At 44.1% G+C, this 137356-nt stretch overlaps 1 protein-coding gene across 1 annotated transcript; it reads left to right on the top strand.

Annotated features, from left to right (window-relative positions):
• Positions 1-35472: 35472 nt before the first annotated feature.
• LRRC8C (leucine rich repeat containing 8 VRAC subunit C) lies at positions 35473-96280 on the top strand. Its single transcript, XM_077278438.1, has 3 exons — positions 35473-35636; positions 88530-88671; positions 93476-96280. The coding sequence occupies exons 2-3, from the start codon at positions 88534-88536 to the stop codon at positions 95726-95728; spliced, it is 2391 nt and encodes a 796-aa protein (XP_077134553.1). The 5' UTR covers positions 35473-35636; positions 88530-88533; the 3' UTR covers positions 95729-96280.
• Positions 96281-137356: the final 41076 nt, after the last annotated feature.

The raw sequence follows: 137356 nt of genomic DNA, 5'->3' as shown, positions 1-137356 counted from the left end.
TATAAGGGTATGTTTCCACATTCAGGATTGCATCAGGCTTTGGTCAGGATTTTATGCAGGTAAAATCCTGACCAAAACTGCACCTGAGGTCACTGGCAGGTCACCTGCGGTGTACCTGCGTGTTTTGCTCATTGTAGCAACATGCTGCGTTTTGAAAAAACGCACCACGCGTGCGTTTTCACGGCAAAAACGCATGCGTTTACAGCATAGTGGAGTCTGGATTTCATTAAATCCCCTCCACTATGCTGTAACATCTGGACGCTGCGTTTTTGACGCTGCGGAAAAACGCAGCGTCAAAAACGCAGCGTTTCCTGAACGTGGAAACATACCCTTAGAATGCCCAATGCGTTCCTAATGCACACTGCGCTCTTGGTCGTAGCCTTCTGTTCTTCTAGGTTTGAAGATCATAGCGTCATAGTCCATCTTAACCAAGCACCGATGGGAGTTTTAAATGTCTGTATTAACGGATTCTTCCCATTTTTAGTGATACGACATTTCTTTATGATTGTTTACTGTCATTCTGAGTCCCTTAGAATTCTGAGAATAAAGGGGTAACAGTACTGGTTTAGTACTGTGTCCTCTTTTCTGTTTTTTCTTGTTTGTTGGTTTTCCTGCCCAGGTTCCTTGTCACTGAGACTGCCTGCAGCTTCTTGATTATGAACCACCAGGTTCAAAATGTGTAAGACCATCTCATGGGATTATTGTAACCTGCATATTTTTTCTTTATTTTTTTTTACGGGATGAAATAGCGACTTTTTTTTTTTTTTCTTACATGAAGCTGGATACCACCTTTTCCTTCTGCAGTTCCCTGCCCAGCTGGGTGCTTGGGAATCGGTGGCATCTTGCAAGCTTACAAAGGTGTTCCCTCTCTGTTACGCTGATCATACACGAGACACAGCTGAATTTTAGACTCCCCTTTATACATGCATGCTCGTGTTGATTGAGCATACATGTTTAATTCAGCAGCAACCTCTTTGGCAGTTCCTTATGAAGATGTCTACAACCCCTGGATTTATGTGAAAGTAGTTGGGCTTTTTTTTGTTGTTATTTTGGGGGGTGAATGTTCTTTAGAAATAACCAGCAGGTTCTTAGAACTGTGTTTTCTTGGCAAGACTGTGGTTGTTAATGAGTTTATATTTCATAACTAATTATATTTTGGTTAATTTTGATATTCTTTTTTAGCGAATATGAATTGATACTACTGAATTGATGAGAATTCCTGCCCATACGCTCTCGTCACCCGGCACCATCAATGTTAGTCTAACGGTGGTCTAAAATACAAATGTGTGTGACTTTAGAGGTGAGCGTGCAGAAGACATTATTTTGTTATGTGCATTATCCCCAAGGGCGGAGGAAAAACTGGAGACGCCTCTGTTATGTCTGACATGACTTTTGCTTTGTACTATGATTGAAATGTGCATTTATTTCAATAAACTTTTTGTTTTCTTTCTCGGACTCTTCTTTTTGCTATAAATGATCTAAGTGATGGGGTTTCTGGAGCAGGTCTAGCTCTCGTCTTGATTTGGTGGGTATAATAGAATTCAATGAAACATGTCAGATTCAATCTGCTGAAGAGATTTGTTGATTTTGTTCCTGGGATCGTTTATCTATAAAAGTCATCTAGTTTTATTGCTTAGAGCAGTAAAAGGAGGCCAGACTAAAGACATTGATGAGGATTTATTAAATCCTGGGCACATAAAATCTTTTCCCTCCCAGGATGGTGCACCAATCAACTTACATCTCTGGGATGGTAAGGCTCTGTGCACACGCTGCGGATTTTGTTGCAAATCCGCAGTGTTTTCGCAGCTGCCAATCTGCAGCAGTTTCCCATGAGTTTACAGTACAATGTAAACCTATGGGAAACCGAAAACGCTGTGCACATGCTGCAGAAAAAAAAGCGCGGAAACGCAGCAGTTAACATTCCGCAGCATGTCACTTCTTTGTGCGGAATCCGCAGCGGTTTTACAGCTGCTCCATAATAGAAAACCGCAGGTGTAAAACCGCAGTGGAACCCGCACAAAAACCGCGATAAATCCGCAGGAAAAACAGTGTTTTTGCCCTGTGGATTTATCAAATCCGCTGCGGAAAAATCCGCAGTGGACCATTCTACGTGTGCACATAGCCTAAGAGATTTCTAGGAGTTTAAAGGGGTTGCTCAGGTTTGCACTATGTGACTGCAGACTTGTGAATTCTTATGTAGTGCGGGCTGTCAGGAATCTCTGGTGTCGGCGGGGAGATCGGGCGCTAATGTGACCACAAGCATGTAATATGCATACTTCCTGCCACATTCCAACTAGATGTGCAAGACCTCTCTCAATTCCCTTGTATTGAGCAGTGCCGCACACGTCTAGTCGGAATGTGGCCGGGAGTATGCAGATCAGATGTTTGGTGCTACATGACTGCCCTGTCCCGCCGCTCACACTAGAGAATCCTGACTCTGTGCGCCATGTAAGGATTCACAAGTCTGCAGTCACATAGAGTAACTGCAGGCGTCTGTGCCAAAACTGAGCAACTCCTTTTAACAAAGATGAAAAATATAAAATAAATGGTCTTAACAGGAATAGGGTTGAGCAGACCCATGGATGTTCAGGTACCAGAACTGTACCCAAACCACATAGAAATCAACGGGGACTAGTGATGAGCGAATATACTCGTTACTCGAGCATGCTCGGGGGTCCTCCGAGTATTTTTTAGTGCTCGGAGATTTAGTTTTTCTTGCTGCAGCTGAATGATTTACATCTGTTAGCCAGCATAAGTACATGTGGGGGTTGCCTGGTTGCTAGGGAACCCCCACATGTACTTATGCTGGCTAACAGATTCAGCTGCGGCAAGAAAAACTAAATCTCCGAGCACTAAAAAATACTCGGAGGACCCCCGAGCGTGCTCGAGAAATCTCGAGTAACGAGTATATTCGCTCGTCACTAATGGGGACCCAAATTATGGTACTGTAAAATGGTGGTAGAAAGGGCCAGTGGGCTGCCAAACGAAGTAGATTATAAACAACTGAAAATGTACAAAATGCATTTAAGACATTTCCATAAAAATATCTGTGATCAATGCAGCTGCTCATCTTATCAATAACAGCCACAAGCTCCATCCATCCATAAATCTCACATTTAAGAAGGGCCCACAAGTTCTCAATAGGGTGTAGGTCATGAGAGGAAGGGACCATGTCCTTATTCTTTCATCACTACTGGCAGCTGAGCAATGGAGACTTCGATGAGTGAGTTGGAGCAATGTCCTGCATAAAGATCATGGTTTTCTTGAAAGATGTAGATTTTCTCCTGTACCACTGCTTGAACAAAAAGTGTATGTAGGTTTGGGAGTAGTTTTTGAGTCCATCTTCAATTTGAAAAAGTCCAGCTCACCTTAAATACTATCAGCCCCTAGCAGTGCCAACCTCCACCTTGCTGCCGTCTGAGCTGAAGTGGAGGTCTGTGTCCATTGCTGATCCATCCATCTGGTCCGTCAAGAATTGCACTCATTCCGTCAGTCCATAAAACCTTTGAAAAAAAAAATCTGTCTTCAGATAGTACTTGGCCCGGTCTTGACAATTCAGCTCTCGTGTCTTGCTCAGTGGTTTTGCCAGAAGGAAGTGAGAGTGAAGCGGCCAGTTAGTCCATGAGCCAAGAACCAAATTTGACGATATCGGTACCAAGCGGAGTGACTAATTCTCTTTGGTATTTTTAGGTAGATGCATGTCTGTAGTTTATTTTTTGATATGATAGCCCTTACATATACGTAGCTTATTAACCCCTTCAGCCCTAGGCCTATTTGTACCCAAGTGCCTAAGCCAATCTGACCTGTGCCACTTCATGGGCTAATAACTTTGGAACGCTTTCACCTATCCAAGCCATTCTGAGATTGTTTTCTCGTGACATATTGTACTTCACGTCAGTGCTAAATGGGAGTCAATATATTTTACCTTTCTATATAAAAAAATGCTAAATATTCGGAAATTTTGGAAAAATCGGCAATTTTTTAACTTTGAAATTCTCTGCTTTTTACAAAAATACTGATACCCCCCATAATAGTTATTAATTTACACTCCCCACATGTTTACTTCATATTGGCATCATTTTGAAAATGAAACCTTATTGTTTTACGACGTAATAGGGCTTATAGTTTTATGCGCAATTTTTCACATTTACAGCAAAACCCACTTTTCAAAGGACCAAGTCACTTCTGAAGTCACTTTAAGGGGCTTACATAACAGAAACCACCCATAAATTACCCCATTTTGCAAACTACACCCCTCAAGCTGTTCAAAACTCATTTTTAAAAACTGTTAACCCTTTAGGTGTTCCACAGGAATTTTAGCATGAGCCAAGAACCAAATATGACGATATCGGTACCACCCGGAGTGACTAGATGTAGTATTTGTAACAAAATTTAATCCAAGTTATGTAAATACACACTGAACATGTCATGTGCATATATATATATATATATATATATATATATATATATATATATATATATATATATATATATATATATATATATATATATATGTTACTCCATAATATCTTCAACATCGGACTCTGAATCTGACTGTTGTTCTACTGGCTCGTCTTCAGTACCCTTGTTCTGGCATGTCTGTAATCTGCACATGTCTGTGCACTTCAGGCCATTGCTGAGGCAAGTACACTGAGGAAGTTCACATGACCGCACACACTTGCAGGACAGTAGCTGTATAATAGCTTCTGGTGCTGGTGCCCCTTGCATCCACTTGACAACAAGCTTTCCGTCGTTATCTATCATCCAACCGCAGTCTGTTGGGTTTGCAACCCATGGCTGGCTCTGCAGACTTCTCCTCCAGATCGCAGCCTGGTAGTTTGCACGCAGTGCATGCATGAAAAGGCAGTCCTGGCAAGGAGGGAGTTGACTTGACTCTACCACTCCACGTCTGGCACAGAACAGCTGATAACGGAGCCTGTTTACCTCAGTTGTTTGGGTAGTTGGCAGGTACATGTGGCAGGTGATTTCCTGTAACTTCTCAAAAAGTTCGGTAGACACTTCCCATGAACGACCAACTTCCTGAAAGGCATCCTGGTATGTCTTGTTCATCTTCAACTGCTTGAGTGTCGTCATCTTCCCACGGCCAGCGAATGCACTGACGGTGTCACAGCCTGTAAATGCATGCATACCAATCAATGAATCACATACGCTGCCTCCCAATGTTCGGCTCAGAGTGGTGATATCCAGGAATCTTGTCCGGTTCTGTGTACCGCATTTCTGGAACAGGTGGGATGGGATTTTGTGGCACATGCCCAGACACAGGACCATGACATCAGTATCCTCCGAAGTGATGATGACCGACTTGTAACCAGATTCTGCTGCATGAAGAGCATGGAGAAGGAGGCGTGTGTCTGCTTCTTCTTGATTTGACTTAAGGTCAGCAGCCTCTTCCCACTGTTCTTTGGTGATCTTAAAGCAGAGCTGCTCACATGTGACATACAGCTCCTTCTCCTCAAGCTTCTCCCTGTGGTGTTTCGCCTTCCATTCTTCTACCAGAAACTTTATGAGACTTGCCTTGTTGGAGGAACTACTTAGAAGCTTTTTCCACTGCTGGATGTTGTGCCCATGTTGAATGTTCTTGAAATGGATCCCTGTGCCTTCATATCTGTTGACTCTTTCTGTATCTTTGATGGATGTCTCCTTGTAGACGTCAAAGACAATATCAATGCGCTTGCTCTTAGCACCCTCATGGATAGCGCGACTCATTGCTGTGCCTGCTAGCTGGCCAAATGTTGCATTGTTTCCCTTCAGTTTCTGAACCAGGCTCATCCCATCAATGATGGTTGCAGAGGGCTCGGGGATCACTTCTGCAGGACGAGCATTCCTCTCCAACTCCCTTGCGAGGGCAGCCTTGTTGGTCTTGCGGATAGACCCATCACCATTGGCAAGTGCCCATGGCAATGGACCCAGGGGATGAGTCAAGACATCACTCATTTGTAGCTTTCTGTTCTCAGCTACAAGTATCATCTGGCCAAATAGGTTTCTGTCAGCCTTCAAAATTACCTCCTTGCCAAGACCTTGTCTGCGTGTCTTCATTTGGATGTTAGAGAACGTTTTAAGTTTGTTCTTCGTCATCTTGTCATGAAACAATGTAGTTGGCTTATCGGTACCCAAACGCTCATCCTTGAATGTTTGATATGCATCCTCTCCTATACTGTATGCCCCTTGAAGGTCTTTGGCTACATCTGGTGGTGCTACAGTCGCTGTTGACAAACTGATAAGTTCACCATTATGCTCTTTGTTGAAGGGGTTCACCCAACCTGTCTCCAGCAGTTGAACGAAAGATTGGACATCGGCTTCATCTCTTCTAATCCTAGACACCTGTAGGTCTGAATGGCTGAAGTCAGTATATTGTTGGCCTACCAGGGCCCTCAGCTGCCTCAAGTACATACTGCGGTACTCTGATGTCAGGTAGAACCTGGAAACAGCTCCAACTTTGAGGCTGAAGCCTTTTGTGCCCCCTGGTGTCTGGGTGTCTTTGTTGATTGTCTCTTCAATGGTCTGGTCCACAGGAATTCGTCCAAAAGGATTCTTGCTACCGATCTGGACCGAAAAGCCACCTTGCATGAAGTATTCATGGACCTCTGGGTGTTCTATGGGCAGCCGAGACATTGTGGCATAGTAATAGGTTAGGTATCGGGCATAGTTGACCTTGTCATAGGCAAAACACCATGGTATCATCTGTCGGATTGCTCCTAGGTGAAGCATCCAGTTGCCTTCTCTTGAAGCTCGAACCAGGGCCAGCATGGTCTCGACCATGTCCAAGTATGACATCCAGAATGCTGAGAGTTGTTCATTTCTGAGGGTCTCAAGATAAACTTGAAAGAGCTTCAGGGTAAGTGTGCAAGATTCATTATCCAAGAGCTTTTCGAAGGATCCCTGCGACACACTGATGCGAAAGTTTGTGATGTTCTTCAGTGTTTCATCCAGATGGTGAAGGTCCCTTGCATGGTTTTCTTCTAGCCATGGAAGGAAGTTTTTCCATGCAAGCAGAGGGAGATAGGAGCTCTGCAGAGAAGACCGGAGAGTCCTGTTCAGCACAGAACGTGTATGTGTCAGTGTGTGTGCGTGTGTTGGGGCACCTCAGGGTGTCTTCAAATGTGACATAGCCCCCTAGATTTCTTCCAGTAAAATTTGCACTCCAAAAGTCATTTGGCGCTCCTTCCCTTCCGAGGCCTGCCGTTCCCCAATACTGCAGTGTACGACAACATATCGGGTGTTGTTGTGTTCGGGAGAGATTGGTGAACAAATAGTGGGGTGCATTTTTTGCTGGTACACCTCTTAAAAATAAAAAAATGAGCCTAAAATGACACCTTCATGTAAAAAATGCACTTTTTCCATTTTCTCAACCAAGTGTTTCCAACTACTGTGAAACACTGGTTGGGTCAAAGTGGTCACTATACCCCCTAAAAGATTCCTTGGGGGTGTAGTTTCCAAAATAGGGTCACTTTTTGGGGTTTCCACTGTGGGTGTACCTCAGGCAGCCTTCAAATGTGACATGGCCCCCTAGATTTCTTCCAGTGAATCCGCCACCCAAAAACCACATAGCGCTCCTTCCGTGTTGAGCTGTGCTGTGTGCCCATACTTTAGTTTACGAGTACATGTGGGGTGTTTCTATAAACTGCAGAATTAGGGTAACCAAGTTTGGGTTTGCCGTTAACCCTTGCTAGGTTGCAGGTAAAATTGGATTACAATGTAATATCTGGAAAAAAAATGAAATTTTGAAATTTCGCCTTCATTCTGCTAAAATTCCTGTGGAACACCTAAAGGGTTAACAGTTTTTAAAAATGAGTTTTGAACAGCTTGAGGGGTGTAGTTTGCAAAATGGGGTAATTTATGGGTGGTTTCTGTTATGTAAGCCCCTTAAAGTGACTTCAGAAGTGACTTGGTCCTTTGAAAAGTGGGTTTTGCTGTAAATGTGAAAAATTGCGCATAAAACTATAAGCCCTATTACGTCGTAAAACAATAAGGTTTCATTTTCAAAATGATGCCAATATGAAGTAAACATGTGGGGAGTGTAAATTAATAACTATTATGGGGGGTATCAGTATTTTTGTAAAAAGCAGAGAATTTCAAAGTTAAAAAATTGCCGATTTTTCCAAAATTTCCGAATATTTAGCATTTTTTTATATAGAAAGGTAAAATATATTGACTCCCATTTAGCACTGACGTGAAGTACAATATGTCACGAGAAAACAATCTCAGAATGGCTTGGATAGGTGAAAGCGTTCCAAAGTTATTAGCCCATGAAGTGGCACAGGTCAGATTGGCTTAGGCACTTGGGTACAAATAGGCCTAGGGCTGAAGGGGTTAATAAGCTACGTATATGTAAGGGCTATCATATCAAAAAATAAACTACAGACATGCATCTACCTAAAAATACCAAAGAAAATTAGTCACTCCGGGTGGTACCGATATCTGGCCCGGCTCATGGACTAAGTAATTGGCTTCAGGGCTCCCTTGGCGTAACAATGTCATGCAAGCACCAGAGACCAAAATAATTTTTCAAATCTGCTTGGATAACACTTTTGTGACTCCTTCTCCTGGCATCTTCATTCCCGTGTATATATTACCAATGGACACAACTCAATCAAAGACCAAAAGTAGGCTTGTGGTCCCCGTCAGGTGAATGGTGGCTTTGGACACACTGTATTCATGCCTCGGGAACGTTCCTGGGGCACACAGCATATGTAGTGTGAATTCAGTCTCATCTGCTTTCTCAATGTTCGTGTCTGATGTGATTCGTTTTGAATGAAGAACCTGGTAACAATTGACTGGAATTATTCTCCTGAACTTTACGTTGGTTTTTGCAGATTATTAGATTAGTCAGTAAGGACACGTCTCCCCCACAGCACCGCTTGTCCTTAACGCTGTGTATTTGTACTTACATGTAATCGCTATATATAGTCCCTAATTGTTCACAGACCCCATTACACACTCCAGTCTCCACTTGTCATATTTTAAGACTTTGCTTTATTTGTTTTATAGCCGTAAACAAGACATAAATCTGGAATGTGAGAATATTTTAATTAGGAATTCCTTTCCTTATCTTAAACCATTTGTTTATGCCTTGTTTGTTTCTTTCCCATGGTCATGAAAAACTATAATTGTCCTGTTATTATTTCCATTAGCATGTAGCTATGAACTTTTACCAAAACAACTATGTTTCTTTTAGTCCTTTAAAGTTTCATAATTCGGTGATGCAGAGTCATCTGACACCTTGAGACATCACTATACTTCCAGGTATATGCTTACTTTCTTAACCAATTATTTTCTCTTCCAATTTATCTAAAAAAAGATAAAAATCACCTATGTGTATCCCTAGTAATAGATCAAACGAATTCTGTTTAGTCAGATCTTGCAATCACACTGCTTTCCATCAATCCACTTGGTTTGTACTTTTTGTGATGTTTTTTGGAATAGTAGGGTCTTCAATTGCTTTGGAATTAAATACTTATGTAAGCATGGTGGACTGTGCGGTCGAGTTTCTACCCTTGAAGATACAAATTGTGTTGTGTTGTATTGGAATGTGTATTATGTCATGCGTCTGTATATATCGTGTCATGTAAGTTGTGTTGTAATGTATAGCGTAGGATGTGATAATGTAAGGCATAGTGTATAAGATAGGTAGTGTAAGATGTAGGTAGTATAGGTAGTGACAATAGGGTAAGTTAGGATAGACTAGCCCACATGGGACTAGCCCACATGGGATGGGGTTACTGTTAGGGAAAGTCACTGAATTCCTGTTAGATGTGGTCTGAATTGCTAAGTGAGTAGACCTGCATGAATGGGTGACTCTAAGTGAGAGGAGACTAGGGCGAGGAGGGATAGTGTGATCCTGAAGAGAAGTGACTGACGAGACAGTGGCCTTTCGGAGAGGGGTCCTTGGATAGGACACCAAGTCACAAACCCCAGTGCTTGTAACTCATAAGGGTACATATCTAATCAGGACTGATTTCGTCGGACTAGTGGGGGTCCTGAGCGCAAGGGTTCAAGGGTGCTAGTAGAGGAGGAAATAGGATGTGGAACCTAAGAGAAAGTAAGGAGACTTACTAATCAGGACTGTAGCTTTAAACTTGGGTTGTGGCGGAGTAGAGAGAAACCATGTGCCTTACTAGTCCGGGATTAAACTATCGAGGAAGGATATTGAAAGTGGAGCATGCTTCATACTGTAGCAAGGAAACATCCATAAGACTTTGTTGTCGCGTTCCCTTGTACAGTGGGTACGGAAAGTATTCAGACCCCTTTAAATTTTTCACTCTTTGCCTCATTGCAACCATTTGATAAATTAAAAAAAAGTTAATTTTTTTTCTCATTAATGTACACTCTGCACCCCATCTTGACTGAAAAAAAACAGAAATGTAGAAATTTTTGCAAATGTAATAAAAAAAAACAAAACAACTGAAATATCACATGGTCATAAGTATTCAGACCCTTTGCTCAGACACTCATATTTAAGTCACATGCTGTCCATTTCCTTGTGATCCTCCTTGAGATGGTTCTACTCCTTCATTGGAGTCCAGCTGTGTTTAATTAAACTGATAGGACTTGATTTGGAAAGGCGCACACCTGTCTATATCAGACCTCGCAGCTCACAGTGCATGTCACACCAAATGAGGATCATGAGGTCAAAGGAACTGGCCAAGGAGCTCAGAGACAGAATTGTGGCAAGGCACAGATCTGGCCAAGGTTACAACAGAATTTCTGCAGTACTCAAGGTTCCCAAGAGCACAGTGGCCTCCATAATCCTTAAATGGAAGAAGTTTGGGACCACCAGAAGTCTTCCTAGACCTGGCCGTCCAGCCAAACTGAGCAATCGTGGGAGAAGAGCCTTGGTGAGAGAGGTAAAGAAGAACCCCAAGATCACTATGGCTGAGCTCCAGAGATGCAGTAGGGAGATGGGAGAAAGTTCCACAAAGTCAACTATCACTGCAGCCCTCCACCAGTCGGGCTTTTATGGCAGAGTGGCCCGACAGAAGCCTCTCCTCAGTGCAAGACATATGAAAGCCTGCATAGTGTTTGCTAAAAAAAAAAAAAGCACGAAGGACACCCAGACTATGAGAAATAAGATTCTCTGGTCTGATGAGACAAATATAGACCTTTATGGTGATAATTCTAAGCGGTATGTGTGGAGAAAACCAGGCACTGTTCATCACCTGCCCAATACAATCCCAACAGTGAAACATGGAGGTGGCAGCATCATGCTATGGGGGTGTTTTTCAGCTGCAGGGACAGGATGACTGGTTGCCATTGAACGAAACATGAATGCGGCCAAGTACAGAGATATCCTGGATAAAAACCTCTTCCAGAGTGCTCTGGGCCTCAGACTTGGCTAAAGTTTCACCTTCCGACAAGACAATGACCCTAAGCACACAGCTAAAATAACAGAGGAGTGGCTTCAGAACAACTCTGTGACCATTCTTGACTGGCCCAGCCAGAGCCCTGACCTAAACCCAATTGAGCATCTCTGCAGAGACCTGAAAATGGCTGTCCACCAACGCTCACCATCCAACCTGACGGAACTGGAGAGGATCTGCAAGGGAAGAATGGCAGAGGATCCCCAAATCCAGGTGTGAAAACCTTGTTGTATCATTCCCAAGAAGACTTATGGCTGTACTAGCTCAAAAGGGTGCTTCTACTCAATACTGAGCAAAGGGTCTGAATACTTATGACCGTGTGATATTTCAGTTTTTCTTTTTTAATACATTTGCAAAAATTACTACATTCCTGTTGGTTTTTTTTAAATCAAGATGGGGTGCAGAGTGTACATTATTGAGGAAAAAAATGAACTTTTTTGAATTTACCAAATGGCTGCAATGAAACAGATTGAGAAATTTAAAGGCGTCTGAATACTTTCCGTACCACTGTATTTAACCCTTACCATGCAGCAGAGAGTGTGTTTTTAGAATGGAAGTCTCCGTCACTGAACTGTAAAACACATAGTCTTGACCGGCCCACACCACCAGCTACATGCGGCCTGCACAGGCGTAAGGCACTCGCAGCACAAATCCACACACCCAGCAAGGACTTGTGCTCTGCATGTAGCAGGGCATAAAAGGAGACAAATGCCTCGCCCGCTGCTACCGCCCCACGCTATGATTATCTGAACACCGTACCCCTTCAGATTGTTCTTTCTAAGGCTACATGGTGAAAAGGCAGGACTGGTGTTGGTTGTACAATCCAACTAGGGGCGGACATATCATTTATGCCACCTGTGTGGCCGCAAAAGGTAAGGGGGCACATTTCTGCCTCCAGAGTAGAGCAATGTTGCACTTTTAGCAAAAGAGCCCATATACTGATCTTGCACAGGGGCCTCTTCTGTCTGTGTCCTCCAGTGAAACCAAACTCTACCACTGGAGCCTAAATAGGACCATTGGAGCCGTAAGAACACTGAACTGATTGTTTACCATTTGTAATTCTTGTTTTTATCACAAACCAACGAAGACAAAATTGAGAGCATAGGTATTTCGGAGCTTATGATGGAGTCATGCCACCAGGTGGCACTGTATGATGGATTTGCACTTTTTCTCCCTAGGTCTGAGTGGCATGCATTGTGTAAGGCTAGCGGAGTGCCACATGGATTAAAGTATTAAAGCCCCTCCACCATCTGCAAAAATTTGCAGGGATTATCTACAAGACCCACTGGCTAGGCCGCATCAGTAATATAATCGAGACACCTTTTACGTAGGGCTGCAATAAGTGCAAATTTTCTAAACTGAATGCAGCTTGAAGCAAAGTCAAAAGAAAGGGATGCTATCCAAACGTATGTCTAGTGTGTATGCTGTATTTATTCTAGTGCTACAGAGTCTGTAGTCTGAAATATTGTGGTCCATAATCGTAGATCAGAGTCTAGAACCGGGACAATATAGACCAGTCCTAACTAGTGCTAGTGGTTAGCACTGCAGCCTTGCAACACAGGGGTCCTGGGTTCAAATTCCACTAAGGACAACATTTGCAAGGAGTTTGTATGTTCTCCCTGTGTTGTGTGGGTTTCCTCCGGGTTCTCTAGTTTCTTTCCACACTCCAAAGACAGACTGATGGGGAATCTAGATTGGGAGCCCCAATGGGGACAGTGATAATAATGTCTGTAAAGCGCTGTGAAATTAATGGCGCTGAATAAGGGAGTAAAATGAATGAATGTCAATGTTCTCTTGCATCCCCCCTACTATACTGTAGGAATGTCCAGTTTAGATGAGATATGTCGATCTGCCAATTATTCTGTGTCCATGGGACGGGAGAGGGAATCCTGCCTGTCACCTGCCATCATCCGCGGCTCCTCTTATTTAGTCACCCCACGTGTGCTACTGCACAATGATGACATTGGCTAATCAAAAGATTTGTGGCTGCTGCCATGCCATGGCGGGCAGAAACAGAAAAGGGCAAGAACAGTCTAGGGCCCTTTGTAGTACAATAGTCTGAGAGAAGCTGCTTTGGAGGTTGTAGTGGGACCCCTTACATCTTGGGCCCCTGATGGCTGCACAGGATGCACCTACAGTATAGGTTCGCCCCTGCCTCCGGGCAACAGGCGGTATTCCCTCTCCCATCCAGCATCCCTGCCTCCGGGTAACAGGCGGTATTCCCTCTCCCATCCAGCATCCCTGCCTCTGGGTAACAGGCGGTATTCCCTCTCCCATCCAGCACCCCTGCCTCCGGGTAACAGGCGGTATTCCCTCTCCCATCCAGCACCCCTGCCTCCGGGTAACAGGCGGTATTCCCTCTCCCATCCAGCACCCCTGCCTCCGGGTAACAGGCGGTATTCCCTCTCCCATCCAGCACCCCTGCCTCCGGGTAACAGGCGGTATTCCCTCTCCCATCCAGCACCCCTGCCTCCGGGTAACAGGCGGTATTCCCTCTCCCATCCAGCACCCCTGCCTCCGGGTAACAGGCGGTATTCCCTCTCCCATCCAGCACCCCTGCCTCCGGGTAACAGGCGGTATTCCCTCTCCCATCCAGCACCTCTGCCTCCGGGTAACAGGCGGTATTCCCTCTCCCATCCAGCACCCCTGCCTCCGGGTAACAGGCGGTATTCCCTCTCCCATCCAGCATCTCTGCCTCCGGGTAACAGGCGGTATTCCCTCTCCCATCCAGCACCTCTGCCTCCGGGTAACAGGCGGTATTCCCTCTCCCATCCAGCACCCCTGCCTCCGGGTAACAGGCGGTATTCCCTCTCCCATCCAGCACCCCTGCCTCCGGGTAACAGGCGGTATTCCCTCTCCCATCCAGCATCCCTGCCTCCGGGTAACAGGCGGTATTCCCTCTCCCATCCAGCACCCCTGCCTCCGGGTAACAGGCGGTATTCCCTCTCCCATCCAGCACCCCTGCCTCCGGGTAACAGGCGGTATTCCCTCTCCCATCCAGCACCCCTGCCTCCGGGTAACAGGCGGTATTCCCTCTCCCATCCAGCACCCCTGCCTCCGGGTAACAGGCGGTATTCCCTCTCCCATCCAGCACCCCTGCCTCCGGGTAACAGGCGGTATTCCCTCTCCCATCCACCACCCCTGCCTCCGGGTAACAGGCGGTATTCCCTCTCCCATCCACCACCCCTGCCTCCGGGTAACAGGCGGTATTCCCTCTCCCATCCACCACCCCTGCCTCCGGGTAACAGGCGGTATTCCCTCTCCCATCCAGCATCTCTGCCTCCGGGTAACAGGCGGTATTCCCTCTCCCATCCAGCATCTCTGCCTCCGGGTAACAGGCGGTATTCCCTCTCCCATCCAGCATCTCTGCCTCCGGGTAACAGGCGGTATTCCCTCTCCCATCCAGCACCCCTGCCTCCGGGTAACAGGCGGTATTCCCTCTCCCATCCAGCATCTCTGCCTCCGGGTAACAGGCGGTATTCCCTCTCCCATCCAGCACCCCTGCCTCCGGGTAACAGGCGGTATTCCCTCTCCCATCCACCACCCCTGCCTCCGGGTAACAGGCGGTATTCCCTCTCCCATCCAGCATCTCTGCCTCCGGGTAACAGGCGGTATTCCCTCTCCCATCCAGCATCTCTGCCTCCGGGTAACAGGCGGTATTCCCTCTCCCATCCAGCACCCCTGCCTCCGGGTAACAGGCGGTATTCCCTCTCCCATCCAGCACCTCTGCCTCCGGGTAACAGGCGGTATTCCCTCTCCCATCCAGCATCTCTGCCTCCGGGTAACAGGCGGTATTCCCTCTCCCATCCAGCATCTCTGCCTCCGGGTAACAGGCGGTATTCCCTCTCCCATCCAGCACCCCTGCCTCCGGGTAACAGGCGGTATTCCCTCTCCCATCCAGCATCTCTGCCTCCGGGTAACAGGCGGTATTCCCTCTCCCATCCAGCACCCCTGCCTCCGGGTAACAGGCGGTATTCCCTCTCCCATCCACCACCCCTGCCTCCGGGTAACAGGCGGTATTCCCTCTCCCATCCAGCATCTCTGCCTCCGGGTAACAGGCGGTATTCCCTCTCCCATCCAGCATCTCTGCCTCTGGGTAACAGGCGGTATTCCCTCTCCCATCCAGCATCTCTGCCTCCGGGTAACAGGCGGTATTCCCTCTCCCATCCAGCATCTCTGCCTCTGGGTAACAGGCGGTATTCCCTCTCCCATCCAGCACCTCTGCCTCCGGGTAACAGGCGGTATTCCCTCTCCCATCCAGCATCTCTGCCTCCGGGTAACAGGCGGTATTCCCTCTCCCATCCAGCATCCCTGCCTCCGGGTAACAGGCGGTATTCCCTCTCCCATCCAGCACCCCTGCCTCCGGGTAACAGGCGGTATTCCCTCTCCCATCCAACATCTCTGCCTCCGGGTAACAGGCGGTATTCCCTCTCCCATCCAGCACCCCTGCCTCCGGGTAACAGGCGGTATTCCCTCTCCCATCCACCACCCCTGCCTCCGGGTAACAGGCGGTATTCCCTCTCCCATCCAGCACCCCTGCCTCCGGGTAACAGGCGGTATTCCCTCTCCCATCCAGCATCTCTGCCTCCGGGTAACAGGCGGTATTCCCTCTCCCATCCAGCATCTCTGCCTCCGGGTAAGGCTACTTTCACACTAGCGTTAACTGCAATACGTCGCAAATGCGTCGTTTTGCCGAAAATACGCATCCAGCAAAAGTTCTTGCTGGATACGTTTTTTCGTCATAGACTAACATTAGCGACGCATTTGCGACGCATTGCCAAACGTCGCGTCCGTTTTGCGACGCTTGGGCGTGTGGTAGCGGACCGTCGGGAGAAAAAAACGTTACATGTAACGTTTTTTGCTCACGACGGTCCGATTTTTCCGACCGCGCATGCGCGGCCGGAACTCCGCCCCCACCTCCCCGCACTTCCCCGCACCTCACAATGGGGCAGCGGATGCGTTGGAAAAATACATCCGCTGCCCCCGTTGTGCGGCGGAGACCACGCTAGCGTCGGGAACGTCGGCCCGACGCACAGCGACGGGTCTTTCCCGACGCTAGTGTGAAAGTAGCCTAACAGGCGGTATTCCCTCTCCCATCCACCACCCCTGCCTCCGGGTAACAGGCGGTATTCCCTCTCCCATCCAGCATCTCTGCCTCCGGGTAACAGGCGGTATTCCCTCTCCCATCCACCACCTCTGCCTCCGGGTAACAGGCGGTATTCCCTCTTCCATCCACCACCTCTGCCTCCGGGTAACAGGCGGTATTCCCTCTCCCATCCACCACCTCTGCCTCCGGGTAACAGGCGGTATTCCCTCTCCCATCCACCACCTCTGCCTCCGGGTAACAGGCGGTATTCCCTCTCCCATCCACCAGCCACAGACTACTGTCATGGCTGTGGCTGGTGATAATGATAATGATACACATTCATGTATTGCCCAGGATCCCTTCTCTTTCTCCCATATTTCTAGTCTCGGACATTGCTGTCTATGTGAAATGCCACGTGGCGCAATTTGCTGTGACAGCCACGTCATGTATTAATATAGAAAACACCAAAGGAAAGATTATATAGTAACCACTGAGAAAACGACTTGAACCGTGCCATGTATCAGTGGGATTTCCTATAATCAGGCTGGTCGGAGCGCTGAGGGCAATATGTGTCACGTCCTTGCCACGCAGCCCTGATTCAGAACTCCATTGTTCCGTACTTGGCGTCCACTTAAAATAATGGGTAATTCATTATATTCTGTGATGTTCACAGACGTTACGGATGTTATAAAACGCTCGGTAATCACACTCTGTGTCAAGGATGTTATACAAAAGTTAAGCCACCTCCAAACTGGAGCCGCAATAAAAACTATTAGGGAATTCCAATACAACCAGTTTCCAAAAGTGTACTCAATCATTTCCTTTTACAAGCCGGGCTGGTTCTGATGAATGAGCATCGGACTGAATGGTATAATCTCCACCAATCTAACAGTAATCTCTTTTAAATTAATCTCATTATTCTCATTTCTTGGCCTATTTTGACCATAGTTTCCCTGTCTATAGTTGACCATCTATTATGTGCAGAATAGTATGTCCTGTACTGAATGCGGATGACCTGGCAGGTTTCCGTTTAAAAGGATCTACGTACTAGAAAAATAGACCCAGATAATGAGTAAAAACGAAACTATGCCAATAACCTTATAAAACATGACATCAGTTTTGAAAATCTGGGTTGTGACCTTGAGAATGTCACTTTGCATAACCTTCCTACACGTACAGTACAATCATGTCTTGGCTTTGATTAAAGGAAGGCAATCAATAAAGTATCCATTGTTCAAATTGTTTTTCTGTTATATGTATTTTTTTAAAAAAAAATAAAAATTCCCAAACAGAATTAGTAATCTTGCAATTTTTACACTGGCCACTGGGTCTTTTTTTTAGATTCATACTTCTATCTCCAGGAAATGCTTTCAGCATGCGCTTTATCATCAGAGGCAGCATTACAGTGACAGGTAACACCTCTTTATACAACTGATAACACAGAATTTACCAATCACAGTTGAACCTTCTCCCCCTACTTTCACAATGACTTTTGCACATGCTCATTAGATGCTTCAATTCAAAACATAGGGTTGTAATCTGACCATTGTAGCTAATGTACATGTGTTGTTTCCTGAAACAGGAAGCTAGAATTTTATTTAAAAAAAAAAAAGCCTCAGTGACCAGTGTGAAAATTGCAAGATTTGTATTTTTTAGTTTTAATATACATTATGATGTGGAAAAAATGGCAAACATTTTAAGAATACATATAACATAAAAACTTATAAATTAAAATATAGCACTGGCGCCTATCACTGTGAGGTAGGGAAAACCGGTTCAGAAGCCGCTGGTGATTAAAACAGGTTCTGTGTATATACTTGTTTGAAAGACAAGTAATGCTAGTGAAATTAAAGTATAATCACCGCTGCTGGATGAACTGTAGTAGGGATGCAACAGAGGTGAATGGTACCGACACCGGATTAAATAAAGTTTGCTAAGTACTCACTTGCTCGCGTAAAAAGTGTGTAGGTCAATCGGGATTTTTTTCTTTGACTGGTGCAGCGGTTGAAGAGGTTAAAAAAACTATACTGTATTGTTTGTTTTACTAGAGATGTTAGTTAACATCTGTCCAGTGTGAACGGTATACTTTGATAGTAAATGTAGAGGTGTACTTACTAATGACCACGTTGGTGGTACAGCGTGCACTACAGGGTCCGTGCAAGGGGTAGTAGGTAGACAGTTAATATTGCTGTGCCGGCATGGAAAATGCTATCAATGAGGAAAAATATTGCCGCGTTTTAGCGGTAAGGAATAGAAGCTTATATTGTGTAAAAAGAGTTTGTACTGTGTACAGATAGGAATATACTTATAGTGCAGTCAGATCAATATAGGATAAGTCGGATTTATAAGTACACTAATATGGCGCTGATTTTCCCCGGCACATAGCGATCACAAGCCGCTACTGCCGGCATTCAGCACATTTTTTATTTTTCATAAACTCCCGGATATCCCCTTTAAGTAATACTTAATTTTCTGATGATGGCTTCCCTTTAAGCAACATCTCACCTCGCATGAGATTCATGCTGCCCAAACGTCGGTCAGCATAACTCAGACATTGCCAGTTCTATTGCAGATGTATATGTTTTACCCTGAAATACTGTGGCATTTCAGAGAAAACATAGTTTGAAAAGCCGGCCGAAGACTATGCATCTCAGAAGTCTAGTCCAAGGCCGATTCCCAGTATAAGGGATCTAACTAGAAGTACATTTTTGTAAAAACACAATATGGTGGTTCACAGTGGGTTTATATCGTAGACTTGTTTTATTCGGTCACACATGACAGCACCATGAGAGAGGGGATCCGCCCTTCAAGGACAGAAAACCTACAGACATAAAAGGGCGGCACCTTTCCCACGCAACAGTTTGTTTCCTATCCTTGACGGGTGAACCTCTTCAGACATACCTGTGAAGGTAGAATCCCCAAGCCCTGTCGGTCGGTACGGGCAGCAGGAGTCCCCTGCCTTGGCCAGTGTGGGGTCCCTAGAAGTGCCATAGTGGGTCCAAGGTGGACCGCATGATAGTGAGCGGAGCGGTGTCCGGGGGGGATTACCAGCTCCAGATGGTCGGCGCTTGAAGACAGGTGAGTATGCCTGGAGCTTGCCAGCGGTGTCTCCTGTGTGGCGTGCTCTGGAGTGTCCGGTCCTGATGTCGTGCGGCGGGTCCTGTCGTACTCCGGCACGTGTCCGGGGGCTCCTGAGGTGTCCGAGGTGGCACCGCTGGTGCGGGCCCTGATGACTAGTGATGAGTGAGCGTACTCGTTGCTCGGGTTTTCCCGAGAACGCTCTGGTGACCTCCGAGTATTTATGACTGCTCGGAGATTTAGTTTTCATTGCGGCAGCTGAATGAGTTACAGCTATTAGCCAGCGTGATTACATGTGGGGATTCCCTAGCAACCAGGCAACCCCCACATGTACTCAGCCTGGCTAGTAGCTGTAAATTATTCAGCTGCCGCGATGAAAACTAAATCTTCGAGCAGTCATAAATACTTGGAGGTCACCCGAACGAGCTCGGGAAAACCCGAGCAACGAATACACTCACTCATCACTACTGGAGACGTGTCCAGGGCGGGCCCTCATCACGTGGCGGGGCGGGCCCTGGTGGCGCATCCGGAGGCTCCCTGGTGATGTGTCTGGGGCAGACCCTGGTGACACGTCCAGGGTGGTCGCGGGCTCCGGGCTGGCAGGGAGGGGGCGGGGCGCTCTAGAGTCCATGTTGCCTATGGGGGGGTGCGGCTTTGAGTTTTGGGGAAAGGCTCCAAGATGGCACTAAGGACGAGGGACCTGCTGACCCAGATATCAGGGGGTACCCGATGGGGGCGTGCCCAGTATTAAAATAAGGCACATACACAGACCTCCTTGCTTCTGGCCTAATCCTTTTTATGAAAGGATGGAGTCAGGCGACCAGCAGGAACAGGATCCTGTACAGCAGCAGCGGCCGCTCGGTCAGAAGCCCTGTGCATCCCAGCGACGACCCCGTGACAGTGTAGGAAGTGGCTGTGTAAGTGAGAGTCTGGATTCTGCAGAAAGGTCCAGTCAGAGGAGCTCCAGCAGAGTGAACGATTCTGCAGCCTCCAAGGAATGCCCTTCAGTTGAGATGTGTTCCCCCCCGTAATCCAGTACCTATTCATTTTATTTGCACTGATAAGTGATCTTCGTGAAAGTTCACTCGGTGATGTAGTCTTCCTCTTATTTTTTCTCCTGATCCTGCATGGGAAAGAAGAGTACAGGAAATGTGCACTTTCTAGGTCCCCCTTGCCAGACTCCTATCCAAAGAGAGTATGTCAGTCTTGTATCCAGTAGACGGTAGCAGAGGAGACACCTAATTTCGCTACAAGTGTAACGGAAATTAATATGACTGAGGTGAAGGAGTCCATGATGTCCCTGTCCCAAGGACAGACCTATAAGGGGAAGGAAAAAAGAAGAAAGACTAGGTCCCTAGAATCGGACACTGCTAGTGACTTTATTAGGGGCAAGGATCCTTCCGGGGCATCTTCACCAGCATCTTCTTCCTCGAAGGCCACTTCTGTTTCTCCATAGATCGAGTGGTTAAATTGGTGATGGTGGTCAGTAATACTATGTGGATAATAGAAACAAAACCTGAGCAATCTGTTCAGGATGTTATGTTTGGGGGACTGGACTAGAGGAAGCGCAGATCCTTCCCCTTGAATGATAAAATCGGCTCTTTGGTACTCCGGGAGTTGAAGAGATCAGAGAGAGAAGGTTTCCTTCCCCCAGCGTTTAAAAGGAGGTATCCCTTTGACGACCCTCTGTCAACTGCTTGGGATAAGACCCCGAAACTTGATGCAGCCATGGCCAAGGCATCAAAAAAATTCTTTCTGCCCTTTGAGGACTTGGGGACTTTAAAGGACCTGCTGGATTAAAAGGTGGACACCTTCCTTAAGGGCACCTGAAAGATGTCGGCAGGAGCTCTAAGGCCGGCGGTAGTGTCTACATCTACGGCTAGGTCTATGATGATCTGGTTAGAGTCTCAACTGAAGAATAGGACTTCTAGAGAGACTATTCTGGATTCATTACCAATGATACAGGGTGCCGCAGCGTTTTTATCAGATGCCTCAACTGACTCAGTCAGGTTGGCAGCAAAAGCTGTGACCCTCTTAAATGCAGCCAGGAGAGCGTTGTGGCTGGAATGCTGGCCTGGGGACATTCAGGCCAGGTCTAAACTTTGTGCTATACCATGCGAGGGGGAGTAACTGTTTGGGCCGGTCCTAGATGAGCTGCTGGAGAAGGCATGGGACAATAAAAACAAATTTCCCAGGCGTCCCTTCAGTAGGAGATTTACCTGTGGAAAGCCTTCCAGGGACCAAGCCAAAAAAAGTGTCAACGGCCATTCTAAGCTGAATGTGTCTGCCCTCGTCAGATTGCAGCAGCTACGCAGCTTGAGGCAGGGCAAGCACCTACATGGGAGACTGGTCCTGTTGACATGGGATGATAGAAGGAGGAGGAGCTCCTCGCGGGAGCATAGAAAACCACCCCAATGACTGCCAGCCTAGGTAGGGGGTAGGCTGTTGTCCTTCTACCCTGCCTGGTGTGGAATATCCAATAGTGACTTTGTTCATAGCCTGATAACATCAGGGCTGATTTTAGAGTTTCTTTCGATCCCACTAGACAGATTCATGACAACCCCTTCCTGGTCTTCCTCAGGTCCTGGAACTGTTGTGTAAGGCTGTCCTGGCAGATGTACCCTTACCAGGGGTAAAGGGTTTTATTCCCTCCTCTGTGATTCGGAAGCCAGACGACTCCTTTAGAACTATTATTAACCTGAAAGCTCTAAATAGCTCTTGAAAGTACGCACCCTTCAAGATGGAGTCAATTAGATCATCAATAAAGCTAATCTTGAAAACTGTTTCATATTGGATCTCAAGGATGCGTACTATCATGTGCCCATACATGAGGAACACCAGCAGTTCCTCAGGGTAGCAGTGGTCAGAGAAAGCACAATTAAGCATTTTCAGTTCAGAGCTCTCCCTATTAGTCTTGCCATTGCCCCTCGGGTCTTCACGAAAGTGGTAGCAGAGGTCATGGCTCATCTTCATGAAACCAATGCCTTGATTATTCCCTACCTGGACGATTTTCTTATTGTAGGTAGGTCAGCTGATCATTGCTCGACGCAAGTAAGAAAAATAATGGCCACCTTGGGGTGGCTATTGAACATTAAGATATCACCCGCTAAAGTGCAGGAATTACTAGAGCTAATTCTAGATTCAGAGATCCAAGAGTGTTGTCTTCCAGCCAGTAAATTAGTTAACATTTAACATCAGGGTCATCATGTCAGGATTTTCTCCGACAATCAGGTGATGGTGGCCTACATCAACCACCAAGGGGGATTTGGTTCAGACCCTTAATGGAGGTAGCAGATGGATTATTTCAAGTAAAGGGAAAACCATTTTCTATCACTGACTGCTTTTCAGATAAGAGGAAAAGAAAACATCAGAGCAGACATTTTGAACAGCAAACTACTCAGGCAAGGAGAGTGGGTACTGAATGGTTCCATCTTTGAGCAGATTGTGCGGGTGTGGGGTTGTCCAGACATAGACCTCTTCACCACCAAAAATAATAGAAAGGTGAAGCAGTTCTGTTCTCTCATCCTCAGAGAAAAGCCACTAAAGGGTGGATGCCTTCCTGATCAGGTTAAACTTCGAGCTAGCTTAAGTTTCCCCTTTAGCTCTATTGCCACTGGTAGTGAGAAAGGTCAGAGAAGACAAAGCAAGGATTATTGTGGTTGCCCCCTTTGGCCCAAAAGGGCATGGTTTTCATGGCTAAGGACCATGTCGGTCACAGAGCAGTGGGTGCTACCGGACCGCCCGCATCGCCTCTCACAGGGGCCTTTCTGCCATCCACGAGTGGTGGGGCTTCACCTGACAGCGTTGAATTTGAAGGTCATTACTGAGGGAAAGCGGGTTTTCCCCTTATTTGATAGCCACTCTTCTAAAGAGTAGGAAGGTGGTCACGATCAAAATCTGTGTCAGAACCTGGAAAAGGTGTTTGTCCAACTCAAATTGTGACATCGGGAGGGAGGTCCCAATAGGTCGGATTTTAGAGTTCCTTCAGAAAGGGCTTGAGATGGGTCTATCCACGAGTACTCTTAAAGTCCAAATGTCAGCCCTGGGGGCCCTGTTTAGCTATGATCTTGCGGGGTATTACTGGATAGCTAGATTTTTTAAGGCGTCAACCAGTTATAGGCCCATTCTTAAGGAGAGAATAATGCCGTGAGACCTCAACCTGGTCCTGGCAGCTATGACAGGTTCCCCGTTTGAGACCATTGAGTTGGCCCCAATAAAGGTACTGTCCCATAAAGTAGCCCTCCTGGTACTGGTATTAAAATCTGCCTGAAGGGTGAGTGACATTCAGGCTCTTTCTAGGCTACCACCATATATCCAGTGCTTAGAGAATAGGGTTATCCTAAAGCCAGATCCATCTTAATTGCCAAAGGTAGCCTCCAAATTCCATAGACTTCAGGAAATAGTTCTCCCTTCCTTCCTTCCCAATCCTAAGAACCAAAAAGAATTAAAGCTTCATACACTGGATTTTAGAAGGTGCATGTTAGGATACGTGTCAGTCACTGATCCTTGGGAAAAGAATAATTGCTTATTTGTGTTCTTCCAGGGGGCTAGAAAGGGTCTTAGGGTGTCAAAAAGCACTTTAGCTACAGAGATTAGAGAGGTTATATGGTTAGTTTATAAGTCAAGTGGCAAGCCAACGCCAGGTCTGAGGGCTCACTCCACACGGGCCATGGCAGCCTCGTGGGTGGAAAGATCGGAGGTCTCGATCGAGCAGATATGTAAGGCAGCTACATGGTCTTCCCCTTCCACCTTTTACTAGCATTATAGGCTGGATATGGGTGCCTCTTCCGATCTCACGTTTTGGTTAAGGGTCTTTCAAGCTGTAGTCCCTCCCTAAAATTCTTACCTCTCTGTAATTCTCTCATGGTGCTGTCATGGGAGACCGAATAAATTCTTAGTTACTTACTGGTGATGATATTTTTCGGAGCCCGTGACATCACCCTTATATTCCCTCCTTTCATGTGTGGGTGAGCACTTCTTCTACTTGTAAGTACTGTATTCACGTATCCCCTCTCTTGTGGTGCTGTCATGGGCTCCGAAAATACAGTTACCGGTAAGTAACTAAGACTTTTTAGCATCTTATATAAGGTTTGGCACTTTTTCTATACATGTAATATATGCAAATTGGTGATGCTGTAGGCATGTGGGCACTTATGCCCCTATAGAGATCCACGTCATCACGCATAATAAAGGGAGTGTGTTTCCTCAAAAACATAGTGGGTTGGGAACATGGTCTAAGTGAGAGAGGGGTCTTCAGTGGTTTCTTTTGAAAATGTGGATATATGCAAAGAAAAGTTCCTAGTAAAGAAAGGACATGTTCCTTTTTGACTATTGATGCCTAAATATTTTAGTTTATCTTAAAGGGGCTGTCAAGCCTTAGACTACAAGTCTGCAGCCCTGCACGCTGTAGAATTCTCTGGTGTCGGCAATGCAAGCGAGCAGTCATGAGACCACAATTGTGCGATTTGCATACTTCCGGCTACATTCCAACTAAACGTGTCATGCCTCGCTCAATATACTTGCATTGAGCAAGGTCGTGCATGTTTAGTCGGCATGTGACCGCATGTATGCAAATCGCCGCAGGAGAATCCTCACAGCACACAGGGAGTGCGATATGAGGATTCATAAGTTTGCAGTCACATAGAGTGACTGCAGACTTGTACCCTAAGGCTAGACGATCCCTTTAAATAAGCCCACTACTGTAATCGAACTGGAGCTGTACGGACTCTGACCAAAAGTTGTGAGCTCTGGTGACATGTGGGTGCAGTTATGTGCTCTATCAGTCAGGTGTAATGTGTGTTTGGATAGACAGTACAATAACTGAATATTATATAAACTGAGAAATAATAATTTACCCAATTTCACGTTTACGGATTTGCTCTTGCGATGACCAGAACGTTGTACTAAATTCTATTGTCTCTCTCTATGCTGAAAAAATATACTGGCCATGTATCAGACATATCAGACAGCACAGCTGGAGCACAATACTAGGATGCTGGAGGAGATTACACATAAAATCAGAATTTACAGGAGATTCGGGACTGCAGGAAATTACATCACTGCTGAGTAATACGAAAGTGTTATTCATGAACTGGGTCCATTAATCATTGCCATGACCTGGGAGTAACAAGCATATCCAATCTTCACTCAAGGCGTGCTTCTGGCTTATCGTAGAATATCTGGACTGGCAGACGTTATTCTAACCCTTGCTCTGGGCTTGATGTAAATCTATGAGATGTTGTCATACTGAACAACTTTCGGGAAAAGAAACAGTGGAAAAGTATTTGTGAAGATGCCACAATTAAGCCAAGGTATGCAGGCAAAAAAGATATATGTTTATTTGTGCAATGCAAAAATGTGCAAAGCACCACGCCATCAGTGACAGTACTCACATACCTCAGAGCGCCTCTCTCGCACTTACCTTTCTCCCAGCAATCATTCTGATGAAGGTCCAGAAGTTAGACTGAAACGTCAACATTACTTAGCACATTTCTGGATTGCATGAACAAACTTTTGTCTTTTTTTTACCTGTATACCTTTCTAGTGCCGAGTTTTTTTCATATTATATTCATGAACCGGATGGATGGGTGTGATCATGCCCTTTCTCACTCCAGCTCTGCCTGTTTCGACTAAGCTGTTTCAAAGTCGCATGAAAAGACCAAATTTGCAAAATATCTGTGCAACTCCATTTTGCGCCAACAAATTTGCAACTTTTCAAAGCTCTTACACTATTTTTGTGGCATAAATGCTTTGATAAATTGGAGCCAAATTGTATAAAAAGATTACTTAAATGTCATGAGATTGACAGGTCTGTACTAGTGATGAGCGAACGTGTTGTGGTAACGTCTTATCTGAGCATGCTTCGGTGTTATCTGAGCCTGTGGGAGTGCTGGTACATTATGTTTGAGTCCCTGCGGCTGCATGATTTGCAGCTGTTAGCTTCAACACATGTGGGGATTGCCTGTTTGTTATGGAGCATGCTCGGATAAGACATAATCTGAGCACGTTGGCTCATCACTAGTCTCTACCACAGCCTGAGAAATGTCAATCACCTACAGTGGTGCTGGCAGACGCTGACGGCAAGCAGTAATGGATTAGCCTTATCTATGACTATGTTTCCCGGCGGGAACTTTAAAGTAAATTTTCCCTGATGTCCTCTTTAAGTATCTGATGACTAGTGATGAGCGAGTGTGCTCGTTACTTCAGTTTTCCGAGCATGCTCGGGTGGCCTCTGAGTATTTTGGGCGTGCTCGTAGATTATGTTTTTGTCTCCGTAGCTGCATGATTTGCGGCTGCTGGACAGCCTGAATACATGTGAGGATTCTCTAACACACAGGCAATCCCTGCATGTGTTCAGTCTGTCTAACAGCCGCAAATCATGCAGCTGCGGAGACAAAAACATAATTTACGAGCATGCCTAAAATACTCGGAGACCACCCGAGCATGCTCGGAAAACTCAAGTAACGAGCACACTCTCTCATCACTACTGATGACCATTACCAAAATCAAAATTTTCTTCTCTGAATCTGAGATCAGTCTAACTTTTTACTTCTCTTGATGTGATTTTCCTCGTAGACTTGCGAAGACTTTGCCAGCTGTATCCAGCCCATTTATTCATTGAGTTAAATCTCAGAACATGAGATAGTTGGTAAATATATTCAATTTACCTTAACCCACAATTGAATTTCTGTCCTGGCTGCCTACGCTATCTTCTTGTAATTCTACAGTACTCGTCAATACAAGGCAGAAATATGTGTGTCTGGGGTATGCCTTCATGAATAATTTTGGGGGGCAGGGAATGGACTACTTGTAGGAAGCAAATAATATGAATAATCTGCACATTGTGTTCTCACGTAGATTGATTTAGCTATGTGAGCACTCTACTCGGAGACGCCTCACCCAAGAACGTAGTAACATTTCACTTCATGAAGAATTAATATGACTCCACTTAACAGCATTAATCTGTACAAGTCTTGTGTATTTCCTTCCAGGGTAGATATGTTGCCTACTGGATATAAATATGGATGTATACAACATGTTTAGAAGTATTGCTACACCTACACATTACACTTACAGGAGCTACTAGGTCCATTGACATTAATATGGAGTTAGTTTCCCCCTTGCAGCTATAACAGCTCCCACTCTTCTTGGAAGGCTTTTTACAAGACTTTGGAAGATATGTAGGAATTTTTTCCCATTCATCCAGACGACTAATTTGTGAGGTCAGACACTGATGTTGGAGGAGAGGGCTGGGCTCACAATCTCTATTTTTGTTCATTCCAAAAGAGTTTGATGGAGTGGAGCTCAGGGCTCGGTGAGGACAGTCACGTTCTTCGACACCAAACTCCCCGAACCATGTTTTTATGGACCTTGCTTCAAGCACTTGGGCACAGTCGTGAACAGTAAAGGAAGTTCTCCAAACTGTTCCCACAAAGTTGGAACTTACAATTATCCAAAATATCTTGGTATGCCAAAGTCTTAAGATTTAAGGGGATGACCCACATGTAGCACAAAGCAGTCAAGCAGTTAAAGTTTTCTTGGCGTACGCCAAAGCAAGAGTCATCCATCAGCTTACTAACCTGAGAGATCTGGGGGTAGAAGATCACTGCGTATTGTGAATCGCTGATCTTACATTTAGCCTGTTTGTTTGGATCACATATTAAATTAACTTAGTTTCCTTCGGTGCTGAAGACCCTTTCCATTTGGTTGGTACATTCCTATACGTCCCATTTTACCTCTCTACCTTTGGTGTTTATTGCTTTCTTTTACCCTTGTCTGTCCTATGTGTTGATACACTACATATCTGTGCTGGGACTCCTAGGGGAAGATACAGCTTAGGGTATAACAGAAGCATAGTAAGGTCGGAGACTCAGGCCTCTCTACCATCAAGAGTACCTTCGGGGCAGGGTTAGGGTCCCAGTTCCAGGGACAGAGGGAGGTCCCACTTCCTTGCCGAAGACGTCACAGCGTGACAATTATTTGCCCACTGATTGTGTTTTTTAGGATTCTGAAGGCCCCTTTCCAAATTCAAAGCAGGACTTAGCCACATACTTGCAGATCAGATCCTTGTGGGTGGCCTTAGAATTTCCCGATCAATTTAAACATACTTTTCTGCCAGTACATTTGCTGGCAGTTCTGGTCTGGCTGGCAGAAAAGTACCTCTAATAATTCCCAGATATTGCAGTGCAGGTTATTCTACGAGATAATAAAGCTGTCCTTCAACTGGACAAGTCACAGGAGTCATCTTTCTGAATGGCCCATGGTATATCCACCACAAGTAACATATTTATTCAAAATGAGATTGTATCCTTTGAACATATTTAACACCAATGCCAGGTCCCCAGGACAGCTTTTATAGGTTTCTACAGCTCAGTTCTTTTACCCGTCTGTCCTACGTATTTATGCATTACATATCTGTCCCGGGACTCCTGGGGGAGCGGACTGCATAGGATATAACAGGAGCATAGTAAGGTCAGAGGCTCGGGCCTCTCTTCCATCAAGGGTACCTCCTGGACAAAAACAATTTGCTTCTTCTCCCTTAACAGCAGGCAGAAGAGAATTGGAGAACCTCAATTCCCTCCCCACAGATGAAGAGTGGTTGGGGGCACTAGATTTCATCAGAATGTCTCTCATGCTGTAAATTAGTCCAACAATATGTTCCACATCAATGTTATTTAACTCCAATTCATCTGCGTAAATTGGGGAGATTCCCCTCATAGGAGTGCAATAGATGTGATGCCGAGGAAGCTGATTTCCCACACTTAATGTGGCAATGTCTTATTGTATTTGAATTTTGTAAAGAAGTAGTTAATGCTCTTAAAGAGATTGTTCAGCCCTCGATAACACTTACACTGTCTGTCTGCCTGCTTGGTATTTTGTAGGAAGTGGTATGACCTTACCACCACTGTATTATGGTTCAAGAAACACCATTTTTGGATAAGAAGACAGTTGCATTGTGATGGATTGATATATGGCCTTCTATGATTTAGCATTCGACAAATAAGCTCAATTCAAGTATAATGTAGAAAGAAAATGTTTATAATAGAAATTGCACAAATAGATTAAAAATGGTATGAAAGTCTTGGTGTGATTCATCTGTGATACAATCCACTACTCTGAATCTGAGGGCATCTTACTTTGACATTTGTGCCTGAACCCTCCGTCTCTGTTTCGCCTGGCGGCCAATGCTGGGCAACAATATAGTAGCCGTGTTTAACTCCTGGGACATGTGGTTCTGCCCAGGCTGGAAGCTTAGGGGTTGACTCTGGGCTAGTTATTGTTCCGCCCTTCAGTTGGCTCTAAGTGAGGCTGCTCTCTATTTAAACTCCTGAGAATCAGTTTCCAGTGCCAGTTATAGTGAATACTACTCTGGTTATCTGGTGCCTGTTTTTGTCTGGATGTACCTAGTTCTGACTTTTGTCCAACGTCTGATGATTCTCCTGCCTAAAGATTCTGCCTCTGACTTTGTCCTCCAGTTACCGACCTCGCATAACCACTCTTCTTGGTGCCAACTTGCCCCACCAGCCAGCAGCCGACTCCGTAACTCCAAACTACAAATGATGTGTATGTAGATATGAAAGAACAGACAACTTTATATACATATGGTCAATAAGGTTATATTTCTGTTTCAGTATCCATCAATCTTATCATTTATGATTAGTCACTTTCTCAATAAAGCAAATAAAAAAAAGGATTGGGGAATTTAGATGATGGTATTTGCTGACTCCGTAAATCACTGGACGCATCTGGTACCAATATAGGGTAAGAAACATCACTAGTCAACTAATGATTTGTGTTGGCATTTTGCATGGGGTAATGCTCGTCAGAATGATCATTCTCCATCAATGTCCCAAGAAAACTTAACAAGCGAACAAATGGCAGAAGCTAAAATGCTGGTATGACACAGAATGCATAGTTTGTACAAGCATAACAATGTAAGGCAGCGAGGTTAGGGTCTTATCCCCTCCATACCTGTCTGTCACTACTAGTTTGTTCATTTTGTTTTAACCCCTTTTCATGTACAGCACCATGGAATCAATTGTGCTATAAAATAAAGAATAATAAGTATAACAGGAGATATGACGAGTGAATGAACCATAGTCACGACTATTGCTACACGAGAGTAACCCATTGCTCCTTTTATCCTCCATCGATGCTCCCTATGGGCAGTTTATGTGCCTGTGTTCAGGACCTTCTGTATTAATTGCAGGGATCTTCTATGCCTTCCTGCTCCCCCAGGTTCAGACAGTGACGTCCATTACTGAGCAGATACGAGGTGCACATCACTCACATTCAGCGAGCTTTACATTTGGTTACGGAATTCCCAACGAAACAAGATATCCTTACAACCAATCCTATAACTGTGTTTAGCAAAGAGGTCCAGCTCTGCGGGGAAATGTAAGCAACAAGCACGACTCTAACTTCATAATTAGTGGATAACTATAATTTATCACAAATTACCCAAACACATGACACTGTGGCTAAAATATTTTCATTTGTGCAGGACTGATGTTTATTATTTGTCATATACCTAAGCAATGCACTAATTTGCCAAAATTGCACTTAAAGTGAAGCTGTATCCACTTTAAACCTTATAATAGTAAATTGAGTGAGGATGTTGTGACGCTTTCAGGACATTCCTGACGCTTTCCCCATTCGCAGAATACTTGCTGTGCCCAAATAACTTGCACTGGCAGGATCTTGGTTTACAGTGAACCTGTCATCAGGTGAAACATGTCCAATGTTTGCTCCTATTTTATTCCAGCTGCTCCCCTAAATATTCAATTTTTATTTTTTTAAATCCGCCATACGGTTCCAGAGATATGGGCCTTCTTATTTAACGCTATTTTTTATGGTCTTTACCAAGGGGGCGTGGCTCACAAGGTTCTTTGGGGGCGTGGCTGTAGGCTGCTCTGCATTATTACCCTATCAGCAACGCCCTGCTGGTAAAGACCATAAGAATCAGCACTGAATAAAGAGACTCCTGACTCTGTGGCAGTATGGCAGATTTAGAAAAAAAACCAAAACGGAATGTTGAGGAGAGCAGCAAGAATAAACTAAGAGCAACATCTGGCCAGTTTTGACCTGGTAACAGGTCCTTCTTCAACCCTTTTTCAATCTTAGACGTATAGGTAGGTTTAAGGTTGCCTCCCCGTTTTCTGCTGACTCCGGTGATGAGCCCGCAACTTTTGCAGCACGTCAGCTGATCTCATTAGCTGACATGTGCCCCTAACAGCCGCGGGTGGAATTGCGATCCACCCATGGCTGATAACTTGTTAAATGCCGCTGTCAATCTTTGACAGCGGCATTTAACATGCTCGCACTGGAAGCACGTCACTAATACCGCCCATCGGCACCCGTGACACGACCGCGGGTCGTCAATGGCTTGGCATGACAATCCAGGATCTGCAGGAAACTCCTGTGGTTGTCATTGCCGGATAGCTATGAGCAGTGCATGCCTGGTCCCAAACACCACCGCAGCCCATTCTATATCTCTGTACATGGAGCAGTGCCTGCCCGGCCACAGAGCCCACCTCAGCCCTATCTCTGTACATGGAGCAGTGCATGGCCGGCCACAGAGCCCACCTCAGCCCCTTCTATATCTCTGTACATGGAGCAGTGCCTGCCCTGCCACAGAGCCCACCTCAGCCCCTATCTCTGTACATGGAGCAGTGCATGGCCGACCACAGAGCCCACCTCAGCCCTATCTCTGTACATGGAGCAGTGCATGCCCAGCCACAGAGCCCACCTCAGCCCCTATCTCTGTACATGGAGCAGTGCTTGCCCGGCCACAGAGCCCACCTCAGCCTCTTCTATATCTCTGTACATGGAGCAGTGCCTGCCCTGCCACAGAGCCCACCTCAGCCCTATCTCTGTACATGGAGCAGTGCATGGCCGACCACAGAGCCCACCTCAGCCCTATCTCTGTACATGGAGCAGTGCATGCCCGGCCACAGAGCCCACCTCAGCCCTATCTCTGTACATGGAGCAGTGCATGCCCAGCCACAGAGCCCACCTCAGCCCCTATCTCCGTACATGGAGCAGTGCATGCCCAGCCACAGAGCCCACCTCAGCCCCTATCTCTGTGCATGGAGCAGTGCCTGCCCGACCACAGAGCCCACCTCAGCCCCTATCTCTGTACATGGAGCAGTGCATGCCCGGCCACAGAGCCCACCTCAGCCCCTTCTATATCTCTGTACATGGAGCAGTGCCTGCCCAGCCACAGAGCCCACCTCAGCCCTATCTCTGTACATGGAGCAGTGCATGGCCGACCACAGAGCCCACCTCAGCCCTATCTCTGTACATGGAGCAGTGCATGCCCGGCCACAGAGCCCACCTCAGCCCTATCTCTGTACATGGAGCAGTGCATGCCCGGCCACAGAGCCCACCTCAGCCCTATCTCTGTACATGGAGCAGTGCATGGCCGACCACAGAGCCCACCTCAGCCCTATCTCTGTACATGGAGCAGTGCATGCCCGGCCACAGAGCCCACCTCAGCCCTATCTCTGTACATGGAGCAGTGCATGCCCGGCCACAGAGCCCACCTCAGCCCCTATCTCCGTACATGGAGCAGTGCATGCCCAGCCACAGAGCCCACCTCCGCCCCTATCTCCGTACATGGAGCAGTGCCTGCCCGGCCACAGAGCCCACCTCAGCCCCTATCTCTGTACATGGAGCAGTGCATGCCCAGCCACAGAGCCCACCTCAGCCCCTATCTCCGTACATGGAGCAGTGCATGCCCAGCCACAGAGCCCACCTCAGCCCCTATCTCTGTGCATGGAGCAGTGCCTGCCCGACCACAGAGCCCACCTCAGCCCCTATCTCTGTACATGGAGCAGTGCATGCCCGGCCACAGAGCCCACCTCAGCCCCTTCTATATCTCTGTACATGGAGCAGTGCCTGCCCAGCCACAGAGCCCACCTCAGCCCTATCTCTGTACATGGAGCAGTGCATGGCCGACCACAGAGCCCACCTCAGCCCTATCTCTGTACATGGAGCAGTGCATGCCCGGCCACAGAGCCCACCTCAGCCCTATCTCCGTACATGGAGCAGTGCATGCCCGGCCACAGAGCCCACCTCAGCCCTATCTCTGTACATGGAGCAGTGCATGGCCGACCACAGAGCCCACCTCAGCCCTATCTCTGTACATGGAGCAGTGCATGCCCGGCCACAGAGCCCACCTCAGCCCTATCTCTGTACATGGAGCAGTGCATGCCCGGCCACAGAGCCCACCTCAGCCCCTATCTCCGTACATGGAGCAGTGCATGCCCAGCCACAGAGCCCACCTCCGCCCCTATCTCCGTACATGGAGCAGTGCCTGCCCGGCCACAGAGCCCACCTCAGCCCCTATCTCTGTACATGGAGCAGTGCATACCCGGCCACAGAGCCCACCTCAGCCCCTATCTCTGTACATGGAGCAGTGCCTGCCCGACCACAGAGCCCACCTCAGCCCTATCTCTGTACATGGAGCAGTCCCTGCCCGACCACAGAGCCCACCTCAGGCCTATCTCTGTACATGGAGCAGTGCCTGCCCGGCCACAGAGCCCACCTCAGCCCCTATCTCTGTACATGGAGCAGTGCCTGCCCGGCCACAGAGCCCACCTCAGCCCCTATCTCTGTACATGGAGCAGTGCCTGCCCGGCCACAGAGCCCACCTCAGCCCCTATCTCTGTACATGGAGCAGTGCCTGCCCGGCCACAGAGCCCACCTCAGCCCCTATCTCTGTACATGGAGTAGTGCATACCCGGCCACAGAGCCCACCTCAGCCCCTATCTCTGTACATGGAGCAGTGCCTGCCCGGCCACAGAGCCCACCTCAGCCCCTATCTCTGTACATGGAGCAGTGCATGCCCGGCCACAGAGCCCACCTCAGCCCATCTCTGTACATGGAGCAGTGCCTGCCCGGCCACAGAGCCCACCTCAGCCCCTATCTCTGTACATGGAGCAGTGCATACCCGGCCACAGAGCCCACCTCAGCCCCTATCTCTGTACATGGAGCAGTGCATGCCCAGCCACAGAGCCCACCTCAGCCCCTATCTCCGTACATGGAGCAGTGCATGCCCAGCCACAGAGCCCACCTCAGCCCCTATCTCCGTACATGGAGCAGTGCATGCCCAGCCACAGAGCCCACCTCAGCCCCTATCTCCGTACATGGAGCAGTGCATGCCCAGCCACAGAGCCCACCTCAGCCCCTATCTCTGTGCATGGAGCAGTGCCTGCCCGACCACAGAGCCCACCTCAGCCCCTATCTCTGTACATGGAGCAGTGCATGCCCGGCCACAGAGCCCACCTCAGCCCTATCTCTGTACATGGAGCAGTGCATGCCCGGCCACAGAGCCCACCTCAGCCCCTATCTCTGTACATGGAGTAGTGCATACCCGGCCACAGAGCCCACCTCAGCCCCTATCTCTGTACATGGAGCAGTGCCTGCCCGGCCACAGAGCCCACCTCAGCCCCTATCTCTGTACATGGAGCAGTGCCTGCCCGGCGACAGAGCCCACCTCAGCCCTATCTCCGTACATGGAGCAGTGCATGTCTGACCACAGAGCCCACCTCAGCCCTATCTCCGTACATGGAGCAGTGCATGTCTGACCACAGAGCCCACCTCAGCCCCTATCTCTGTACATGGAGCAGTGCCTGCCTGGTCCCAGATACCACCTCAGCCCCTATCTCTGTACATGGAGCAGTGCATGCCCGGCCACAGAGCCCACCTCAGCCCCTATCTCTGTACATGGAGCAGTGCAGACTGTGCGGTGGTGTCGGCTGTGCCCGGCTGCTGACATCTCTGCTGATAACTTGTGCCGCAGACTCTTCCTTTTTCCTCATATTGTTATCTATTTTTACCAGCTGCCCCCTCCCTCCGCGGTCACCAGGGCCCACCGTGTTTTCGGCCGCTTGCAGGGGGCAGTCCCATCACACCAGGACCCTCTCACCACCGCCCCCTGCTCCGTACAGGGGGGAGTCTGTGCGTCACTGCGGGCTGGGCGGCTGCAGGACGGGAGAGGGCGGCAGCGGCGGGACACGGCGGCATCCCCACAGCCGGGCACCGGGCACCACGGGCATGAGGACAGGCTGAGTGCCCAGACGTCAGTCACGGTGAGTCAGGGCGGTGCGTGGGGGGCACGGCGTCCTCTGTGTGTGGGGGTGAGGACTGTGGGGGGCTGCTGAGGAGGGCACCTGTGGGAATGTGATGCCCGGCTGCGGGGGAATCTGCACCAGTGGCCACTCTGCCTCCAGGTCTGTGGCTAGGAGTGCGGACGATCGGTGAGATGAGCGGCCATGCTCTCAGTGATCGGCCTCGGTAATGAAATCGGTGCAATGTCATCGTGCGATCTCCGATCTTACCGATTGTACATGTCCTGGTGTATATGATGCCTGTAATCTGCCTGCATCCGTCCAGCTGTGGGGAATACGACACATTGCAACACAAACTTTCCTAGGATTGTAAGAATTCGCAGATTTCAGGTCTGCGTTGTCCCAAATGGGAAATTCCTGGTAGAGTGTAGCAATCACCATAGCAACCGACCAATGGGAAAGTGCTGGACTGGTAGCAGATCCAGTCATCTCCATAGTAACACATCGCCCCGACCGACCGCCCCTGCGGACCTAGAATGTCTGCTGTCTATAAGGAGGGATGGATGGGGGGACAGTAGCTATTGTCTTGGCTTGTGGTGTTTCTTTATGGTTCAACGTGTACAGGTGTAGCAGAGCATCGTAATGGCGCAAGCTTGGTGTCTTGCATGGGACTGCGGGATAAAGGAAAACTTTCAGGTCTTTTGCATGGGAGTGCAGAATAAAGGAAAGCTGCCAGGTCTCTTGCATGGGACTGCAGGCTAAAGGAAAGCTGTCAGGTCTCTTGCATGGGACTGCGGCATAAGGGAAAGCTGTCAGGTCTCTTGCATGGGACTGCGACATAAGGGAAAGCTGTCAGGTCTCTTGTATGAGACTGCGGCATAAGGGAAAGCTGTCAGGTCTCTTGCATGGGACTGCAGGATAAAGGAAAGCTGTCAGGTCCTTTTATCACCCAGTCACTAAAGATGACCTGACAATGTTTGTAAACATGGCCGATTCTGTTTTTCTTATGTAGAACATGCCATAACACACACATATATATATATATATATATATATATATATATATATATATATATATATATATATATATATATATATATATATATATATATACTGAAGAAAACTATAAACCTAACACTTTTGTTTTGCCTCCCTTTTTTCATGAGCCGAACTTAAAGATCTGAGACTTTTTCTATGGACACAAAAGGCCTTTTTTCTTTCAAATATTGTTCACAAATGTGTCTAGATCTGTGTTAGTGAGATCTTCTCCTCTGCCGAGATCATCCATCCACCTCTGTGTTGCACTGCGTGAGGCAAATAGTGGTCACACCAGATATTACCTGGTTATCTGCCCCCGGACCCACTAATACTGTAAATGGCAGATTTTAGATTGGCCTTATATTGTGGCCAGCCTAAGGCGCACCTGTGCAATAATCCTGCTGTGTAGTCAGCATCTGGATGTGCCACACCTGTCAGGTGAATGGATTATCTCTGCAAAGTGCTCAGTAACACAGATTTAGGCATAAAAGTATATATATATATATATATATATATATATATAATGCCTCTTATCATATGCTAATGACATGTAGAGTCATGTTCACACTGTACAGAAGAGTCAGGTTACCCAGTATATAACCCTGCCCTCCACAGTCAAGATGGACATCGCCCATTGCACCGAATGCGCCCTTTTATCTGGAGCCGCTGGCAGCTTTGGCGGTAGTAGTGGGCTCCCTTACCTCTCGGGCCCCTGTACAGCTGCATATGTTGCACCAATGCTATGGTTAAGGGTATCTGTTATGGAATGGCGACGGGTTCACTTTAAAAGAGTATTCACAAAACATTTTATTACCTCCTATCATTTGGATAGATGATAACTTACCGATTGCTGTGGTTCTGACCTCTGGGACCCTTTGTAATCCCAATATCAGGGCTCTGGAACTTGAAAAAGCGCCCTATATGTGTTCAAAAACATGTGACAATGTAGATGTAGCAGTCGGGTCTGTGTTACTTTATGCTGCAGCTTTTCTCCATTGCGAGATCTCCTGGAGTCCCATAGACAATGAATGGGGAGGGATGCCCATGCTTCACCTCTGCTCCATTCATTGTCTATGGGACTCCAGGAGATCTCTCAAAGGAGAAAAGCTGCAACCTAAAGTAACACAGATCCGACTCTGCTACATCTACATTGTGACATATTTGTGAACGTTCTGAGTATAGCACACAACACGAATATTCCTTGCTTCCCGATGGCGTCCCTGCTGTTGAGCTGGTGGCTACGGATAGTATTTGGAATATAGACTATCACGTTGTAACCATCCTTGTATCACAACAAATGTCCTATATTGTGTTGTCAGGAAAACTACATCAGATCCCCGGTGGCGGCTGCTTCCTCCAGCTATGAATGCCTATTAAGTCAATTACAGTGTCATTTCATGCCGAGAGCCAGAAGACATTAATCTGATCTTCTGCCGCTCCTGGATTGGGACTGTACATTGTATCAAGACTGTCGCGGCTGCATCATTGTATGCACAGGATGGGGACTTCATAGCCACACGCACCCTATAAATGCAGGGTACAGTCGCTGGGGGAGGGTTGCGCCCTGACTAGTGTTTATTGGCCAGTGCACCTCATTTTGGGAAGAGAATGTCCACTTCAGCAGCACTCTCGCATTCCCCTACACCTCCCTCCCGCTGATATACAGTGAACACAGCAGCCATATGTGAGAGATCATATATAATTACACTGCATAAGCTACCCAGAATAAGCAATGCCTGCAATCACTCCTGTGGAACTACAAGTCCCTGCACAGAAGATTCATGAAGTTGTCTGGTTAAAGCAAGTTATTACTTATCCTTAAAATAGGTGATAACTTTCTGATCGGCTGGGGTCCGACTGCTGGGACGTGAACGCATTGGCAGATTGTGGAATTTTTATCACCATTACAAAATGGCACTGCAGCCTGGAGGCCCGACCACCTCTCCATCTAATTATTCTTTATAGGGAAAAAGGCGAGTGCAGCGCCTGGCAGCCCTCTAGGGAATGAGTGCAGCGCTGGTTATGCATGTGCTCTGCCACTCCAGTATAATGAGGATCAAAGCTCCTCATGCTTGTAGATGGGGGTCCCAGCTGTTGGACCCTCACTGATAGGTGATAATGATAATCTTTATTTTTATATAGCGCTAACATATTCCGCAGCGCTTTACAGTTTGCACACATTATTAAGTGATAACTTATTTTAACTGGGCAACCCCTTTAAATAAAAGTAGACTGCTGATGTCTTTGATTATGTAAAAGGAATACAAGCTTCCAATAGGTATGATATAGCAACTCCAAATTCCTTGATCCAACACAATCTTTTTTCTTGGGATTCTTGATTCTTTTTTTGTATGGCATAATGCTTTCTAATGGATGCATGCTCGGGTCAACTGAGCGTGCAGTTGTTCTCAATGGGGAGGGAGGAGTGAGCTGCTGCTACTACACACCCCTGGTGGAGCTTCACGGCATGTGAGATTCTTTGGCTGATCCTTCAGTTTTTTCCCTACATTTTACCATTGAGGAAGAGCGGGACACCCCCGTACACATTAGATGGGGGGCAAGTTCTGCTGACATTCACCAAACGTCTTGCCAAATGATTGCCACCATTACGGCAATCCTATAAATTAGATTAAAGTTGTCGTCCCTTGCTGATTTCAGTGGGACTGGCCTGCCATCTAATGTGTATGGAGACTTCTTCACTGACCCCTGACAGATTATTCCGGGGGACATAAGGATCGGGAGGTTGAAATTCAGTCACCGATCATTTTGTTATTGGGGAGATAAGCCGCTGTCGGATGATTCTGGCGGTGACTCTCTCATAGAGATAGGTCATCAACGTCTGATTATGAGGGCGCGACACCCGGGACCTCCGCCGGTCAGAACCGACATCGTTCCCCTAGCCATAACCTGCCCACATTAAGGCAGGAAAAAATGTTGTAGCATTTATTTGGAATTTTCCTTTAAATTTGCCGTAATGTTTTAGGGAAAAAGCCCATTAGATTTTCATTAGTTTCCCCATATCGGCTGCGGTCCGGAAATGATCGTGGAGGACGGTGTATAATAATACCGCAGACACAGGAGGATCCGCTTTCGCTTTTGTAGCTGTCACAAATGCATAAAATACTCCATTCAGTCACTTTTCATTGGACAATTCCTGGTATTATCCATCTGGACTGTGAGAAGACACCTTGTAACCCGAGAAGGTCGTGCAGGGGAGTCTGTGTGTTCATCGCTCTCTTAGAGGAAAGCTAGCATCAGAAAATGCCCTATTGCTTAAATTAGGTTTTAGTGTTACATGGACTTTTAAAATATTTGTAGCAGTGTTTATTTTTTCATAATCACAATCTTTATTAAAAAAAAATTGTAACCATGCAATTTTCACATTGGCTACTGGGGCTTTTTTTTAGAATCATACTTCCCGATTTTTCAGGAAAAAGTTTTCAGCAGGCTCGTTATCATCAGAGTGCAGATTCCAATGACATGTAACACCTCTATACACATGTGGTAACACAGGATCTGCCAATCACAATAAGGGATAGCACAGCTGACACTGCTCCCCCTCCCTTAACAAAGACTTTTACACCTGCTCATTAGACACTTCAATACAAATGATAGGGTCGGAATTCGACCATTGTGTCTATGTGCATGTGTTGTTTCCTGAAACAACAGGAACTTAGTATCTAAAATAGTTTCCAGTGGCCACTGTGAAAATTGCAAAATTTTATTTTTAAAAGATTGTAAAATCTAACAAAAGCTCATTGCCACAGTAAAAAAATACATTTAACACAAAAAACTTATTTAGACAATAAGTCATTTTCTTTCCCTTTAATGATTACTTTGTCTAATTCACTTGTTGCTGTTTCTTTTTCCTGTGTATACCTATTTTCCATGGTTTATTATCTACCATTGGAATTGCACAATATTCCTGTTGCCTTGTACGCTGCAGCTGGAAGTACATAGTTAAGGCGATAAATGGCATATATTACCTAATGTGAAGTGTTTATATATCCACAGTGACTTATCTATAGGAGGAGCAGACGATTGCTTCCACATAAGGGCACTGTGACACTATAAGCAACTGATGGAGAAAAAGGATCACATGAATCTATTTGATGCAATTACATTAGAAGAATGTGGAAGATGTGTGTCTATACAGTTGAAACCAGAAGCTTACTATATAAAAAGACACATCTGCATGTTTTTCTCAATACCTGACATTAAATCAAAATAAACCTTTCCCATTTTAGGTCAATTAGGATTACCATAATTATTACGGTAATATTTGCCAAATGCCAGAATAGTGAGACAGAGAAAATGTTTTACGGTATTTTTATTACTTACAGCAAAGTCAAAAGTTTCCATACATTTCATTAGTATTTGGTACCATTGTCCTTAAACTGAATGACTTGGGTCAAATGTTTGGGTCTCCTTCCACAAGCTTCTCACAATAGTTGGTCGGATTTTTGGCCCATTTCTCCTGACACTGATGTAACTGATCCAGGTTTGTAGGTCGTCTTGCTCGCACCGGCCTTTTCAATAGGATTGAGATCAGGGCTTTGTGATGGCCTCTTCAAAACATTGACTTTGTTATCCTTAAGCCACATTGTTACCATCTTGGCGGTATGCTTCGGTCATTGTCCATTTAGAAGACCCATTTCCGCCCAAGATTTAACTTCCTGACTGATGTCTTGAGATGTTGCTTCAGTATTGTCACATAATCTTCTTTTCTCATGATGCCATCTATTTTGTAAAGTGCACCAGTCCTTCCTGCAGCAAAATAACCCCACAACATGATGTTGCCACCACCGTGTTTCACAGTTGGGATGGTGTTCTTAGGCTTCCAAGCTTCTCCCTTTTTCCTCCAAACATAACAATGGTCATTATGCCCAAAAACCTCAATTCTAGTTTCATCAGACCACAGGACATGTCTCTAAAAATTAAGGTCTTTGTTCCTGTGTGCATTTGCAAACATTAATCTGGCTTTTTTATGTTTCTTTTGGAGTAATGGCTTCTTCCTAGCATAGTTGCCTCTCAGCCCATGTTAATACAGTACTTGTTTCACTGTGGATATTGACACAATCTTACCAGCTTCCACCATCATCTTCACAAGGTCCTTTGCTTTTGTCCTCGGGTTGATATGCACATGCCGGACCAAAGCACGTTCTTCTCTGGGACACAGAACCCATCTCCTTCCTGAGCGGTTTGATGGCTGGACATTCCCATCTTGTTCGTACAGATGAACAAGGCACCTTCAGGTATCTTGACATTGTACCCAAGGATGAGCCAGACTTTTGCAAGTCCACAATTCGATTCCTGATGTCTAGGCTGATTTCTTGAGACTTTCCCATGATGCTACACAAAGAAGCATTGTGTTTCAGGTGTGCATTAAAATACATCCACAGGTGTGTCTCTAATTAACTCAGATGCCAAAAAATCAGAAGCTTCCAAACACATGACATCATCATATTGGCAGTCCAGAATTGTGTAAAGACATGGTGATCCTATTATATGTAAACTTTTGACCTTGCAGTAAGTAATAAAAATGCCTTAAAACATTATCCCTCTCATTATTCTGGCATTTGGCAAATATTAATAATTATGGTAATCCTAATTGACCTAAAACGGGAAAGGTTTATTCTGATTTCATGTCAGATATTGAGAAAAACATGCAGATGATATTTTATACACTGCTGATTTTGTTCTCCCACCTACATTAATGGAGAGGTCTGTATTTTGTATCGTAAGTACACTTCAACTGTGAGAGCCAGAATCTAAAGAAAAAATCCAGAAAATCACATTGTATGATTTTTACATACCGTAATTAATTTGCATTTTATTGCATGAAATAAGTATTTGATACAATAGAAAAACAGAACTTAATATTTGGTACAGAAACCTTTGTTTGCAGTTACAGAGGTCAGACGTTTCCTGTAGTTCTTGACCAAGTTTGCACACACTGCAGCAGGGATTTTGGCCCTCTCCTCCATACAGATCTTCTCTAGATCTTTCAGGTTACATGGCAATCGCTGGGGAACATTGAGTTTCCGCTCCCTCCAAAGATTTTCTATCGGGTTCAGGTCTGGAGACTCGCTAGGCCACTCTAGGACCTTGACATGCTTCTTACGGAGCCACTCCTTAGTTGCCCTGGCTGTTTTTCGGGTCATTGTCGTGCTGGAAGATTCAGCCACAACCCATCTTCAATGCTCTTACTGAGCCACACAGAGTGTTTTTTTTTGCATTTAGCCTCAGTATAACGCATTGTACCTAATTCATTACATTCAGGTAGACGTTCCTGAGCATCCATAGTATTGTCATTAGGGTCTTTAGAGGCATCCTCAACTTTTCTTATCTTTAGAGCCATATACAGCTTTCAAAGATGAGAATGAATGATGGGATGATGTCACCAATCAGGAGAAGGCAGCTGAACCAGCACTGTAACCATTTCATGGCTCCTTCACCTCATCCTCTTGGTGAGCGCCATCTTGCCATTAGTGGTGGGTCTGGTTTATGGTAGACCCAGCAGTAATGTACAGGGCTAGCAGTCAGCTATGAGCCATACATCAGGGGGCAAGGAGCCACATGCTGGGGACAATTGCTGTAGTTCCTGGCCTTCTCTGCAGTGTGGGTTCACCTCCCCTTGTGTAATACGTAAATTCTTATCAGTATAGTTCTGAATGAATGGTACATAATAAAGTTGTATATCTAACATTGTATAGCTATTGGTCTATCTATGTATATATCTAGGCATATATATGTATTTACGGTATATTGTAGGGTTTCTAGTTGGTTACGTTTTGAGGTAAGCACAGGAAACTGTTTCAATAAAATGTCCAGGCTGGTTTATTAAGACTCCATAAAGCACCCAGGATAACAAAACAGCCTTTTCTGGCACACAGTGAAAACATAAAGTAAATAGTCCATACAGTAGTGCGGGTTCGCTCGCTCGGGTTAAGGCCCCGTCTCACATAGCGAGATCGCTGCTGAGTCACAAGTTTTGTGACGCAACAGCGACCTCAGTAGCGATCTCGCTATGTGTGACACGTACCAGCGATCAGGCCCCTGCTGTGAGATCGCTGGTCGTGTCGGAATGGCCTGGACCTTTTTTTGGTCGTTGAGGTCCCGCTGACATCGCTGAATCGGTGTGTGTGACACCGATCCAGCGATGTCTTCACTGGTAACCAGGGTAAACATCGGGTTACTAAGCGCAGGGCTGCACTTAGTAACCCGATGTTTACCCTGGTTACCAGCGTAAATGTAAAAAAAAAAAAACAGTACATACTCACCATCTGATGTCCGTCAGGTCCCTTGCCGTCTGCTTCCTGCTCTGACTGAGATCCGGCCGTACAGTGAGAAGTGAGAGCACAGCAGTGACGTCACCGCTGCGCTCTGCTCTCACTGTACGGCGGCACTCAGTCAGAGCGGGAAGCAGACGGCAAGGGACCTGACGGGCATCAGATGGTGAGTATGTACTGTTTGTTTTTTTTGGTAACCAGGGTAAACATCGGGTTACTAAGCGCGGCCCTGCGCTTAGTAACCCGATGTTTACCCTGGTTACCCGGGTGCTGCAGGGGGACTTCGGCATCGTTGAAGACAGTTTCAACGATGCTGAAGTCGTTCCCCTGATCGTTGGTCGCTGGAGAGAGCTGTCTGTGTGACAGCTCCCCAGCGACCACACAGCGACTTACCAACGATCACGGCCAGGTCGTATCGCTGGTCGTGATCGTTGGTAAATCGCTATGTGTGACGGGGCCTTTAGTGTCCAGCTCTTTAGTCCTCAGCCAAGTCAAACAACACTGAAGATCTGGTCTCCTTTGTATCTGCTAAACCAGGCCTTGGGTGGGGATATGCAAGCAGCCGATCCCACCCATCTCTCTGACTGCTCGTAAACCCGGCCCTGAATGCTCTATTAACTCTCATCACTTTATGGGCTTACATCACCGAGGCTGACAACTTCGATGATATAGATCTCCCCTCGAGGACCTGTCCGGCAGCCATCTTAATGTATATACTAGATGGTGGCCCGATTCTAACACATCGGGTATTCTAGAATATGTATGTATGTATATAGCAGCCACATAGTATATAGCACAGGCCACATAGTATTTGTCTGCTATATACTACATGGCCTGTGCTATATACTATGTGGCTGCTATATACATACATACATATTCTAGAATACCCGATGCGTTAATACAGGCCACGCAATATATAACAGTGGCCACGCAGTATATAACACAGGCCAAACAGTATATAACACAGCCCACGTACTATATAACACACCCCACGTAGTATATAGCAGCCACGTAGTATATAACACAGGCAACGCAGTATACAGTATAGCAGCCATGCAGTATATAACACAGGCCACGTAATATATAACACAGGCCTCATAGTATATAACACTGGCCACGTAGTATATAGCACAGCCCACGCAGTACAAAATACAGGCCACATAGTATCTAACACTGGCCAGGTAGTATATAGCAGCCACACAGTGTATAACACAGCCCACGTAGTATACAGCAGTGTGGGCACCATATCCTTGTTTAAAAAAATAATTAAAATAAAAAATAGTTATATACGCACCCGCCGGGATCCAGCGACGCTCTGGAGATGCGCGCGCGGCTGCCGCCATCTTCCGTTCCCAGGATGCATTGCGAAAATACCCACATGACTTAGCGGTCTCGCGAGACCACTAAGTCTTCTGGGTAATTTCGCAATGCATCTCTGGGAACGGAAGATGGCGGGAGCTGCGCGCGCCTCGGCGGACTACGGAGGGTGAGAATAGCAGGGTTTTTTTTTTTTTTATTATTATTTTTAACATTAGATCTTTTTACTATTGATGCTGCATAGGCAGCATCAATAGTAAAAAGTTGGGGACACACAGGGTTAATAGCAGCGATAATGGAGTGCGTTACCCGCGGCATAACGCGCTCCGTTACCGCTGGCATTAACCCTGTGTTAGCGGTGACCGGAGGGGAGTATGGAGCGGGCACTGACTGCAGGGGAGTAGGGAGGGACTAATCGGACTGTGCCCGTCGCTGATTGGTCGCGGCAGCCATGACAGGCAGCTGGCGAGACCAATCAGCGATGCGGGATTTCCGCTACGGAAGTTGAGGACAGAAAGACGGAAGTACCCCTTAGACAATTATATATATATAGATATACATATTTATATATGACGCATCATACATGAGTTTATTTACTTATACACTGAAATATTGTTATCGTTATATTTACGTAGTGTGATTATATGTTTGAGGAGCATGATGTCTTCCCACTCGCTGACAGTTATTTTTTCAGTGAGAGGTTTCTCCATATGAGATATGACTTCTCAATTCATGCGTGCTTTTATTTAAGCCCTTACTTCATCTTTGCTAGGGGCACATGGGAAATCATGATAGGAATGTAGTGCATAGGCAGTAACACCAGACACTGGCGACATGTTAACTGAAAATGGGAGACAATTTAGTCCATAGCATGCGCTCGTATGCCTATTATTTCCAAGAAATTAGAAAGGAATAAGGTTGATGAGGCTGCAAAGCATTGAAACACATAGGTCATCCCTGCAACAAGAACAAGGGTGTATCTGCAGTAGGTGCAGGGGTCCCAGTCGCACCCAGGCCCTGTAGATTATGTTAGGTCCATTTGGCCTCTATGAGAAAGCCATTACTCTTAATACAAATGGTTGTTGGGGGCCCTGTTGGAGACCTTGCATTGGGACCCACAAGCCACTGAACAGGCATGTTCTATGGCAGCTTTTACCCCCCTATGTGAGACATTGGTTGAGATTTTTCTCTCTTCAACATTTAGATCTCATGTTATGGTCTGAATTCTCTGACGAGGTTTCATTTTGGGATTATTATATTGCACTCGCACCTTTGATGTTATACTTTTGGATTTTGATGCCTACAAGTTAGGACAATATATTGTGTAGAACTTTATTGCATATCATTAGACATTATTCTTGTGTTTTATACTTGCGTTTCTCACTGTGGGGGAGTGTGTTTTGTAGCTTTCCATACCCTAGTTAAAGACAGTCTTTGCTTTCTGGTCGGGCTCACATAAGACCGTTGAGCGGAGCCCTTTGGCATGTAAGGTTTGTTTGTTCTTTGTATGTTTTTGTTGTAATGTAAATATTTAGCAATTACTGTATGTATCTTTTCCATTGGGATGTGCGCGTGTGCTGTACGTGTAGTTGGTGTTTATACATTTGCAGTTCTCCTAATCTGATGATTAGCCAGTGCCCGTTGGCTCCATAGCCTTAAACGTCATTAGTAGTTACATCGGACTATGATTTTTAACCTTAGTAATAGAGTTAGTGTTATATTTTTTTGCCTACTGAGGTATATGCGATCCAAGGTTCACACAATAGCAGTGTCCATGCTTTCCTCTGGATACAGATGTGTGCTGCCTTATGACATTCCACATATAAAGGGGCACAAGCCAAGATATTTTGGAACCTTCAGAATATGTACTGAGGACCATCCCCGCGCTGACATGACGGCGGACACTATATTATGCACACCTGACAACTTTTAAGAACAGGCATCCAGCACGTTTTGGATTGCACTGCTGAAGCTTTTCTTGACCAGACACACTTTTTCACAGTCCTAATACCGCCCCCCTACTAAATGAGCTTGTGAATATTTGAGTTGTGTCTGATAATAAAGTATTATTCACACACAAAAAAATCCCAAACTGCTGTTTTCTATAATTTTCTTTAGTGGTTCCCAAGAAATTTGGTCTTTTTGACCCAAAGTCTGCCTTTTTACTTGGAGCAACCCACACTCTCTATTTCTGAGAGAGTTGGAACTATGATGGTTTGATGAACATCCCAGTCTAAAGGCCTCTACATATAGATGAAAGTCGGCCCAAGTAAATAATATTGGCAAGATGATGTTGGGGAAGAGAAAGTTTCGGCCATTGGTATTTACAAAGGCAATGGTTTTGTTTAGAGGGGAGATGTCGTCTCTCTGTTGAAAACATTCAAGTTGTGTATGAGGATTGGACACAAGAAGCAGTAGAATGAAACTGAATGGGAGAAGATAAAGATTAGATATTACAAAAAACGTTTTGACAGTGAGGGTGGTCAATGAGTGGAACAGGCTGCCATTAGATGTGGTGAGTTCTCCGTCAATGGAAGTCTTCACATAGAGGCTGGACAGACATCTGTCTGAGATGGATTAGTGAATCCTGCATTGAGCAGGGGGATGGTCCCTTCCAACTCTAACATTCTATGATTCTATGGATGAACATTCAGCCGATGCTTTCTCATGTTGCCAGATTTAGATAACTTAAGTAGTAATTGGAAGGCGTATGATAAGAAAGTGTTCTCCAAAAATGTATCTTTAGTCCAGCTACATGGATACAACGTACCATCTTTATTGAATGTAGAGTAAAAACCTGTTGGAACAGAGTAATATCATAAAATGAGGTACTGAGCCTACGCGTTTCGAGCCGTTAACCTGCTCTTAGTCATGGCGTGTTTAAGAGCGGATTCTCATAGGAATGCTACACAGGAGCATGGTCCGTGCCTTGGGTTGCGCCTATCTACACCCGATGAGCTGGTATATTTTTTGCTTTTTGAAAATAGTGTTACCAGCTCTTGAAATAGGCTGTCAGTGTTAAGCCCCCCTAACACATATTAATAATTCATTATCATCAGGTTCAGCTGATAATCTAATGTGTATGGGCCGGGGGGCCATATGGTTGTCAGGTCAGGGAAGCTGTTGATCAGTCCTGTCCATTTTCAGATTACCGATCGCTTTGTTTTCCCAGAGTTAAGCCCATGGATGGTATAGATGTCTGTTGACCGGTGTCTCATAGGGGACAAAGGAGCGCTCGGCCAAATAAGTGCTCCTGTGTAGGATAGAGCCAGCCAGCCGGGATGTCTGTTGGCGGAATAATCGGCCAAAGCATTGGTCAATCAATGGCTAATGTATCTAATGTGTATGGGGTCCTTTACGCTCCTTAAACTCCATTCCAATGCTTTTAATTCAGTAATTGAGTTGCAGACGATAATGGTCTCTCACTGTCAGATGTATCCTTCCAGATGTGGCTTTCAGTAACGTCCCCGGAGGACGGTGTGAGGCCGCCATGCCTTGTTTATGCATGAAACACAAGTTTAATGTGGATTTAGAACCCAGATGAACTGAAGTCTCCTAATGAGGAACGTAAGACTCCTTTGTGCTGCCTCCTTTAGAAGTTTTCGTTAAAGTAAACAGCATGTCTGGTTGGTTTTGCATCTTATATACATCATCATCTCTGTAATAATCTCCTTGCAGGACGGAGCAGATTTATCCCAGGGGAGCTCCTATTACTTTACTGCAGTCATTTGTATCAGCAGGAGTGTTACATCTGCATTGCTTGCTTTTTACTTTATGGCCCTCTTCTCTTGTGTGTGCCTGCCAAAAAGCTTAACGGTATTTGGATGCTTGTAATTTATAGATGAATTTGCAATTCTCAATAAAGCGGAAGGGAAAAGTTAATTGTAGTAAAAGAAAAAAGATTAAATATGAACACAATGTAATGAGAAGGAAGTCTTAGGTGCACGCAAAAGTAATGAATCCACGCTGTGGCATCAGATCTGGGCAGCTGCCCAAGGTCCATTGCTTTTTTGGTCCACCTGTTTTTATTTAGTTTGAACCCCTCTGATCACAATAACGGCCATAGCCCCATCTTAGCCTCTACCTCTGCTCCATTCATTCTTCCATGTCTTGGTACTTTGTGGCACCATTTTTCTGAGACCTGTATTGCCAGTCTTGAGGTACATGATCTATTTTCTATATAAACCCGCATCCTGCCATACATCAGGCAATATTTCCACCCTGATTGATTGTCACCATTGGGTTGCGAGGGCGTTCCTGGGTCATTTTTGCAGTCTATTTATGTAGGAATGAAGCCTATGATTTGGATTGTTTTCTTGGTAGCTCTAGTTATTTACTGTTACCTTTGACTCCAGTCTTGTCTTCTGGTTTGTTACGCCCTGTCTGTACCCCTGGTGATGACCCTTGGCTCCGTCATTGATGACTCTACTACTTCTTTTATGCTACCACCAACAATCTGAGACTGTTCAGGGACTAGACTTAGGGATCTTCCTGCATCAAGCCCATATCTGCTTTCAGGGGTTAAAGGGAATCTGTTGTAAGATTTTTGCATCATGTAGTGGCAGAGACACTGATTGCAGAGATGTGTGACTTACTAGGCTGTTTGCTGTAGGTTCGATGTTTAATCAGTAGGAGATTATCCCTAGTGGACTAGTAAACCTGTTGCCAGGTAGTCCTCCATATTCATGAGCTTTGTATAACCCGGCCCCTATTACTGATTGGCAGCTTTCTGCCTATGTACAGTGTACACAGAAAATAGCCAGTAGGGAACTAAAAATAATTAAGGGTGCTTTTAATGTGCATTTTGTCATACGTTCGTTGGTCCCATTGGGGCTTACGTCCGAACCCCCCAAAAAACAGGATTCGGGCATATATGGCTACTGGAGACAGACACTCAGATGCAGTCTTCGTCTGAGTGTCCACCTCCAGTAGGCGTATACGCCCGAAAATGATGCATGAGAGAGCACACGTCCTCTCTGTTGGCACCATTATAGTCTATGGCCCCGTCGGCGCATACGCTCGAATCCCGTTTTGTGGGGGGAGTGTTTCAGATGTATGCCCTGACGGGACCAACGAACATGGGCAAGAATGTCAGTGTGAAAGCACCATAACAAATGCCATTTTCTTAGCACAGGTATTTGGAGGGAATCTGTAACATAATAGTGGGGCTAGAACTCCTTCCTGAGTTCTGAGTGGCCGCCAACAATTCTTTCTGAGTGGGTGTTTTCTTCAGTCCCTGGATCTATACCTGTAGTTGAATCACATAGTGGATTACGGTAATCTGATTGGCAGAATCTAACTTCTTTCATGTGTTTCTTGATAATTTACGTCCCTTTAATGCAACGTCTTCTGTTAGAGAGTCGCCTCGCTATATAAAAAGTTATGGTTTATTTTGTAGGAATCACCGATCTCCTTGCACAGGCTTGTCTTGGTGCCAACATCAGCAGCCTTGATTTTGGTACTGTAAACAGTAACCTGGAAATTGGGGTCAAATCTTTGGACTCTGGGTTTGCTTTCACCAATAAACATTTTAGCATCAACCCTACTAGAAAGTTCTACGATAGTTAGGCAGAGTTTGGTTGCCTTTAGGCATCAATCTGGAAATATTAAGGTGGACCTGAAGCTTAAACCTTGAATTGATCAGGGCAGTGGCGTAACTACAAAGTTATGGGCCCCGGTGCGAACTTCCAAATGGGGCCCTCCCCGCAGCCCTGCCATACAACTCAAGGTAACCCCCATAGAATACAACGCAGCCCCCCTCATAGTGCTCCATACCGTTGATTATTGCCCCATAGATGCTCCATATAAAGCTGCCCCATATATAATGCTCTGCACCGTTCATTATGGCCCCATAGATGCTCCATAGAAAGCTGTGCCATATATAATGCTCTGCACCGTTCATTATTGCCCCATAGATGCTCCATAGAAAGCTGTGCCATGTATTATGCTCTGCACCGGTCATTATGGCCCCATAGATACGCCATATAAAGCTGTGCCATATATAATGCTCTGCACCGTTCATTATGGCCCCATAAGATGCTCCGCACAGCCACTTGCCCCTTATAGTGCTGCACAAGTGTTATGGCCCCATAAGATGCTCCGCACAGTCACTGCCCCTTATAGTGCTGCACAAGTGTTATGGCCCCGTAAGATGCTCCGCACAGTCACTGCCCCTTATAGTGCTGGCGCTGCACAAGTGTTATGGCCCCATAAAATGCTCCGTATAGCCACTGCCCCTTATAATGCTGCACAATTGTTATGGCCCCATAAGATGCTCCGCACAGTCACTGCCCCTTATAGTGCTGGCGCTGCACAAGCGTTATGGCCCCATAAAATGCTCCGTACAGTCACTTGCCCCTTATGCTTTTGCTGCCATAAAAAAAATAAATCACATACTCACCTCACCTCTCTCTCTTCGCTCAGGACCCCCGGCACTTTCAATATTTACCTGGCTGCTCCTCGTGCGGCTCCGTCTTCGGCACTGACGTTCAGCAGAGGGCGCGCACTGACTACGTCACCGCGCCCTCTGACCTGAGCGTCACTGCCAGAGGACGCTGATGACAGAGCCGCATCGGAACGAGGAGCGGTAAATATCGCGCAGCGCTGCGCAGCGCTGTATACTCACCTACTCCCGGCACGGTCCCTGGACGTCCCTGCTTCTTCCAGCGCTGCAGATTCTTCCTGTATTGAGCGGTCACAGTTACCGTTCAATACAGAAATGAATATGCGGCTCCACCCCTATGGGAGGTGGAGCCGCATATTCATTTCTGTAATGAGCGGGACCATGTGACTGCTCAGTGCAAGAAGAATCTGCAGCGCTGGAAGAAGCAGGGACGTCCAGGGACCGTGCTGGGAGTAGGTAAGTATAATTAGAGAGCGGTGACGGCTCCCTGCTGCGGGTCACTCACAAATGGTGGATCATCATCAATCATGGGTCATTTCATTCTCCTTCACTCCTGTCCATGGGGCCCCTAAGTAGTCTGGGCCCCGACGCAGCTGCGACCGCGGTAGTTACGCCCCTGGATCAGGGGTTGTCTGATATAACGGAAACGCTTCTGAAAGACAGTAATATATGTAAAATATGGAAATATCATATACTCCTCCTTTGACTCCCGGCTGTTTTGGTTCTGCTTCCTCTATGCTCCCAAATCTTCTCTTTTACATATGCAACAATTATCACAGTCACAACCCACATGCTCCACGTGACCACTGCAGCCAGTGATTGGCTGCAGATGTTAGCTGGGGTATACAGGTGTAACACCTACATCCAATGTAAACAGAAGATGACCAGGGAGCATCGAGGAAGCAGTGCTGGAATGGCAGGGATTTAACGGGGGAACATATATTGCTATTTCATTTTTCTCCCCATGAATTATTGCTTTTTGCATCTCTCATTATTTTAGACAACCAATCTCATTTTCCTCATCTTATCTGGAAGATTGGAAGGGTAACTTTGCTTTTTATTTTGTATACTCAGTCCGATCAGAAGCAGGTTTTGTTCATAGTGATAACAACGTTTTTGGTGTCCTTTCCTCAAACAACAGTCGATGATTCTCAGGCTTTATAGTGTAAAGAAGACCTTTCACCCAATTTTTCATGTAGAACTATTCACACAATGGAATAATGGCTTCAGAGCGGAATTAAATGTTTGTTTTATTTCGCCTGTACATTGCGGAGATATTAGCGATCAAAGTATTTGTCAAATATTTTTTTTTTTAAGTAGGCATTAACAGACAGATTTCACTGGGGGCGTGTACTTCTTCCTCTCTGTGATGCTGACTAATCATAATCAGGCAGCAACATACAGGGGAAAGAAGAACACGCCCCCACCATAGCTTAGATCAAGCTCAATGTGAGACAAACAGTCTGCTCACTGCAGGGTGATGATGTGCTGGAGCTCAGCAGACCTGAGTGTGGTTAGCTGACAGTTTTCAGCTCTCTTCTCTGGTGGTCAGTGTAGGGGGAGAGGCGGTGCTGCAGAGTTGAGTCTCAATACAAACACTTTTAGTATGATTTCGCAATGGAGAGGCACAATTAATAAAAAACAAAAACGAACATTTTATTCTTCTTTGCAGCACCTATTACTACGTGTGTCCAGTTCAACATAAAAAAAATTGGTGAAAGGTCCTCTTTAAGGGATAAACGCACCATAGACATTTATGGATTATTGATAGGATGTGCCATAAATGACTGATAGGCATGAGGTCGCACCCCTGGGATCTACACCTATGCTCATCAATGGAGGTCCCCAAACCGCCCTGCCTAGTGAGGTGGGGTCTGCATGTAGGTTGGGAATAAATGCTTCCTTCATGCAGTTCTATCTACGTTCCTCGGCCGTTCTCCCCATGTAGATGGGATTAGTTAAAGATGGGCTCATAGGCTCGGACTCGTCTAATGTTTTTTGACATTGCAGTTACTCTTTGGCTCCCACATGATTGCTCGGAATGACACTATCTTACAGGGCAATTATTCCTGAGAATCCCTGCTGTATTCTCCAAAAATGCCTGCTATTACTTAGAGCCCTTCCTATAAGGATATCTTAGGGCATTTCTGCTCATGCAACTCTCTAATATGTAAAGTTCACCAACAAAAACAAAATTTACATCCATGTCCTGCTTAAAAGACCTTGGAATCATCACCGTATAATTATGGTCATTTGTTGAAAGGGAAGATACCTGATGCGCCAGCTATGAGAAATCTAGCTTAGAAGCCATATGCAAATCAAGCTGGAAGTGCCCTGTGGGCGTGTCGCATTTCAAATAAGTAGTCCAAGTGCATTGACACGCCCCCAGTGCACTTCCAACCTGATTTGCATATAGTTTCTTTCTTTATTACTGCCACATTGGATCCGTACCAAAACGGTATAATTTTTATTGGGGGACAAGCGCCTACACATTTATACCAGTAGTTCGACATGTAAAACTTTTCTGTCCTGCAAAAAAGCATGGTCATCCTTCACTCATCCCAAAAACTTTTGCTGCACAACTGCAAATACCATTGTTGATCCTACAAAAGACAATGGAGCAAAATTGCACTCAATAACTGTGGCGAGGCTGGTATATATAAAAAATATAAATTTTATTAATAACTCGCAAATATAAATACAATAACCACATTGAAATATATGGACAAGTGAAGAAGAGGGGCGGAAAACAGATACAAGCATCACCATCTGATTCCCTCAATGCGTCAAGTAAGGCACATGATATCAATAATTCATTATCATTGAACTCCACTGGGAGTCAATCGCAGTCAATAAAAATATCTACATATAGAAGGGTTGGCATAATATATGTCTGCACACAAGTGCTGCTGCCCTACCAAACTATAAAGTGCCAATCATAGTACAAGATGCAGAAAATTCTTACCCATGTGGGGGGGAAATCAGAGGATCAGTGATCAAAGACACATGCATCAACAGCCCCGACGCGCGTTTTCCGTATTCAGGCTTCTTCGGGGGGCTGTCAACTGGAAATACCAGTACAATATGTCCAGGGACTGTCCTGATTTTCGTGTTCTGTAACTTGTCAAATGACTTGCTTTTTTTTAACTAAGGGGGGAAAACATGACAAGACGTGACAGACAGTAGCATACATTATGTCACATGCCGCTACTATAGAAAATCATATGGGATTTTACCATTTAGCTCTAGAATTGGAATATAGGAGAAGCTGTAATTGGGTGTAATTTGGGGATTACTGTAACATACTGACATATACACGATGTGCACAGTGGTTGCATATTAGGGTCATTGATAGATATGGTAAAATGTGATTATTATGGGTATTACCAGTTAGGCTGTGTTCACACTCCCATTGGGACACTCATTCCTTCTGTTCTGTTTTGAGGAACAGACAAAGGGAAATAATGCCCGAAGCGGATCCGTAGTGTAATTGATGTAAATGGAAGAAGAAGTGCCACTACGATAAGTCTGCACTGTCTAAATGTTAGACATCATTGATAAATCCGCGCTGAGAGCATTCTTCCTGATCGCACAGACAGACGCTGGAGATCTCGCACAGTTAGACTATTGTACGAGCTGTGTGGGTAGTGACGGCCATGGTCGGCTGCACGGAAAGACCTGTTGTCACAGGTATGAAGGACACATTCCTTATAGTCATGCTTACAGAGAAGGTATAATGAGTGATGTGCAGGCTCAGTATAAGGCCGGGGTCACACTTGCGAGTGCAATGCGAGAAACTCGCGCATCAATACCCGGCACTGCCGCCGGCACTCGGGACCGGAGCAATACATGCAGCCACACACTCCGGTCCCGAGTGCTGAGTATTGATCTGAGAGACTCCCACGTGTGAAACCGGCCCAAGGGTTCATGCACACAACCGTATTGTCAGGTCGAGTGTGAGTGTGCTAGTCTATGAGGCTGTGTATATGTCTGAATTTTTCCTTGGACAGATCCTGTCCTAGGAAAAGAAATCACATGCCAGAACTTGATTCTATATCCAGATCGCACTCGGCCATGCAAGTCAATGAGTCCGTGGAAAACATCGGACTGCGCTCTTATGACATCTGAGTGCAGTCCGGACTGACACAATTGAGAAGGTGGAGACATTTTTCTTCTCCATCATCTTATCCAAGAGTATTGGATCACACTCTGCTGAGGGTATGATTCCCAGAATTGCACCATTTCTCTTGGATGAGAGAAACTATGGCCGTCTGCACCTGAACCAATGGTCAGTGCTTATACAGACTTTATAAATGCTTTGCTGATGTATCATAGAAAGGTAACATAAAATGATACAGAAACACAGATAAGGCCAGGATCACAGCCGCACAACAATACATGGAGTTTTCACCTGCGAGATTCGCCGTATCCCGCGTATGTGTGATCCCGGCCTAAAAGAAACAATACTGTGCAATGTAAATGAATCCAGATTGATTCCCTGTTAATGGAAAAAAGCCATTTGTGAGGCTTTAGCTACTTGTCTGCAGTTTGTCCTCCATTATTCATTCCCTGCAGGTCATCAGATATATAAACCATTTCCTCTAAGGCCATGAGAGCAATAATATAAATCTGTTGTTCTCATTACACTTTGCCTTTGTTAAAGCCCCTCTCCTGATTCCGGCCTAACAATATAGATGGTGAATACTGACCAAGTGTGCATACTGTGAAAGTGTCTTCAGGCGGTGATCCCCGAGTCTCCCCAGCAGATCCTGTTGTAAAGGGAACCTGTCTTCAGCAGAAACGCTGATTACCTGCAGATATAGGGTTGCTCTGCAGGTGAATAGCAGTAAACCTTGTGTAGCCGGATAATTGGAAGTGCAGCTAAATAGAGAAAACGAAGTTGTAATCTCCGTGTAACGGCTCTCCCCGAATCTCTGATGCGCTGCATGGGAGCGATCAGTGTGCTTGGAGCGCAGCTCAAATCACATAACGAATTCTTAAGAGACGTCTGCAGCGTGAGTAGCCAATAATATATACCGACTACACTGCCTGTATGACACCAAATACCGGTATATCAAAAGGCAAACCAATATATCTAAGCAAACAGATAAAATGGTACATTATATGGAGATATATAAAAACCTTTGGTAAGGTAGGAACAATCTCACCAGACTTGTTTAAAGATGTCCATATGTGTTCCTAATTGGATCCTCTCACAGGGATATCATGGAAGGACGTAGAATAACGTTCTCATCAGCCACGTTCCAATCACCCAGGATATGAAGTTGCGTCCGACGCATTCCCTCATTGTAGATTCATCAGGGGAATATAAACACAGCTTCCTGGTCCTGGACAGCACCGCATGTCCATAGAAGAGTTCTCCAGCGAGTGATGAATCTAGTTTGAGGAAACGCATCGGGAGCAATGTCATATCCTGGGTGATTGGAACGTGGCTGATGAGAGCATCATTCCACGTCCTTCCATGATATCCCTGTGAGAGGACCCAGTTAGGAACACATATGGACACCTTTATACATGTCCAGTGAGATTGTTCCTACCCTACCGAAGGTTTTTATGTATCTCCACATGATGTACCATTTTATCTATTTTCCTAGACATATTGGGTTTGACCTTTTGATGTATTTGGTGTCATACAGGCATGGTGGTCGGTATATATCATTTGCTAGAGCACCACATTTTTTGCTTATTTGCAGCTTGTTTCTAGACTGAGGTGCCTGTGCATTAGCTTTTGTGTTTGTATGTCTCATTGTGTGGTTTAGGTTCTTGAGATCTTTCTACATTTTAAATGACCTAACAAAAGTTTAAGTTTTAATGGCCACTTTCTGCTCATTTAGAATCCTGCTATATATTAGTGGTTCATTTTCAAATGAATTACTGCTAATTTTTTCATAGAACAATTTATGCTCCATCCAGACAATAACTATTTCAGGGAAGTCCTTACAGATCTCAGCAAGACAATGCTAAACCACATAGTGCATCCATCACAACAGCATGGCTTCCCAGAAGAAGAGTTCGGGTGGTGAATTGGAGTCCAGACCTTTCACTTATACAAAACATTTATCAAATTATGAAACAAAAGATCTGGAAAAGACTCCGGACTATTGAGCAGCTAAAATCCTGCATGGGAGAACATTCCTCTCCTAAACTCCAGCAATTGGTCTCCTCGCTTCCAAGATATCTACAGACTGTTGTAGAAAGAATATAGGATGCTCCACAACGGTGGACATGGCCCTGTCCCAATTTTGTTCCAAGCAATTATTAGTTGAATTATTTTTTTCAAATTAAATGGAAACATTTCTAATGTTCAACTTCTGATCTGTGTCTTATGTTCTGCTGTGAATAAAATATGGCTATAAGAGATTTCCAAATCATTACATTCTTGTTTTCCTTACATTTTCTCCAGCTTTTTTTAAAATCTGGGTGTAGTATTGGTTTTTTTCATATGGGCCAAAGGGACATTTTTGGCCCCCTATGTTCCAGAGAATGGGTGCGACTGCAACCCCTGTACCCACTATAAAACCCCTACGTATAACTTTTACCTCTGTAGCTGTGCCTCTAAGTACACCTAGCTAAAATCCGAAAAAGCCAGTTAAGCACCTGGAAATGTTGTCTTCGGACCCTACTTTTTGGGTTGATTTCTATTTCTAGTCATATTACTGTAAATTAATCTGGATTCAGACTAGTTCCTCGAGTAACTGGAACCGAACCCTAAAGTAAATTATGTACCGTATTTTTCGGACTATGAGACGCACTTTTTCCCCTCATAACTGGGGGGGAAATGTCGGTGCGTCTTATAGTCAGAATATACTTACTAGTAGTGAGGCCGCAGCAGGAGTCGGACAATTCTGCGGTGGTCTGATGCTGCAGGGCGATGATCTCATTTCCATCTCAGGCTGGTTCGGCAGTATTTGGCGGTGCTCGGTGGTGCGAGGGCTCCACCAACATTTTGTGAAAGCCCGGAGTCCTGTACTTCCATTGCTGCGATGCTGTGGCCTCCGGGAAAACGTCTGCCGGATGCAGTGCATGCGCACATTGAGATCTCGGCAACGAGATCTCGTTTTGAGTTCTCAGGAGACAAGATCTTGGTGCCGAGATCTCAATCTGCGCCTGCGGGCGGCCATTTTCCTGGAGACCACTGCATCGCCGCAATGGATGTGCGGGGGCTCCAGGCTTTCACAAAATGTCTGCAGAGCCTCCACACCTCCGAGCACCGCCGAATCTGTCACACCAGTCTTAGATGGGAGACATATCACTGGACACCCCCTGTGACCTCGCTTCACCAGCGCTGATGTGCCCACGTACGTAGTTTAGGGGGAACGCGGTGACAGGTTCCTTTTTACATATATATGTGGGCTGGACAATCCAAATAAAAATGTCCTGAATATTCCTTTTTAAGTCTACAGAATTAATCGCTTACTGTGTAAATGCAAAACCTATTAAAAAAACAAGGGCAAAGTAGATTTACGCAATTTCCCAGAACTGGTTAGATTTTATTAGCTGTGATAGAACATCTGAATCACGGCCTGAGACGGCTTATGTTAGAAGTCGTGTGAAGAGACAAAGGTATGACATGAAGAAAGTGACATGTTAGCATCTGCATACACTTGGCAGTCAGTCCTCCTTAATGCTAGAGAAAAAGAAAATGAACGGCTTCACAGGAGCGCCAAGCTGGTGTTAGGGGTGGTTAAAACGGAAGATACGCTGCAGTTCCAGCTGGAAGCCTCGCAAGAGGATCAAACAAGAAGGCACAAAAAACGGTCATAGGAGCGCATGCGAGACGGTGAGCTGATATAAAATCTTCACAACGCGTTTCAACGGAATATCTCTGTCTTCCTCAGGTGGCAGTTATAGGTAGAACAATCAGAAACTATGTGGGCTGTCTGTGGAATTGTTTCTGATTGTTCATAGGCTGCCTTCCCTTTATATACTTTCCCCACCCCACTCTACCTATAACTGCCACCTGAGGAAGACGGAGCTATTCAGTTGAAACGCTTTGTGAAAACTAATAAATGAAGATTTTATATCAACTCACCATCTCGCATGCTCTCCTATGACCGTTTTTTGGGGCCTTCTTGTTTAGGCCTCCTTAATGCGGCCCAACGGCCAGCACCGACGACTTCATCATAGAAACTTCTCTCTTCATGAATTGAATATTATGAGATTCACACTAAATGTTTTTCAGCAGAGTAAAAATTCTCCACTTACCATTTTTCGGGAGTATGTTGTGTCAGTGTAATAGTTTCTACATTCTCACGTGCGTCAGAGGCTCAGATTCCACCCAAAAAATCTAAACCCAATTAGATCTGTTGGGCGCCGCTGGTTTTCAACATTTGTGGGTTGCGATACTTACATTTTATTCTTCTGCTGTTGCCCTAAAGGAAAAATACTACAATTAATATACTATGTTTATTAGATATGCATTAAGAAGGTCTATGCATTAGAACCCAAATAGTAGACTAAAATCTGGACATACAATGTCTAGGTATGTCCTATATCTCTTTGTGTGGGTGAGTATGGGTGTTCAGAGAAAAGAAGAAAAATTGCCAATAATTTAAAAAAATATTAAGATTTGAGAGTCCTCAGTGGCTAACTGAAAAGATGGTAACAAATTGAAGCTTTGAAGACTACTCAGGGCTCTTCGTTGGGCATAAAGGCAGCCAACGGTATTTTCCATTACCCCCTGGGTGGGAGAAGGGTAGAGACTGAGGGCGTATTCAGGAGTTAAGGCAAGGTTCGTGTCCCCGGCGTCTTCACCATCAGATGTAATTCGGGGAGCAGGGCAAGCTAGAGCGCCCCCTAGCGTTAGGGACAGAGAAGGAGCCCCTGGTCCCGGGACACCCGACAACAGAGTTGTGACAACGTGTTTGTGGAGTGCTGATGGGCTTCCATAGCATCCAGTGGTCTGCTGGGAATCTTGTATTCCTCTGCCTATTCCTGTGAAATTCTTAGCAGACACGTGTGTAACGCATCCTTTATATAATGTGGACAATGACAGATAATTGGCTGCCATAAGCTGATTCTCACAGGCCTGGCAGGCAAATACTAAGCAGGCCTGCATGTTATATTGTCGGAATGCTCATCTGCTAAAGGAAGAAGATCCCAAAATAACACCACATATGGGAAACCTACACTTTATAAGAATATACACAATATATAGTATAAGTTGCAAATTGACCTCCTTCAAGTTTTGAAGTTATCCCGTATTCATAGAATAGAGGATAACTGATGGTCCTATCATTAGGAGTCCCACCGATCCTGAGAACCAGGGATCTGAAGAGCCACGTGTGATCGTAGCGGCGGTTAATCATGTTCACAAACGCTCTCTTCATTTTAGTGGTGGTGCCGAATACCAGCTTCACAGCTCTGGTTCTCAGTCAATGATGATGAGTAGAGATAAAGCAAACAGTATAACAATGCACAGCAAGCTAACTGAAGCTGTGAAACAGTAAGGGTACTGTCACACTCTGCAACTTTCCAACGATCAAGACCAGCGATACGACCTGGCCGTGACCGTTGGAAAGTCGTTTTGTGGTCGCTGGGGAGCTGTCACACAGACCGCTCTCCAGCGACCAACGATGCCGAGGTCCCGGGTAACCAGGGTAAACATCGGGTTACTAAGCGCAGGGCCGCGCTTAGTAACCCGATGTTTACCCTGGTTACCAGCGTAAAAGTAAAAAAAAAAAAACCATACATACTCACATTCCGGTGTCCGCCAGGTCCCTCGCAGTCTGCTTCCCGCTCTGACTGAGTGCCGCCGTAAAGTGAAAGCAGATCACAGCGGCGACGTCACCGCTGCGCTCTGCTCTCACTTTCCGGCCGGCAGTCAGTCAGAGCGGGAAGCAGACGGCAAGGGACCTGATGGACACCGGAATGTGAGTATGTACGTTTTTTTTTTTTTAACTTTTACGCTGGTAACCACGGTAAACATCGGGTTACTAAGCGCGGCCCTGCGCTTAGTAACCCGATGTGTACCCTGGTTACAAGCGAACGCATCGCTGGATCGCTGTCACACACAACGATCCAGCGATGACAGCGGGAGATCCAGCGACGAAAGAAAGTTCCAAACGATCTGCTACGACGTACAATTCTCAGCAGGGTCCCTGATTGCTGCTGCGTGTCAGACACAGCGATATCGTATGGATATCGCTGGAACGTCACGGATCGTACCGTCGTAGCGACCAAAGTGCCACTGTGTGACAGTACCCTTAAGCGGAATAGAAATGGTTAACGAGTGTTCTTGTAACTTATCAGACCAGCAAGGTCCTGACTGGAGGGTCCTTATTCCAACGTGGGTACAGTCACCAGCAGCACTTGAAGATTCTGAAGTCTCTCCTCTGTTTCCTGGGAACTGGCGACTCCGGGGTTAAATCTTTGCAGTCTTTTTCTCAGAGTGAAACTGGAAGCAGGAAGTAGCACAGTCACACTGCTGCACGAGTCTCTGTATGTTGGGCTGGCAGTCTCTCTGCAGTAGCAATGCCACACACACACTGGGCAGTTTACTTATCACACTCAGGTGTCTTGGCTTGTCACTACGGTCTCCGGGGCTGCGCGCTCGGGTCACTGTCTGCACTGTCAGGGGAAAAGTCTTCTCTGATTACGGAGGCTTCCGAGTCCACACCCTCACATACAGCCTTCACTATGGTGGGTATCTCATCCTCAGTGCCCTAACGGGGAGCACTCTCTCGGGGAGTGCGACGCTGCAGCCTGCTTTCTCTCTGGTGCGCTGTCACCTCTGTCTCGCGCGCTCTGCCCTCCTGCTCTTCTCTGACCACACCCCTCTCTCTTCGTCTCTGCCCCCAGCAGTCACATGGTCCCCTCTGTCCAGGGCAGAAAGTCCTCCCCCTAACAACCCAGCTGTACGACTAAGTGGTTCCAGGTAAGGAGCAGGGAAAGCAACCTCCTTTGGGCTCGTCTTCCTCTTCACCCCCTTACATTCCCCCTCTCTTAAAGCTCACCATTCCACGGGCGAGAACTCTTCTTGCTTCTTTTTGTTCTTTTGAGGGGAGTCAGATACCTGCAATTCTCGCGTCTCCTTCTGCTTTTCTTCTTTCACATACTGCACAAACTAAATGGTCTAGGAGTTGTTCATCAGTCAGGTTGAGATATTCTTCCTCTACTTCGTCGGCAGCCATAGAAGAAAATTCCTCAGATGAATTTTGTGTTGTCACATTTTATTTTCCAACAGTATGCACTGTCCTCTTCTTCTTTTTTTTCTTCTTCTTGGCTCAGCCGCTAACAGATGCTTGCATAGACGATTCGTCCTTTTCCTTTTTTTTATCGGAAACTTCAGGGACTTCTTGCTCGGGCCCGTCAGTCTGGGGGCTTAGTACAAGTAATTCTTCTCCATAGCTCCCCCTCTCTTTGACAGGAGCATTCTTGTCCAAACTAGAATCAGATGGATTAAGACCATGCAGGCCGGCCTCTTCGTCATCTGCGCCGGGCTCTGCGGGCATCACTTCCCAGGGCTTCTCAGCCACACGCCCTGTCTCACACAGCTGTTCCATTTCCTCTATCTGATCAGGATCTTGCAAGCTGACAGCCAGCACACTCTTCACCTCAGGGGACGACATTAGTGGTTCCTCCTTCTCATCGACTAGGACCTTGAAAACAAGCGTCGCAGGAACACTTGGCACTTTCTCCCCTTCTCCTTGGCATCCAACATTGTGGTACTGTCTTGCTCTAGGTGGGGCTCTTCTCTTTCTGCTGTACCACTCCCTCCAGGGGCGACGTTCCCTCCAGTTAGCAGGACCCTCAGAGGGTTGAGTGGATCTCTGCCACCGCTCTTCTCGGGTAGGGCAATTTTTGGACATGTGTCCCACCCTTCTGCACGACCAGCACTCACTTCTGTGTCTGTCTGTAGGGTGCTTTAGTCTGGATCGTCGATCTCGGCGGGAGACATCTCTCATTTGCGGTTGCTTTTCACCCCAGGATACGGATTTACACTCTGGGGCCACCACTGAAGCCTTCTTCATGCTACGCACCTCTCTATCTCTTTCTGGTGGCTTTCTCACGTTACCTCGGGGTATGGCGCTGGTCCCCAAAACGGCAGTAAGGGCTTTCCCCAGACTCTCAATCTCTTCCCAGATTCTTCTTATCTTCAACCGGGAATCCCGGGTCCATGTCATCTCCTCTTCATTCTGACTGGGTGCTCGGCAATTGTAGCATGTAGGCAGTCTTTGCCGAGCGGCACTAGTCTCACTTTGGGGGGCGGTCTCTCTTTCTCGCACCGGAATGGCTGTACTCTGCAGCAGGGGTATTCTTATATTCAGCCACTTCCTCACAGACTTGCTTAACCTCCTTCTTCAAGTCTTCTACCCATTGAGGGGCAGTTACCTCCCCGCTCCATACTTTCCCCACTGGCACTACCACACCTTGCTCTTGCTCGCGCGTGCGTGCCTCACTCCCGACCTCAGAGAAGGTCATATCTGGCTTTACTCGCATGCGCTCTCGCAGGGCCTGTTTCATCAACACATCTCGCAAGCCTGTCACCATTTGGTCTCGCAGCACAACGTCAATTGACCCCGCACCTACGCCATCCTTCCGTATGATGGCAGTATGAAGCTCCTGCAGGTAATTCATATACTGCGTCATGGTCTCCCCCTCTCTTTGTACCTGGCGAAAGTCGTATGCACAGCTCCCCTATGTCAGTGGGGTCCCCATGCGTCTCCTCAAGTATACGTAATACTTTGTCCAGTGTATCTCTCCCCTGGGGGAGGTCTGTGCATAACAGAGTCCCGTGCATCCCCCTCTAGGGCCATCACAGCTATTTCCGCCTGAAGAGCCGGCGTCATAGGATGCATCCGCATCATCCCTCGGATGTGCTCCGTCCAACTCCACAACATGACATTGCTCCCCGAGAATTTTGGCAGGTTAACCAACATGGCTCCCAGGGAGATGCTAGACCTGGGGCCACCCCCAACTGCTTGGTCTGCCCTTTCCGCGCTACCGTGTGACATCCTGCCGACTACGCCAAGTGTAATAGGGTGCAGGGTTGAGTATGTCACCACGGAACAGACAGACCAACTGTTGAGGGGGATTTATTAACAGGAGTAAGATTCTCCTCGAAGGGAGAAAAGAGGGAGTTAGTGAAGATAAAGCAAACAGTATAACAATACACAGCAAGCTAACTGAAGCTATGAAACAGTTAAGTGGAATAGAAATGGTTAACGAGTGTTCTTGTAACTTATCAGTCCAGCGAGGTCCTGACTGGAGGGTCCTTATTCCAACGTGGGTACAGTCACCAGCAGCACTTGAAGATTCTGAAGTCTCTCCTCTGTCTCCTGGGAACTGGAGACTCCAGGGTTAAATCTTTGCAGTCTTTTTCTCAGAGTGAAACTGGAAGCAGGAAGTAGCACAGTCACACTGCTGCAGAGTCTCTGTATGTTGGGCTGGCAGTCTCTCTGCAGTAGCAATGCTACACACACACTGGGCAGTTTACTTATCACACTCAGGGTTCTTGGCTTGTCACTGCTGTCACCGGGGCTGCGCGCTCGGGTCACTGTCTCTGCACTGTCAGGGGAAAAGTCTTCTCTGATTACGGAGGCTTCCGAGTCCACACCCTCACATACAGCCTTCACTATGCTGGGTATCTCATCCTCAGTGCCCTCACGGGGAGCACACTCTCGTGGGGAGCACGGCGCTGCAGCCTGCTTTCTCTCTCGCGCGCTGTCCCCTCTGTCCCGCGCACTCTGCTCTCCCGCTCTTTTCTGACCACACTCCTCTCTCTTCCTCTCTGCCCCCAGCAGTCACATGGTCCCCTCTGTCCAGGGCAGAAAGTCCTACCCCCAACAACCCAGCTGTACGACTAAGTGGTTCCAGGTAAGGAGCAGGGAAAGCAACCTCCTTTGGGCTCATCTTCCTCTTCACCCCCTTACACCACCATAACCCATGAAGAAGCCACCATAACCCATGAAGAAGCCACCATAACCCATGAGAAGCCTGGGAATTTCGATATGATTATACCTGTGGATTTCCGCCGGTCATACCTTTGCCTCTAGCAATAGATCTTACATGTGAATCATGCCAGGTCCTCGGTGACTCTACTTTTAATCACACAGTCTAGGAGTTTCAGTAGGAGAAACCTGACGTTATGTCTGCGGCTGCCCAAGAATAGATCTTGTACCTTATCATTTTAGTACACAAGAGCTTTTATGTGCGGATATAACGTATTCTTCACAGCAAGAAAGCGTCCCAGAAAAAGTCTAGGTAATATTGGTGGCAGTCGAAGAAAGCAACTATTCACTCTCACAGGAAACGTTCTTGCATCCTGTGCAGAAGAATTCGATCAGTGTGGAGGCTGGAAAGCCGTGTTTACCTGGTAAACGAAAATCTAGCCCATCTAAATGAGGCATTTTATTCTAAGGATTACTGAATCACACGCTTCTGGAATATTCAAAAGTTTTTTCCCCTAATGGAAAAACTAAATATTAACAACTTTTAAATCCCGGGAATATATAACTAGAGACGACTATTCTAAAGGATTTCACATGAACGGATCCATACACTTTTGCAACAATATGTGATACAAGCACTTTAAGGTAACAAAGTTGTTGCTACTCTATCTGAGCGCAGCATAATGTAGAGACAGGTGCCCTGATTACAGTGATGTGTCACTTACTGGGCTGCTTGCTGCAGTTTTGACAAAATCACAGTTTTCTCTGCTTCGGATATTTGAGCTCTGTATAACCCCCCCACACCACTGATTGGCAGCTTTCTGTGTGCACTGTGCATAAGAAGAAAGCTGCCAATCAGCGGTGGGGGACGGATTATACAGAGCACATGAATATTGAGGATTACATGGCAGCAGGTTTACTAGTCCTCTGGTGATAATCTCCTGCTGACAAAACATTTTTATTAAACCTGCAGCCCAGTAAGTGACACATCACTGGAACCAGAGTCTCTGTCACTACGTTATGCTATTGTCAGATTAGGTAGCAAAAACCTGGTTACAGATTCCTTTTAAAGAGGTTGTTCACCTTTGGGGACATTTACTTATATATTTTAGTTGTGAAAATAAAATTATGAAATTTGTAAAAAAAAAAAAAAATGTAAAAAAATGTGTTTACGTTGCTCTTTTTCAGGACCCATAACTTTTTTTTATTTTTCTCTTTAATGGACCAGTATAAGTGGGGCTTGTGTTATTCTCGCTGAGCTTACATTTGTATTGATACCATTGTGGGAGACACGAGATGTTTTAATCGCTTATAATTATATTTTTCTTCAGTTGTGCAGTAACCAAAAGACAGCAACTACGGCTTTTTGATTTTTTCTAATTTTGGTGTTTAATGTATGGTTTCAGCAGTTTTATATTTTTATAGACCAGACTTTGGACACGACAATGTCAAATATATATATATATATATTTTTTAATTTTTTAATTTTATAAGGGAAATGACAATGATTAAAATGTTTCCTTTTTTTAAAACTTTTTTTTTTGCCCTTTTTTTAATTCCCTTAGGATACTTCAACTCGCAATCATTCAATGGCATATAAGATGTGCTGCAATATCATAGTATTGGTATTACAGTATATAAATTGGTTCCCATCTCGCGGAACTGATGGAATGTCATGACTTAAATGCCACTCTAAGGCTGTGTGCACTTGTTGCTTTTTTTGTGTTTTTTTGCTATAAACAGGCGATAGAAATGCATAAAAAACGCATACTTATGCATCCTATCATTTAGAATGCATTCTGCAATTTTTGTGCACATGATGCTTTTTTTTCTGCGAAAAAAACGCATTGCGGTAAAAAACGCAGCATGTTCATTAATTTTGCGTTTTTTTCTCGTTTTTCCCGCTATATAATGCATTGGGAATCTCCGGGAAAAAAACGCATGCGGATTTCTTGCAGAAAATGTCTGGTTTTCTTCAGGAAATTTCTGCAAGAAATCCTGACGTGTGCACATACCCTCAGAGTTTGAAATCGGCATTTAATTGGTTAAACTTCAGCAATCGGAGCTCACTGCAGCCTCTGTAGTTACAGCTACATGCCGGCTATGTAACACAGTCGTCGTCTGCCTGGTATGAAGCAGACTCAGCTCCTGATCTGGCTTTATTACGTTCCTTATCGACCTATGATGAAAATGTATGTCATGGGCTGTTAAGGGGTTAAATCAATTAAATCGTCAGTATTGATAGAAGTGTGATAAATAGACTGTCTGCTAATCACTTTATTAAAATTTGTGTTGTCTCCCCCCCCCTAAAAAAAGAAAATCATTCCAAATTGCTCGCCACTAGGTGTCTCTTTTTTTCTCCTCTTCTGTATAACTTAAAGTTCTCTGCCTGTTGTCGAGTATAATCCTTCTCCAGCAGCAAAGATGTTTCAACAGATTACAGAAAGTGGGGCAAGGTCTTTGCTTCTGCTTCCTTGACGATTACACTGCATGCGGACAGAAAAGAGAGCAGGAGCAATGCAAACTAGGAAGTGGATGAGAAGTTACAGAGCATGGATGGTGCATGTATATATTAGACTGGTACGCACCTCTAAAGCAGTTATTTCTGAGTGATTTAAAGGGCTTATCCAGTTCTTTATATTGACATGTATTGATGGCCTATTCTTAGTATGACTTAGGATAAGTCATCAATAATGGATAGAAGGGGGTGTGACACTTGATCAGCTGCTCCCACTGCAGGCGACGGCCACTCTTGTAAAAAGGAACACATGCAGGACATTTGAAAATGTAAGAGGTGGTGCAGTAGTTTAAGGCTGGTTTCACACTTGCGTTTTTGTCTGCATGCGTTTTTTTAAAAAAACGCATGTGTGAAAAACGCATGTAAACGCGGTAAAACGCATGCGTTTTTTAGACGCATGCGTTTTTATAGAAAAACACAAGAAAACACAAGAAAAAACAAGAAAACCCTAACCCTACCCCTAACCCTAACCCTAAACGTGACTGAAATACGTGGCACTGAAATACGTGCAACTGAAATACGTGGTACTTAAATACGTGGCACTCAAATACGTGGCACGTGGCACTTAAATACGTGGCATGTGGCACTTAAATACGTGGCACGTGGCACTTAAATACGTGGCACGTGGCACTTAAATATGTGCCACGTGGCACTTAAATACGTGGCACGTGGCACTTTAATACGTGGCACGTGGCACTTAAATATGTGGCACGTGGCACTTAAATACGTGATATGTGGCACTTAAATACGTGGCAATATGACTGTCAGAAAATGTTCATTAAACGGTTAGGGGTGAGGTTAGGCGTAGAGTTAGGGTTAGGGTTTGGATCCCTTTATCACCTTGATGGTGGTGGGTGGCTTTTCAGTGTGTTTTCTGTTTTTTTTCTATAAAAACGCATGCGTTTTTAGCGCAAACAAACGCATGTGCTTAAAAACGCATGCGTTTACATAGACAGCAATGCATTTTTTTTGCCGCGAAAAAACGCATGCGTTTTTTCGCGGCAAAAAAACGCGCAAGAAAATACTGCAGGTAGCATTTTTGAAAATGAACGCATGCAGACAAAAAACGCATGCGTTTGAAAACGCGACCAAACGCATGTGCAAAAAAACGCATGCGTTTTCAATGTTAAATATAGGGAAAAAAACGCATGCGTTTTTTGTGCAAAAAACGCTGCAGACAAAAACGCAAGTGTGAAACCAGCCTTATACTGATGAGCCATCTTTAGAATAGGTCATCAATAACAGATAATTGTGGCTTCCCCACGAATCAGTTGTTCTCGGTGCCGCCGCCGGCTAAATGTGATCAGTTACATCACTGCACAGCTCCGCCAACGGTATAGTGGTCGCGGCCGGGTACTGCACAGCCGCCCCCTATTCGAATGAAATGTGATGGATCTGCTGTACTCCGCTATGGCCACTGTACGGGTGACGGAGCTGTGCCGCTCTGCTCCACAGCTGATCACATGTGGCATTGGGAACAACTGATCGCTGGGGGTGGCGGGCGTCGCACCCCCAACTATCTATTATTGATGATGTATTCTAAGGATAGGCCAACACTATTAAACTACTGGACAACCCCTTCAATTTTTATAACTCCCGTTTTCCTTTTTACAGGAGTGAGAACACTTATTGAGATGTCCCATGTTGGCTTTATATTTGTGGTTTAAGAGTCCCCTGAATACTGACCCTAAAATATAATATAATATGTTTGTCGTTAGACTCTTTTAGGTATCCAGGTACAGATTATCAGTATGGTAATATCCACTTTTCTGGAACTGCGGATTTTATGGACTGGGAGAATAAAAGTGACCATTGACCAATTGATCCCTCACTCACGAAATCTTCTATTTGTGTTCCAGCTGGACCCCTGTAGATTTACCCCAGAAATAATGAAATTGGTAATCTCCAAATACTTAATAGAAACTAGCAGTGTAGAAATTCCATTTTCTTAAAGGGGATTATTGCAAATTAAAAAAATAATAGATTTTTAATAACCTTCAACTAGACACTAGATTTTTAGGTTAAATACCTTTGTTCTTTTATTCCTCATAAAATACCAATTTGGACAGTTTTCCTTTGCACCTCTCCTCTGTTATCCCCCTGGAAAAGAATAAATTGACAAGATGAACAATAACACCGGATGTCAGTTTATTCTTACATTTCCGGGAGGAATAACACAGGAATCGCAAAATATGAAGTTTTAAGAAAAGATGTCAGAGAATCATTATTTCATAAGGAATGTAAGTGTTTTCTAAAACTACCATGTCAGGAGAGCGGACAAGTTTTCTCACTTTTCAAAGTTAGTCTTCCAGCCTTTGGGGGAAATCGGACATTGCAGGAAATCTGTCTGAGTCACTTGTCTTGCTGTCTGTACTGGCTTCCCTTACTAGTTCTGAGTAATATAAATGTTTATGTACTGGCAACCGATTATTTACTTAGTAAGTAAGCAGCAGGCTTTATCTCCAGGTCCCATTTCAAGGCTGTTGCGTCTCTTTCCCCCCTTTTTGGAGGAAGAGATGTTGATATTTTACATCATATTTGTTGTGGGTTTTTTTTCACTTTTTTCTTACTTCGTATACTTATTAAAATAGTTTAATAATCAAGATTTTTTTCATTTGTTAGATTTTTCAGGGTTCTACCCTAAAGGAAGATAAGAATGTAAGGCTTATTTGCACCTGCCGGACCTCGGCTATAATCAACCACTTATCAGCTACATAAAAGTCGATTGTTGGTCGTTTCCTAGCCCGTTTTGACCGTGCTTCTGATGCACATGGAACAAACACTAATAGATCATTCGAAAGCACTTGTCCTGTTTACACAGGATCATGTGCTGTTGAGAACCATGATTTTTAAGTCAGATGAAAAATCATTTCACCCAACGAACAAGCATTTTGCTCGCTCACTGGGCGCTCAGCAGCCTGTTTATTATGGTCTATTATTGGAAAACTAGTGTTTATAGGAACTCTCATTTTTGATAATTATCCAATTATCCCCATCTCTGTCCTGGTATGCAGGGCCTCCATCTCTGTCCTGGTATGCATGGCCTCCATCTCTGTCCTGGTATGCAGGGGCCCCATCCTTATCCTGGTATGATTGGCCCCCATCCCCATCCTGGTATGCAGGGACCTATCCTTATCTTGGTATGCAGGGACCTATTCTTATCCTGGTATGATTGGTCCCTATCCTGGTATGCAGGGTCCCCATCTCTGTCCTGGTATGCATGGCCCCATCTTTATCCTGGTATGATTGTTCCCCTTCCCCATCCTGGTATGCATGGCCCCTATCATTTAAAAAAAAACATTCTATTTACCTTCCCTGTGTGCCCTTGCAGCGTCCTGCTCCGGTGCCAGCAGCTGCTTTATGCTTGTAAGCAGCGCATGGCAGTGATGTCATGCGCTTCTTACAAGCCACCGAGGACAGCTGCCGGAATACTCACTGCTCTCTATGCGAGGACTATGTGCGTGGAGTGCAGTGAGTATTCATTGCTCTTTAGCAAGCACAGTGTTTGCAGCAGCCGCTGGGTTCCTGCAGCATCCGGCTTTCATGTGTGCCCGCTACTAAAGCCTATGGGGGTAGAATCATTGCCTTAATTAGCCGGCACACGAGAACACTTGGCAGCTGCAGGAACCCAACTGCTGCAGCTAACACTGCGCTCCCAATTAAAGAGAAATGAATAGTCACTCCTTTCCATGCCCATGGGCCTGGAATGCAGTGAATATTCATTTCTCATTAGCAGTGGGCACAAGAGTTAGCCGCAGCAACTGGCTCCTGCCACCTGTGACCCGCTGCTGCCGCTCCCCCACCTTCCCACCACTGCCACACACACACACACACACACACCCCCACCACAGCCAGATCAGGGATATCTGGACTATAAGACGCACCCCCATTTTCCTCCACATTTTTGGAGGAAAAATGTGCGTCTTATAGGGAAAAATATGATATATTTCCTTTGTCTGTACTGGAACAACACAAAATAAACAGAGAAAAAAGGGCTAATTGGACATAATTTTGCAGAAAACTCCATAAATGTACCGGACAAAATTGTTGTCTTCCTCAACTGATATTTGGTTGCACACCGTTTGGAATAAATGTGTGCAATAAATTGCTGCTTATAACCATCAACAAGCTTCTTAAACCTTTCAACTGGAATTCATGACCACTCTTCTTTTGCAAACTGCTCCTGGTGTCTCATATTTGCAGGATGCCTCCTCCTAACAGCAATTCTAAGATCTCTCCACAGGTGTTCAATGGGATCTAGATCCAGACTCATCGCTAGCCACTTCAGAACTCTCCAGCTTTTTGTTTCCATTTATTTCTGGGTGCTTCTTGAAGTATGTTCGGGGTCATTGTCCTGATGACAGACCCATGACCCAGTACGCAAATCCAGCTATCTGACACTGGGCACTACATTGTGACCCAAAATCCTTTACTAATCTTCAGATTTCATAATGCCTTGCACATAGTAAAGGCGCCTAGTGCCAGAGGCAACAAAACTACCCCAAAACATCTTTTAACCTCCACCATATTTGACTGTAGGTACTTTGTTCTTTTCTTTGTAGGCCTCAATTTCCTTCTCTTTTTGTTCACCATGCTTAGTGTGGCACACAGAAATACACAATGCAGAGATTGAGTCAACTTCTCCCCTTTTTATCTGAGTTCAGGTGTGATTTTTATATTGCCCACACCTGTTACTTGTCACAGGTGAGCTTGAATGAGCATCACATGCTTGAAACACAGTTTTTTGTCCACAATTTTGGAAAGGTGCCAATAATTTTGTCCAGCCTACTATTGGGGTTTTGTGTGACATTAGGTCCAATTTGCCTTTTTCTCAGTTTTTTGTGTTCCAATACACACAAAGGAAATAAGACATATGTATAACAAAATGCTGATTGTTCATTGACCTATAGACTTTAATTGGTGTGTTTGAACGTAGATTATGATCCAAGATAGAGAAATCTCTGTTTATTTTTTTTGGACCACGCGATAAACTTGCAGGAAACTTAGACATATCAATATGCCCATTGCGTCTTTTCAAAGGCGGCGTACATCCATTGCTTTTTAAGCAGAAGACTCTTCAGGAAAATGCCAATAACGTTTTCCCTGAAGTGTCTTTTCTGATGTTGTTTTTGGATGTCTTTTGCGACAGCTTTTCCACCAGTGTTTTTTCTTCTTTAATTTCATATATAAGATTATGGCGGCTTCCAAGAAAGAGGCCGACAGAACAATAGACTTTGTGAAAAAAGTAGGAGCGCTCCCTGTGTAATACCGCAGAGAGATTGTCATGATGTGTTTCACCTGGGTGTGTTGTGTGCGGCACAAACCGGATGCTGGTATAGAACCAAAAGATGGAGGGCTGCTGCTCCAGCCCCTGGAGGGTTGGAAGGAGAATCAACGTACAGAAAATAAATTGTGGCGGTGATGTCCTCCAAGGAGGAATGGTGGACCAGATGTAGGGGATCAGATTCATTTAAAAAAAGCTATAAAACAATGCATTTTGGAGTTGGATCAACTCCTTCTTCAGGTATAATACACAAAGTGATCACCCATCCCTTATATAGGAGCATTTGTAACCAATTAAAACACAACTTGATTTATATATATATATATATATATATATATATATATATATATATATATATATATATATATATATATACATACATATATATATATATACAGACTTCTAAACTAATAAAAACTACATAAAATCACATGGAAATAATGTATATATATCAATGAATTTTATGTTTGACTATACTTGAGCAGATACCAGACCATGTCCCTAATAGATTTCTAAAACGAATCAATTGTGAATCCTAATAGATTTTTAAATTATCTACGCTAGTGCCCGAAGGGTTAAATTAAACTATTGAGAATGTACGGTGAGGGGTTAAATGCAAGGAATAAAAATACTTCCCTATGAAATCATATCCCCATATAGGTATAGATTCAAGCAATGGATATCTTTTATAGAACTATTTCCAATTTATACATTAATTCTATGTGGTTTTTATTAGTTTATATGACAATTTAAAAAAAAAAAAAACACGTCAATTTCGGCAAGATTGGCTGACCATCTAATGTGTATGATGGCCTCCAGACTTCCCATGTTGGAGGAGAGAAGAATAGGTCATGATGAATTTGTCCTTTTTCATTCCTGAAACATAAGCCACAGCCAGAAGTATCTGGTAGCAGCTTTCTCCCCTTTTGATTGAAAACACATGCACGCTCGGCCAAACCGAGTGTATATCTGAAGAGGTTGAGCCTAAGGTGTATGGACAACTTTAGGGTGAATGAACATATTGCCTAGATTTCCAGTAGAAAATGCACATAGTAAGGGTAGGTACACACGACCTATTTATCCACACCTGAGAAAAACTCTTGATTATTTTGATCAGACTTTTGATCAGAGTGGCGTCAGTTTTTCTTGGACGTGGAGAGTTAAAAAAAAAATTCCGCCTTCTCCTTTTTGTCAATCTATGAAAATTGGACCACACTTGGATGCCATCATACTGAAATCCAATTTTTTTGCACGGATCCTTCGACTTGCATTGTCGATTTGGATCCGACACTCAGATCAAAATTGGACATGTCTCCAATTTTTTCCGCGGACCACTCGGGGGCAATCGGGCAAAAGAAGAAGACGATTGGCCATTAACACCACAGTTTAGTCCTCATACATTTTGCATGTTGTCAGCAGCACATCTCCTGTTTACACGATCACATGTTAGGGCCCATACAAGATGCGACCATCCTGTGAACTAGCATTTATCCACTCACTGGCTGGTCTCTGCCATGTTTACATGCTCCTGTGATTGAGGATACTTTTTTTCATTATATTTCCTGTAGATCAAATCTTGGCTGCAATATTCAGTGACATTTGGGTTGAGCTGCGTAACATGGATCTGCTGGATATTATAAGCCTAAGAAGCAGCTGTTCAGTTTGGTTGCACCACCTAGCAACTTGCTTTATGATAAATACCCGGAGGCCTCTGACCAAATGTTCTTCAATATAAAGGCAAGAGCACAAAGCACATTTTATATATATACGATGGGAGAAATCACTTATTGGCTGAGTCACCGCCGGTTTCTAATGCTTGTAAACTCAATACTCAACTTTTTCCCCTTGAAGTTCCAGTTCTTGCTTGGAGCCACTTTTACATCATCGGCAACTTTGGACACACACTGTACCATTATGGACACAGGGATTATTATTAAGTTGGCCCAGCTGCGGAACGTTTCAGAGAAAAATATACCAAGGTGCATTTGAGCAGCTAGACTCTGACCGTGGTTTGAGTAGCATGAATTGAGTGACAAATTCACTTTAAAAATGATGTTGACTCGCTCTCCAGGAACATCACAGCAAAGGTGTCACTTTTCTGTCTAACTTGCTGTCCACAACCTATTGTCGAGTGTAATCCATCTCTTGAAGGCGAGACACCTGGACGGATTACAGGAAGAGCGGGATCGTATTTTTGTGTTTCTGCTCTCGCTCTTTTGTCTAAGCTACAGAAATGCCTAACAGAGAGATGGGATTTAAAGAGGTTGTCCACTACTTTATCATTAGGATAGGTCATCGATGTCTGACCGGTCGGGGTCCGACCCTGCATCCCCGCCAAACAGCTGTTATTGGTGTTGGCGGCCACTGGCCGGAAGTACTCACTTGTGGAGCTGTCCGTCTTTGGATAGTCGCCACCGCACCACTCATCCACCTATTGATTTGAATTGGAGGCGGATGTGCAGTACCAAGCCGCCACCGCCACTATCAGAAGATGGCCAGCTCTGCAAGTGAGTAACGCCACCCACTGCTGATACTGATAACAGCTGATTGGCGGCGGTGCCGGGTGTCGGACCCCGGCCAATCAGACATTGATGACCTTATCTACAGACAGGTCATCAATGCTAAAGTAGTGCGCAACCTGTTTATGTTCAGGGCAGGCAAGCCTTTGGACATTAGCAGGAACAATGCATGCTGAGAAGTGAGGGAAAGGAAGTCTGACCCCTATAGAGCAGACAGAATGGTGAAGAAGTGCGACAGAGAGGATGGCGAGTTCCAGAGTATGAAAATCAGGACAGTTACTGGACATATTAGACTTGTATGTGTATCCAAAGCTGCTATAACTTGTTGTGGGGAGTGAGGGAAGCAAGATAATGTTTTTTACAGGTTTAACTTGAAATGTCAGGGTCAACAACAAAAAATGCGGTGTTAAGTCTCTTTAAAGGGCTTGTCCTGGCTTAGGGTACAAGTCTGCAATCACTCTGCAGACTTGTGAATCCTCACAGTGGCGGCGCCGGATCTGGCAGTCATGTGCCTGAAGGTATGCGATTTGCATACTCCCGTCTATATTCCGACTAGACGTGTCCGGCTTCGCACAATACATTTGCATTGAGTGAAGCCGCGGTCACGTCTAGTTGGCACATACTTGCAGTCGTACGCTCCTGGCGCTGGAGAATCCTTACAGAATGACTGCAGACTTGTAACCTAAGGCCGGACAACCGCTTTAATGGGTTATTCACAAAGGAAATGACTTATCCGCTATAGGGGATAACTTGTTGATCGCTGGGAGTCCAACTGCTAGGTCCCTCCCTAACGATCCCAAAAACAGGGTTCTTGATCATGGGCACCAGACTCCGCAGAGCCCTGCCTTGAATGGAGCATGTGCACCTGCGCTCCTTTCATGAAAAGTATACTGCACCTCCATTCTTGTTACCTCTGGCTGGGACCCATTCAATTGCTATTTATATTTTCCAGTTAGTGTATCGTTACCATAGTGGTTGGTAAGTGGCTTTTGATCTGTAATATCTGGGGACCAAGATTGATTTTAGCCCATAACCAAAACAGACTGTAAGCAATGGTTGTGTTTTGCAGAAAATTGGGAAAGTACAAAGGTGACGAGTTTCATTTCCTTTTCCCTGCCCGAATGATGCTCATCCTGTGCCCTGTCATTCAGCTCACAGGTTCAAGGGAAAACTTTAATACCAAAATATAAGACACGGCCTAAGTTCTAATGGGCTTCATAAACTGCCCCGTACATGAGTATTGTGTACCTTTATGATGCATTTATAATATTTAATAAAGTTGAAATAATATTCCCGATACAAAAGTGTTTTCTTCTTATGCAATTATTCACCGAAAATAGAAATAAATATAGCGCCACCTACTGGTGAAGCACATGATCTGCCATATTCATACACTTATTACTTAGTGTATTAGGAAGCACAACATAAAGCATCCTTACGTAGCTTTATAATTATGTGGAAAGTCATCTAAATAGCAGGAAATGTCTTTTTCCATAGCATCCTTCTCTATTCCTCGTGGTAGGTCATTTGTGCGGAGATCCAGGCCTTCTGGAGCCTACCATGTAATTAGACCTTGTCATCTATAATTTACTCTGCAGGCATTATCTAATAGGGAATAATATTACTGTAAAAGAAAGGCTTTCATATTCTTTTATGAAACATACTTCCGACACCTCGGACATAGTTGAAATATTGCAGTGTGCACGTTGCCCTCATTAGCAGCAATGTGATTGACCAACCATATTAATTATTAAGCACTAATGTACTGGCACGCAGTGCGGACTAATGCAAGGTGCACCTATCAAATGAAATTGGCCATATCGGTATTTTGGAAAGAAAAAAATAGCCCACAAATTTAAAGGGGTTGTCCACCACAACTTTTTATTTTATGTGTAATAAATGAGTCCAAGGTGATTTTGAAATAAAAACCCAACAAATATTTACTTACTGGACCCCGCCACTCTTCAGTTCTGCTGCCAGTGTTCCCCCGCTGGTCTTCTCACTTCCGCTACTGGCAGGAAATGGGAGTGTTGGGTCAGATGACCGCTGCAGTCAGGCATTGGCCACAAATTGGCGGCAGCTTTTACCTATCCAAGTTGGAAGAAACAGCTCCTCGCTCTCTTTCTGACTACTAAAGCCACTTAATGGATACTGATTGGTTTCAGTGGTCAACTGAAGCCCACCCATCCCTTTCGGAAGACGAAGCACAGAGACCGACGGGGAAAGCATCAGCAGTATACAAAGAGGTGGGATCAAGTAGGGGAGATATTGCTTAACACAGGTGGGTGCCACTATTGTTAATTTTGTTAGTCATGGGCTGTTTTTAGTCAACCTTTGAGGTTTATCACTTTAGGGACTAGGTGCTCAACCTTTGATATATGTTCCTTAGGGGGTACAGCCAGGTATTTAGGAAGGTACTTCCACTGTTCTTGTGCTGTGTTTTTAATATGTAGTACAGTGCCTGTCCCAAAACCTTGGAGTATTTTGCTGTAATTTGTTTGAGTAGAGGGAACGGATTCTCAAGATCCGAGTTTTTCTACATAAAACATATACACTTCCATTTTGTATATGCAGACGGCAATAGTATACATAAGAGGAAATGACTTCTGACTCGCAGACGCTTACTGGAGTGTGAGAAGCTGAGGTTTGTTATTCTTATGTCACAACATGACAGTAATGTAGACGTTTATTTATACACTAGATGGTGGGCCGATTCTAACGCATCGGGTATTCTAAAATATGCATGTCCACATAGTATATAGCACAGCCACGTAGTATATTGCCCAGTCACGTAGTATATTGCCCAGCCACGTAGTATATTGCCCAGCCACGTAGTATACAGCACAGAGCCACGTAGTATATTGCCCAGCCACGTAGTATACAGCACAGAGCCACGTAGTATATTGCCCAGCCACGAAGTATGTAGTATATTGCCCAGCCACATAGTATATTGCCCAGCCACGTAGTATATTGCCCAGCCACGTAGTATATTGCCCAGTGACATAGTATATAGCACAGCCCATGTAGTATATTGCCCAGCCACGTAGTATATAGCACAGCCCATGTAGTATATTGCCCAGCCACGTAGTATATAGCACAGCCCATGTAGTATATTGCCCAGCCACGTAGTATATTGCACAGCCCATGCAGTATATTGCACAGCCCATGTAGTATATTGCCCAGCCACGTAGTATATTGCCCAGCCACGTAGTATATTGCCCAGTGACGTAGTATATAGCACAGCCCATGTAGTATATTGCCCAGCCACGTAGTATATAGCACAGCCCATGTAGTATATTGCCCAGCCACGTAGTATATAGCACAGCCCATGTAGTATATTGCCCAGCCACGTAGTATATTGCACAGCCCACGCAGTATATTGCACAGCCCATGTTGTATATTGCCCAGCCACATAGTATATAGCACTGCCCATGTAGTATATTGCCCAGCCACGTAGTATATTGCCCAGCCCACGTAGTATATAGCAATGTGGGCATCATATCCCTGTTAAAAAAAAAATAAAATAAAAAATAGTTATATACTCACCTTCCGGAGCCCCCGGATCCAAGTGAAGCGGTTACTGACGCTGCTCGTGCGCTCCGGTCTCGAGTGCATTGCGGTCTCGCGAGATGATGACGTAGCGGTTTCGCGAGACCGCTACGTCATCATCTCGCGAGATCGCAGCATGGACCGGTTACCGGAGCGTCGCGATCTGGAAAGGCCTGTTGTCGATCCGGGGGCCGACGGACGGTGAGTATATAACGATTTTTTATTTTTTTTTAATTATTTTTAACATTAGATTGTTTTACTATTCATGCTTCATAGGCAGCATGAATAGTAAAAAGTTGGTCACACAGGGTTAATAGCGGTAACGGAGTGCATTACACCGCGGCATAACACGGTCCGTTACCGCTGCCATTAACCCTGTGTGAGGGCAGACTGGAGGGGAGTACGGAGCCGACACTGACTGCGGGGAGGAAGGAGCTGCCATTTTTCTGCCGGACTCTGCCCGTCGCAACTTGGATTACATGACAGACAGAGGCCGCGACCAATGAATATCCGTGACAGACAGAAGGACAGACAGACGGAAGTGACCCTTAGACAATTATATAGTAGATTGTAATCAATGAATAATTGATACTTTACTTCTACTGCATCATTGTATCTTGTGGTTATGGACAAACAATATGATAAACTCACAATAACAATAGGTTATATAGTTGAACAAAAAAATGACTCACCTCTTCAGTCTGTGGAGTGCTCCTGCACTGCTTCTTCAGCTGGTCTCTGCTATCTTCCTCCAGAAAACATGTCCTGTACATGACTTACAAGATCATTGCTGCCGGTCACTGACCATTATCCTGTAAAGTTTGTAGCAGAACATTTCACAGGAGAATGTAAGGGCAGCAGATCTTGACGGCAACCTGGAGAGACATTAAATGATGCAACAAGACAATGACCCAAAAGAACAAAGTAAATCAAGAATGGTTAAAATTGAATATTTGTGTTTTGCAATAGCTTGGTAAGAGTCCTGACCTTAAAGTGATGTCACCTAGACACTGAGACGTGACTACACATTGTCTTGTATAGTCTGCCTGGTGCCCTCCATGTGTCTTCTGCTGCCTCCTCTGCTGAGACTGATGTTCCGGGTTCCTGCATCCAAGATGGTGGCTGCAGTGGAATGGGGATCGCACAGGTAAGTCTAAACCATGCCTCCCCTGACTTTCCTGTGCTGTGATGGCTTGGCCACAGCTCCCTATTCCATCTATCTTGGATGCAGAGGGATCGGATTGCCAGTCTCAGAGGAGGAGGCTGTGGGAGGCAAATAGAAGAGCACCAGGTAGGGAGACAAATGTATAGTCACGTTTCAGTGTCAACACGGAGGGCCACTCTAACCCTATTGAGATGCTGAGTCAAGACCTGAAGAAGCTGTGAATGCGAGGCATCCGAGAAATATTGACAAATTAAAGCATATTTGCAGCCAGTTATGGTCTAAATTCCTCTCCAACTTTGTTCAAATCTTATTAGGAAATGTTTGATGGAGGTAATTGCTGCCAACAGGGAATCTACAGATTATTAATATTCTAGGGTTTACTGTTTTTTCGCTGTGCTGTGGATGTTTATTCAATGTGCTTAATAAAAGTTGTATTAATATTATTTCACAATGCTGTTGTTGGATGTTCTGGGACCAAGGGCTCCTTCGCTGTCCTTAAGGGGCTCCTGAGCTCGCCCTGTTCCCTGGATTACTTCTGATGGTGAAGATGCCGGGGCCACGTACCTTGCCTTAGCTCCTGAATCCGCCCTCAGTCTGTATCCTTCTCCCACCCAGGGAAGAGTGGAGAACTAATGTACCATAATACACCAACCAGACTAACAAGGTAATACAAACAGGGATAATAAAAAATACATACAATCATACAAATATACACACACAAACAACAGAGGTAAATACTGGGGACTGGAGGATGGGGTAGAATCAAAGTAGGAGAAGTAGGGGGATTGACACACAGACAAAAATCCTAGCCACAGTCTCAGACAAATCCACCCAACTCCTTCTCAAACAACAATCACCATCTCGTAACCATGCAGTATAAAGCAACTCTGACAATGAGTGCTAGCCAGGGCCCAGATTATATAGGGGATGTGAGTGGCTATCATTGAAAAGCTGAGAGTCCTAATGCAGGAAAGCTTCCAGGAGCTCTCAACTGAGCAGATTAACCCCTGCACTGCTGAAAGAAACCTGCACTGTTTAATATGAAGGTGAAGTGCTTCTAAACAGTGCAGGAGTAGGAGAAATCAGATGCTGCGGTCTTCTGGCTCATCTGACCCGTGACATATTAAAGGGGTTGTTCATTACTAGGACAACCCCTTCTTAACCTAAAGGTTTGTCTGAGATAAAATAAAAAAAGCTTATACCCCCCCACCCCCTGTGCCGACATCTTTCCGAGCCCCTGAATCATGATTGCCGACACCGCTGGAACGGTGCCAGCACGGGAGGTGAGTATGAGCTTTTTTACTTCATCGGAGCCAGACGTGGGGTATGAGAAGGGGTTATACAAGTAGTGGACAGCTTCTTTAAATCATGAATGGTTCAGATGTGTTTTATTAGTAAGGTTAGACTCTGTTTGTCTATAATTGTGACTTAGATATTGGATAACTATTAGAACTGATTTTATTAGTTATCTTTGGAGAGATAAAAGTAATTCATGCAAAGTTACGTTCTAATAGATGAAAGTCATGGACTCCATAAGTGCTTGAGTAAGGTGAAGAATCTTACTGTACGTGGTGTTTGAGGTTGTACGTGTCTGGCTTGTGTTCCTTAGTATAAAATATGCTGGGAAACAATCATTAACTTTTCTCAGGCGTGACATCTGTCAAGATATGTAGATGTAATCTTCTTACATTTTTTCATGTTTAGACTAAGCATTTTATCCGTGTATGGCATGCCGGAATAAACATGGATGGTAGTAAGAATTCAATCACTTTGTAGTTATACAATATTCTTCTGCAAGTCATTTCTATAATGTTTCTCGTATATGTTTATATATGTTTGTACACACTCCTTGACATTGAAAATGCAGTACCAGAAGGAAATTTTGAGGAGTTATGAAAATCAAAGGGTCGATAGACATGTTAATGTTATGGAAACCACATTTTTAAAACATCTTGATTTATTCAGTATTGAGTATGAGCGCCAAGTGAGGAAATCTCCGCACTTAGGCACCGTGCACATGTTGAGTATTTTGGAGAGTTTCTCACCTCAGTATTTGTAAGCCAAAACCAGGAGTGGAACAGTTCGAGGATAAGCATAATAGAAACATATACACCACTTCTGTATTTATCACACACTCCTGGTTTTGGCTTACAGATACTGAGGTAAAATACTGACAAAATACTCAATGTGTGCACATGGCCTCACACACCATGGCTGCTATCAGTGAGGTTATTAATGGTTGCCTGAAGAATGTACTGACACGCTGAATGCATTTGTCAAAATCATCAAGATCCGCTGCTGGCAGCTCCCACTGGTATTGCCGATCAATGACGTCCAAGATGGAAGTTGGCCAAATGATGGACTAAATAATTGTTTGCCCAACATCCAACTAATGGGTATAGTTGGTTTTAGTCTGGTCATATTCTGTATAAATATAAGACTTATTGTACTTGAAGATACGGCGGATGTGCCATAAATGGAATATCCGCAATGTAGTACCATAACAAGTGAGATTTTATTAAATCGCCCACACTTTGGCCAACGGAAGCAACATTGAAGCCACACATACATTGACCAGAAGTAAGGATTTTATTTCACCCCTTGCAAAGCAAATTAACACAGCCTGAGGACTACTGCTGCAATCACACTTATGATGGAGGACGCTGTTCCGTCAGGTTCATGGACTGTGTGGTCAAGCAAGAACTCAGCTACTTGATTCACACTGGGACTTTGCTACCCCTTTATTTAGAGTCAGGGGGCCTCCCAGTATTCAGACCTCCGGTGATCATACATATATTATCTATCCTGTGGTTAAGTATTTAATGGGAAATTGCTTTAATTTCTAATTACCGTACAATTAACTGCTTGAACACTGTAAGACTTTATTACAGTTACTCCTGCTGATTATGCTGTAGTATAACAACCTTTACCAAGAGGCCTGATCTGGAGTCTTACGAACTCTGTATAGATCTCTTTTGTATCTCAGGGATATTCTTCTGGAGAGAATCGCTCTGTAATACAGATCACCACCATTTTTTGTTTATACAGAATAGGACATAAATAATGAAGTAGGGTCTGGTGTTCTTGTACACTTGCCATCAATACTGTAATATGGCCTTGTGCATGAGGCCTAATAGTAAAGTCATTTCCATAAACATTCAGGAAATTCCTGAAAAAATGTTGAATATTATCTGATTGTTGAGTGATTTCTGTTCTTTGAGGCCTAATATACTCACATTGAAAGCAATTAAAGGTGTTGCCACTATCTGGACAACACCTTCTTAAATGCTGTAGTCCCCCAAGTAAAATAAAAAACCTAACACTCAACTCCTGAATCGGCGCTATTCCAGCGTTGTCAGCGCCAGGTGTGTTTTGCCACATGAGCATGCCCTAACTAAAGTCACCAATGACCTACTAACCGCCAAAGCCAAGCGACACTACTCTGTCCTCTTCCTCCTGGACCTGTCCTCTGCCTTTGACCCAGTGGACCACTCCCTATTACTACAGACCCTCTCATGTCTTGGCATCACAGACTTGGCCCTATCTTGGATCTCATCATACCTAACAGACCATTCAGCATTTCCCACTCGCACACCACCTCCTAATTTCTCCCCTATCTGTCAGAGTCCCACAAGGTTCAGTCCTAGGGCCCCTGCTCTTCTCCATTTACACCTTCGGCCTGGGACAGGTCATAGAGTCTCACGGCTTTCACTATCACCTCTATGCTGACGACACACAGATCTACATCTCTGGACCAGATATCACCTCCCTACTAACCAGAATTCCACAATGTCTGTCCGCTATTTCATCCTTCTTCCCCGTTATATTTCTAAAACTTAACATGGACAAAACCGAATTCATCATCTTTCCCCCATCTCACTCGACCCCCCAAGGTACATATCCATTAAAGTAAATGGCTGCCCACTCTCCCCACACCCACAAGCTCACTGACTTGGGGTAATCCTTGACTCTGATCTCTCCTTCAGACCACATATCCAAGCCCTTTCCACATCCTGCCGACTTCAACTCAAAAATATTTCCCGGATCCGTACATTCCTCAACCAAGAATCTGCAAAAACCCTAGTCCATGCCCTCATCATCTCCCGCCTTGACTACTGCAACCTCCTGCTCTGTGGCCTCCACTCTAACACTTTCGCACCCCTCCAATCTATTCTAAACTCTGCTGCCCGATTAATCCACCTGTCCCCCCGCTATTCCCCAGCCCCCCCTTCCCCTCTGTGAATCCCTACACTGGCTCCCCATTACCCAAATACTCCAGTTCAAAAGCCTAACCATGACATACACAGCCATCCACAACCTGTGTCCTCCATACATCTGTGACCTCGTCTCCCGGTACTTACCTGTACGCAACCTCCGATCCTCACAAGATCTCCTTCTCTACTCCCCTCTTATCTCCTCTTCCCACAATCGTATACAAGATTTCTCCCGCGCATCACCCCTACTCTGGAACTCTCTACCACAACATATCAGATTGTTACCTACCGTGGAAACCTTCAAAAGGAACCTGAAAACGTACCCTTTCTGACAAGCCTATAACCTGCAGTAATCACCGATCCACCAAACTGCTGTACGACCAGCTCTACCCTCACCTACTGTATCCTCACCCATCCCTTGTAGATTGTGAGCCCTCGCGGGCAGGGTCCTCTCTCCTCCTGTACCAGTCGTGACCTGTGTTGTTTAAGATTATTGTACTTGTTTTTATTATGTATACCCCTCCTCACGTAAAGCGCCATGGAATAAATGGCGCTATAACAATAAATATCTAAGGCAGCTGATGGGCTGCAGTACTCACACTTCCCTCCGATGTCCGAGTTTTGTGCAATGGAAGTGTGAGCGCTGCAACCCATCAACAGCCGCTGATCGGTTGCAGCATTCACATGACATGGCAGTGTCACGTGAGTGCCGGAGAATCAGTGCAGGAGGTGAATATAAGGTTTTTTTTCCATTTTACAAGGGGGTCGATGGCATTTCAGTAGGAGTTGTCCAGCTAGTAACTAGTGTTGAGCGATACCGTCCGATACTTGAAAGTATCGGTATCGGAAAGTATCGGCCGATACCGGCAAAGTATCGGATCTAATCCGATACGATACCCGATACCAATACAAGTCAATGGGACTCAAGTATCGGACGGTATCCCTGATGGTTCCCAGGGTCTGAAGGAGAGGAAACTCTCCTTCAGGCCCTGGGATCCATATTAATGTGTAAAAGAAAGAATTAAAATTAAAAATATTGCTATACTCACCTCTCCGACGCAGCCTGGGCCTCACCGAGGGAACCGGCAGCGTTCTTTGCTTAAAATGCACGCGTTTACTTCCTTCCGTGACGTCACGGCTTGTGATTGGTCGCGTGCCGCCCATGTGGCCGCGACGCGACCAATCACAGCAAGCCGTGACGTAATTTTCAGGTCCTCAATGCCTAATTCTAGGCATTCAGGATTTTAAAATTACGTTCCGGCTTGTGATTGGTCGCGTCGCGGTCACATGGGCGACGCGACCAATCACAAGCCGTGACGTCACGGGAGGCAGGAAACGTGCGCATTTTAAAATTACATCACGGCTTGTGATTGGTTGTGTGCCGCCCATGTGACCGCGAGGCGACCAATCACAGCAAGCCGTGACGTAATTTTCAGGTCCTGAATGCAGAATTAGGCATTCAGGACCTGAAATTACGTCACGGCTTGCTGTGATTGGTCGCGTCGCGGTCACATGGGCGGCACGCGACCAATCACAAGCCGTGACGTCACGGAAGGAAGTAAACGCGCGCATTTTAAGCAAAGAACGCTGCCGGTTCCCTCGGTGAGGTCCAGGCTGCGTTGGAGAGGTGAGTATAGCAATATTTTTTATTTTAATTCTTTCTTTTACACATTAATGTTGTTTCGATACCGATACCCGATACCACAAAAGTATCGGATCTCGGTATCGGAATTCCGATACCCGCAAGTATCGGCCGATACCCGATACTTGCGGTATCGGAATGCTCAACACTACTAGTAACCCTTTAAATCCTACTAATGATGACTTAAATGATCCCAGAAGAAGAGGTCTGCCATAATTACTCCAAACCACAGTGAGTACTTTTCAGGAAAGTCATAAAACCTCTCAGAAGAACATCCAAAGGATTGCTGAGGTCAGATATCTATTGGTGTTATTAATAGGCTTGTTGTCAGCTGGCTGATAGACGCCGAGAACTAACATTCTTATAGCTTATGTAGGGAGCCACGGCAGGGCGTTGTATACAGTATTCTGGAGAAGAAGCACCCTCTCCTTCTGTATACTGTAGCTGGACCGCTACATGTACGTTACGGGTTTTCGGCCAAGGACCCACAAGTAACCAACCACAGGGACCCCTTTTCAGCTACATGTAAATGTGACATTATCCTCAATGACAAAGCTATATAACAATGAACTGGGCAGATTGTTACATGAATAAGATGCTGCCTTTGTCTGTACATAGTGAATCAAGTATATTATACCAGGTACTGCTCATATAAGAGGGTGATGGCCCACCGGAGGAATCTCCTGTTCTGCTGTGGGCCAGTCCAAGCCTGAGGAAGTGGGATCAAGTAACAGCATGGAAGGTACTATTGAACAAAAATGACCTTTTTATCAGATTTTGACTACAATGGAAGCTGAGCTGCTTTTACACTATGAATAAGGGCGCCTCTTTGCGCCAGATATGCATCAATTTTTAATTCACTTTCACATGGATTTGCTTCTTTTTATGGATTTATAATAAACAGTTTTTATTCATTGGATGAAAGGGCCACAAATTTCCTCCATTCTCGTCTTCTTTTGCTGTGTTGCACCCATCAATGCAGTATTCTCAGCTTCACATGGTATGGACATGCGTGGTGAGCTCTATACCTTTCTCTCCTTTTGGCAGCTGAGCAGCAGTACCGAGAACGGCCACTACACGGCGTACAGAGCTGTGTTTCGCTGCTGTACACTGGTTACTTCTGGCCACTGTGGGAGCTGCTAAAAGCTGATATGTGGGGGTGCTTGGTATTGGACCCCCACCAATCTGGTAGTGATAGTATAAGGATCATTATTAGAGTCCTAGACAAACCCATTAAAGTAGTTATCCACTTTCAAACTTTGTAAAATACCTAAAGTGACAAATTCAGCAAGTACTCATCCTCCCTGGCCACTGCTCCAGTCTCAGTGGTTTGGCTGTAGAAGTGACACTATGTCATCAGCGTGCGTCACCACTCTATCCAATCATTGAGCTAAGTGGCTCGTGTACGGAGCTCTGTGGCCCCTACCGTCAACCTCTGCACAGCTGCTGAGCTCAGCAATTGGCTAGATCATACTGTTCACACCTACCGCCAAAATACAGAGCCCGGAGCAACGGACGAGAGCCAGCGCTGGATACAGAGAGGATGAGCACGTATTGAATTTGTTATTTAAGATATTTTAAAGAAGTTTGGAGCCCATTTTCCTGAAAGTGGACAATCCCTTTAAATATGTCCAGCAATAATGCAAAGGTTCCCATCTGGTAAACGATGGGGAACCATTTATTTTTGTGTTATTATTACATATTTGAGTCTGTGCACATGGCTGAGTGACACAGGATACATCACTATCCCAGTAACTAAAAAGATTACATTATAAGAAATTACCGGCATTATAAAACCAATTAGAATAAAATGTATGATGTCCATTGTTTAATCACATAAAATTAAAAGTCTTAGAAACATGAAAAGATATCATATAATTGCTGGCTAAACTGATGAAAAGCAGCAGCTACGCAACATATTAGATATATAATATGATAAAAAAAATTAAAAAGTCCAAATGATAATAGTGCAATGTTACATGCTATGATACAAGTATTGGTGTGACAGGCCTATGCCCCTGCTATGACAGCTGATACATCAGTGTTATTTCTGCCTTACAGGACAATGATTCCGGTTACTGAATTCCGCCAGTTCTCGGAGCAGCAGCCGGCATTCCGAGTGCTCAAACCATGGTGGGATGTATTTACGGATTACCTGTCCGTGGCCATGCTTATGATTGGTGTTTTCGGCTGTACATTGCAGGTAATTGCTATATTATTGATTTGGCTAATGCCCCTCTATTCCTAATTCCTCTACATTATATTTATTTTCTTTTTGGGAAGGATTCTACTTATCCATGGAGGATAATGGCACTATATAAATAAACGGTATTATTAATGAGATATTGATACAGCAAGTCAACTTTGGGTACCACCAGAAAAAAAACAGTAAACCATTGATCTAGTAAATGTTTTGGGTTTGATCTTGTCACTAAACCTTAAAGAAGTTGTCCACTACTTGGACGACCCCTTCTCATACCCCACACCTGGCCCCGATAAAATAGAAAAGCTTATACTCACCTCCCATGCAGGCGCCGTTCCAGCGGTGTTGGCGCTCGCAATTCCGGGGCTCTTGTTCAGTTGTTATGACATGTGACCCCGATTCCCAATCGGCGCTGGCGTCACTGTTTCCGCCTTCGGACAAATCAAACACCAAGAGGAAGTCCGGGCCGTGGTGATCTCTCACTTCCTCTTGACGCTCGATTTGCCTGAAGGCGGAGACAGTGACGCCAATGCTGATTGGGCCCCAGACTCACGTGTCATAACAACCACACAAAAGCCCCGGGAACACAAGTGCTGATAACCGCTGGAACGGCGCCGGCACCGGAGGTGAGTATAAGCTCTTTCATTTTATCGGCGCCGAACATTTAGATCAAGAAGGGGTTGTCGTAGTAGTGGATAACCCCTTTAAATTCCAAAAGATACTATTAATGTGATATTTTTGGAGTGTATCAGTTTTGGGTTGTGGCAACCTATTAATGAGTCTATAAGGGTACTGTCTCACAGTGGCACTTTTGTCGCTACGACGGTACGATCCGTGACGTTCCAGCGATATCCATACGATATCGCAGTGTCTGACACGCAGCAGCGATCAGGGACCCCGCTGAGAATCGTGCGTCGTAGCAGATCGTTTGGAACTTTCTTTCGTCGCTGGATCTCCCGCTGTCATCGTTGGATCGGTGTGTGTGACACCGATCCAACGATGCGTTCGCTTGTAACCAGGGTAAACATCGGGTTACTAAGCGCAGGGCCGCGCTTAGTAACCCGATGTTTACCCTGGTTACCATCGTAAAAGTAAAAAAAAACAAACAGTACATACTCACATTCCGGTGTCCGTCAGGTCCCTTGCAGTCTGCTTCCCGCACTGACTGACGGCCGGCCAGAAAGTAAGAGCAGAGCACAGCGGTGACGTCACCGCTGTGATCTGCTTTCACTTTACGGCCGGGAGTCAGTCAGAGCGGGAAGCAGACGGCGAGGGACCTGACGGACACCGGAATGTGAGTATGTACTTTTTGTTTTTTTTTACTTTTACGATGGTAACCAGGGTAAACATCGGGTTACTAAGCGCGGCCCTGCGCTTAGTAACCCGATGTTTACCCTGGTTACCCGGGGCCTTCGGCATCGTTGGTCGCTGGAGAGCGGTCTGTGTGACAGCTCTCCAGCGACCACACAACGACTTTCCAACGATCACGGCCAGGTCGTATCGCTGGTCGTGATCGTTGGAAAGTTGCAGAGTGTGACAGTACCCTAAGTGCAACTATACAAAGAGGCCAAATGTAATGATATGATTTATTTATGTTGTGTTATCTGTTCGATATGAGCATTATGTAGGATGTCAAAAGACTTGGCACTACCTTATCTGTCAGGTAAGTCTATGATTACGTAGTCAGGTGGTATCTGCTACCTTTTTACTCAGTGATTAAAGAAACTCAAGATACGGAACATGTGCACACCAAGTCATTATTGCATTGCATATTTTCATTCTTTTTAGCGTTTTTTTTAAGCACTTTTTCAGGCAAGTTTCGGATTGGATCCACCTGAAAAAGACATTGTGTGCACATTCCCTTGGAGAACGTTTTTGCTGGATCTGTTCCCATTTCTGGTTTCCTAATGAAACGTTAATGTTGAAGGATGAATACAGGACAAAAAAACATCTCTCCGATATATATTTGTAGCCAAAATATCCATAAAAATCTGATAACTGATAAGCGGTTATTTAAACACTAATTTCCTTCTGAATTGAATTTATTTCAGTGGATAATTTGAGGAAATTCCATTGTGACTTCACATCTGATATTGTAATTTGTCTCTTAGGCCTTATTGTCTTAGAAACAACATTGGAATTTGTTCACCTGCTTGGTTCACCTTATATTCATGTTGTTTTTTACTGGAACAAACAATCCAAATAATAATTACATTACAAGGCATTTCCTCTAAGATTATATCTCTAACCTGTTTGGATCCAGAAGTTTGTATTCTCTCAAGACTCATAAAAATTCATGTGTAAAAGGTGGTGGAAATGTCAGAAATCCGGATCTAAAGAGGACCCGTCTAACAGTCTTACAATAATTCTGTAATATTGTTACCTGGTGTAAAATGTCGCTGTTCTCTTAAATCCGACATTATTGTTCTTATGTTCCTCACCATTTCTGAAAAATGCCCCCCTCTTCCCTCTATGGAAATCTAGTGTTGTCAGCCAAGGGGGTGTAGTCCTCAGCTCTTCTCTTTGGGTGTTTTCTTCAGGATCATGCCCTCTTGGCGAACAAGACTAGATTTACATACAGAAAAGAGGGCAGGGGATGGCTCAGAAACAGAGAAGATCAGGAAAAAAAGACAGGAAAACCTTTCCTAGATTCAGGAGAATGGCATCATTTAGACTTGGCAACATATTTATGGCAAGTTACGGGTCCTCTTTAAAGTGATGCTTAAAAGGGTTGTCCAACCGACACATAGCAGATAAAAATGCATTAAAATAATAATAATAATAAAATAACTGATACTTACAGCTATAAATAACTGATACTTACCAGCTATACAATAACTTACACTTACCAGCTATAAAATAACTTATACTTACCAGCTATAAAATAACTGATACTTACCAGCTATAAAATAACATACTTACCAGCTATAAAATAACTTATACTTACCAGCTATAAAATAACTTACACTTACCAGCTATAAAATAACTTATACTTACCAGCTATAAAATAACTTATACTTACCAGCTATAAAATAACTGATACTTACCAGCTATAAAATAACATACTTACCAGCTATAAAATAACTTATACTTACCAGCTATAAAATAACTTACACTTACCAGCTATAAAATAACTTATACTTACCAGCTATAAAATAACTTATACTTACCAGCTATAAAATAACTTACACTTACCAGCTATAAAATAACTTATACTTACCAGCTATAAAATAACTTATACTTACCAGCTATAAAATAACTTATACTTACCAGCTATAAAATAACTTATACTTACCAGCTATAAAATAACTTATACTTACCAGCTATAAAATAACTTACACTTACCAGCTATAAAATAACTTATACTTACCAGCTATAAAATAACTTATACTTACCAGCTATAAAATAACTTATACTTACCAGCTATAAAATAACTTATACTTACCAGCTATAAAATAACTTATACTTACCAGCTATAAAATAACTTACACTTACCAGCTATAAAATAACTTATACTTACCAGCTATAAAATAACTTATACTTACCAGCTATAAAATAACTTATACTTACCAGCTATAAAATAACTGATACTTACCACCTATAAAATAACTTATACTTACCAGCTATAAAATAACTTATACTTACCACCTATAAAATAACTTATACTTACCAGCTATAAAATAACTTATACTTACCAGCTGATTCTTCTACTGCGCCAGAGGTCATCATTCTTTGTGAGCTTTCCAGAAGTAAGGGCACAACACGACCCCCCTGCCACCAATTACTGGCCTCAGAAGTCAACCCTGCTACCACCATCATCATCACTGAGGCCATTGTTTGGCAGCAACAGTCACATGCATGTGCTTTGAATGGGATCACTTCCAATGAGTTCATATAGACCAGTGCATCCACTAAAGCAGCAGGCAAATTAGTAAGATATTTTATTATTTGAATAAATCTCTAGCTTTAAAACTGTTTCACAACCCTCATTTAAGTCTGGATGATTATGACCATGTCATGAGAGTAATCGCAGTTATTGTAGAAAATAGCCATGTCCGATGTTATGGGGTCTGGAGGTTAATTTGGGATCACGTATGTGCAGACAAATCACTCTGTTTTGTAGGTAAAAATAAGGTATTGGATTTCTGTTATTTGTGCTTTAATGTAATTTTTTTTTTTTTGGTGGGACCCCTTTTTAATATTAAAGAGTAAGCAAACTTTTTTTTAAAATTTAATTATACACCGGACATTACAAAGTTATGACTTTTTGTAATATACTTAATTTCCGTATTTTGCTTCCTTGTCTTCCAACACTATACAGCAGTGCTGATTCAATACTTAACTCATGGTCCTTGAGAAGCTGCTTTTAACTTCTGCTCTGCAAAGATCCTTACACTATAGTCCAACAGCCTGTGTACAGAACCTTCCTTGTTTGATACTCTCTGCTCTGACTGTTTTCAGACAGGAAAATCTCTGTACACAGACTATTTGAATATAGTGGATGGATCTTTACTGAACAGCAAGTAAAAGCAGATTCTAAAGACGCATTGCAAGAATACTTCTGCATAGCCTTTGGGAGGGAAGGAAGAAAAATAAGGTAATGACGTATATTACAAAAAATCATAACTTTGAAATTCCTGAAGAATAATTAAATAAAAAATAAGAATTGAATTACTTTTTAGGAGTTATTTGGAGTTAAAATACTGCCTTAAAGCCATTCATAGAATTTACATTAGATTTATGGAAGTTAAAATAATTATTTTAGAAATAATTACAACCTCTTCTTGTCCTTCTTTATAACCAGGTAATGCAAGACAAGATTATATGTCTGCCAAGGAGGGTACATCCAGTTCAGAACGCTTCCATCTATAATGCTTCTGGTGCCACTAATTTGCCTCTTCCAGCTCCCAAACCAACTGGGACTGTGGAAATGAGGGGATTAAAGACAGACTTGGATCTCCAACAATACAGCTTCATTAACCAGATGTGCTATGAGCGGGCTCTTCATTGGTATGCAAAGTATTTCCCTTACTTGGTTCTCATCCACACTTTAATTTTTATGGTGTGTAGCAACTTTTGGTTTAAATTTCCTGGATCAAGCTCCAAAATTGAGCATTTTATTTCCATATTGGGGAAGTGTTTTGACTCGCCTTGGACAACCAGAGCCTTATCTGAAGTATCTGGTGAGGAGCCAGAGGAGAAGGACAACCGAAAAAATGCTCTGAACAAAACAATTGCCACCCCTTCGGCTGTAGAGAGTCCACTAGTGAAGACCCAGTCACTAAAATCCATACCCGAGAAATTTGTGGTTGACAAAACTACAGCAGGAGCCCTGGATAAAAAGGAAGGAGAACAAGCTAAAGCCTTATTTGAGAAAGTTAAAAAATTTCGGCTCCATGTTGAAGAAGGAGATCTTCTTTACGCCATGTATGTGCGCCAAACCATACTGAAAGTTCTTAAATTCCTCATTATTATCTGTTACAATAGTGCACTTGTTTCCAAAGTACAGTTTACTGTGGATTGTAACGTTGACATACAAGATATGACGGGATATAAGAACTTTTCTTGTAATCATACAATGGCGCACTTGTTTTCTAAATTGTCCTTTTGTTACTTGTGTTTTGTTGGAGTCTATGGACTTACGTGCCTTTATACTCTCTACTGGTTGTTCTATCGATCCTTAAAAGAATATTCTTTCGAGTATGTGCGTCAGGAAACTGGTATAGATGATATCCCAGATGTCAAAAACGACTTTGCCTTCATGTTTCACATGATAGACCAATATGATCCACTGTACTCAAAAAGATTTGCCGTTTTTCTATCTGAAGTAAGCGAAAATAAACTGAAACAATTAAACTTAAATAACGAATGGACGGCTGATAAGCTGAGGCAAAGGTTACAGACTAATGCTTACAACCGCCTGGAGATACAATTATTTATGCTCTCCGGTCTTCCAGACACTGTCTTTGAGATAACCGAGCTGCAGTCTTTAAAGCTAGAAATCATCAATAATGTCATGATACCAGCAACAATTGCTCAGCTTGATAACCTTCAAGAATTGTCCTTGTATCAGTGCTCTGTAAAAATTCATACGGCAGCCCTGGCTTTCTTAAAAGAAAATCTAAAGATATTGAGAGTAAAGTTTGACGACGTTCGAGAACTTCCACCATGGATGTACAGTTTGAGAAACCTGGAGGAACTGTACTTGATTGGCTCTTTAAGCCCTGATATATCCAAAAATATAAACCTTGAATCTTTCCGGGAATTGAAGAGTCTCAAAATACTTTATATAAAAAGTAATTTATCTAAAATCCCTCAAGGAGCAGTTGATGTTTCTGGTCATCTTCAGAAGTTAAGTATCCTTAATGATGGAACCAAGCTGGTAATGCTAAACAATCTTAAGAAAATGGTCAACTTGACAGAGCTGGAGCTTATACACTGTGACTTAGAGCGAATACCTCATGCAATTTTCAGTCTTCTAGCTCTTCGAGAACTGGATCTTAAAGAAAATAATCTTAAATCCATTGAAGAAATACTTAGTTTCCAACATTTGCGTAAACTCACAATATTAAAGCTGTGGTACAACAGCATTACTTACATACCAGAACACATAAAGAAACTTTCAAGTTTGGAACGACTGTATTTCAGTCACAACAAGATAGAGGTGCTTCCTTCTCACCTGTTCTTATGCAACAAACTTCGATACTTAGATTTATCTTATAATGATATTAGATTCATCCCTCCTGAGATTGGAGTTCTCCAAAGTTTACAATATTTTTCAATTTCTTGCAACAAAGTGGAAAGCGTGCCAGATGAACTGTATTTCTGTAAGAAATTGAAGACCTTAAAAATCGGGAAGAATAACTTAAGTACTCTCTCACCAAAGATTGGGAACTTAGTATTTCTGTCTTACCTGGACATTAAAGGTAATCATTTTGAATCTTTGCCTCCAGAGCTTGGAGATTGCAGGGCCTTAAAGAGAATCGGACTTACTGTAGAAGACACCTTATTTGAGACGCTTCCATCCGATATTAGAGAACAAATGAAATCTGAATAGGACAAATCAGCCTTATCTCGGGATCTATTATGGGACTGGAAGGGAAATAAAATGAGAGCGCGGTTGTCAGATCAAAAGGATTGATTCATGATTACTGGACTTTATTCATTTTCGTCATGGCCCACTCATATTGGGCCTTATTTTAATGGACATGTTGGTCGCTCTATTTCAGCACGGTAGTGTTGACTCAGAATGAAAATCACCTTAGTCAATCTGGCATTAAATTAATCTATTGCAGGGCAATATAACTTTTGTCGGACCCATGTAGCCATTTTGGGTTTTCAAATGCTCAGGTACTGTCTGTAGATCTGAGGAACATTTATATTTTGTTAAAATCTGTTACAATTATTTTGTGGGCTATTTTGTTACTGTTTCGGGGACCAAGCTATCATGAAGTTCATCAAGTATATATGTTTTGTATGAATAACTTATCACTCAAGTCTTTCATGAATGTTAGTTTGTGCCTTATTTAATCACCTATTGAAAAAAAAAGTGTTTCGAACTTTTCTATTCTAGAATGTCATGCACTATAAAATTTATTTTGAACATGGATGAGTTACTTTTAAGTTTGTCAGACTTTTTATGTTTTGTACAATGTTCCAGTGTCAGCACTATTGACAGAAAAATAAAAATGTTATGGGTCTCAGAAAATGCCATCACAAACCCCAATTTTTTTTTTAAATTTCAGAATTTTATTTCTTCGTTTAAATGAAATTTTTGAAAAAATCTCAGCAAGTTTGATATCACCATGATCATACCGACCTGGAGAATTGCGATTCGGATTAATTTTTATCACAAAATGTGTTCCATAAAATCCAAATCCATTATATTGTAATGGTGTCATCAAAAACTGCAACTCGCCCCCCCCCCCCCCCAAAATACACCCTCATACGGCTATGTTGATGGAAATATTAAAAAAGTTATGGATCTTGGACGAAAGCGAGGAAAAAACAAAAATTAAAATTGGTTGAGGAGGCAAGGTGTTAAAGATTTGCTGTCTTAAATTTTTTTATTCCAACAATGCTAAAAACATAGCATTATTTTCTGTATTTAGTAGCAGGATGTTATATTAAATGTGTGCTATATGATTACTTTTCCAAACCAGGTTCCTTACTTAGACTGTGCTTCTTCTTACTATGGTGCTATCAAAAATATGAAGAATTCCAGAACTCACATCATGGATTGTATTCTTGTTGTCAAAATAAAAACATATGGAGGTCTTCAAAATGCTGCAAACCTTAAAGAGGTTGTTTGGTCCAAATCGATAAGTCTGCAGTCACTCTGTGTGTGACTGCAGACTTATGAATCCCCCCAGCGCACTGTGTGCTATGAGGATTCACCTGTTTCGACCCGAAACCGGAGGGTATGTATACACGCTCCCGGCCAGTGGCTGTAGCCTCGCTACATACACTCCTACTAGTCAGCCATGTCTCTAGATGGAGCGCAGCCTCGCTCAATATGGATCGAGGCTGCTCTCACTAGATGGGCTTTGTCCGGGAGTATGTATAACTCATACATACCCTTCAGTCCCGACTCAGAAACCGGCAATTCCTTACAGTGCACAGACGGATTTGACCGGATAACCCCTTTAATACATTTCATCACTAAGGCCAAAATGTCACCAAATTGATGTTACATCACTATGAGCGCAGTATCATTAAAATAGAACACACCTACATTAGTATTATGAGCTATAAGTAGGAAGCCAATGTGCACAAAACAATCAAAAATGCCCATACAAAGAATGTGAATTTTATTAAACAATGATTAAAAACAGTAAAATGAACATACAAAGTCAGACATATAAAATTCAGTACATAAGTAGGCAATCGCACCACGCACTGAAAAAATACACTAATAGAGAAGCATATTAAACGTCCCAGCTTTGAGGATGGGCACTCAGGTGAAGGTATGAGCATGAAATAGTCAATACTATTTGGACAGTGTAAATATTCAGAAAAGAGAATAAAAACAAGAAGTGGCACCACATAGTTATAGTAAAGTACAGCGGTGTCAGACTGACCTCTCCTTTCCAAAAAACGCACTCAAGGGGCATTTCGCATCAGGCTTCGTTATCTCTATGCGAAACCTTAATGCGAAACGCGCGTTGGGTCATTTTTTTTAAATTCTCTTAATTCTAACAGGTTTGGGGTATTTTGTGGAACTGTCAATGTTATTTCAGTTTTTTCAACCGTGTATTATTTATGGCATATCTTTGCATAGATAATTGCCATTTTTAATCCAATCCTCCTTGATAAATCCAGGATCTACAGTATATGTTTTTTTACATTAAAGTTTTTGTTCAAGTACTGTACATGTGAATCCCTGATCAATATCAACTATTGGTGAAAGCTCTCCGCAGCAAGACACCAAGTTTTCCACCTGACTCTTTGGGAACTGCATGGGAGACCACATTTTATTCCATTTGAAATCTTTGAACCAAAACAATTTTTCTAACCAGACAACATACAATACTGTACAAATAAAATTGTAGATTAATAGAGAAAAGAGACTGCCTCATTTAGGATGTTATAATATAGCCCTAGGAGAGAAAGGGAGAAAGGTTACCAAGAAAATTCTCTTTGAAGGATGTCCAACGTGTCCATGTATTTTAAAGACAGTCCATTGATTCCTCCTACCCTGTAAACCTGTATATTCCAAATATCGGTGCTGCAACTAAATTGAAGACTTGTAAAAAGATTTCCCCACAGATTACTGGAGATTACAGGAGCAGGACACCCTGTGATAAGCCAAGGCTAGAGGATACCTTTCAAACAAGGCAGAAATCTTTTTACAGTGGATAAGATTCATTTTGAGTATTTGAATCCAAGAAAAAGTCTTCTGTGACGTGATCGCAGTGTGCCGATGGGTTGCCATGATAGCCGTGAGTCTCCTCAAGACCACCATGCCTGTCATTACGATCCTCCTGTGAAAAGCCAGCCCATGGCTAGAGTTCACAGGAGATCGTGATTTCAGCTATCCAGTGGCATGTAAATGTTTGAACACCCCTTGGTTAACCCCTTAATGACCGGAGCTTTTTTCGGTTTTGCGCTTTCGTTTTTCTCTCCCCTACTTCCCAGAGCCATAACTTTTTTATTTTTCCGTCAATATGGCTATGTTTAGGGCTTATTTTTTGCAGGACGAGTTGTACTTTTGAACGACACCAATGGTTTTACCATGTCATGCACTAGAAAACGAGAAAAAAAATCCAAGTGCGGTGAAATTGCAAAAAAAGTGCAATCCCACACTTGTTTTTTGTTTGGCTTTTTTGCTAGGTTCACTAAATGCTAAAACTGACCTGCCATTGTGATTCTCCAGGTCATTACGAGTTCATAGACACCAAACATGTCTAGGTTATCTTTTTATCTAAGTGGTTCAAAAAAATTCCAAATTTTGCTAAAAAAAATAATAATTACGCAATTTTCTGATATCCGTAGTGTTTCTATTTTTAGTGATCTCGGGTCGGGTGAGGGCTTATTTTTTGTGGAACGAGATGACGTTTTTAATGATACCATTTTGGTGTAGATACGTTCTTTTGATCACCCGTTATTGCATTTTAATGCAATGTTGCGGCGACCAAAGAAACGTAATTCTGGTGTTTTGAATTTTTTTCTCACTACGCCGTTTAGCGATCAGGTTAATTCTTTTTTTTATATTGATAGTTCGGGTGATTCTGAATGCGGCAATACCAAATATGGTCAGGTTTTATTTTTTTTATTGTTTTATTTTGAATGGGGCGAAAGGGGAGGGATTTGAACTTTTATATATATTTTTTTTTCATAATTTAAAAAAAAATTTGTTATTACTTTTGCCATGCTTCAATAGCCTCCATGGGAGGCTAGAAGCTGGCACAACTCGATTGGCTCTGCTACTTAGGAGCGATGTTCAGATCGCTCCTATGTAGCTTAATTACTGCATTGCTATGAGCACCGACCACAGGGTGGCGCTCACAGCAATCTGGCATCAACAACAATAGAGGTCTGCTGGAGACCTCTGGTTATTATGCCGACTCACCGATGACTCCCGATCATGTGACGGGGGTCACTGATGTGCGCATTTCCGGCTGGATGGCCGGAAGCGCTTGGTAAATGCCGCTGTCAGAGTTTGACAGCGGCATTTAACTAGTTAATAGGCGCGGGCGGATCGCGATTCCGCCCGTGCCTATTGCGGACACATGTCAGCTGTTCAAAACAGCTAACATGTCCCAGCGTTGATGCGGGCTCACCGCCGCAGCGCGCATCAAAGCGAGGGTTCTCCCATCGGACGTACTATTCCGTCCGATGGGAGAAAGGGGTTAAAATTACTGTTGTGAATAGTTGATCAAGTTGAAGATGAAATGATCTCTAAAAGGCCTAACGTTGAAGATGACACATTTGATTTGTATTGTAAGCAAAAAAAAAATATATTGTCATTTTTTACATTTTAAAAATTACAAAAAGAAATATTTGTGTGCTCGGATAACTTTGACCAAGGTTCCAGACCTTAATTGACTTGTTAGGGTTATGGCTTGTTCACTATCATCATTAGGAAAGGCCAGGTCATGCAAATTTCACAGCTTTATAAAAACCCAGCCTCCTCTAACCTTGTGCCTAAAAGCAGCTATGGGTTCTTCTAAGCAGCTGCCTAGCACTCTGAAAATGGTGGAGGCCCACAAAGCAACACAACCAAAGATGTTTTTTTCTTCCAGATTTCTGAATCGTTTTTCACAAATTAAATAAAAAAAAGTCTATATGTTTGGTATCTGTGTACTCGTACTGACCTGGAGAATCATATTGCCTGGTCAGTTTTACCATATAGTGAACATGCTAAATAAAAAATCCAAAAAACTATTGTGGAATTGCACTCTTTTTGCCATTTCAACACACTTTGAATTTTCTTCCCACTTTTCAGTGCATCACATAATAAAATGAATGGTGTCTTTCAAAAGTACAATTCGTTCTGCAAAAAAACAATATGTCTGTGTGGACAGAGAAATAGAAAAGCTATGGCTCTTGGATGAAGGGGAGGAAAAACATGAATGGAAAATCGGAATGTCGCGAAGGGTTTAGAGTGCAGACTCTCAGCTTTAATTTGAGGTTTTTCACATCCTAACTGCAGTAAGAGTTTAGGAATTACAGCTCTTTAATATGTAGCTGTCTCTTTTTAAAGGAACCAAAAGTAATTGGACAATTATCTTGAAGGCTCTTTATAGACGCACTCTCATCAAAGTTCTTATATTTATTTAAATATATTGCAATCGTATCATATAGCACTGTGTACTTACAATTGCTCATTTTGCCTTTCTGGGCAATAAATTCTTGACTTTTCTCTGCTCTATGAGAACAGGTAGTCTCTTTTCCCTGCATTTATTAGTCCCATCTTCAACTCCTGACTCAGCTGCTCCTCCTCCCCCGCCAGGGACTTTTGCAGTGACTCATGACTCATACAGGGAAAATTAACCTACTGTTTCTACATAGAACTTAGAACGATTCAGCTGGTCAGTTTTTAAACGTGATAACAGACCTAAAGAAAAACAGAAGAATTAGCAAAATGAGCAATTGTTAATACACAGTGTTATATAATATCATGACTGGAATATGTTAAGAAGATAGAAATATTGACAGGAGTGCTTCAAATGGCTGCATGAGCTTTTTCCCTCTTTAATCCATCATCAATTAAGCAGGTAAAAGGTCTAGAGCTGATTCTAGGTGTGCCATCTGCATTAGGAAGTTGTTGCTCTGAACCCACAACATGCGGTCAAAGGAGCTCTCAATGGAAAAGACACAGACCATCAATTGGCTGAAAAAAAGAAATCCATTAGAGACATAGCAGAAATGTTATGAGTGGCCAAATCAACAGTTTGGTACATTTTGCAAAAAAAAAGCCCGCTGGTGTGCTTGGGAACTTAAAAATGCCTGGACGTCCACAGAAGACAACAATGGTGGATGATCCTTTCCATGGTGGAAAAAAAACATTCATGGTATCCAGTAAAGTTAGAGTGAAGAACAATCTCCAGGAAGTCTACCATACAGAGAAGAGGGTTAACCACATGGTGCAAACCATTAATCAGCCTTAAAAATAAGTAGGCCAGTTTAGACTTTGCCAAACAATATTTAAACAAGCCAGCCTAGTTCTGGAAAAGCATTCTTTGGAATGATGAAACTAAGACCAGCCTGTACCTGAATGATGGGAAGAAGATAGTATGGAGAAGACTTGGAACAGCTTATGATCAAAAGCACAGCACATCCTCTGTAAAATATGGTGGGGGCAGTGTGATGGCATAGGCTTTATGGCTTCCAATGGCGCTGGGTCACTAGTGTTTATTGATGATGTGACTGAAGACATAAGCAGTTGGATGAATTCTGAAATTACAGGGCAATACGTTCTGCTCACGTTCAAATGCATCAAGGTTGATTGCACTTCACGGTACAGAAGGGCAATGACCCAAAACATACTGACAAAACAACCCAGGAGTATTTTATGGCAAAGTAGTGGAATATTGTGCAATGGCCGAGTCAATCACCAGATCTCGACCTCGTCGAGCAGCATTTCACATGCTTAAGACAGAACTTAAGGCAGAACGACCCACAAACAAGCAACAATTGAAGAGAGCTGCAGTAAAGGCGGCAAAGCATCACAAAGGAGCAAACCCAGCGTTTGGTGACGTTCATGGCTTCCAGACTTCTCAAGTCATTATCTGCAAAGGATTCTCTGCAAAGCATTAAAAATGAACATATTATTTATGGTAAAGTCACTTTGTCCATTTACTTTTGAGTAAATGATTGCAATTACTAAATGTTTAACACAGGATATTTTTGCTCAACCCCTTTAATTAAACCTGAAAGTCTGCACTTCAATTGCATCTCAGTTGTTTCTTTTTAAATCAAGAATAGTGGCTGAAATCACCAAGATTCAGTCCCTGTACACATATTTATGGACCCAACTGTATATAACACACGGGTCAAATATTGAAAAACTATTGATTATTAAATTTTCGTTATTATTTCTAATTTCAGTGAGGCATACTTGTTGGCCTAATGACATAAAATGGTGATTCTGATGACTGTTATTTTGCTATGCAGAATGCTTCTTTCCATAACTTCTTCCATAATTCTCAAATAACATATTATACGTCTGATAAACCAAGTGTCAGTTCCGTGCTGCTGTATCAGACTTGTTTTGAATGTAATATTTTAATATTTGTGACTTGATTTTCCAATTTCATTCTGGTCATATAGATCACAGTTCCTCTTTGGAGTAAAGAATATTAATGTTATTTTTATATTGCCTTATTTAAAGATGGTTTCAAGAACGTAAACATTTCTGGCCCATTCTTAGGACAGACCATCAATGGTTCATTGGTGGAGGTCCAACACCCTGCTAGCCTCTTGATGATCAGCATAAGTACCCAGCATGACTGTGTAGCGCCCCCACCGCCGCAGGGCCGTAGGGACTACCCGGTACCGGGCCTCTGAGTCCCTGCTCTGGGGTTGTCACGGTGGCTAGGCCCCGGTCCGTGGCCCTGCCGAGGGGCGTACAGTGAATAATAGATATGGATAAAATAAATAAAAATAAAGATTATTTATGGATGATGGTGGTGCAGTGCAGTAAATAACGAGGACACCAGGTTGCAGTCTCTTTACCTCTTTACTGAAGATCTCTGAGTCCTCAGTCCGGAATACGGTTCACCAGGCTGCGCAAGTCCGGCCGGTCCGATGGCACCTCCAGAGTTCTCTTCACAGGTGGAAATCGGTGCCTTCCTTCTAGCGCTATGTGTTGTGGTCCTTCCCTGCTGTGCTTACGGAAAGTCCCCCACAACTGTTGTGTCTGTTTCTTAAGTTCCCTCACAACTCGATTAGATGATGTTCTGCTAATCCTCCGTCCCACCGTCCCTCCTCTCGTCTTACAGCACGACTCCTACTGGTATTTCTCCTTTGCGTGATCTCGTTTCTCACTCAGCACAATCTATCTCGCTTCTAATCCTTCCTTGGGCACCGCCGCTACCCGGAGCAGGCGCGGTCCCATTACGTTCGTTCAAGTTGCCAAGCCCCTGTCAGGATCCCACCCCTGACAGAGACCCTACTGTATCTTCCCCCACAACACCCTCTGCCACAAGGTGTTGCCTGGTTCCAACCCAGTCAGCTTTCTGATCTAACTTCCTGCCCGACCCCCAGTTTACCCACTATGGTGGGGAGTGGCCTAATGAATAGCACCCTTAGCTCCCCCCGGAGGCCCGGCTATGAAATGTATTGGTGTCTGTGATACCTGATCAGATGAACTCCTTCAGTGCCATCAGACGCACCATAGCTCCCCTTAGCGGCGGAGCCACAGTACTGCAACGACCAGGACTCTGGGGCGCTGCAACTGTTCTCATAGACGAACTGTTGTGCCTGTTCAAGCAAAGGGAACACGGCATTTCCATGAGAATGGTAAGGACCCCACCAATCAGACATGTATCAGACAATCATAAATGTTTGTGTAGCTTCACATGGATAGGAAAGTTTTTACTTATTCTTTGGATTTGAATGAAAAATAAAATGGAATTAAAAAATATGCAAACCCGTTAGACTTCATAAAACTCTAAAATGATGTAAAAGTGTTTCGCTTAAAAAGGTTTCCATTTTTATCAAACTTCTGCGGGGTCAGCAATGGAGACTAGGGGAGGGTAAGAAGTTTACTGAAAGACCAAAACCCCTTAAAGAGGTCGTCCACTTCTTTACATTGATGACCTATCCTTAGGATAGGTCATCAATGTCTGATCGGCCTGGGTCTAGCTCCCGCAGCTGGTGTCGGTGGCGGAAGTACTCACTTTTTGAGCTGCTTCGTCTACTTGTAGTGGGCGCCGCAGGGTACTACACATCCGCCTCTTATTGATTTGAATAGGAGGAGGACATGCTATACCAAATTCTGGCCACTAGAAGTAGACGAAGCAGCTTGGTAAGTGAGTACTTCTTACCGGCAACAGTTGACACCGACACTGCCGTCAACATCGATAGGTCATCAATGAAAAAGTAGTGGACAACCTCTTTAAATATAAGAAGTTCATCGTTTTGTATATAGGGAACGAAATAAATCAAATTTGAATGTACAGTATAAAAGAAGAAATTAGGGGAAGATGACACTTCCTTAATGTTATAAAATAAAGCTACATAAACGTTTATCAGGACATCTATTGCAGGCCAATGGTCAACTCTGAAGAACACTCCTGGCACAACTGATAAGACTGTATTATGCCTAAGTGCAGCAGAAAGAGCAAAAGATTTTTCTATTTAGACATGCCGATTTCTCCTTATTTCTTGTTATTTCCTTGTTTACAATAAAGAACATTGTTCATCAATCTTAAATGTAGTCTGTTACCCCCCAAACTCAATTTAAACTAACCAGATAGCTATATAGGGGACTTAACCCCTATAAAATCATGCCTATTTCATTTTTAGTTAAAATACAAATGAGGTTGCTTATGCATCCTTCTCGTAGCCAAACTCTCAGAGCTCCGCCAACTGCTCCCTTGTTGATCGACAGCGCTCGCTTGCCCAGAGTGAACGCTGCTTGAACTGAAAACTTGTCTGCCTGCAGGAGCGGAGTGCACAGTATCAGTGCCGTAGCTCCTGTTTGGCTTGTGCACTGTCACTGTGTGCTCTGTTCCTGCATTGTCAGTGTGCGCACAGCTGAGTTTTCAGTGCATGTAACACTTGCTGTCGATCAACAAAGGGGACGATCAGACGGGGCAAGGGAAAAATTGGCCACGCCAATGGTACACGCAGAACCTTCATTTACGTAATGAATAAAGATCATTTTCTGGATCCACGGGCTGAGAAAACTGAACAATAAGCATGATTTTTATAAGCTCTGATTAGTTTACTTAGTTTTAGGGTATGAGGCTCCCTTTTAGAACAAACATGCTATTTGTTTTCTATATAAGTGCAATAAGACACCACCTTCAATCCCGCAAGGATAATACAGTGTAGGTTTGTAGCACTTACTTGATTTATAATACAATTTTTAACCAATGTGCCTGTAACACATTAAAGCCTACAGAATATCTGACTATTACACATGTTAAAAGGAAACTGTGGTGTAAACATGCAAATTATACAATAAATCTTTATTTGAAAATAATTTTTAAAATGTGTAAAAGTTTTATGCACTTGGCAAAAGAACTTTACGGCGCCCTTAGATCCTCAAGTACAGTCAGTGGAAATTTGCTGTCAAGACTCCATTTATGCTGTTCATGCTGCAATCCTATATTTCTTCCTGATGAAGGCCGGGGTCACACCACTGTATTTTCTCCCATCTGAGAGAATCGGGCCGATTACGCTAATGACACTCCGGTCAGACTGTGATGTGATCTGATTTTTTCTGATGAGGAGAAAGAAAAAATTGGAGTCTCCATCTTCTCCGTTCCATCAGTCTGTGAAAATCGGACTACACTCCTGTCATCCTAGAGTGGTACGATTTTTTTCTACGGACTCATTGAATTCCATGTCAGAGTTTGATCCGAATATTGGATGCAAATTGTTCATGTTTGGATTTTTTTTCCCTCAGATTCTGTTCGAATCGGTCCCATAAAATAGCAATAATCCGATATTTTGTGGATTGAACTTGGACCGAAAATACGGTCGTCTGCACGAGCCCTTACTAATAGCAATCTGTTCTCATCACATACTTTACAAATACAGCGTGTCAACACCATCTTCTAGTGACCGCTAGCCCACATGATATTGAAAGAGCGACCGCTTGCTTGAAACACTGCAGAGGCTGCTGTGATCACAGGATCTCTGCACTTCGTGTTCTAGAACACAGGCTAATATACATACTGCTGCGCATATTTTAAGAGATTTTTAACTGGATTATTGGGATTAGGATTTAATTCTGCAATGCTGTTGAATTAAAGGGCTTGATCTTTTTGGTGGTTCATTTTTCCAGATTTTGAAGCCAGCAGCAAAATTCTCTCCTTTCTCAAAGCCCAAATAATCAATGGAAGATCCCTTCTTATCTTCTGTGAAATCCTGGAAATGATGCCTGCAACAGATGACCAAACCATTGAACAGATAGATTGTATGTCTTGTTATTTTTGCCTATGGCAACAGTACTGGCTACACATCTCAGCTTATTGTGAGGCCCATGAGACATTAGCAGTATTGTTGGCACAGCTGAGTTTATAACAGACTACAATGACCTAATAATAATATTTTTTTGTACTTGGATACAAGAACAGCCTTATTTTTAAGATTCGTAGTATTTGGTTACAGCATTATTCAACGCTAATTGCATTATCTCTCTGATTATGGGAATATTCACAATAATTCTAGAAGCAGATGATTCTGCTGATATCCGACAGGCGGTGATGGAATAGAGACAAACCATGGTTGTTAGGTAGCTGCATGGACTATCTGATGATCTGAAGTTCTCCGTGAATCTGATGTGTTTGCTTTGTTAAATCTTGATAATGTAATGTAGGAATGTATGCAGGCTAGTGGCTTGATGTAAAGGGGAGTTTTGGTCCCGGAGCGATCATGTGCACACTATCAACATGTGACTCAATAACTGCAAGTTTCTTCACCCCTTCTGGCAGAATGAAAACTTCACTGGGAGCTTCATGGCATGACTCTCTGGTTGAGCAGCGGCATGCAAGCTTTACACTACCAAGCACAATGCCAAGCATCAGATGAAGTGTTGTAAAGCCGCCACCATCTGTGGAGTGACAGATCATTCTTCTCTATCTGGCATCTGATTGACGAGTCTGGGTTTGGTCAATGCTAAGAGAACATTATCTGCTTGATGGTATTGTCCCAGCTGTAAGGTTTGGTGCAAAAAGAAAATACTACGGGGTTTTTCAAGATTTGGCCTAGACCCTTTCATACCAATGAAGAGAAATCTTAATGCTTCAGCATACAAGATCTTGTGGACAATTGTATTCTTTTGACTTTTTGGAACAGTTTGGTGAAGATCCTCATAACTGTGCCCTACAGCACAAAGCAAGGTCTGTAAAGACATGGTTGGGTATGATTAGTATGACTGACCCTTACAGAGCAGTGACCTCAACCCCATCGAAGACCTTTGAGAAGAACTAGAACAGAGATTGCAAGCCAAGTCCTCTCATCCAACATCAGTGTCTGACCTCGCGAAACTTCTGGTTAAATGAACCAAAGATCACATATCTTGGAACAGTGTTAGTTGCGGTACATTCTGGTATCCTCCATTAATAGGTTAGCCATTAAAAGGTATCAACTACTGAGGACACTCAATTCTAAATATTTTCCAAAGATCACAGTGACACATTCCAAATTCTTGTTGAAAGTCGTTCCTGGAGAGTGGGAACTGTTATAGCTGCAAAGGAGGACCAAGTGTATATCAATGAATATGGATTTAGAAAGTGATGTCCTACAAGCTCCTGTAGATGTCAAACTTTTATCCATATGGTGTTGAAAGTTCTGTGTGATTCATTCCAGAGAACGAGGTTTCCACCTCCCAGAGTTCAGATGTTATGTGCTATACATCACGTCAGCTGACACTTGACATTGTGGATAGTGATTTCAGAGTTTCATCTATGGATGAATCATTTTTGCATACCACTCACTTCAGCACTGGTGCATCAATCTCCACTTCACACTAAGGATATCTACAGTAAATTGTTGACGCTCTTGCAGGAATCCACACCGCGTATACTGTATGTACACTTTTTACGTAATGTTTTCTTCTCCGTGACAGTATTTAAAAGTCTTCATATAATTCATATACATTATCAAGTCTTTAAATTGCCTAATTAGTATATTTTGTTATGTTAGAAAAAGAACATCTAGCTGCCATCCTCCCTATAAGTAGCCAGAATGGAAACCTGCTGCAAAGAATACACAATGCTCAGAAGTACATGGGGCATCAATTAAAATAACTGTCCCATTAATGACGCTGGAAACCAGTTTAATGCTGTTTTTGCTGCAGGGATCCAGCATTTAGCAGCAGTTTCTCTTGCCAGTTACAGTTCTCTGGCAACCTATGGGTTTGCAATAACTGAGTTGCATTATGTGAGTATGATTGTCCCAGCTGGATTATCTTTTAGGAAATCGTGCCTTTTGTCAATTTATTCATACAATTCCAGAAGGAATAACAGATGATTTCTGCTTGTAAAGAAAGATGCTCTAGAATTATTATTTCATGGAAAATACAATATTTGCTAACACCTACATGTCAGGACAAATGAAGTCCTTTTTATACAGCAAGATGATGCAGCAGGAGGAGAACCCTAAAAAGATGTGCTGGTGCGACAATTCCTTGTAAGATGTGATCACCAGTTGAAGCCACGGACTGCCGCTGCTGAAGGTATATAGTATTACATAGCATACATGTAATCGAATAGATGTCATTGTAATAAAAGACTCTCAGAACTTTCTGACTCACTGAGGAATCTTGCTTTCTAATGTCCATATACCCTAAAAGGACTTATAAGGAAGGGTCATCTTCACAAGAAATCTTCTTTTAAAGAGATATGTTTGGGATCATCAAAATCAGGGTACATAATAAAAAAATCCACTACTTAGGGAATCCCCTCACAACTCCTCTCCTACTCCCTACTGGGCTTTGTTTATAGGGGCTGTCGAGAACATATGACCACAGCGGCCAATCACTGGGTTCAGAAGTGATAAGATAAATAGAACAGGACTAGTGATTGGCTGCAGTGGTCACATATTGATAATGAATGTACATTCTGTAAACAAAGACTGCCGGGGAGCATTGAAGAGGCTGTGCTGGAGAGGTACGGGCTTCAAATGGTAAGCAACGCAAATGTTATTTTACACCCATCATAGAATGTTAGTGTTGGAAGGGACCTCCGGGGTCATCGTGTCCAACCTCCTGCTCAATGCAGGATTTATTAATCCATCACGGACAGATGTCTGTCCAGCTTCTGTTTGAAGACTTCAATTGAAGGAGAACTCACCACTTCTCACCATCCTGTTCCACTCATTCATTGATCACCCTCACTGTCAAAAAGTTTTTTTCTAATATCTAATGTGTATCTTCTTCCTTTCAGTTTCATTCCATTACTTCTCGTGTTTCCATGTGCAAATGAGAATAAGGATGATCCCTCTACTCTGTGACAGCCCTTCAGATATTTGTAGACAGTTATTAAGTCTCCTCTTTGCCTTCTTTTTTGCAAGCTAAACATTCCCAGATCCTTTATCCGTTCCTCATAGGACATACTTTGCAGTCTGCTAACCATCCTGGTAACTCTTCTCTGAACTTGCTCAAGTTATTCTATGTCCTTTTGTAAAATGTGGCGCCCAGAACTGGACACAGCATGAGGCCTGACCAAGGAGTAGTAGAGGGGGATAATTACTTCACATGTCTAGACTTTATGCTTCTCTTAATACATCCTAGAACTGTGTTTGCCTTTTTTGCTGCTGTATCACACTGTTGACTCATGTGCAGTCTGTGATCTATTAGTGTACAGAAGTCTTTTTCACACATGCTGTTGCTTAGTTCTATTCCTCCCATTCTATAGATGTAATTTTCGTTTTTCTTTCCCAGATGTACTGTAGAAGTTTGCATTTCTCTCTGTTAAATACCATTCTATTAGTCACTGTCCATTGTTCTAGCTTATCTATATCATTATGAATCCTTTCTCTGTCTTCTCTAGTGTTAGCTATCCCTCCTAGCTTTGAATCGTTTACAAATTTGATTAGTTTGCTTGCCTCCCTTGCTTGCCTCTTACCTAATATCAGATCTTGGTAACCATGTAAGATTGGCGTCTTTCAGAATATACTTCTGTATTTTTATGGAAGCAGACAGACATGTTTGGGTTTTTGCTCAATGCTATGTTTTGCATTAAGTATAGGCTGATTTTTTTATGATTTTTTGCAGACATGTATAGTCACTGGTCTGCAGAAGTGCTGGCAGCATCTATGGATGATATATCACTACCAGTTCACACTCGGTATTTCTCCTGGGAAGATAGCCACCTTGCCCAGCACTGAATTTGGACCTGGGAAGGTTTATAGAAATAAATCTCATGTGCTAGATCTATTCTTTAGAAGGTTTATATCACTATGCAGCAATGGTAGAAGCATCTGAGAACCCTTCACTGTGAAGAATAGGACATTGTTATTGTGAGTCGTTAACTGTAGTATAATTTATATATAAATTATACCCTGTGGTAAATGTTCCGTCACCTGGATGTCAGTTCCTCCCTGTAAGGGAGTAATATACAGTTAGAAGCAGAATATCACTGAGCGCTCTACATTATTGTAGGTAATTCACATAATCTAATACTGGGATTTTTATCAAGATGAATTAAAGTGTTTGTTCCCAATTTGGAAGTCATCTATCCATATCATCGCCCGGCTGTCTCCAGAGAGGTCCCACTGATAATGGGTCGGAGGTGCGTATGCTTGATCTCTGCTCCATTCGGATGGTCTATAAGACCCACATTTTCCAAAACAAATTTTAACAGAATTGGCTTCATTGTGTTCATGAAACCCACATACGTAAGTATATGCAGCAATATAATAAAAAAAAAGGAAAGTTGAATATAATATCTGACAAAACCAATTTTGAGAATTTGCACTGAAAATCAGGACATCTATCTATCTGGACATAGAGGAATAATTATCAATACTGTTCAATTTTTAGCCTATTCAAACGTAGATAGACTTTAAGGGAAGCTGTCAGCAGGACACTATAAAGTAATGTTATGGACATAATGGTGCTATTACACTGAGTAAATTCATATCTTTGTTGAAGGAATCTGATCAGTGGTTGTTTTTTCATTATGTTTTTAAGTTTTCTTCTGATGACGTCTTCTGTGCATCGGGGCGGGCCTGGGGAGTTGGGTCTTCTTCTGCTCCAGCCCCTCCGCCTGCCTCCGGTGCTTCAACAGGTTACTGATTATTCACAGCCACGATCTTTGGGTGGTGCATGCTCAGTGTGAGATTCCAAGTCTGGTCTCCAATAAAATGGCGCTGGAGTCGGAGCATGTACAAATCGAGAGAAGTGACCTTTAGAAACACAGGAGTAAAATGGAGGAGACGGAGCAGTAGAAGTCTCAATATCCCAGGCCTGCCCCAATGCTTAGAAGAAAGAACCACTGATCAGATTCCTTCCACAAAGGTATCAATTTAATCAGTGTGATAGCTTCATAACTTTACATTGTAGTGTTAAATCCTGCTGAAACTCATATATTATATAGAGTCATTACAAACAGAGTGATCTATTTCAAGTGTTTATTTCTGTTAATGTTGATGATTATGGCTTACAGCCAATGAAAACACCTGCAAAGGCTTCCTAAGGCTACTTTCACACTTGCGTTGGTACGGGCTCGTCGCAATGTGTCCGGCCGACGGACACTGTGAAATAACTGCAAGGCGTGGGCAGCGGATGCAGTTTTACAACGCATCCGCTGACCATTCTGCAGTCTGGGGAGGAGGGGGCAGAGTTTCGGCCGCGCATGAGCGGTCGAAAATGGCGGACGCGATGCACAAAAAAAGTTACATGGAACTTTTTTTGTGCCGACGGTCCGCCAAAACACGACGCATCCGTCGCACGACGGATGCGACGTGTGGCAATCCGTCGCAATGCGTCGCTAATGCAAGTCTATGGAGAAAAAACGCATCCTGCGGGCAACTTTGCAGGATGCGTTTTTTCTCCAAAACGACGCATTGCGACGTACGTCACACGACGCTAGTGTGAAAGTAGCCTAAGCGTTTACAAAGGTCCCTTAGTCTGTTTCAGAAGGCTCCACAATCATGGGGAAGACTGCTTACTTGACAGAAGGCAGTCACTGACACTCCACAAGGACGGTAAGACAGAAAAGGTCACCTGATGGTTTTTGTCCTGATGAAGAGGTCCTGCGTTGACTCTATAAACCTGCTAAAATAAAGTTTTCAAGGAAAATATACATTTCATGAATTTATCACCAGGTGAGCAGATCCATGTTTGGTCTCTGTGCTTGTTTTATAGTGAAAACCCTATTTTGCTCTCTCTTATTTCCAAGTTTTCCACATTACTAAATACGATTAATGGCAGTACAATAATCCATACATGTTTGTATATAGATCTGCCTTTACACTAACATCTGTCTAAGTGACTGTGTAGATGTCTCATAAGCTGTGTCTTCACCAGCCTGATTGCCTACTTGTATTGTAATATTTGTATAATTGAAACCTATTTGTTTGTAATTATTCTAACGAAATGCAAATATTTTGCGTGACCTACAGTAGGTTCCTCTATTATTCCTTTATTACACAGGTTACATATGCTCCAGATGTTTTTCCATTGTTATAATTGTGATGGGAGTTCCCCATATTTAGGACTATGGTGCTTTTTTCCATCCACCATTCTAACAATTTCTGCAAATAGCCTGTTATTATTAACAGTTCACGGTAAACTATCTAAATACCTATTGTGACAAGCAGATTTATTACTACCTTGTCCACTTTTTCTTTTGTCTCAGAGCAGACAAAACTCTACAGAGTTCTCTACCTCCCTTCCTTTTGAGAATCCCCTGGAGACGTGAAGATATTGTGAAGGCCAATGGCACAAAGACACATGTTTCCTGTCTGCAAAAGACAGGACGAGAGGAGGACATGAGCTAAAGTTCATTCCCTGTGTAATAGTAAAACTCGGTCTTTAATATTGACTTGCTGATGCTCTTCAACACTGAAATTCCATCATCAAAAAGGAAACGTGGGACTATGGAAATCGCAGGATGGGTAGATATGTTAATTATATGCAAATGATGAAAAAAATGGAAATACATTTTTTAAAACATCTCAATTTATTCAGTATTTAATATACGGTAAGTTCCAAGTGCAGAAATCCTCACCCTTACACATCATGCCTGCTATCAGTGAGGTTACTAATGGCTGTCTGAGGAATGTTCTGCCACACTCAATGCATTTAGGCAAATCATCAAGATCCTCTGCTGGCAGCTCATGTGCAAAAGCCGAATGATAAAATCCCAGATGTGCTCAATGGGAAATTCTGCAGGCCATAGTATCCTGTATAGGCCATGCAGGCTGCTCATCATAGTATGAGAAACATGCGGCATGGCATTGCAGTGTTGAAACTTAGCTCTTGGGACACTTTGGAGAAAAGGGTGTACCACTGGTTCCACAAACAAATCAATGTAATGCCGAGTTTTTAGTGTATCTTGAATGAAGACTAGAGGGGTCTAGTAACCATAAAATATGCCACCCCACACCATAATCCCAGGAGTAGGACCGTTCTGACAGTCTCTCGTGAAGGACTCTTAATTGAATTGGTCAGGATTGAACAGGTAGCTGCCAACAGTGGATCTTGATGATTTGCATGATGAAGTGCATTCAGCAGTGCAGAACGTTCTTCAGACAACCATGAATGACCTCACGGATAGCAGCCAAGGCTGTAAATAAGGGGATTTCTGTGTGCAGTGCTCATACTTAATACTGAATAATTCAAAATGTTTTGAAAATTTTGACTCCATTTTTCATCTTGGGCAAATCAATAACGTATCTATCCATCCTGTGATTTCCATAATTTTATGACTTGTCCTTATTGGTGTTGCAATTTCATTGTTGAAGAGTGTATACACTGTGGTAGATCGTCTCACTTGGCTGCACATAGAGGTAGACACAGGAACTCTGTCTCTTTAAATCTTCCAGTGGATCATTAAAGGTACTGCATAAACCAGTGCAGCATTTGCAAAACAAACACAGCCTTTCTGGTCTAATGGGAAAACAAAAACATAATGTGTGGCACAGTATGTGTTGCTGCAGGGATACAGACGCTCAGGAACAAATGACAAAAAGTTCAGCTTTCCTTTTCACGAATACACAGCTTGCACCTCCAGACCCACTCAACACTGGATGAGTGAGAAGGCTGTGTATTTATGCTCTGGACTCCACCCTGGGGTGGAGATATGGTAAAAAGCCTCCAACCCACTCTACAGCTGTTCTCTCAACCTAGCCCTAAACATGGCCAATTAACCCCTCTCAGCACTTAGTGTTCTGGAGCATTTTCCTAGGTTTGCATCACTGAAGCTAATAACCTCAGTGATACATATCTCCCCTTCAGTACTTTGTCAGTGACTTTGTCACAACACAAGTACTTGTCATCACTGATGGAACAATGAATTCTGAATTATAGCGGCAAATTCTATAGGAAAATATCAGAACATCTGTCCATAGGCTGAATCTCAAGAGAAGGAGGGTCATGCAGGAAGACAATGACCCAAAGCACACAAGTCATTCTACAGAATTGTTAAAGAAACATAAAGTTTTGGAATTCCCAAGTCAAAGTTCTGACCCTAATTCTATAGAAATACCCTGGAAGGACCTGAAGGAAGAAGTTCATGGAAGGAAACCCACCAACATAACTGAGTTGAAGCAGTTTTGTAGGGAGGATTGGGTTAAAATTCCTCCAAGTCGATGTGCAGGACTAATCTTAACGGAAAGATGCGGTTATTGCTGAATAAGGGAGTTACACCACATACTGAAAGCAAAGGTTCATAGAATTCTGCCACTCATACACATGGGATATTGAATCATATTTGTCATTTAAAAAAAAATAACAAAGTCTAATATTTTGTATTATTGTTTTTAATTTGGTTCTCTATTTTAGGACTTGTGTGGAAAATTGATGTAGTAGTGAAATTCATGCAGAAGTATAGTAAATTCTGAATGGTTCATAAACTTTCAAGTACCATAGTGAATTGGTGTGTGTTTATATAATGTATATTTGTATATATACTGTACATACACACATCTCTTTTACCTCATTCACATAAAATACCCTACAAAGTACACACAGTAAACCCTCTTATAATTTTAGTAATATTTTGCCACTCCCGATCATTTTTCCTTATTTGCATACTTTCCGATCACATTTTTCCCAGGGTAGGCTCTAGCATGAGTAATATATAAGTTGCTGGTTCCCCCTAGTGGCTATAACATATTTTACACTCATTCTTTTCTGCATTGTTGGAGTAATAAGAGTGATAGGATTCTTAAATAAAACTTTTTTTAGATCAACTGCTGCAATAAAATCTAAGACGTAGAACTGTGAAATAATTACAAGTGTGTAAATCATGAAATCTATAGCCATCTTCATTCTGTAAAGCCAGTGCCATTGCTAATGTTAGTAATCTTAGCCCCATAGCCCCCAAATCACCAGCATTTATATATCCCTTTATAAATTCCCTTCCTAAAGCATGGCTGGAAGCAGAGAAGAAACCTGATGTCAACGGAGGAAGCGAAGATCAAGCTTTTTCAAGGGACTGTTGGGCAAGGAATTTACAGTAAATAAGAATATATGTATGTTTGTGATTTGGGGGGAATGGGGACCTGTCAGGTTCCCTTTAACTAGGCCCCATAGCAATTCCAAATATGTAAGAAAGCAGACTTATTGGAAGGTGATGAAATGATGAAATTGCTTGGAAATGCACAATTATGCAGTCATGATTAACGTAGAGATGTTAGCCCCCATTATACTATGTGGCAGCATACATCTCATTGGTCAAAATCAAGTATGTGTATGTAATAGATAGATTTAAAGGAGTTGTCTGGAGATCTAATACTGTATTGATGACATATCCAGAGTATAGAGCCTCAATATGAGATCCGATACTCAACGCTTCCACCGATCATCTGTTGTTAGCTATTAAACTGAAAATTCTGACGCAAATCAAATTTAACATTTTTTATTGAGCTATAAAACAAAAAAAGATCTAAATTTGCCATTGTAAAATAATCATGCAGTCCTGCAGATAGAACCTACAAGAAAAACAACAGATACCCTGCAGTAACTAAATAAATAATAGCAATATAAGTAAAAAACATAGGGTGCTTAGTTGACACCGTTTTGATCAAAAGAGTGTAAAAGTCGTCCCACCACGACAAGATGAACCCAATCGGGATCATCCCTAACTCTAGTGACTGTATGTGCCATCAGTAGTGATGAGCGAACGTACTGGGATAAGGTGTAATCTGAGCATGCTCGTGTGCTAACAGAGTGTCTTCGGCGTGCTCGAATAATTTGTTCGAGTCCATGCTGCTGCATGTCTCTGCTTTTCGACATGCGGCAACGCATGCAGGCATTGCCTAACAGAGACATGCAGCCGCAGGGACTCGAACATATTTTTCAAACACACCAAAGACACTTGGTTAGCACCCGAGCATCCTTGGATAACACGTTATCCTTGCACATTCGCTCACCACTAGCCACCAATCCTTAAAATAGGTGGGAGCAGAGCTGGACTGGAAGTATAACATTTCAAATCCCCCCTTTTCTCCCCTTAGAAATAAAGAAAGAAAAATTAAAAATATGAACATATTAGGTATGGCTAAATATCAAAGACTGACTGTCACTTCCAAACAGAAAACAGGTCACCCATCAGCGTATGGCAGTTTTAGTTACAGCAGGATCCTACTTACCAATATAACGGAGGGCTAGCAACCCAGGAGCGAATTCATATTAGGCAGGTTCCCAGCAATGAAGATCACTACGTCGTTGGCTGCTGGGCATGAATTGGCCAATTTATGAGCCAAGAGTCTTCATTTCATCCTATTCTCTAAAGCAGCAACGCAATTCCAATTTCATATATTTCATGTCTACTTGCAGTTTTATTTCTTAGTTATATTTGGTATGGTCACATTCATAAAATGATGAGTTATTAAAATGTAATATAATTAACTCAATCAGTAAATGCAATAACTGCTTTTTTTGGGGTCACTTCACCTAACTAAAAATCAATAATTCAAAAGTACAACTCACCCCACAAAAAAACAAACCCTCATATGGCTATGTAGATTAAAAATTGGTGTCAGGGCTTGTTCACACCACCGTATTTTCGTTTCAGTTCAAGTAATGCCCGTAAAAAAAAACGGACCGCACTCGGACCAATCGGCCATGGCAAATGAGCATTTTTTTTTTCACTGAGCAGAGCTGTGCTTGAAAAAAATTGCAGCATGCACAAGTTTCTTCCATAAATCAGATGTGACTCACCCATTGAAGTCTATAGGTGCCCCCCCAAAAAATTAGACATCATACAGAGACAGACACAGTACTGCCTCTGATTTTCACAGACACATTACAATTCTGTAACATAAGAAACTGTAAATAGTCGCGAAAATGATTAATGGCTGCTGCTGTAAAAAAAATAATTTGCATACGGACGACAATTGAGAAAATAATCGACCAAATTTTCTAGATGAAACTCTGAACTTTTTTTATACTTTCGTGTGAACCTACCCGTATTGGAATGATTTCACCTCCAATCCACCTGTACGACTAGCGCACAGTGCGGCTCGGTCACCGGCGGCTATTAAAAATATGTTTATCTCTGAAGAGCGAGAGTCTAAAACTGGGGGGAACCATGACTAGGACGTATGCCAGAGCGCTCAGATAAGAACCAGGTTATGGTTGTTATAGAGGACAGATATCCTAACATGGAGTGTTTTCAGTGGCCTGGGGGCAGGGTCAATTTCAGGTGAGGGAAAGGGTAACACATTAGGGGTTTAGTTTAGGGAGCATGACCGTAATTGATTGATCACTGTGCTCCAGGTATACATGATTTCATGGGTGGTCCTGGGTCAGTCCATTGGCAAATCAGCGTCCCAACCTCCTTCCCTTATATTTGTTTTTAACAGATTTTGTTAATACTGTCCAGTTAAGATGCATAGTTAATATGTGGCAAGTGCAAGAAGGGGCTGCGTCATGTCATGGCAGCTGGTGGGATCGGGTCTTTGGAAAGTTGAGTGGTGGTATGGTAAAAGGTAGGGGGGAGACCCTGTTTTGGGAGGGTCACCTCCCACCTTTGGCAGATGGTAATAAATACTCAGGGTCCCTTTTGTATGGCGCACTATTAAACAGGAGGGCCCCCAAATTGGCGAGTTGCAGTTGGGGGCAAAAGAGCTGATGGTGACAGGTCTTCTTTCTATGTGGTTGCTTCCAAAGACCATTTTCTCATATTCAGGTAAATTAATATGTTATTGAAAAATGTTAATATTATTTAATAAAGGCCACTGTGGCCATTTCATCTAAGTCTGTCATTATTGAGTAGAGTGGGTAAGTGGATTTGAGGGGAGTTTATGGGAGGTAGAGGTTATTGGGGTGGTTTAGAGGGTAAGGGTCAGCCATTCTTCGGTTATGCTGCAGCGTTTCAGGAACAAACATACCTGGCTGTGGTCGTACAACCGGAGGCTGATACATGCTGCGCACGCTATAAGCTGGCAGATTCTCTTTAACAAAAATGCAGTCTCCTATGTTTAAAAGCATAATTGCCTAATTAGTGAGATGTCCTTATGTGTCGCTAGCCCAGTTCCTGGCCCTGTCAGATCATAGGCTTGTAATCTGAGGTCATTAATTTCTTTCTGTATCTGTATACACTTCTTAGCACCTTCATTCGGAGTTTTGCTATTATTTTTGTTTATTTTCGTACAGATCCGCAGCCAAGAGAACTAATGTAAATCCAAAAACAACCCAGTTATTAAAGTGTTTGTGGTGGAGTTAACTGCTGCGGCTCAGCACAATACATGGACAGGAAAGTGACTTATCGTAACTGCTGGAGCAGACATGATCATCTTCTCCTTGGCAGGACAAGGCTGTGACTGCCCTTTACCTTGGCGAATCGCCCGGACACCGCTCCTTTCTTTTGATAAGATATTGCACATTTCAACAGTCTAAAGCCAAAGACAGATAGTTTGCTCATTTGCTGACCCATCTTCATCGTTCTGTAGGGGTAAACAAGCAAATGGTGAGAAGTAAATCAGAGGAGGCTCTATTGGAAACCCTGTATAGGTCATGTCAAAGTTATATGATTTTTAATAAAATGGAGTCATGTTTAAAGCTTAGGGGACATAATGTATTATTGTCTTCACTGATTTAAAAGGAATCTGTCAGTAGGATGAAACCTGCTAAGTCATCTATATGTAGAGAGGAGAAAGCATTACAGGTCTTGAGGATAAGAATCAGATTTATTCATGCAACACGTTTCAAGGTAGATTTAACTCCTTCTTCAGGCATGCACACTACTTGCCGCCCGTGAGCCAGCAGATATATGCAGACATAGTGACACCAACCCATTCACTGCCTAATGCAGAAGCTTGTTCTGCCTGGGTGTTTGTAACTCTTTTATCTTTTTTTCTGAGCTCCAAACAGTTAATTTATGACTTCATTAATGTTCAGCTCAACTTTGATGTGGGCTGTGGTCGTAGATTAAGTACTGTTATATCTCACATGATCAGGTGGAGCCTCCAAGACCTTGGTTCAGATGGGTATTAATTGAGAAACATGGACAGGTGGAGCAACAGGATGGCTAGTTTGGGGTGTAGTGGTTGGTGTCAAAGATATAACAGGCTGCAAAAAAAAATGCCAGACTTGTTTATGCAGCGCCCCAGAGTCCTGGTCGTTACAGTACTGTGGCTCCGCCACTATGGGGAGCTATGGTACGTCTGATGGCACTGAAGGAGTTCATCTGACCAGGTATCACAGACACCAATACATTTCACAGCCGGGCCTCCAGGGGGAGCTAAGGGTTCTATTCATTAGGCCACTCCTCACATACTGGTAAAACTGGGGGTCAGGCAGGAAGTTAGAGAAAAAGCTGACTGGGTTGGAACCAGGCAACACCTTGTGGCAGAGGGTGTTGTGGGGGAAGATTCGGTAGGGTCCCTGTCAGGGGTGGGATCCTGACAGAGGCCTGGCAACTTGAGAGAACGTCACGGGACCGTGCCTGCTCAGGATAGCGGCGGTGCCCAAGGAAGGATTAGAAGCGAGATAGATTGTGCTGAGTGAGAAACGAGATCAAAGCGACAAGGAGAATACCAGTAGGAGTCGTGCTGTGAGACCGAGGCAACATCCTACTGAGGCGCACAACCGGCGGCCGGAACACCGAGGAAGTATTTATATATCTAGCTCCAAGCAATACTTCAAACCAACGGCAGGACAGTCAGTCTCAGGCGGGCTGTCTCACATATATCACCTATGAAGACATGGGGGGCGCACTAGGAGAGGGGCGACTCTAGGGTCCCGGAAGAGCTCCGAGCCTACTCGTCATACGGGTGCCGTCCTAACCGTAACATCAGGGAGGGACGGAGGAGAAGAACATCATCCGAACGAGTTGTGAGGGAACTTAAGAAACAGACACAACAGTTGTGGGGACTTTCCGTAAGCACAGCAGGGAAGGACCACAACACATAGCGCTAGTAGGAAGTCACAGATTTCCACCTGCAAAGAGAACTCTGGAGGTGCCATTGGACCGGCCGGACTTGCGCAGCCTGGTTAGCCGAATTCCGGATTGAGGACCCAGAGATCTTCAGTAAAGAGGTAAAGAGACTGCAACCTGGTGTCCTCGTTATTTACTGCGACCGGCACGTCACAACTACACCATCATTCACTATACTTTCACCGGACGTCCCCCTGACAGGCAGGGCCTGCGGCAGTGGGGGCGCTCCATTTAGATCTCTCATAGTAGATGTTTGATGTGTTGTCGCCTGAGTCAGGTTTAAGTAATGCAGGCTGTTAACGTTATTTGAACACTAGAGTCTCAATCCCAAGACACAGTTGTGTGTCTAAATGAGTCTTCAGGAGGCTGTCCACTACTTTATCAATGATGACCTACCCATAGGATAGGATCAGCTGTTCTTAGTGTCGATGTTGCCCCGAAATGCTCAGTTGTGGAGCTGCTCCATCCTCTGATAGTGGGAGTCGATGTGCAGTACCATGCCACGGCCACTACCAGAAGACGTAGCAGGTCCACAATCGTGCAGTTCCGGCCACCGACGCTGATGCAAACAACAACTGATCAGCTGGGGTGCTGGTTGTTGAACCCCGTCCAATCAGATATTGATTACCTATCCTAAGGATAGGTCATCAATGATAAAGTAGTGGACAGCTACTTTAAATAAGCCTAGGGATACGATGTCAGTGATCCACTCTGGTCAACCTGAAAAACCCCACTCGGAGCACAGCAGAGGGCAGCGGACCCAAGAGAAGAAAATGGAGCACGGGTTACCCTTTTGATAACCACCTGCTCGTTCGGGATGTAATAAGATTCTGTCTTCTTTTTGGACTGCAATGTATTAGGTTTGGTCCAGTCCAATGCCAATGGCTATCTTCCCTTACCCTCAAAGAGTTTACTAAAAGGGTTATTTCAGCATTGCTCACTTCCATATTGGGATGTAATTGGGGCCATTGCATCACATCAACTGATGCCTGCTGGTAGACATGCGTGATCGGCAGGTATCGGGCACCTGTCATATTCATTAAATAGAACAAGAGCAGTAGCACAGGTGGCTCAGTGGTTACCACTGTTACTTAGCAGCACTGCACTGTATTTGCAAGGAGTTTGTATGATGTTCTCCCCGTGTTTGCGTGGGTTTCCTCCAGGTTCTAAGCTCATCATTCTAAGTTATTAGTATGCATCAGACTTATTAAAGTCACATTATGTGGATAAAATGACCTGGGGCTTAGATGGAGGACTTGCAGATTGCATATTAGTCCTGTAGTTTAAAAGATTTTACGTTTCTAAAAGTTTCACTATGCAAATAATGTTCAATAAAAAAAACTGTGACGGGCCACCATCCATCAACTTTGTGAATACATGTGTTTCATGGGTTATTTAAAAGAAGTGCTGCCATAAGAGTGGTAAGTTAGTTTCCTGTCGACAGTTGGATTGTAACCAAAAAAAGGGTCTAGAGTGCATACGGAGATATTGCAGAGAGTGAAGAGGAATCCGGAAAAGCCATAAACCTGTTCAATTTTTTGGGGGAGACTGTTGTTGGAACTGAGAGACATAATGATAAACATTTGATACACAGCAAGCATATGGTAACCCTAGTGAAATGTTGGAGTTTATGGCACAAAATGTCTTTAATCCATATAGCAAACACTTAGTTCAGCATAAGGCAGTGTATGCACCAGCTGTAAATGAAATTGCAGCCAAGGTAGGAAGGAGGACCTGAAAAAACTAAGTGAGTGCTCAAGTGCACTTCTAAAGGACGTGGTTAATAACAGCAAAAATGTGTGACCTGAGAAAAATATGTGGTCATGTGATGGGTGTCGTGTCAAAAGATCGTCAAACACATTATTGACAGGTTCTTCTGAGGTTCTAACGTGTATTGGGACACCGTCTAATTAATGGTCGGGAGTGAGGTTCATCAGGTATGTTCTATTTTGGACTGCCGATTTAATTGTTCTCCCTGGAATACACTGCCGGCTTTCTCCTAGAGAACACAGGAGCTCACGGACTTATGAGCGCTCTTGTGTATGGGAGTCTGCTGAGATCTCTGTCTGCCGAACGATCTTTCATCTGACAGCCACCCAATGTGTATGGCCAGGCGGCTTACAGTAATCTGATGAATTCAGTTGTCTTGCCAGTCTTGGATGAATTTGATGCACTTTCTGCAGGCAACCAGCTGCCCTATTGCCGTAGAGTGGGTGCATTTGTTGTGCTACAAGAATCTATGGGTGGGATGTGGTCATATGGAGATGTTGGACACAGGAACAACAATTGTTATAGGGCGGCGCCTCCAATCAGTTTTGTCTGGAGTTGTTCACCGATGTAGGAACTTTTACCCTAGAGAACACCTACTTTTCTCACTGATAATCCTGCTTCCTTTATCAGGGGAGGGTAATGTAGCAGGGCATGTTCAAAAACTAGAAAAATAAGTCATATATTTGATTTGTAGGTGGACAACCCATTTATGTTTTGCAAACATTTTTCAAATTAAAAAAGTCCTGTAGTAGTTTTGGGTCTGCACCATATTCTTCAAAAGGGTGTGCATTTACCCAACAGTGCTTCAATATTAGTAAATTTACCAGACGTGTCAGATGGAGCATTTTCCTATATAGTCTCCTAAAAATCTGCTGATTAAAGCACATTAGATTAAATTTCAATATCAGCAGGATTGTCCAGCAGTCTAATGTTCATGGAGGCCTCCCAACTACTCTAACAGATGATGTAGTGGGACAGAAGAATTTGGAATGTTGGATTTCCAATGGCTGATCTTCTCGTTCTCTGGAGAGCTGAGGCTTTCTGTGTATGGGTGAGTTGGCAGAAATAGCTGTCGACTGATCGATCGTTCATCTGACAGCTATCTAATGTGTATGGTAGATTTACATAGCTGCAGAGCTCTCATTTATACATGTAAATGAGATCCCTTCTGAGGAGTCTTTTTTCTAAGCTATAGAAGCCCAACTTTTCCAACTTCTCATCATATGAGAGGCCTCCATCCCTTGTAATAAACTAGTTGCCCGTGTTTGAGCTGATTTAGTTATTTAAGTCAGATGTTTCTATAGATACTGAAGTACAATTATAAGTATTTCAGAAGTCTTTAAAAAGTTATTGACAAATACATCAACATTTCTGCAATGTTTACAGTGCTGACCTTTATTTTTCAAGACTTCTGCCCTTCTCCCTGGTAGCTGGATATCAGCGCCTGGGCCAAATCCTCACTATGACAAGCTATTCTTGTCTAATCAGTGCTTGTGCTTGGAATTTAACAATTTCTGTGGTTTTATTTTTACACCTGCTTCATGAGGATTGACCACAGGTTCTCAATGGGATTGAGATCAGCAGAGTTTTCTGGCGATGGACCCAAAATCAATGTTTTTTTTCACTGAGCTACTTAGCTTAGTTCTCATGTTTGTCTTGTGACATGGTGTCCATCATGCTGGTAAAAGCATTGTTCATCACCAAATTTCTCCTGGATCATTAGGAAGGATGTTTAGATTTCATTCTTTAGTCATAGAAGTTCTTAGGCAAAATTGCCTCTCCCTTTGGCATCCTCAGTAGGCTCAGTTGCAATGTCAAAGTTGCGGGCAATGCGTGAATGACGTGGTCCTGAGCCTACTAACCAGGAGGGTTTCCAGGAACATTGGCAGGTAAGATAAAGTTTGCAGGGTTCTGTTCTGGAGGAGGCCACAGTTTACCGATGAGGCCGCTGTTCCTCGATGCTGAGAATCTTTTTGCTGAAGTCTAATAGTAGCAAATCTAAAAAGGCCAAGCTGTAGGGGAAAGGATAAAGTACAGGCTGAGCCAATTATTAGACATTTCTAACCACTGAAACTAAGACGTAGTCAGTCACAAATGACAACTGTTCAATAATGGAGATGAGCTAAAAAGTAGCCAAGCAGCAAGAAAATAAGTAGTAAGTATCTGGTACAGGTATTAAGTAAAGATAAGTTAATATATTTGTGCCACCTCAGGGGACTTTCCACATTTCACTCCTCTCTTGTTGCTCAGCCACTTTATATCTCAGGGGCATCACTTACATTTTCTTGACATTTTAAGAGTAATGTTTTCACTAATCTGTTTTTGGAATTTGAACACTGGAAAAGAATTCTGTGTGCCTGTTACCAGATCTCACAGGGATTAGGCACAAAGTATTGTTCTGCCAAGTGCACAGAAAATAATCCCTGATTGTGACATGCGCAGTGAGTTCTGTACCGGGAATGCAGATTTTCCTATTAGTTACATTAAAACACAGTATTTCAAGGGTTATCAAATTTGGAAATTTTCTAATGTGGCATGTAGCAAAGTCACATTTGAGTTTCCCATCACCATCTACTGCACATGCAACTGATTTTAAACGTTCCTCCTGTGTTATTACTAATACTCCCATGTCCCTACTTCGAGCATACCTGTGATAGTCCTACTGATAATCCTGTTAGGGTGCCTTCAGACGAGTATGAAAAATCTTCAGAGTTTCATCCAGAAAACTCGGACGATTTTTTTCTGATTTTGATCAGATTTTCATCCATGTACCTTCCGTGGGTCAGATTTTTATGTCTGTGTGAAATCCGTTTTTATACAACAAAATTAAAACCTTTACATGATCGCATAGAGTTTTCTTGGTGTACAATAGAAATCTTTTCTTAAAAATTGGATGACAATCTAATGGTCCGTGTGGGGGGATTTTTTTCTTGCACTCATACACTTGAATGTGTGTGTCTCATCAGAGAATCAGATGAAAGTAATTGCACGCTGTGATTTTTATCTCATGGACACTCGGACCGAGAAGAAAATTGTTCATGTGAACAGCCCATGAATAACACGGGACAGTGTGCTTTTTGCTGAAAAATTGGATAGCACAAGTCTGATTTATACACAAGTCTACATGAGCCCTTAGTCCTTCTATAGGTGTTAATAGGAAACTCTCATCAGATTCATGCTGCCCAAAGCACATGGTGCATGAACCAGAACCTGATCGTACATGAACCAGAACCTGGCTGCACGATTGCAGTCAGGTAAACTTTTCTATAAAATGCTCTGGCAAGAGAAATTATAGTGCTGCTCTATGCGACTGACAGGTCTCTCCCGAAGTACACACATGAAAGGGACCTGTTAATCGCATGGGGAAAACCCATCTGGATCAGTAAGCTATATTTTCTCCGAAACTCCAGAGTATTTCAGACAAACATATACGTGGCTGCAATCGTGCAGTCAGGCTCTGATTCATGCTGCCTACAGTTTGGGCAGCATGAATCAAGTGAAAAGTTCTCTTTAAGCATGTAGAAGTAACACTCCTGTGTCATGATTGGATTGGATATGGATATAGGGCTGGGGTGGGCAATTAAGTTTTCCCCAGGGACCACATGAAAGACCATGACTGTTGTAGAGGGCCGAAGCAAAAGGCTAAAATTAATTCTGCTCAATATTAATATTAACAAATTCATTATAATTATTTTATGTTAATATTAATTGTATCACTTAATATGGAGTAGAATTAAGTATGCTGACATCCTCCTATATACAGTTTGAGCCCCCACACAGGCCGCTCTTACATACAGCAGGAGACCCACATAGCCTCCCTTTATACAGCATGAGTCAAAAAAGCCTCCCTATATACAGTATGAGCCCCACACAGCCTCCCTACATACAGTATGAGCCCAACACAGCATCCTCATATACTGCATGAGCCCCACACAGCCTCCCTATATACTGCATGAGCCCCACATAGACTCTCTATATACTGCATGAACCCCTCACAGCCTCCCTATATACCGCATGAGCCCCACATAGCCTCTCTATATACAGCATGAGCCCCAGACAGCCTCCCTATATACTGGATGAGCCCCACACAGCCTCCCTACATACAGCATGAGCCCCACACAGCCTCCCTTTATACTCATGTGTCCTACATAACCTCTGTATATACTGCATGAACCACACATTGTCTTGCTATACACAGCATGAGCCCCACACAGCTTCCCTATATATAGCATAAGCCCCACGTAGCCTGCCTATATGTAGTATGAGCCCCATATGCCCTCCCCATGTCCAGCTTGAGCCCCACACAGCCCCACTATATATGTACAGCATGAGCCCCACATAGCCTCCCTATATACTGCATGAGTCCCACAGTCTCCCCATATACTGCATGAACTGCACATTGCCTCCCTATATACAAAATTAGCCCCACACAGCCTCCCTATATACTGTATGAGCCCCACACAGCCTCCCTATATACAGCATGAGCCCCACACAGCCTCCCTATATACTACATGAGCCCCACATAGCCTCCCTTTATGTAGCATGAGCAATCATAGCCACCACGTATACAATATGAGCCTCACATAGCCTCCCCATATATATAGCATGAGCCCCATATACCCTCCTCATGTCCAGCTTGAGCCCCACATAACCTCCTATATACAGCATGAACGTCATATAGCCTTCCTATATAGCTTGAGACACCATAGCCTCCCCATATCCAGAATGTGACCCCCATATCCTCCCCATGTCAGCATGAGACCCCCATAGCCTCCCCATGTCCAGCATGAGTCCCCCATAGGCTCCCCATATCCAGCATGAGACCCCCATAGCCTCCCCATGTCCAGCATGAGCCTCACATAGCCTTCCCATATACTGTAGAGCATGAGACCACCATGGCCTTCCCATATCCAGAATAAGAACCCCATAGCCTGCCCATGTCTAGCATGAGACCCCCACTGCCTCCCCATATACAGCATGAGACCACCATAGCCTCCCCATATACAGCATGAGACTCCCATGGCCTTCCTACATCCAGAATAAGACCCCCATAGCCTCCCCATGTCTAGCATGAGACCCCCATTGCCTCCCATGTACAGCATGAGACCCCCAAAGCCTCCTCACATCCAGTCAAACATCCTATACACATGAAAAAAAACATACCCACCACACTCCCATTCCGCCTGATTCATCAGCCGCCGCCTGCGCTATAAATAAATACATACACAGTACAAATATACAGTATGAGCCCCACACAGCCTCCCTATGCACAGCATGAGCCCCAAATAGCCCTCCCCATGTCCAGCATGAGCCCCACACAGCCTCCCTATATCAAAATGAGCCCCACATAGCCTTCCTATATACAGCATAAGCCCCACATAGCCTCCCCATATACAGCAGGAGCCCCACACCGCCTCCTCATATACAGCATCAAACCCCCATAGCCTCCCCATGTCCAGCATGAGACCCCCATAGCCTCCCCATATGCAGCATGAGACCTCCAAAGCCTCCACAAGTCCAGTCAAACATCCTATACAAATAAAAAAAAACAACAACAGATACTCATCACACTCCCATTCCCCCTGGTTTATACTCCCATCAGTCGCCTCCTGCTCTTGATTTCATCAGTTGAATATCCCCTTCACGACCTCCGCCGTACTATTACTGCGGAGGTCGGATCCCCTGCTTTCATGTGGGCTCCGGCGCTGAGTCCACCTCAAAGCCGGGACATATCAGCTGTTTTGAACAGCTGACATGTGCCCTCAATAGTGGCAGGTGAAATTGCAATTCACCGCTATTAACTAGTTAAATGCCGCTGTCAAATGCTGACAGCGGCATTTAACTGGCACTTCTCGCCATCGGGCCGGAAATGAGCGCATCGCCGACCCCCATCACATGATAGGGGGTCAGCGATGCGTCGGCATAGCAACCAGAGGTCTCCTTGAGACCTCTATGGTTGCTGATGGCTGCTTGCTGTGAGCGCCACCCTGTGGTCGGCGCTCATAGCAAGCCTGTAATTCAGCTACATAGGAGCGATCTGATGATCGCTGCTATGTAGCAGAGCAGATCAGGCTATGCCAGCGTCTAGCCTCCCATGGAGGTTATTGAAGCATGGCAAAAGTTTAAAAAAATAAAAAAAATATGAAAAAGATAAAAAATATATAAAATTTTAAATCACCCCCTTTTCGCCCCATTCAAAATAAAACAATAAAAAAATCAAACCTACACATATATGGTATCGCCACGTTCAGAATCGCCGGATCTATCAATAAAAAAAGATTAACCTGATCGCTAAACAGCATAGTGAGAAAAAAATTTGAAATGCCAGAATTACGCTTTTTTTTTGTCGCCGCGACATTGCATTAAAATGCAATAACGGGCGATCAAAAGAACTTATCTGCAGCAAAATGGTATCAATAAAAATGTCAGCTCGGCACGCAAAAAATATACGGGTATTGGAAATTTGCGCAAATTTCTTTTTTTTTTTTTTCTTTTTTTTTAGCAAAGTTTGGAATTTTTTTTACCACTTAAATAAAACGTAACCTAGACATGTTTGGCGTCTATGAACTCGTAATGACCTGGAGAATCAAAATGGCAGGTCGGTTTTAGCATTTAGTTAACCTAGCAAATAAGCCAAACAAAAAACAAGTGTGGGATTGCACTTTTTTTTGCAATTTCACCGCACTTGGAATTTTTTTCCTGTTTTCTACTACATGGCTTGCTAAAACCAATGATGTCGTTCAAAAGTACAACTTGTCCCGCAAAAAACAAGCCCCCACATGGCCATATTTACGGAAAAATAAAAAAGTTATGGCTCTGGGAATGAGGGGAGTGAAAAACGAGAATGCAAAAACGGAAAAGGGCAAGGTCTTGAAGGGGATATAACTCTCAACGTTCTCCCCTCCTCGCGGTGATCACCGGCAAAGCAGGAGAGAATGATGAGAGCTATCTTCAGCACCTGGTGCCGGGGAACAGTGCTAACTGTACTGCTGCTTCCCAGGTACCGGTATGTGTGGTACTGATGTGACACACAGGCAGCACACGGTTGCCACAAGTATTACACACATGGACACACGAATACTGATATCTCTGGTACTGGAAAAAAAACGGACGAGTGAAACCGGCCTTAGAGGTGTGAAATGTCCACCTCTGCCAGCAAAACCAAATGAGAAAATCTCAAGATGTTTTTGATGAGTCAAGTCCACACAGCTGTCTACCATAGGTCAGGGATCCAAGCTCCATCTGGTTAGGATACTAATCCCTGTATAAATCTTCAGACTCTGTTGCATTAGCTAATCTAAATGGTAATCAAGATTCTGAGACATAGATTTTAATGCCATAATTAGTGTATGCAGTGATTATAGCTCAGAGCTTCAGTCTTTCCTCACAAAGTGACCGAGTTCTGCATATCTGACACCAGTCATTATCTGTTATCCAGGCGAGCAAGTACAAAGCTGTATATTGTAGGCACAAGCACTGGGGACCTGAGAACTAGCAAGTGTGCTGTGAACAGACTAACCACGTTGCTCAGGCACCTCCCATCAGGCGGAGGTGTCTTTAATAATAACGGTCTTTGAGCCACTTTCTGGTGACACTTTAGGATGGCGTGCGCTGTCTCTTTAAGAATGAGGGAATGCACATGCCCTAAGCACAGTGCCCGGGGATCTGGGAGCCGTGCGCAGACCCTGGGCAGCAGCCGGAGGAGAAGGGGGAACTGCAGCAGTTAGTAAGTTAGTATCCCTGCCGGGGAAGGAGGGGAGCATGCAGGGACGCTGCCGCTACATAAATGCGGCTCAATTAAATAACATCTGTCCGTTGAAAAAAAAATTGGAATGTGTTTGGACTGAAAAATTTATGTGTGAACAGAGTCCTATTTCAATTATTCAATTAGTTGAATAGAAAAAGAAGATGTGGAGCGCCCCCACACCGCCGCAGGGCCGAGGGGTACCCGGAGCCGGGCCTCTAGGTCTCAGTCCTGGGGTTGTCACGGTGGCTAGACCCGGTCCGTGGCCCTGACTGTCAGTGGGGGACGTCCGGTGAAATAAGTGGTGTTGTAACGGTGCAGTTGTGGGGTGTAGGTCGCGGTAAATAACGAGGACACCAGGTTGCAGTCTCTTTACCTCTTTACTGAAGATCTCTGAGTCCTCAGTCCAGAATACGGTCCACCAGGCTGCGCAAGTCCGGCCGGTCCAATGGCACTTCCAGAGTTCTCTTCACAGGAGGAAATCTGTGCCTTCCCCCTAGCGCTATGTGTTGTAGTCCTTCCCTGCTGTGCTTACGGAAAGTACCCCACAACTGTTGTGTCTGTTTCTGATGTTCCCTCACAACTCGATTAGATGATGTTCTGCTAATCTTCCGTCCCTTCCTGATGTTACAGTTAGAACGGCACCCGTTTGTCGGATAGGCCTGGAGTTCTTCCGGGACCCTAGAGACGCCCCTCTCCCGCAATTGCCTCCCAAGACTTCATAGGTGATTTGAGTTAGACAGCCCGCCTGAGACTGACTGCCCTGCCGCTGTTTGGAGTATTGCTTGAAGCTGAATGTTATTCTACTCCCTCGGCGTTCCGGCCACCGGTAGTGCGCCTCAGTAGGATGTTGCTTCGATCTTACAGCACGACTCCTACTTTTATTTCTCCTTTTGCGTGATCCCGTTTCTCACTCAGCACAATCTATCTCGCTTCTAGTCCTTTCTTGGGTCCCGCCGCTTCCCGGAGCTGGCGCGGACCCGTTACGTTCTTTTCAATGCCAAGCCTCTGTCAGGATCCCACCCCTGACAGAGACCCTACTGTCTCTTCCTACACAACACCCTCTGCCACTAGGTGTTGCTTCGTCCAATCCAGTCAGCTTTCTGATCTAACTTCCTGCCTGACCCCCAGTTTACCCACTATGGTGGGGAGTGGCCTAATGAATAGCACCCTTAGCTCCCCCCGGAGGCCCGGCTGTGAAATGTATTGGTGTCTGTGATACCTGGTCAGATGAACTCCTTCAGTGCCATCGGACGCACCATAGCTCCCCATAGTGGCGGAGCCACAGTACTGCAACGACCAGGACTCTGGGGCGCTGCACTCCCCCCTGGTTAAACACAGTACTCCGGGACTGGGAAGAAAACAACAATACAAGTTTAGCAAAAAGACATACAATTTTGTTGAGTGCAAATAACAATAAGTATACTTGAACAAGCTTCCCTTTATGGGAGGTGAGGACACTTGAACGTTGCAAAACATGGTTAAACATCATAAATTACAGGCTATAAATAACTCCTGTTACCCAACCGGGTATTCTACTAAGTGCAAAAATTGCTGAACAATACTTTAACATTGCCCTTAAGGACATACACTCTGTATCCACCAAAGGCCTTCCTATAATCACATTATAAGGTAAGTTAACTTTTTCATTCTCCTTCTTTGAGTCTGCAGGACCGCCTGTCCTATCGGCACCAGACCTACTGCCTCTCCTTTCTGTTACAGGACCGCCCCGTTCAGCCAGGGCCTACTGCCTTTTCAACTACTATACACAGTATAGAACATAACTTTCCTTTCAGTTTGAGAACACTGAGCCAGCTCTACTTGGCTCCTATAAGGACTCACCCACTAACCCTTACGGGTTCACTTTCTGTCCTTAGTAACACATTACTAACTCTTTCTTAACTTTCTATGGAGGACTCAGGGTTTACCTTCTATCCCCATTTCTTATCAACATTATTAACTATTTCCTAATATCATCAACCTTCATTAATACTTTCTTACTTCCGACTATGCAGGACACTCTGTCTACCCCTAGGGGCCTACTGCACCTTCCTTCTGTCTCTCAATCTTTCTTCTAAGGAACATTATCAGAATTTCTTTACAATTAACCAGTTGGATACATATAACTTTTACATGTAAGTATCATCATTTTCTCTTATCAAACATCATTGCTATCTATCAGTCTTAAAGCAATACCATTTCTTTAAGTGCAACACGTGAACATCCCCTTTAAGAGGGGACCAAGTCTTTATGAGGTAGCACTTCTTCTCTAGCTACCAGTCTCTACTGAGCAAAGGTTCCAGTGTGGTATCTTTACAAAGAGTCCTTAAGTAAAACCAGTAGGAAGCGCCTTTAATAAGGTGCTAACTATATACAAAAAAGTTTGTATCATGCACGGTCCATGATTGCGGCAGTTCTTGATAACAGGAAACAAAAAGTGGGAAAACAAACCAACAATTGGGATCCCGGGTCAACAAAGGGATCCCTTTTAAAGTTAACCCTAGACGGGTTCAGCAGCAAAACAGGAAACACAAACAGTTAACTATTTACAGTTTCAGGTTTCCGAGGTTTATTCTTGCTCAGGTGGCCTTGGCCCCTGACCTCCGACCGCTGCGGCATCGACGCCGGTAGCGGGTCCCACAGGGGCCGTCAGACCACCCGGTGTCTGGATCTGAAGGCTGACCTTGCTTGCGAGTTCAGTAGCCGCTACTACGCGTACGGTGGTGATGGTCACAAGATCTGACAAATCCGGATCTGTCATGATCGGGGCAGCAGGTGACGCCCCCTCAGGTTCACATCGCCGGACCTCCCGAGCACACCATCCTTGTGCGCTCCTATGACGGGTGTACGTCACCTGATCTCCCCTTCGTAGTGGATCGCCATTCCGGTCGCAGCAGGGAGTTTTCACGTTATAACTTGTAACAAAGACGTCAGTGGGTAGCCCCGGCTCCTGTATGGAACCCCATCCCCTCTTCGGGTGGAAGGCCAACACAGTCCCCCTCTTTACCACGCCTTTCCTGCCCTGCACAGACTTTCTGCGTTGCGTATGGGGCTGTTCAACCTCGTCTCGATTCTTCCAGTGGTGGATTAGACATTGCTTATATTGCTCCCAAGTGAGCACGGCAAGGGTGAGGCCATCCTCCCGGGCTCCATCCGGCCCGGTCCAGGGGGTGTCCCACCGGAGGACCACCCCGTCCGGGCCCACATCTATGGGTTCTCCCATCTGGGTTGGTAGCGGAGGCACTAGCTTCCCCACCGTGTTAGAGGTGAGGATCACCCGCTCCACCGAGAAGAAACGATTATTGCTGGGGTGAGGAGCGCTCACAGGAGCGGGATCGGTCGGGGGAACTGGACCGGTCAGGGGAGCAGAATCGGCCGGGGGAGTAGGGGCGCTTTCCATACCTGCGCCTAATGTGAGTCCACCGGTGTCGATCCGTTCCGCTGACAAGGACACCGGAATCGGCTGCAGCCCGGACCGCAGCTCCTCCGAGATGGTCTCCTGCGGTAGCTCCGCCCTCCATGGCTCCGGGGTCGGGATAGGTAGGCTTGGCTCCTCCGTCGGCGGCTCTAAGGAGTTCAGATCCTTCACCGGCGGTGGACGCGAGTCCGTCTCCGATGGGTAAGGGCAGGCCGGGATCTCCCCGCTGCTGCTCGAGCACTCGCTGCTCATCGTCGCTGTCGGGCATTCGGCGGCAACGCATGCATCGGACTCCGCCATTTCTCCAGGGCCGAGCTTCTCCATCTCCTGCTTCCCGCCATTGCGAATCAGGGGGTCGTCCTCTGCTTGAAGGCAGGTCCTCACTTTGCAGCCTGAAGCGCAGGGGGCGGTAACCATTTCTCGCGCCACCCTGGTAGTCTCCTCCCATGGCACGCCCTCCTTCTTCTCCGGCGTAGCAATGGCGACGGCTTTTGGCGCGAACTTTTGGCGGCAAATGACAATCCACAGTCTTTGCAATAAAGTACAGTCCAAGCGCAATAAATCACAGTTCCAAGGCACACATGACCTGATTCTTCAGGCTTAAGTAGATCCTGTTCGTGACGCCAAGTTGTGGAGCGCCCCCACACCGCCGCAGGGCCGAGAGGTACCCGGAGCCGGGCCTCTAGGTCTCAGTCCTGGGGTTGTCACGGTGGCTAGACCGGGTCCGTGGCCCTGACTGTCAGTGGGGGACGTCCGGTGAAATAAGTGGTGTTGTAACGGTGCAGTTGTGGGGTGTAGGTCGCGGTAAATAACGAGGACACCAGGTTGCAGTCTCTTTACCTCTTTACTGAAGATCTCTGAGTCCTCAGTCCAGAATACGGTCCACCAGGCTGCGCAAGTCCGGCCGGTCCAATGGCACTTCCAGAGTTCTCTTCACAGGAGGAAATCTGTGCCTTCCCCCTAGCGCTATGTGTTGTAGTCCTTCCCTGCTGTGCTTACGGAAAGTACCCCACAACTGTTGTGTCTGTTTCTGATGTTCCCTCACAACTCGATTAGCTGATGTTCTGCTAATCTTCCGTCCCTTCCTGATGTTACAGTTAGAACGGCACCCGTTTGTCGGATAGGCCTGGAGTTCTTCCGGGACCCTAGAGACGCCCCTCTCCCGCAATTGCCTCCCAAGACTTCATAGGTGATTTGAGTTAGACAGCCCGCCTGAGACTGACTGCCCTGCCGCTGTTTGGAGTATTGCTTGAAGCTGAATGTTATTCTACTCCCTCGGCGTTCCGGCCACCGGTAGTGCGCCTCAGTAGGATGTTGCTTCGATCTTACAGCACGACTCCTACTGGTATTTCTCCTTTTGCGTGATCCCTTTTCTCACTCAGCACAATCTATCTCGCTTCTAGTCCTTTCTTGGGTCCCGCCGCTTCCCGGAGCTGGCGCGGACCCGTTACGTTCTTTTCAATGCCAAGCCTCTGTCAGGATCCCACCCCTGACAGAGACCCTACTGTCTCTTCCTACACAACACCCTCTGCCACTAGGTGTTGCTTCGTCCAATCCAGTCAGCTTTCTGATCTAACTTCCTGCCTGACCCCCAGTTTACCCACTATGGTGGGGAGTGGCCTAATGAATAGCACCCTTAGCTCCCCCCGGAGGCCCGGCTGTGAAATGTATTGGTGTCTGTGATACCTGGTCAGATGAACTCCTTCAGTGCCATCGGACGCACCATAGCTCCCCATAGTGGCGGAGCCACAGTACTGCAACGACCAGGACTCTGGGGCGCTGCACTGACATCGTGCATCAACAGAATACAGCTGCAATGGGGGGTTTTAGTTATAGTTTTAGTAACAAAGAAGGAAGAAGCGCTAGCGCATAAGAAGATCGAGCTTACCAATGTCTATCCTACCATTCTCTGAGAAGCCATTACACGTAAAAGGAATCCATCTCTGGAGTTCCTTGGTCACAAATCCAAATTTTCGGTCATTTTAGAAATTTCCACTTTGCTTTGAGTCTCCTTTGTTCAGGATGTTTTTAGCATATCATATTGAGGTGGATTTCCCGTTTAACATGACCTTGTCCTACAATATCTTTTCTGCACATTGCGACCTATACTATTGATGTGGATGGACTTGCCTAAGGCTTGAGCTGTACAATTGCCATCCAGTTAACCTTCCATAATCATTATTGTGCCATACAGTAACGCTCAGCAGTGTACTCAGGACATATCGCGCTGATCAAAGTGTCACAAACAGATGGTCTGCCAGAAGAAAAAAAAAATCTCATTTTAACAACAAAAAAAACCCCAAAATCAAAATCCACTATAATTGCCAGTCCCTCCGTCACACCTGTACGCAGGCCACTTTACCTCAATTATTCAACCATTATTTTCTGCTGCAATCTTCTCTTCTCCAGCTTTAAGCAATTAAAATAATGAAACTGGCAATTTAAAACTGACAAAAATTCAGAAAGAGACGGCAAATGAAGTGAACAATAGGTAAATGCAACATAATGAATAACAGAACACAATAATTCTTTCTCCTACCCCGAGCAATCCTTGTCATATGGTTCATGTATAGCATACAGAACAGTAGTTTTATTATCATCATCATCATTATTAATTCCTAGGCACAATGGCGATCAGCTGGACAAGTGTATCCCTTTTATTGTGTTTCCAGGTATAGTGCTGTACATAAGAATAAAGATTTGTTCAGAAGTCAATTTTTCTCGTACGACTTCTATCCATGTTTTTCACAGATAAAATGTGTGCCTATTTTAGTCTAAGGAGCTGTTCACATGTCCATGTGCTTTTGTGGACCAAGCCATCTGCACAAAATCATGAAGACTTGTACGACTTTCATCCGAGTCAATTATCAATGCAAGCCTATGGGTCCATGAAAAAAATCAGACAGCACTCAGATGCCATAAATGCACTGTCTGTTTTTCATGGACAGTTTCGTACGAGAATGTTGAGAAATCTCCATCGTTTTTTTTACCAAATCCTGATGAAACTCTGATAAAAAAACTCCAATGAAACCATTTTTCTTATATCAAGGAAAATAGAAAAAATTGGAGTCTGGCTCAACAGGACTGGATTTTACTTTTATTTTTCAAAAGAAAATATGGTGCAAACAAAAGAAAAAATTACATGGTCAACATGACCCAGTCAATGCGCTTCGACTATAGGCAGTCTTACTCATGAGCCTAGGTAACCAGTGCATACAGCACATCAGATGGAATACAATATATCACTAGCACTGAAGGTGGCATAACAAACAATGTCCCTCCAGTGTGTCCCTTTTTTCCAACCATTCCTAGGATGCACAAGGTAGAGAGGAGGCCTGAGTCATGAGTACGACTGCCTAGTGCAGTCGAAACGCGTTGACTGGGTCATGTCGACCATGTACATTTTTCTTTTGTATGCACCATATTTTCTTTTGAAAAATAAAAAGAAAAGGAAAATCCAGTCCTGTTGAGCCGGACTCCAATTTTTTCTATTTTCCTTGATGTGAGGCCAGGGCGAGACCG

This window comes from Ranitomeya variabilis, chromosome 8 (genome assembly GCF_051348905.1).
Source record: "Ranitomeya variabilis isolate aRanVar5 chromosome 8, aRanVar5.hap1, whole genome shotgun sequence".
NCBI lineage: Eukaryota > Metazoa > Chordata > Amphibia > Anura > Dendrobatidae > Ranitomeya > Ranitomeya variabilis.
The sequence above is the reverse complement of the archived record's forward strand: the minus strand, read 5'-3'. Positions and strand labels throughout refer to the sequence as shown.

Bases quoted from the DNA above. Each gene is read 5' to 3' on its own strand.
- LRRC8C (XM_077278438.1), top strand. From the start codon at position 88,534: ATGATTCCGGTTACTGAATTCCGCCAGTTCTCGGAGCAGCAGCCGGCA. The intron at 88,672-93,475 runs GTAATTGCTATA...CTTTATAACCAG, and splicing joins TTTTCGGCTGTACATTGCAG to GTAATGCAAGACAAGATTAT.